Below are 130,655 nucleotides of genomic sequence, written 5' to 3'. Positions count from 1 at the left end.
GGGGAATGAATGTAAGTTAGGTACAGAGATATGCTCTGCAATAAGATACAAGTTGGGGTCTTGGACCAGAGGTAGTTATTGCTTAAAATCAGGCACATTCTGTTTTCTAAAAACTCTTGTGCTCCCCAGGTAACTGAATGTTATTTTGGTGTCCTTGGTGGGTCTACCTACCAGAAAAGGTGTGGCCTATGCAGGTGACTGGGCATAGTTGTTGGTCCTGGGGTGAATTTGATGGAAAGTTGTGAACTGGTGGTAATCAGGGTTCCAGGCTGTGAATTTGAATATCATCTTCAAATAAATTCCAAACTCCTTTCCAGACCTATCAACCTGGGCTGGTCTGCCTCCGCCTACCTCTGTAACTCACCTCTAGGCCTCCCTACCTGTCTTCTATGCTGCAGCCGCTGGGGCTTCTTTCCTATCAGATATATGAGGCTTTCTGCCTTGGGGTCTTTATGCATGTCATTACAATGCTGTTTCCTCTGCCTGGCATTCTGCCTCCTACTTTCTCCTAGTTGGCTCACTCTTATTATTGGGATATGTACTTAATGGCACTTCCTCAGAGTGACAGTATTTTATAAAATTTAGCATGTAATTGGGCCCCGAAGCTTGTAAGTACCTTCTGTAACTGCTAATTAGAGTCTTATCTTTCTCACAAAGCTAATTTAAATGACCTTCCTCTGAGTAAAGATGGAAATGAGTTATGTTGTTGAGTATTTGCATCCTGAAGGAACCTGTTTTAAAGTAATTTTCAATATATCTGAAAATACTAAAATGATTTTCTTTTTTTTTCTTTTTTTTTTTAATCTTTATTTATTTTGAGAGAGAGAGACAGAGTGTGAACAGAGGAGGGACAGAGAGAGAGGGAGACCCAGAATCTGAGGCAGGCTCCAGGCCCTGAGCTGTCAGCACAGAGCCCGACACGGGACTCGAACTCACAAACCATGAGATCATGACCTGAGCCGAGGTTGGATGCTTAACCAACTGAGCCACCCAGGTGCCCTTAAAATGATTTTCTTATTTCAGAATCTTGTTTCAGAAAGACTATTGAATATTTACCTGCTTAAAAGCCAATCTTTTGGGAGAGTTCTGGTTAAGTCTCTTTTCTCCATTTTCCATTTTTTTCAGATTTTCAGATGGAATCAAACAAGTATGGGTACCATATTTAAGGTTTATATTCCTATAATCCCTGAAAAAGTGATTTCATAATTTTTGGTATAAAATAGCTCCTTCCATTTCATGTGTGCATCCAAGAACCAGATGTCTTGTATGTATGAAACTACGTATCAAGGAATTGATAATATGAAAACTTATATAATATGACAATATGTTATAATTACCTTATCACCTTTGGACATAGATGTCATTTATTTTCTAAAGTCTGCAGATATTTACCAATGACTTACTCAGTATTGAATGTTGTATCATGTTGGGGATGGCACGTAATAGGACAGAAAATACATAGTAAACAGGAAAGTTAAAGAAAACTTGCTAAGTGCTATAGTAGAGGTGTAGAAAGAGTAGACTTCAAAGGCTTCAAAGCAGACAGATGTGGGGAGAAAGGCATATGCTAGCATTCTGTGTAATCTTAGGTCTGGAGAATGTTCTAGGTACACTTGAGAAGAATGTGTATTCTGCTGTTGTTGGATGGAATGTTCTGTACACTAACATGTCTGTTAGTGACATTGGTCTAAAGCATGGTTCAAATCCAATGTTTTCTTATTGATTTTCTGTCTCGATGATCTATCCATTGTTGAAAGTGGGGTATTGAAGTCCCCTGCTATTACTGTATTGTCTATTTCTCCCTTCAAATCTGTTGGTATTTGCTTAATATATTTGAGTGCTCTGATGTTGGGTCCATATATATTTAGGATTATTACACCTTCTAAATGAATTGATCCCTTTATCATTAGGTATTAATATTACATTAGCACTGTTTTAGGGTTTTTTCCCCTGAAGTTTGTTACTCAGTTATGAAAATTTGATATACATAGTAAAAAATGATATGGCAGACTTTTGGTGCATTTGTTTAAATAGTTTAAATATGTATTATTTTAACATATATCAATATAAAAATCCATTGATAAAAATAAGTACATTTTAACAATGTTCATGTTCATGAAGCAGAAAATACAGCTACTAAAGAGATACATGGGAAAATGTTTAACCTTACAAAGAGCCAAGCGATGTAAAATAATTTTCAGTGTCCTGTTTTTCCTCCAAAAAATTATGAAGAGAGAGTAGATCATAGATGGAAGAGATGTTATAAAAGGCAGGTAAATACGCAGTATCCAGCATCCTTTTATAAATGATGCCATGATATGAATCCTTATATATAAAAAAATTCCTTAATAAAGATTACTTAAAAATTATATGCATAAAAATAAATATTTAAAAATAAGTTTTTCCTACATATCAAAACAAGTAAATACTGTATCTAAATGTAAATAGAACACTTAGCTTTTACAATAATTTAGGGGCACCTAGGTGGCTCAGTCAGTTAAACGTCTGACTTCGGCTCAGGTAATGATCTCATGGTTAGTGAGTTCAAGCCCCACTTAGGGCTCTGTGCTGACAGCTCGGAGCCTGAAGCCTGCTTCGGATTCTGTGTCTCCTTCTCTCTCTCATGCTCTCTCTCTCTTTCTCAAAGAATAAATAAACATTAAAAATTTTTAAAATAATTTTAAAAAGGATACTGCCACAAACAACTGCTTAGCTTATAATAAATATGTATTCTGACAATAATTATGTTTTAAAAAATGCAAAAAGCTTAAATACAACAACTGGAGGTAAATACACCCAAACCTCAGATGTATTTTTGTTTATGTAGAACTATGAATAATTCTATTTTCTTTTTATTACTTTGAGTTTTTCAATTTTCTTCATTCATTACTGTATAATAATGTTTTAAAAATAACTTAGAAACAGGAGGTCACAAATGCCTAAGAAAATTGGTACTGGACCCATCTTATACCAGATAAACCTGAAATTTATTGAAAATTACATCTATTAACATTTATTTACCTAATTTAAAAATTGTGTTTATAAAACATCCTCTATGTTTATCTCAAACTGCCTGTCCTAACAAAGACATTTGAGTGTAGATTCTTGACTCAGCTGACTCAGCTGTATCATAGGCTGCTCATATGACCTTGGGAAAGTTCCCCATCATTCTTGACTCTTAGTTTCTTCACCTGTAGAATAATGATTTGGATCCAGGATCTCTAAGATTCCTTCTAGTTCCAAGAGCTGCCAGTTATATGAGAATGCAAATAAATACAAGCTAAACATATTACAAAAGGCACTTTAAATAAGGCTCTAAAAATGTACTCTTATGAGAAAATGCAAAAGCTCCCATGAGAAAGTAATTTGTGTGTGAAAAAAAAGCAAGGAATGCTTAAAATATATTATTAGCTCATTAAGTGATCATGATCAAATCACAGAAATGTGTATTTGGCAAGAAATTCTATTCATGGGGAAAAAAAAAACCATAGAGCATAATTAAACTCTTCTAGATTCATTGGCCTAAAGTTATTTTTCCTTTGGTAAAATAAATCATTCAGTTTTTGCAATATTCATGACTAACTCATTACAAATTTATAAATGTATATATATATATATATATATGTATGTATATACACACATATTGATATGTATACATATTCCGTTTATTGAATATGATGGCCTATTTCTATTAAATGAAAATCCATTGATTTTAGAAATTATTTGATATCATCTACTTCATAATAGCTTCATATCACTAGTTTTTTTAAAATTATTATTGGGGCGCCTGGGTGGCGCAGTCGGTTAAGCGTCCGACTTCAGCCAGGTCACGATCTCGCGGTCTGTGAGTTCGAGCCCCGCGTCAGGCTCTGGGCTGATGGCTCGGAGCCTGGAGCCTGTTTCCGATTCTGTGTCTCCCTCTCTCTCTGCCCCTCCCCTGTTCATGCTCTGTCTCTCTCTGTCCCCCCAAAAAATAAATAAACGTTGAAAAAAATAAAATTATTATTTGGGGTGCCTGGGTGACTCAGTCGGTTAAATGCCTAAACCTTAATTTCAGCTTAGGTCATGATCTTACAGTTCATGGAAATCAAGCCTCACATCAGGCTCTGCACTGACAGTGGGGAGTCTGCTTGCGATCTCTCTGCCTCTCTCTCTGCCCTTCCCCTGCTTATGCCACCCATGTGTGCACACATGTGCACGTGCTATCTCTCTCTTTCAAAATAAATAAACTTAAAAAATATCTTTTATGCTTTTCTAGTTTTGTTGTTATAATATTTTATCCTTTTCAGCCTTTCCAAGTCCATGTGTCTTGTTCTTTTCAAGGCCTGAAATAGGTTGCTAGAAGCTGAGCCATTTCTCCAATTAAATTTTGTTGTGAGGGCTCTTGGCATTCTGAAAGAAGACCCATTTCCTACACATTATTTGCTGAGTACAACACCTCCTGATTTTGTAGGCTAAGCTTTCATTTTAGTCAGGTTATAGATTGTCATAACTGCTAGAATTTGTGGCAAAGTGAAGAAACTTGTAGCAAAGTAAAGAAACTCAACACTAAAGCTATCTGAAGGCCAAACTCCCTGCCATACTACAGAATTAATTACTGCTTGGGGTTTAGTACTTTTCCGTCCAGGTCACTCAGTGATAAAATGAAGACAGCAATGTCCCTTATTTCACCTTGTTCAGTCACTAGGACTACTGTTGTACTACTGTCTACATTCTGGAAATTGTAGAATTTTCATTGATAGAAGCTCTTTCATCTGTGTGGATTTTTCACTTAATTCATACAACTATGAAAGTGGTGGAATGAACATTATTTTTTATGCAACCTTATAGATGTGAAAACTAAGGCTCAAATAAGGTAAGTGATTTGCTTAACATCACAGAGTAAGCAGCATCAGGACTTAAGTCCAATGTTCTAGTAATGAATCCTATTTTCTAAAAACATCATCATCCCCTATATCACTTCTTGAAGTGATGTTGAGGAAGAAGGGAGGAAATTATTAATCTGAATGATAAAGTAATTGTTTCATTTTTATTTTTCCAATCAATAAGCATATGCTTTCTTTTTTTTTTTTTTTCTGTAAGTGTTCTCTCCTTAGGATAGAGTGAGTAATTCCTCTATTCTTTGAGCAATCAAAAATAATGTTTCAAAGTATTTAAAACTTTCTTAGGTTTTCAACCCTTCAAACCAGAAACACAGTTATGATGTTTAGTAGATGGATATTTAGACATTGTGCATTGTGTGCAAGAAAGGGATGAGGATAGGGAAATATTCTGGTTATCTCAAGAATTATATCTACCCCAACTAAAATTAAAGTCAGACTCTTTATTGGAAGTATCTATCTTAGAAATGCTAAGGTTGCAGATTGTAACAACCTTAGGAAATAATGATAATTTTGTTCTAATGTTTATTTATTTTTGAGAGAGAGAGAGAGAGAGAGAGAGACAGAGCCCAAGCAGGGAAGGAGCAGAGAGAGAGGGAGACGCAGAATCCAAAGCAGGTTCCAGGCTCTGAGCTGTCAGCACAGAGCCCGACACGGGGCTCGAACCCACGAACTGTGAGATCATGACCTGAGCCAAAGTCGGATGCTTAACGGACTGAGCCACCCAGGCACCCCAGTAAATAATGATATAATGTATTCTATTTTTTTAGAGCTCAGTTTCTCTGTATAAAATATGAAACATAATTTTCTAGTGTGGTTGGTTATTATATTATTGTCATTCTCAGGTATGATTTTTGTTTGGTTTCATATATTTATTCTTTCACTTATTTATTTAAGCAGTATTTACTAACTTTGTATTACTATGCTAGATTCTGGAATATAAAGGCAAAAATAAAAAGAACTTACAGTGTGGTTTGGGAGGTATGGTCTAGTGATTAAAAAAACATCATTCCTCCCTTGATATTAAAATTCATAATACATAAACTTAGTTCTCCCATGTCTTTGTCTCAGTTTTTAGATAAAGGATTTTGGGGTCTTTGTTGATGCCTTATCAGCCACTACATTCAAACAATATTTACTCATTAAATCAAAAGTATGCCAAATATGGATACAGATTATACATACATTCATTTACAAGCTGGTGACTAAAGGGATTTTGTAAACACTTAAAATATCCCACTGCTATTAACCAGTTTTCATTAGCACAATGCTTTTTAAAAATGTTTTAAGGATTGGAAATACTTAACTTTGGAAAAATACTAAATTTATCTTGTTCTCTATGTTCAAAAGTCCTACTTACATATAGTGTGTGACTGTAAAGCAGTAATATTGATTTCACAAGCCACCTTCATGTATTCAGCAATAACAAATAAAAACCTCATAAACTTCAAGGTGTAATGTATTAAAAACACTAACCTGCAATTTGGTCAAGTCCAACAAAAATATACTGAATGGATACCATATTGCATGTATTATGCTAGAGGGCAGTGGAGGGGGATGGCAGGTAGGGATGGTACGATTACAAAGATGTGACTTTCCTGCCTTTTAGAGAGGGCCTCTCAAAATAATACACTATGAGCAGCAACACACAAAAATAATACTGTACACGCACCACTGCACAGCGTGATTTGAGTCAAGTACTGCAGGAACACAGAGGTGGGAGCACTTCATCAGAGGTTAGGTGGAAGAAGGCTCACAGGAGCAGTAATATTTGCTTTGAACCTTAAGAAGCAAAAAGGATTTGGAGCACTTGGCTGGCTCATTCGGTAGAGCATGCCCCTCTTGATCTCAGGGTGGTGAGTTCAAGCCCCACATCGGATGTAGAGCTTACTTTAAAAAATAAATAAATAAAAATAAAAGAATTATCTGACTTTGCATATGCCTTATAGTGAATATGTTTGGGGTGTATGAACAGAACATCATTCCAAAGAAAACCTGCATGAGTATTACCGTGAACACTTGGTATATTATGAACTCCCAGAACCTTTTAAACACTCTTGATAAATGCTGGTAATTTCCCACATTGTGAGTTCTACATCTGCAAGCCGGAGGCTATGTATGTCACTATCCTAGTCCCTCTCGTATCTCAGACACCCAGGATGTGCCATAGATTCTGCCATTAGCAGCCCTCGTGGAATGCCTTGGACTCAAAAGAGCATCGTGAGGAAGGAAGTGTGGTGTAGAGTCTGGCCGTGAGGCGCGGAGCTCGCAGCGGCATCAGGGGTGAAGGTTGCTGGTATATCCGTACTTGTTCCCAGAACACTGGAGACAGCCTGGTGGACGTTCTGGGTATTGCTGCAAGCAGCTTTAGCCTCTGAGAATGATTGGCCTTTTTTTGTTAAAACTAGCTGGGGTGAGCTGGTTCTGTTGTTTGTAACTGAAAGTCCTAATATAATCGTTTATAGAGTCAATTCACAATTATGGTGATTTTTAATATTTTGTAAACCCACCTCATTAATATATATGAATTCCTGTAGCCAGCGAAGGCAGAGGCTAGCCAGTGGTGGCACATCCATTGGATACACCGGAATTATAACTCAGATTTATTCTCCCCCTCTTCACCCCTTACCCTGTTCTGCCTATCCACAGGTCCATACCACTGCATTTCCAGATTTAATGAATGCACAAAATAAAAATATATACTGAACCCAATATGTATTATTTGCCCATGTTTTCCAGGGAGACAAAATAAATACAATATTGAGGCATCTTTAAGAACTTGCAGAATTGCAGAATGGAGTGGTAAAAGGCAGCTAGGGGTATGAGAAAGAGCATTTACATCTGGTCCTAGTTCAGTTGTAGACCGACCATGTGATCTTTGGCCTTTTTGGCCTAGTTTTCTCCTCTGTAAATGGTAGGATTGTGCCAGTAATAATAGCTATTATTTATTGAGCACATGCTTTGATAGTCACTGATTCAAGAGAGATAAATTACTACATCAGGCTAAGAGAGAAGATTGAGAGGTTAAATAACGTACCAAAAGTCACACAGTTAGGCAATGACAGAGCTGGACTGACGCAGACATACTGTTACTGAAGCTTTACGTCTTAACCTTCATTAGGTGATTTCTTGTGTTTCTTTCAGCTATAACTCTCTAAATCAACTTGTATTCTCTTGTAAATCTACATAAACCTGCAAGGAAGGTGGGAGCTGACTTTCACAAACAACACTACACATTTTAATTATTAAGCAGCCTAAGGCAGTGCTAGGTTTCTTGGTAGACTTAATATCGTGCTAACTCCCATTCAAGCTGATGCAGAAAGAGAAAGAGCCATGAGGTTTGGCTGCTGTGGGAGGAAATCCATGATTATTGATAAATGTGTGTTTGGAATGGCACAATGACAAGGCAGAGCCCCTGGGGTGGGGCCTACCCCAGCAGCGAGGGACCAGTAAGCACAGTGGTTGCAAACTGCAGCAGCTTGGGAACAGAATGGAAATCCTTGATGGTTATAGAAGAGCAAAAACAGAACTGGCAACTGTAGCATTGTCACTGACATCATGGCCATCATCATCATCATCACTGGGAACACCTATTGAGTGTTTCTATGTAGCAGGCAGTGTTCTAAGTATTTAAAATATATTATTTCATTTAATCTTTTTTCGGTTAATATATTTCCACTTTTACCAAGGGTAAATGTATATATTTATTATAGCAGTCTCATATAATATAAAGTTTTATCACCGCTTTTATAAGTTCATATAGGGTAAATACCTTCTCTTCTCTTTGAAAACAGCTTCTCAAACTGTCTGTGAAAGACCAGGAGTTTTTTCAATCCTTCCCAATGACCATTTTTGCTAAATTATTCTGAGCATGCACTTGATGTCACAGCACTGTTCAATTGCTGTTAAACTTTCTATATGTTTATAAACTGGTTCTAATCTACAGATCACACAGATCACACTTTGAGTAGCACTGTTTTAAAACACCTCAAATGATTGCACCGCATGAAGAAAAACCAATTGGATAGCCAATCCTGTTGGGGATATAAGATAGCACTGTTCAACGCCAGTCACTCCATTCAGGGGCTCTACCAGTTTTACTGCCTTGAGAAATAAGGCAAGCTCTACTGTAAATGTACTAAACCTTGTAGAAAATCAACTCCCTGTAGCATGTTACCTGTTATAAAAATTTGCACTTCGAACTTTATATTATCTTCCTACATCTAATCAGTCACCAGCAAGCCTTCAAGTTTTGTTTACCTTGCCTGTCACATCAGTCTTCTTTTTTATTGCCAGCATCCTTCATCATGACTGTAAAATCATGATTCCTAGATTATTAGAAAGGAATCATAGTCCCCTTGCCACCGTTATCTGATTTCTTTTCTTTTTCTCATTTAGAAAAATGAAGTGAGCAGAGACTGATTTTCAGGTGTCTGTTAGCTCTAATATTCCATGATTTATCCCCTACTGTTCTTATTGATTTTGACTCTTCTTTGCCCAAAATACCTTATCCTAGATTTCACATTAGAGTCTTTCCACAGAAAGTAAATATGAAAAGGAAGCATAGCCTGGAGATCAGTAACTAAGATTTGAAGGGTAGAGCTGGGCTCAGTGTGCTGACAATCCAGAATCTGTAACCTAGGCAAGCTTGCATGGATGGTTTTGGTTGTTTTATTTGGTACTATACCCCTCAAGGTAATTAATATTTCTGTAACCTTAGGAAAGCAACCCCTAAGAGGAATGAGGAATGATAATAAGAATAGTATAGAAATAATGAAAAGCATAAATTTAAATTCAGAGTATTAATGCTTTTCTAACTACTTAAAGTATAAAAGTAGTAAGAAGTTTTGTAATCAATATAATTTGTATTTAGTTTGATAAATGTGTATGTAATATTTAAGAAAATCTGATGTATTAGACTTGTGATTTTTAATTATGACATTTCTATTATATGTTTCAGTGTTTCATTAAGTAAATAATCAATGTTTAATTTAATTTGCTTTGTTTTAGTATCTCATGACCCAGGTTTTACAAAGTTGGTTTTACTAAAGAATCCCTTCCTTTTGATAATCTTGTGATAATCAAACACAATTGATTTTTCTTTAGGGACCTAAGATAGTAAGATAGTAAATATATTCATTACAATTCTAACAGATAATGAAATAGACTAATAGACTAAAAACTCAAGCTTTTTTTTTTATTTTTGTTTTTGAGATTTGCACTATTGTAAAATTTATGGATAGCTGATTTATTTAATTTCTCATTTAAAAATTTCAGATAAATATATGAATTGTGTTTCCTACCTTAAGGTACTCTAAGAGATTTCAGGAAATGGGTCTTTTAATTTATGTTTCTTATTTTCATAGCATGGAAACATATTTGTTCTATCTGGTATGGGGGAGAGTTGGTAAAAGACCTTGAGTGTTCATGGGAAAGTGCTTGGATGTATGCTATTGATAACTAATAGAGAGTCAAGGGTTTGATAAGGAGAATGGCATACTTAGGGCTATTTTGTTTCCCCAACTTTTAAATTATAAAAGTAAACCATGTTCACAATTTTAAAAATCAAGCAATATAGAAGTGCTGTCTAGAGATATCTGCTGTATGTGAACATAACGACTTTTAATTTCATATTGGTGTTCCCAAGAGCAGTGATTTAATGCATATACATTCCTTGGTCAGTCACATTAATGCGAAAAGAAAAGAAAACAAATGAACAATATTTTAATTAGGAAAATAAACCAAGGTAATTTTAAAATATTGATAAACATCTCAACTCGTTATTATACTCTACATACCAGCTCCATTTAATTTTCAAAAAGAGAAGCAGGCAAAATGTTAATGAAAAATTAAAGCAAATTATGCTTAATGAAGGAGAAAATAGCCTAATATTTTAATAGCCTCTATAAAATAAATTCAACTGTGTGTGAAAGAGAAGGTAAAAATAATGAGAGATAAAGCACTGGGCTTTTTTATCACATCTGTGACAATATCAAGCATCACAACTTTCATGTTAGTGTACATTAGGGAAACATTTTTCTACTTTATACACATTACCATGAAATTACCTATCTACCATGGATGGTTAGGATGTCGTATGGCCTTGTGAACTCCAGTTGTATGAAGAGGAAAGTAGTGGGCTGGAATGGGGATTGTTGAGATAGACCTCACTGAACTCTGAGCTCTATGAGGGCAAAGACTGCATCAGCTTGTTCATAGTTTTATCCCCAGGGTCCAGCACAGTGCCTGGTGTATAATAAGTACTCATAAATATTTGTCAGATAAATAATAATAGTAATAGCTAGCATTTAGTGAATGCTTTCAATGCACTGTTCTCCACACTAATACTATTTTATGCAATCCTCACAAATGCTCGCAAATGACATCTATTAAGTGCAGGAATTGACAACTTATGGGACGTGAGCTCAAAGGCACTAGAATCTAAGAGAAGTTTCTAGTTCACTCACTATAGGGCAAAGGCTAAGAACTTTAGGAATCATACAATTCCCTGAATTTTAAGTTTCCTCTGATTTACCTTTGTTGTCCAAAATAGAGAATTTCTTTGCCTGTCTGTGCTCTCTGGTCCTTAGCATCTCACACAGTTTACTTGGTCTCATATGCTTGCTGCAATTTCAGTAGCCTAGTCATCACGGATTTAAAACTTATCTTTGGTTTTCAGCAGTTTGACTATGATATGTAAGACTTACTTTGTATTCATCCTAAGTGGGGTTTGCAGATCTTCTGGAAGTAGAAACTTTCCTTGTGGCAAAAGCTATCCATGTCTTTTGACAAATTTGAGAAATTTGGGGCCGTTGTTTCTTAATAATGGGACTCCAATTACATGTGATATTTTCCCACAGGTTCTTGAAGCTCTCATTTTTTTTTTTTTTTAGCCAAACTTTTTCTCTCTTGGTGTTACTATTGCATAATTTCTATTAATCTATTTTCAAGTTAATGGACTCTTTCCTCTATCACCTATGTTCTACTGTTAAGTCCATCCAGTTAATTTTGGATTTTAACTATTGTATTTCCCATTCTGGAAAAATTTTGAAAACAGATTCCATTTTGTTCTTTTTAAAAGTATGTTTATCGAGGTATTGTATGCAGTCAAATTCATGAGTTTTGACAAAGGTATACATTTGTGTAGCTATTACCACACTCAAGACATGAATACTTTACCATCCCCAAAAGGTTTTTTGTGGCTCTGTAGTAAACCTGTCTCCTTACCCTCAGCCTAATCTGTTTTTGGCCTTATCTTTTTCAGAATCCATATAAATGGAATCATAACAACATTTAGCTTTTTGTTTCTGGTTTATTTCACTTAACGTAATTCTTCTAGGAATCATCCTTTTGGTTGCATGGAAATTGCTGAGTACATCCCAAACGTGGGATGTGATGTATCGCTCTCTGTTGATGCATTCACTAATGATATACATTTGAGTTTTTTCCACTTTTTAGCAATTGTGAATAAAATTTCCTCAAGCATTCTTATATATGGGAATGGGATTGCTGGATCTTAAGCAATTGTGTATTTAACTGCAAGAAACACCCACACTAGCAATGTATGAGAGGTCCTATTTTCTACATCCTCACCAGACTTGATACTATTTCTGTTTAAACACTTTTTAAAAATTTTGTTTATTTTTATTTTTTGAGAGGGAAAGAGAGAGAGAGAGAGAGCGTGCACACATGCAAGTGAGAGAAGGGTAGAGGGGCGGGCAGCGGTGGGGGAGAGAATCTCAAGCAGGCTCCACACTTAGCACAGAGACCTATGTGGGGCTCAATCTCACCACCATGAGATCTTGACCTGAGCCAAAATCAAGAGGCAGATGCTTAACTGACTGAGCCACCCAGGCGCCCCAAGAGTTTTCATATTCTAATAGCCATAAAATTGTGAAACTTATCCCATGTCAGCCCAAGCTTTTACTCCTCTGCAGAATCTTTTGATCACTGCTTTTTTCCACTGTTCAGAACATTTTTTTGCACTTTCCTCAATATGTATAGTTGTTATTTGCAAAAGAATTGGTTATTTAACAGTTTATTCAGATATAGGAGAAGCAGAAATCCTATTCTCATGTTTTTTTTAAAGTTGGAATCATGATCCAAATTAAATCCGTATATTGTGCTTGGTTATATGTCTCTTAAGTCAGATCTATTGATTACCCCTTTGTTGTTCATTTTCTTCTTGCTGTTTATTTGTTGGAGAAACCAGGTTTTGTTGCAGAGTGTCTGCAAGTCCAGATCTTGCTGATTGTATCCTTATGGTGTAATTGATCATTTCTCTGGTTCCTGTATTTACTTAAAAAATCAGATTTGGAGGGGCCCCTGGGTGGCGCAGTCGGTTAAGCGTCCGACTTCAGCCAGGTCACAATCTCACGGTCCGTGGGTTCGACCCCGAGTCAGGCTCTGGGCTGATGGCTGGGAGCCTGGAGCCTGTTTCCGATTCTGTGTCTCCCTCTCTCTCTGCCCCTCCCCTGTTCATGCTCTGTCTCTCTCTGTCCCAAAAATAAATAAAAACGTTGAAAAAAAAAATTAAAAAAAAAAAAAAAAGAGTCTGATCCTTCAAATTCAGTAGTCAGTGGTTTTCAGATTTTGTGTTCTAGAAAAAACTTAAATTTCTGCAGAGTCTTTATGAAGTCAAGTCAGGATCTCTCTTCCCCTATTTCAATTCAGCTTGGCTCTTATCTGTTTTATATATGGGAGTTCATTGTGATGTTTCATTTGAAGAAATATTCAAAAAGTTTGAAAACCTGGGGGGCTCAATTGGTTAAGCTTTCTGACTCTTGATTTTGGCTCAGGTCATAATCTCATGGTCGTGGGATTAAGCCCTACATTGGGCTCCACACTGATCATGGAGCTTGTTTGGGATTCTCTTTCTGCCTCTCTCTCTCTCTCTCTCTCTCTCTCTGCTCCTCCCCCACTCACATTCATTCTCAAATAAATAAAGATTTTTTTAAAAACTTGAAAACTTAACTATAGAGAACAAACTGATGATTACCAGAGAGGAGGTGGGGGGGGGGGAGGGTGGGAAAATGGGTGATGGGGATTAAGGAGGGAACTTGTTTTGATGAGCATGGGGGTTATATGGAAGTGTTGAACCACTCATTGTACAACTGAAACTAATATTACACTGTATGTTAACTAACTGGAATTTAAATAAAAACTTTTTTAAAAGAAACTTTAAAACAATTGATAAATGACTAAATTTTCATTATAACATGTAGTATTTAAAATTTCTTAGATCTTTCCCTTCTTCCTCCTTTTCATTTTTCATTCCCCATTTCTTCTTTTGCTTATTCTTTCTTTGAAAAAAATGTGAGTACCTATAATGTGGCAGGTAGTGACCTGGTCACTGGAAATATGTCAGGGAACAAAACAGACAAAATGCTCTGCCTTCATGGAGCTCACATTCTAGTATGGAGAGACAGAGGATAAACAATGACTGAACTGCAGGTAATAATGGTATTGATGTGGAAATGTTTGGGTTTAGAGCCAACAGCCAAGAAAGAATTCTTGAGATGACTTCAGTGCAAAAAGGTGGTTCTATTAAAGCACAGGGACGGGACCCCTAGGCAGAAAGAGGTACACTGGGGTTCTGACAGGTGACTGATTATATACTTTCAAGTTAGGAGGAAGTTAGGGACAGAGCAAGTCTCCAAAATATTTTGGAGGCAAGGTTCCCAGGATCCGAGGGGGCTAGCTATGATTAGGAAAAGTCATTTATTACTGTTTAGTAAAAACTCAGTCATGAGATCTTTCAGATGTATATCAGTGGGCCAAATGCTTGGAGGATGATTGCTAATGTATATCTTGAGGGGTAGAGATAAAGGAAGTTTCCAAAGGAATTCTCATGTGTTAAGGTAGACTTACAGGATCCCGGAGGTCAGGGTAATGTTAAGCTAAGATTGCTTTTTGCCCTTAGCAAAGTGTCATCGTTGAGGCAGTTGAGTTCCTAGAGGAGTGTCATCCTGCCTGTCTCAAGGACTTGCCAATGGGCTGTAAGTTGTAAGGAAATTCAATTTTTTCTTTTGCCTTTGTTTCCCAGATCAGGTATGAAATGAAAAAAAAAAAAAAGTGAGGCAAAGGGGGACCTGGGGTGACTGTGAAGGGGAGAGGAGTAGGTGATGAATGGGAAGCTATTAAAGTTTTTTGAGCACAGTGACAAGAGCTGACTTCTGTTTTCACAGGAATGCTCTAGTTGCTTTACTGAGAATAGACAGCGAATGTTTAAGGGTGAAAATGGGGAGATGAGTTGGGGGGGCTACTGCAGTAGTTCAGGTAAGGGAAGATGTTAGCCTAGAAAAGGGTAATGGGGGAGGGGAGAACAGGTCTGTTCTCGATATATTTTGAAGGTAGAGCTGACAAGATTTGGATTTGTAAAAGTAACACATCTTGTCATTCTTGGTCACAAGCAATAGAAACTAACTATCTTAAAGGATAAAAAGATTTATTTTTTTGCACAATTAATGTGAGGATCAACCTTGGGAAATGGGCAGGAGCTAGTGAGGAGTAGTAGGTGGTAGAAATACTAGCAAAGATTATTGCATCCACAGACTCTGGTTTGCACATTGCTGTTGGCTACTGGAATGCGTATGATCTTCACTTCTTTCCATATCTTTAGCACATGCTAAAAAACAAAGTCCTATAAAGATAGCATCTGATTGGCAGAGCTTTACTCAAGGGAAGACTGCAGCCCCATTCTTATCTGTGGTAACAGAGAAGCATTACCTGTCATTAAACCATATTCCATGAGGGATTCCTCAAAAGGGATGTTGGAGTATTATTAGGAATGAAGGGTTAAATGTTTAACAGCCAGGAAAACAACAATTGTCCACTAAAACACACTCAGGATAAAATATTTGAGAAGTACCAAAAAAAAAAAAAAATGGAGGGGTGCTTGGGTGGCTCAGTAAGTTAAGCGTCCGACTTCGACTCAGATCATGATCTCGTGGTTTATGATTTCGAGCCCCGCGTCAGGCTCTGTGCTGACAGCTCAGAGCCTGGAGCCTGCTTCAGATTCTGTGTTTCCCTTTCTCTCTGCACCTCCACCATTTGCACTGTCTCTCTCTCAAGAAGTAAATAAAACATAAAAAAAAAAAAAATGGAAAGGAGAGGGAGAAATAATCTCAAATGCTACTGGCCAGATACAGACACTAAAAACATTTATTGCATTTCTTCATAATTAATTCTTTTCTACATATAGGATTTATATATAGTTGCATTATGCACTTAAATATCACTTGCAACCCTATTTCAGGTTTTAAAAAATGTTCCCAATGCACTATTATTATTTCTTACACGTAATTTTTCTCTCATTATTAAACCCACAGTTAATCTGCTTATTGCAAATGGGCATATAATTGAGGTCAAGTCTTCACTATTTTTTTGATGACCTGTGTTCTATTTTCATTTCACCTTAACAATCCCATTTTTTTCCATTCATTTGAACAGCAGCAACAAAAATATTGCTAAGTACGATCAAGGTATTCATATTGTTGTCATAGGAAATGTTAGTCTACAAGATAAAGCTGCTGTCAAAACTTAACTGGCAGACAGTATTACTTTAGGATACCTCAGATATTTACAAGTTAGTTGATAGTGTGGAAGAGGTAATTTATGAGTGTCAGTGCATAATGAATGAAAGTGCAGGTTGTAGGAAAACTGAATTTTTGATATGGATAATTGCCTATGTTCATCAACTGTCAAATCTTAACTGAATCAATTCAGTACCATTAACTCTCTCCCACTCATAGCTGGGACCAGCTGTGGTGCAAAAAATCATTCAATTCTTGGGTAATTTACTCGAATGTCAAAGATGTAAATTATTTTATCCTTGATGTAAATGTATTAATTTTGGAAACATGCCACTTAGTTTTTCCTGACAAACTGTTATTAACAATAGGTTAGATGAAAGTAAAAATAATACAAACTTTCTTTAGTGTCTTTGGAAAAAACATAACTGATATTATAATACAAATGAGCTCATCCATTAATTCATTTACTTGTTATTTCAACAAATATTTAATTGAATGCCTTCTAGGTGTTAGGCACTGTGGTTAATATGGTTCTGATAGTGTGGCTAGTTAGGAAAGACCTTCCAAGGAGTGGTAAAGTGAGCAAATGCTAAAGGATCAGTCAAAGTTGCCTTCTCTAGGTGAAAGGAATACAGATCAGAGGGATTGGTAGAGAGAAGAGCAGGTGCAAAAACTCTTGAGAAGGAAGGCAGGTATAGAACTCAAAGAAAGTGCACATGGTGTAAGATGAAGCTGGAAATGTAAGTAGAGGTCAGTGCTTGCAGGCCCAGTAGGATGGAAGTGTTTTAACGAGGTGCTCTGATTGAGTCTGGATTCAGATAATGTCACCCTGAATGCAGGCAGGAGAATGGATTAAAAGAAGGCAATATGTATTCTTAGAGATCAATTACACCTTTTTCCTGCAACAACTTTAGAGAAGGTACTATATGCCAGGAACTGTTGCTAGGTGCTGAAGATACATAGGTGAAGAAGACCAACAAGGCTCTTATGGAACTGAAAGTATCTTAGGGATAGTGGTACTTTTATAAGTATGATATAAAATATAGATATTAATATTTTAATAAAAAGAGTAGATTAGTGAAAATAAAACTTTTGATCTTGATTTTGCCACTAACTAGTTATCTGACCTTGGTAAAGGAATAAAACCTCCAAGATGCTGGCATTGGTAAAAGTCATCTGTAAAATGAAGAATGAGACTAACAAGCTGAAATTTTTTTCCACATCTAGAATTTCACTAATCAAATTACATAATTTGAAATAATGGCCTCATCATATTTGGAAACCTCTTGCTCCATCAAGCAAAGCTAAGTCTCTTTGTCCAAGTGAAACTTTATGTGCTAAATTTGTATAGTCTTGCAAATCTATGTTAAGTGATTTATAACCTAATGATTCATATGAATAAAGCTACAATTCAAATCCTAATTGCTGGCTATTGAGGTATGTAAAATAGCTTCTTCTGGCTCCCAGTGATTATAATTTCTAAAGCTTCTTTTATTGGCAGAGATGATGGGTTAAGAGATGCTGCATTATAACAAACTTGGAAATATGACATTTCCATTGGAAAATGTTATTAATTCCAAGGAAGGACAGAACTCCAAGGCTATTCATTAAAATTTTTGAAATCAAATCTTAAGAGATAAAGTACTTAGAGAGACTGAATCTTTGTATCTCCTGTGGCATTAAATATAGCTATGTACTTCAAAAACGCTTTGAGGAGGGGCACCTGGGTGGGTCAGTTGGTTAAGTGTCCAACTCTTGATTTTGGCCCAGGTCATGATCTCATGATTTGTGAGATGGAGCCCCATGTAGGGCTTTGTATGACAGCACAGAGCCTGCTTGGGATTCTCTCTCACACGCGCTCTCTCTCTCTCTCTTTCTCTCTCTCCCTCTGCCTCTCTCCTGCTTGTGTGTACACACTTGCACTTGTGTTCTCTCTCTTAAAAATGCTTTGGGGAGGTAAGGATGGTGATAGAAGGAGAAAAACAATTTCATGAAATCTATGTGACATCCTAATGTTAATATTTAGTTACAGTAAAATATTTAATCCTATGATGAAATGTTTAAATTTACTATAAAATAGTATTACTGATTGATGATGTAACATCTCACATTTTATTTTTTGTTTGAGAGAGAGAGCAGGGGAGAGGGGCAGTGGGAGAGAAACTTAAGCAGGCTCTATGCTCAGCACAGAGCCCAATGCAGGGCTCGATCCCATGACCTTGGGTTTATGACCTGAGCTGAAATCAAGAGTTGGAGCTCAACTAACTGAGCCACCCAGGCGCCCCAACATTTCACACTTTAAAATAAAATCTAGAAGTTGTAATATATTTCATTACAACTTTAGGTAATAAAATCAAAGTCCAGTACAACAAACATTGCCCATTTGTTGCAACAGATTTAGTAATTTTCCAGATGTACTAGCTCTTATTAGGGAGGGTATGGGGTGGAGAAAGATATCCCATAGCTCAAAAGTAACTTTCCTAACTCCCCATTCTCTGCTGCTCTGAAGAAGCTGAAAGATGGAGACGGAGGGGAAGGGGATGGAGGAAAGAGGAAATATGAAGAAGAGGGAATTAACTAGAAGGAGGAACAAGTGTGAGATGGGAGTCAAGAGAGTCCAGAGTGTCACCCAGCTTGGAGATGGAGGTGGGAAAGCTGATCCTCCAAAGGAGGAATCTCAGTAGTTCTATCTTTCACATTTCATTTTCTCCATCTCCATAATTTTTACCCCCCCCCCCAACTCTAGAAACTATTTTATTGCTTGAGGGAAAATGTCAACACACTTCAATATATTAAGTACTTAAATTCAGTTAAATTCCTTCAGTATTTTGTATCTTAAAACCTGTTCATTCAGTATCTTGGGAGTTGTGGATGACACATAAGAATTAATGGTTTATTCTTTCAAGCTACTCCTCATTTTCATTTATCGATCTACCCCATACAAACAGAGGTTGATATATAATTATAATAACTGTATTCCCAGTGAAGGGGCCTAGAGAGAGAGGCTAACATTTAACACAAAGAATCTTACCTAGGACCTGTCTTGGAAGGGGACAAAGGCCTGGCCAAGGGTAATAGCAAGAGAGCCATGTCTTTCAGACAAGAGGAGACAGCTCGAGCACAGCAGGACAGCAGGGTTTCTTTAAAGGAGAAAAGGAAGACTAGATTTGGTGTAGAAGAAAGATTGTCCTTCTGCTAGAAAAGAAAGCACTGGAGGTCTTGGCTGCTTCAAGCTTGGAGCTTCGTTGGGGAGGGGTTAGTTTGTGGCTAGGGTAGCGTGGGGCAAAGGGAAGCATAGGTGCCATTGCTGCGGTGGTCAGGGGTGAGAAGGCAGTGTAATGAACATCAGTCCCATCAGGCAATTACAGGGCTTAGCTGACACAAGAGCAGTGGTAAAAGTCATAGTAATATTAACAGCTAACATGTATTAGATGTTTACCATATACCAGCATGTTTTTAAAAATTTTTTTATTGAATTTTTTTTTTTACTGTTTATTTATTTATTTATTTATTTATTTATTTTTTAATTTTCTTTTTTTGAACGTTTATTTATTTTTGGGACAGAGAGAGACAGAGCATGAACGGGGGAGGGGCAGAGAGAGAGGGAGACACAGAATCGGAAACAGGCTCCAGGCTCTGAGCCATCAGCCCAGAGCCTGACGCGGGGCTCGAACTCCCGGACCGTGAGACCGTGACCTGGCTGAAGTCGGACGCTCAACCGACTGTGCCACCCAGGCGCCCTGTTTATTTATTTTTGAGAGACAGAGACAGCATGAGCAGGAGAAGGGTAGAGAAAGGGAGACATAGAATCTGAAGCAGGCTCCAGGCTCTGAGCTGTCAGCACAGAGCCTGACGCGGGGCTCAAACTCACAGACTGTGAGATTATGACCTGAGCCGAAGTTGGACGCCCAACCGACTAAGCCACCCAGGCACCCCCAGAATATGTTTTAATTACATATATTAATATATATTAAACATACAGGATATGTTTCAATATATATTAACTCTTTCACAATAGTACTATGAAGTACTATTAAACCCTTTTATAGAAGGTAAAACTGAGGCACAGAGAAGTTAAATAACTTGCTTGAGGCTATACGGATAGGAAATGTAAAAGGAGGTCACATGGTTATGAAATGGAAGAAGACTATTGCTTGTTCGTTAGTCAAACTGCCATATATCCTAAAAGCAATCAAGTATAGCTTTTGCTAGGCTAGCATACATTTCGTGTGCTGATACCACATAGTTAGTCATTAGATTTGGGTGCAAAACTAGTTTAACATAGACCAGTGCACAGAGGAAATAGGCTGCTTCCTTCGCTGGCTTAATATATTTCAGTGATGAGAATTTTTGGAATGCTGGGCACACCCCGGTTTCAGTATGCAAAAGCACATTCCAAAGTTAAATTTCAATTACTATTTTTTTTTTTTTCCGTTTGCCTTGACAGTTATCACAGCATTGTAATGAAGGGCAGACTGCAAATATTCTTCATTTATAAAGAAGGAAATCAATGATTACCAGATTGTGTCACTTTTTAGATTACATTATGAAATTTTCAGGTGTTCTAAGTTGGCCTGACAAAATCAGGAAAACTTGTAAATTCTCACCTGTGTGTGAGGTTCGGAAGTATTCCATTCCAAAATACAAGTTTTCCTTCTCTTACAGGAATTTAAGATTTGGGCAAAGGATTCCCCTCCTTTCCTTAAATCAGAGATTAGGTGGGAACCCTGGGTGGGGGATAATTTTTTTTAAAGAGATAATATTATAGGGTATTATATTTAGAAGTTGAAGAAAATAAAAGATTGTTTTTACAATAGCAGGACAAATGATAAAATCTTGGCTAGACTTCACAGGAAAGAAAAGATCTCACGGTGAGGGGAGGAGGCAGCAGGAAGCTGCTCACGCTGGCTCCAGGAGATTCTAGAATCTCCCTAAGTATTTTTACATTTGTTCAAACACAAGCTTATGTTTAAAAAAAAAAAAAAAAGTCCGAGAAACACTAAGAATTTATTCCAGTCACCCGTTAAATTTGCCAGACCAGAGAACTGCCTACATACATCAGAATTTATTTATTTATTTACGTTTAAAAAAACCCTTTAATGTTTATTTATTATTTTGAGAGACACAGACTGTGAGCAGGGTAGGGGCAGAGAGAGGGAGGGAGACACGAAATCCAAAACGGGCTCAAGCCAGTTGTGGGGCTTGAACTCATGGAGCACCAGACCACGTCCAGAGCCAAACTCTGATGCTTAACTGACTGAGCCACCCAGGCGCCCATACATCAGAATTTAAATAACTGGCTGCTGATTTGAAGTCTACCTGGAGAGTCCCCGAATTCCTAAGTCCTGGCTCTGTCACTCCAACAGAACTACCAAAGTGAAAACACTTTTAGCCAACTTTAAATAACATTCATAAAGCAGAAAGCATATAGGCAAGAAAATCAGCTCCAGGGGCTGTGCCCGTAAGGGCACAGATTTAAAGGATTTAGTGACAGTTAGTAATAAAGTTGGCAGGGGAGAAGAATCCACTCAAACTTGACTCAGGAAATGGGATGATTACTGAGTAAACAAGCGGTAGCCACAGACACACCTGCCACTCCCAGAGAAGCCCAAGAGCTACCACTTCCACCTTCCGGCCACATCCGGGCACTTCTCTTACAACCCGTCCTCCCCCCCCCCCCCCCCCCCCCGACGTTCGGACGTCTGAGCCGTTGGGTTTATTTGAAACACACGCAGAACCAATCAATCGGCGTCTGAGGCGAGGTGGGCGGGGAGCAGCGGCCAATCACCGCCCCTCTGGAGACCCCAGCCTATGGGATGGAGGTTGACATCACGCGCCAATCGGCATGGCTTTTAGAGAAAGCGGCTCACTTTTTGAATTGTTTGTTGCTGACACCGGCGAGGAATGGCGGTAACAGTGAGGGGAATCGGTGCTTGAAAAGGTGGACTTTCAAGGCGATTTTTGAGAGTGGTGAGGACTTTGTGGGTGTGGGTAGGGGAAGTGGGAGTGGGCCAACCTTCCCGGAGCAGTGGACCCCTTCTCTAGTCCGACTGCCCCGCCCCGATGACCGCGAATTCCGGAGCATCCCTGCCAGGCTTCCTGGCTCTGGAAACCCCCCCACCGCACTCCCGACAGCTGGGCCGTGATGCGCAGTGGGATCCCGAAGTCCCCCAGGTTGCTGGGCATCTTCACCCGCTCACCTGGTTAGATATTTCTTCCGGAAGAATGTCTGGGTGAAGGGAGGGAGTTGGGAAGAGTGCTCTCGACTAGCCGCATTGTCCTCTGCGGCTCTGGCGGCCGGCAGCTGCAGTCTTTGTGGGCTTATCTCAGAGTGTTTAGTGGTTTCACTCTAAGATTCTTCTTGGTGTCTTCTCTGCAGGAAGCTTAGTTTTTAGTTTTTAAAACGCCAGCTTATTCCGGCCTCTCCCCAACCCCTCCGCGTGCGCCTTCCTCCCCGGTACAGATTTGTTTGGCTTGGTGGTTAAAAGTGCAGCCTCTGGAATCAGCCGGGGTTTGAATCCCTGTTTTAATGACTTGGGTGGTTACTTAACCTCTCTTTTCTAGGCTTCTTTATGAGATGGAGACAATAATAGTACCTGCCTCTTAGGATTGTTTCAAAGATTAGATAAATACAAGTAAAAGACTTAGAACAATATCTGCCACATATTAAACATTAAATCGATATTAACCAAAATTTTTATGTTAACACTAATGTTATTATTGTCAGTAATAACAACCATCATACCCACTATTGTATTTAGCTCCTCTGAAAGATGATTGCTTTAAAAAAAAAAAAAAAGTAAAAGGAAACCTAAAGTGAGTATTTAAGTGACAGGTTTTCTGTTTGGGATGAAAAGAGGCATGTTTTGCTGTTATTTAGTCAAAAACTGCTTGAGTATGTTCTTGGAATGAGAAATAAGCTTAGTATAGTTTATGAACACTGATCCTCTTGTCTTTATTTAAAAAGTTTACAGGGTGCCCTGGGTGGCTCAATCCATTAAGTGTCTGACCTCAGTTCAGGTTATGATCTTGTAGTTTCTGAGTTCGAGTCCCCAGCCCTGTGTTGGGCTCTGTGCTGACAGTTAAGAGCCTGGAGCCTGCTTAGGATTCCGTGTCTCCCTCTTTCTCTTCCTCTCCCGTTCGTACTCTAATCTCTCTCTCTCAAAAATAAATAAACATTAAAAAAAATTTTTTTTAAAAAGCTTGCAGAATACATGAATATGAAAGTGTAATTAGTGCATTTCCATTTGTAATCAGAGTGTTGGATATTGTCATCAACTTTCCATGCAGCTCTTTTTTTCCCTAAAATTTGAAGCTATTTCAGCAATAAATTGATCACATATAGTATTATCAGAGACAATTTTAATTTTTAATTACCTATATTGATGATATTTAAACAGGCAAAGGAGAGGAGTGCCTGGGTGGCTTAGTTGGTTGAGCCTCCCACTCTTTTTTTTTAAGTTTATTTACTTATGGGTGAGAGAGAGGGAGAGAGAGCACAAGCTGGGGAGGGGCAGAGATTGAGAGGGAGACACAGAATCTAAAGCAGGCTCCGAGTTGTCAGTGCAGAGCCTCACCGAGGGGCTTGAGCTCACCAACCCTGAGATCATGACCTGAACCAAAGTCAGACACTTAGGTGTCCCAAGCCTCCCATTCTTGATGTTGGCTCAGATCATGATCCCAGGGTCATGGGATCGAGCCCTGTGTCCAGCTCCATGGTGAGTGTGGAGCCTGCTTGACTATTAAGAATCTCCCTCCTCCATTCGTTAAAGTATATTAGTTCATCTCTCGACTTTTAAGTTTCTTTTAAGAGAACTTTGAATGAAAGCCTTTTCTTTTTCACTGGTAACAATTACACGTAAGAGACTTAACCAACAAAAACAATAAGGGCTGGATAGAATATGTTGTTGATTCTAAATAAAGACTCTTATTAGCAACTATTGGAACATTCCTTTGGAGATCCTTAGAATAATGATTGATATAGATGTATGGGAAGACAATAAAAAATGTCTACATTGTGAATATTAGGAAGGTTAGCAATTGTTGCTCATTTTAAGATGTCATCTATTAAGTTTTCATGACAACTAAATTTGATTTTCTTTCACCGATTTGAAAACTGAGTGCAGAGTTAGATGGGAACCTGAGTCGCCTGGCTTTGAAGTGCTCACCTAACAATGATGCTGAGGTCTGTGGTTATCGTTAGTGTGCATATCTTCACTTCTGGATGTATCACCATCCAGAAATGATGCTAATGATACTGTACTGTTTGTCTACAGCATACAGTTTACTTAAACTATTACTTTGATAAAAACCAGGTGGATGATATTTGTATATTTTATTAATCTAAAAAAAGTAGGGAAGTATAAAATAGATCAGACATGTACCTCCAGATAAAGATAGGACCTTCTCTTTATATTTGTCCAATATTCTGGAAATTAACTTAAAGATAATAATAAACTTACATAACAACCTTTGATTTGAATTGATGAAAATTCACTTAACTTTTCTTTATTCCCTGCTTGCCTAACTTTTCAACTCTGAAGTCCTGGAAGTCTAAAAAAAAAAGATTTTCTTTCATTGTCCACATAGTGACACTAATCCCTGCATAATTATCTTGTTAAATCTTTTAAAGGAGAGATAACTGTAAAGTAATAAGAAAATACAGATAAGCGGGCAATCCACTTATACATGAGATATACAGAGAAATCCACAGAGAATGAGTCAAGAGCAGTGGGTTGGGGGTTGAAAGATGTGCTAGGTAGAGAATCGAGCACTATTAAATGTAAGTGGTTGTGGAGTAAATTGTGACCTGTGTTTAAAAAATGTTGAGAAATACACTGTGGCTGGAGCATACAGTATATGTGGGATGTGGGAATTGAACAGGAGATGAGGTTGAATAGGTAGGCTAGGACCAATTTTAAACCTGATGGTGAATTTGGACTTGGCCTTATCAGGAGGAGTGCCCATGGAAGTTCTTAAGCAGGGAGGTGATATGGTCACTTTTGTTTTTAGGACTATACCCCAGGAAACCATGTGGAGAGTGACCTGAAGAAACAGATGATAAAGTTGTTTGGGGCTGTTGTATTTGACCATTGTGGCATTGAGCACAGAGAAGACGGACTGGGTCTCAGCTCTTTTTTTCCTACAATTTGATGCTGCTCTGGCAATAAAATGATAATCAGAGATACTTCCTATGAGGTTCCAGAGTACTTGAGATGGGATTGATAGGGATTTGGGGAGGACAAAGAACGTAGAGGAAAGAGTAAGGATAGATCTAGTTTTTGACCGGGATTATTTGAGAGATGGTAATAATATAATGAACATAGGAAGAGGAATCGGTTGGTTGAGGGCAAAGGTGTGGGGGAGGGAGACAGAATATTTATGACTATCTTCTGAATTTTCATTATATGTCAGATAATGTTTTGAGTACTTTTCATATGTTGTTATTTTTACTATATTCCTATGAGTCATGCATTAGTATCTTTATTTTACAGAAGAGGAAACTGAGGCTCAGAGAACTTGAATGACTTTTCTTTGGTTCAGTATTAAGAAAAATGAGTAATGCTACTTTTTATAGATTCTAGATATAAAAGTAGAGCCTCTAATGCTTGTTTTTGCCCAATGATCATGTATTTTTATTCAAACTCTATTTTTTCAGTCATCGTAGAAGAGTACAAACAATGGCTGACAGTAGTGTATTAACATCCACTATTGAAAGGACAAGCTTGGCAGACTCCTCTATTTTTGATTCTAAAGTTACTGAAATTTCCAAGGAAAATGTACTTACTGGATCTGCTTCATATGTTGAAGGTAAACCTGTTAATCATCTTTAAAACACCAAATCACTATTTTAATCCTAAGCTTACTAACTAGGGACTTAGGATTTAAATGTAATACTAACTGTTAAGGTAAAGTACAGGTATTCAGTAAATATTTGTTGACAGAATCTCTTTATACTGTGTAGATTTTTTTGTTTTTATTTTAATTCCATGTTAGTTAACATACAGTGTTAATATTATTTTAAGGTATACAATATAGTAATTCAGCACTTCCATACATTACCCTCTGCTCATAACCTATTTAACCCATCCCTCCCACCCCCTCCCCTTGGGTAACCATCAGTTTATTCTCTATAATTAAGAGTGTCTTGCTTTGTCTATTGTCTCTCTCTTATTTTTTCCCTCTGCTTGTTTGTTTTGTTTCTTAAATTCCACATGTGAGTGAAATCATATGGTATTTGTCTTTCTCTGACTTATTTCTCTAAGCATAATACTCTAGCTCCATCCATATTATTGCAAATGGGAAGATTTCATTCTTTTTTTATGGCTGAATAATATTCTATTGTATTTATATATACCATATCTTTATTCATTCATCAATTGGTGGATACTTGGCTTCCATAATTTGGCTATTGTAGATAATCCTGCTATACATATAGGGGTGCATGTATCACTTTGAATTAGTGTTCCTGTATTCTTTGGGTAAATACCTAGTAGTGTGATTGCTGTATCACGAGGTAGGTCTATTTTTAACTTTTGAGGAACCTCCATACTGTTTTTCAGAGTGGCTGCGCCAGTTTGCATTCCCACCAGCAGTGCACAGGGTTTCTTTTTCTCCACATCCTCACCAACACTGTTGTTTCTTGTTTTGTCGACTTTAGCCATTTATATATACTGTGTAGATTTTTGGTTATTGTTTGGATTAATGCTTCCCAACTTTGAAGGAGAAAGCATCTTATTGTTCAATATTGCTTTTTTCTGTATGGGAGGGCAATGTAGCTGCAACACTGTTGGTTAGAATTTATTCAGTTATGACCGGTCAGGTGAAGAGCCACTTCTTCACTTAACCGCTTTATAAATGGGTCTGTCCTGAAGCAGCATCCACTGTTGAAGAGGATGGCTGTGCAAGATAGTGAATGCTTTTTTTTGATTAGGAGGGGTGCTGATGTTTGTATCTACTACAGTGTGTTTTCTCTTTCTCTAAAGTGATAGATGGCCAAATTTGTAAAAATAAACTAGGAATTAAGTCATTTTGATCTGAGAGACTATTATGATCTCCTCAAAGATGGAAAACATGCCAGATATAGCCAAAAAGGGATTAAGGAACTGCTAATTTTGATGTTGTTACCTGATAAACATATTTAAACATTTTTGATTTTAATAGAAGAAATGCCTCAAATTGAAACGAGAATGATATTGGTTCAAGAAGCTGGAAAACAAGAAGAACTTATACAAGCTTTAAAGGTATGGAGTTTTAGCTTTTTTTAAAAAAAGGTAATTTTTCTTCCATCAGCGTTTAAATAATTTTATAGTTTTCTTAATCTTATACTTAAGTCTCTTTTCCACAGACTGTTAAAATAATGGAAGTCCCTGTTATAAAGATAAGAGAAAGTTGTCCTGGAAAATCGGATGAAAAATTAATAAAAAGTGTTGTTAATATGGTAGGTCAAGCATTTCATTGCATGTGGCATGCTGCACTACTCTTGATTGTGTTCTTATATTCCACTTAATGGTGATTGGACCTAAATTAGGCACAAGGTATATTTTGTGCACTTCGAAGCTAGAGGAATAGAAACTTTTATATTTATTTTTAAAATTTGGATATTTCTGAAACCCCAAACTATAGTATGTTTCATAAGTAGCAAAATCCTTACTACTTTGTTCTTGTTAAATTTAAAAGTCACATCATATGTATCTACAAAGATCTGATGTTTTTCTTTCTTTAAACCCTTTGGCTTCTTTTTTTTTTTTTTTCCATTAATTTTATGTTTACTCAAAATTCTTGCTTTCTTTCCAAATTATAAATCATAATAAATGACAGTCATCAGGGAATTTGTCCCAGCATATGAAATATATCTAATTCTGTATTAGCAGTTATATTAGTTTGTGAGGGCTGTGGTAACAAAATACTGAGACTGGGTGGTTTAAGCCATAGAAATGAAATGTATTTTCTCAAAGTTCTGGAGGCTAGAAGTCTAAGATCAAGATGTTGGCATCTTGATCTCTCTTGAGTTCTCTTTCCTTGGCTTGCAGATGGCTGCTGCTTTTTTTTACTGTGTCTTTCTTTACATGGCCTTTCTGTGCATGCACATCCCTGATACCTCCTGTGTGTCCAAGTTTCCTCTTCTTAAAGTACACCAATTAGACTGGATTAGAGCCCACCTACCTGATCTCATTTAATCTTAATTACCTCTTAAAAGGCCCTATCCAAATATAGTCTCATTTTGAGGTATGGGGTTTAGGGCGTCAGTGGTTTAGGGCGTCTTGAGGATACACAATTCAGTTCATCACATCAGCCTAGCAATAAAACCCAAACAATTTACTGACCTTTCAGAATTTTCTTTTAAATGGTTCTGTTCTTTTGGGGCGCCTGGGTGGCTCAGTCAGTTAAGCGTCATGATCTCACAGTTCGTGAGTTCGAGCCCTGTGTCGGGCTCTGTGCTAACAGCTTGGAGCCTGGAGCCTGCTTCGGATTCTGTGTCGCCCTCTCTCTCTGCTCCTCCCCCACTCGTGCTCTGTCTGTCTGTCTCTCTCCTTCAAAAATAAATAAAAACATTAAAAAAGAATTTATAAAAAAATAAATGGTTCTGTTCTTTTTGCACAGGAGCCATGCAGGTACTTAAATACCTTCATTCTTTTTTGTAAATGCACATTATAAAATTTTATGCTAAATGGTAACTTGCCTTTTTATATCCTACATTTGCTGTGTGGCAACTGCCAACATATTTCATATCTTTCTATTTCTCTCATATATACTGAAATGATTAAGTTAATCTGCACCCTTTTTGTAGATTAAAAAAAATTTTTTTTAATGTTTAGTTTTGAGAGACAGTGTGAGCAGGGGAGGGGCAGAGAGAGAGAGAGAGAAAGACACAGAATCAGAAGAGGCTCCAGGCTCTGAGCTCTCAGCACAGAGCCTGATGTGGGGCTCGAACTCACAAGCCATGAGATCATGACCTGAGCCGCAGTTGGATGCTTAACTGACTGAGCCACCCAGGTGCCCCCCCTTTTGGTAGATATTAAGTGCCATAGTATCCTATTTTTGTGAAGATAATTTATGTAGGAAGAACTATAAGTGTGGCATCATTTTCTTGGTGAGAATAAAAAGTAATAGTGGATGTATTTCTAATGCATCTTGTGTCAAAATGTATATACTTAAAAATCGTTTTAATTTTATGTGCATTGTAGGTGATTTATAATGACTACTAAGTCACATTAAAAGTTATGCCTTTATGATGTTAATATTCAAAATTTAATGTCAATATGGATGGAGATATGTATATGTAAAAATACAAATAAGTAATGAAATAAGGCTGTTTACTATTAAGTATAATGCTCACTGTGTGATTTTACAGTTTACTACAAATATAAAAATAAAAATGTTGAACTGGTTTTTAGATTAGAGTTATTTGAATTAATTTTATAATCTATAAATAATTTTTTTTTCTAATAACCACCTGGAAAAAAAATCAAGGAAATTAAAGTACCCTTTGTAAAGATGGAATCAGTGGAAGAACTTGAAAGTTTGGATTCTCCAGAATTTGAAAATGTATTCATAGTCTTGGATTTCCAGGATTCTGTTTTTAATGAGTTATACAAGACTGATCATAGAATTATTGGGCCACCAGTTATCTTAAACTGTGCCCAAAAAGGAGAGGTAAGAAAATACACATTTATCATGACTTTTCAAGGTTAAATTTTTATTAATGAATTTTCTGAAAATTCATGAGCAGAAAAATCCTGTTAATTGTTGGGAGTATGTAATATTTAGAATAGGGATAGTAGTGGCTACTTTATTATAGTCCTTTAAATCTTTCTATTATAACTTGCAGGAGTGAAAATCTAAGACTTTTGAAAGTTAATAATAACAGCTAGATATTTGTGTGTATATATACCAGCAATGTCTTGGGAAGAAATAATTTCTTAAACTTGGCTTCCAGAAATGTATACATGTACATAAACTTATTTTCTTTCATAGAACAGATACACATTTCCATTTTTATTAGTTACCGCATGGTTTAAAATTATTTTAGCTTTTTGTTTGTTTGTTTTATATTGGGTTGTAACTTTATTTATTTCAAGTAATCTCTTTACCCAGCATGGGGCTTGAACTTCCTGCCCCAAGATCGAGTATCACATGCTCTTCCAACTGAGCCAGTCAGGCACCCAGCTTTTTGTTTTTGTTTTTGTTTTAAAGTTTACTTTTGGTGGGGGAGGGACAGAGAGAGGGAGAGAGAATCCCAAGCAGGGTCTGCGCTGTCAGAGCAGAGCCCTACATGGGGCTCGATTGTGCCACAACCATCAGATCATGACCTGCAAAATCAAGAGTCAGGTGGCTTAGTGGACTGAGCCACGCAGGTGCCCCACCCTCCTCCAGCCTTCACCACCGACTTTTTGTTTATAAATAACATTCAGGCTAGAGTTGTAATAAAGTTAGTCCCTATTCTAACGGCACCAGGGGGCTCAGTTGGTTACTGACTCTTGATTTAGGCTCAGGTCTTGATCTCATGGTTCGTGAGATTGAGTCCCATGTTGGGCTCTGTGCTGACAGTGGGAAGTACTTGGGATTCTCTCTCTCCCTCTTTCTTTGCCCCTCGCCTGCTCACTCTAGCTCTCTTGTGCGCTCTCTGTCTCTCTCTCTTTCAAAATAAATAAGCTTAAAAAAAAAAAGTGGTGCTTTCAAAAATCAAATAAACTTTTTAAAGACCAAAATTATGAAATAATCTTGTATAATGGTGGGAATTATATATTTATACATTTTTTTAAAATAATTTTTTTAACGTTTATTTAATTTTGAGAGAGAGAGACAGAGCACGAGTTGGGGGGGGGAGAGAGAGAGAGAGAGAGACACACACACACACACACACTGAATCTGAAGCAGGCTCCCAGGCTCCGAACTGTCAGCACACAGCCCGACGTGGGGCTTGAACCCACGAACCATGAGATCATGACCTGAGCCGAGGTCAGACGCTCAAATTATTGAGCCACCCAGGTGCCCGATAACATATTTTTTTAAACCATTCTCTTTCTATTACACACACACACACACACACACACACACACACACACACACATATATCTCCATTGGTTAAATTATTTACTATTTTCATTTTTTTAGCTCAAAAATTGGAACATTTGATTCAAATATATGTCATTTGCCTAGTGTTCATTATAAAATATCTTTGAACTATTTTAACTCTAATTGGAAATTTTTACAATAGTGGATGGAGTCTGAAATTTTTGCTAGTAGATAAGACTTTGAATATGTCAAGGTATATTTTAAAACTGGAGGTTTGCATGTAAATATATGTTAATTTGCAATTAGTAAAGTATTTAGATTGTGTCAAATATGATTTTGGAATCCTGGGAAATGTTTTTATTGTAAAACTTGTAATTTTTTTTTGTTTTGTATCAAAAAAATGCAAGAAATCTTTGGATTGACAAAGTTGATTTGGATTGACAAAGTGGAGGGGGAAATATATTTAGCTGGGGAAACATATGTTTTGTTCTCTACTATAAAGAAAGCTGACAGATTTAAAACTTGTATCCTTCAGCCTTTGCCATTCTCATGTCGTCCACTCTACTGTACAAGCATGATGAACCTAGTCCTGTGCTTTACTGGATTTAGGAAGAAAGAAGAACTAGTAAGTATTTTAAAACATTCTATTCAAGGAATATTTCTTCTAGCCTAATAAGTTTAAACTGACATTTTTTGTGGGTGGTTATATCATGGTTTTATTTAAAACATATTGAAGGACAAGTTTTAAATTTTGTGAAGAAACATTCTGAAGACCCTTGTAAAGAAACCTTTTGAATTTTTTTTTTTTTAACGTTGATTTATTTTTGAGAGAGACAGACAGAGCTTGAGTGGGGGAGGAACAGAGGGAGAGGGAGACACAGAATCTGAAGGAGGCTGCATGCTCTAGGCTCTGAGCTGTCAGCACAGAGCCCGACGCGGGGCTTGAACCCACGGACCGTGAGATCATGACCTGGGCCGAAGTCGGGTGCCCAACCGACTGAGCCACCCAGGCGCCCCAAGAAACATTTTGTTTAGGATGGCAGGCATATGAATGAACAGAAATACTTCATAACTATCATCTGTTCAAATTGTCATTTTGTTAAGTATTATATCAGCTACATTATTTGAAGTTTTTGTTTACAAATTGTAATTTATTTTTTTAATAACATTTACATTTTTTTAAAAAATGTTTATTTTTGAGAGAGAGAGAGAGACAGAGCATGAGCAGGGGAGGGGAAGAGAGAGGGAGACACAGAATTCGAAGCAGGCTCCAGGCTCTGAGCTGTCAGCAAAGAGCCGACACAGGGCTCAAACACAGGAGCTGTGAAATCATGACCTGAGCTGAAGTCGGATGCTTAATTGACTGAGCCACTCAGGCGCCCTTACACATTGCAATTTCATGTTAAACATAATTTAAAATTTTTTCAAGTTAATCATAAAGTTAATGTTGCTTAATTTTTCTTTTGAGGTCAGATTGGTGACATTGGTTCATCACATGGGTGGAGTTATTCGAAAAGACTTTAATTCAAAAGTTACACATTTGGTGGCAAATTGTACACAAGGAGAAAAATTCAGGGTATGTAAACTTGGGTGTATTTCAATATAGCATTTTGGGGGGATGGATTTAAGCCTATCTGTTTCTCCCATTATTTATTGAGGATCAGAAATTCAATTTTTGCTACATATGCATTTAGTAAAAATTTTAAATTGTAGGAGTGTGGTCCTTTCGATTTTAAGGAAGCAATGGAACCTGAGATAGGTCTTGAAATAAGTAGGATTGGTGAATGAGTAGGATTGTGGAGGTTGGTAGATGGGTAACGTTTCAGGCAAAGGTTGGTTGGTGAATGAGCATTGGTGAATGAGAGTTGGGAAGTGTTGAGCAGATATTTCACTCTTGTCTAAATGGTCTTAATAAGAACAGAGCTATATTCTTATAAAATAGTTCTAAGATTTAACTAGTGAAAACTATAAAAGAATGGGAGAAGTTACTTCTATTAGAATTAAAATCTTTAAGTTTACACTTGAATATCTTAGGGAGAGTTTATCACGTTCCCACCCTCCATCAGTGTATTTATGTAACAGATGGTAATTTTGGGGTAATAACGAATTCTTGGGAGGTATACTTTTCAATTCATATCTTAGTTTTTAGTGACTTAATTAGATATTTTCCTCTGTTGTGTTGTCTTGGGGGTCAGTACTTCCAAAAGGAGGAAACCCAGAGAAAGGAAACACAGAGAAAGGAGAAATAGAAATGTAGTAAAATAAACTTAACTTCAGAGTTGTATTTATTTAAAATAAGGAAATGGTTTAGACATCATGGAACTTGTTCTAGATTATTTTAACCTAAGTTGTACAATTGAAAGACAATTTTTTGTTGATTTTTATTTATATTTTGTCATAAAGTAGATGAATAAAACTCTAAAAAAAAGTATGTATAAAATTGCTTAGAACTTCCATCAATGCAGTTATTTGGGGTGAAAATTTATCATAATTAATGCTCTATATTTTTAGATTGCTGTGAGTCTGGGCACTCCAATTATGAAGCCAGAATGGATTTATAAAGCTTGGGAAAGGCGGAATGAACAGTAAGTATTTAGAAATTCAGTAGTTTATTGTTAGAATTAAATATATTATTAAGGTAAACCTATGTGCCCCAAACCCTAAATTCATAGCTAATATAGACAAAATGAATTCAGTCTTTGGGTGGCCTAAGGAATAAAGTCTAGGAGGAACATAGTTAAAAAAAAATTATAAAAAATTGAAAGACATCTGTGGTACCTTTTGACTTTACCTTGTGAAATAATTGTGATTATCATTAGCATTCTTTTTTTTTTTCAATTTTTTTTTAATGTTTTTTTATTTATTTTTGAGACAGAGAGATAGAGCATGAGCAGGGGGGGCAGAGAGAGAGGGAGACACAGAATCTGAAGCAGGCTCCAGGCTCTGAGCTGTCAGCACAGAGCCTGACGCGGGACTCGAACTCACGGACTGTGAGATCATGACCTGAAGTGGAGTCGAATGATTAACTGACTGAGCCACCCAGGCACCCTGATTATCATTAGCATTCTTTTTTCCCCCCAAGATGTTATTTAAATTCAAGTTAGTTAACATATAGTGTATTATTGGTTTTAGGAGTAGAATTCAGTTATTCATCACTTAGGAGTATATAAAACCCAGTGCTCATCACGACAAGTGCCCTACTTAATGCCCAATATCGATTTAGTCCATCCCTGTACCCATCGCCCCTCCAGTAACCCTTTCTGTAGTTAAGAGTCTCTTATGGTTTGCCTCTGTTTTTATCTTATTTTATTTTTCCTTCCCTTCCCCTATGTTCATCTGTTATGTTTCTTAAATTCCACATATGAGTGAAATCATATGGTATTTGTCTTTCTGTGACTGACTTATTTCACTTAGCATAATACACTCTAGTTCCATCCACGTTGTTGCAAATGGCAAGATTTCATTCTTTTTGATGGGTAATATTCCATTTGACACTACATCTTTATCCATTCATCAGTTGATGGACATATGGGCTCTTTCCATAATTTGTCTATTCTTGATAGTGTTGCTATATGTTTACATTGGGGTGAATGTGCCCCTTCAAATCAGTTTTTTTGTATCCTTTGGATAAATACCTAGTAGTGCAATTCCTGGGTTGTAGTGTAGTTCTATCTTTAACTTTCTGAGGAAACTCCACACCCATTTTCCACAGTGGCTACACCAGTTTGGATTCCCATCAACAGCTTACTAAGAAAGTTCGTCTTTCTCTGCATTTTTGCCAACATCTGTTGTTTCCTGAGTTGTTAATTTTAGCCATTCTGACAGGTGTGAGGTGGTATCATTGTGGTTTTGATTTGTATTTCCTTGGTGATGAGTGTGTCTGTTAGCCATGTCTTTGGAGAAGTGCCTATTCATGTCTTTTGCCCATTTCTTAACTGGAGTATTTATTTTTTGTGTGTTGAGTTTGATCAATTTTTAAAAATTTTTTAGTGTTTATTTTGAAGAGAGAGAGTGCAAGTGGGGGAAGGGGAGAGAGAGAGGGAGGGAGGGAGGGAGGGAGGGAGGGAGAGAGAGAGAGAGAGAGAGAGAGAGAGAGAGAGAGAGAGAGAGAATATGAAGCAGGCTCCCGGCTCTGAAACTGTCAGCATAGAGCTGGACATGGGGCTTGAACCCATGAACTGTGAGATCATGACTTGAGCTGAAGTTGGACGCTTAACCGACTAAGCCACCCAGGCGCCCTGATAAATTCTTTTTAGAGTTTGGATTCTAGCCCTTTATCAGATCTGTCATTTGTAAATATCTTCTCCCATTCTATAGATGGCCTTTTAGTTTTGTTGATTGTTCCCTTTGCTGTGCAGCTTTCTATGTTGATAAAGTCCTAATAATTCATTTTTGCTTTTGTTTCTCTTGATAATAGTTTCATGCATCTGGGTATTTAGATCATGTTATGTTTTTTATGTTTATCTGGTAACATTCTAAGTGGTGATTGCACTTCATAACCATGTTAAGCTCTCTGACCTCGTAATTCCTTGCTATTCTACTTCATCATTATTTAACATTTCATGAAACCATAGTAAACCCCTGGAACACAGAAAATTTCATGTCCAAAGCAGTGAGTTGAATCTTGTAAAGACTACTCGTGATCAAATTTTGTCAGAAGTTACTCTGAGATGACTGAGAACACATCAATTTGTTTTTTTTTTTTTTAACTGATGTTTTTATGAACATTTCAGGACCACATGTAAAATATTTTTGACATACGGATTACACTAAAACTTTAAGAATTAGTATAGATTTATAAATTCACATTTAAGTTAAGCTGGTTTTAGAACAGTATATTTTGTTTTTAGGGATTTCTGTGCATCAGTTGATGACTTCAGAAATGAATTTAAAGTTCCTCCATTTCAAGATTGCATTTTAAGTTTCCTGGGATTTTCAGATGAAGAAAAAACCAATATGGAAGAAATGACTGAGATGCAAGGTAGAATTTAGTATAATTTAAAAGTTATATTTTTGTATTTTCTTCCCCACTCTTGCTTAATTCCCTCCTGGTGAATATGCCTCTCTACAAATTCAGGTTTGGAGATAAATAGTTAAGCTTATTTATGCTTGTATGCATTTCTTTTTAGGAGGTAACTGTTTACCTGTTGGAGATGAAAGATGCACTCACCTTATAGTTGAAGAGAATATAGTAAAAGAACTTCCATTTGAACCTTCGAAGAAACTTTATGTTGTCAAGCAGGAGGCAAGTAATTGTAGAATAATTATAATAAATATAATAATAATAAAACTCTATAGTTTTATTTTTTAATAGACTTTTATTTTAATTTTGTTATTTTAAGTAGGCTTCACATCAGTGTGGGGTTTGAACTCAGGACCCTGAGATTAAGAGTTGCATGCTAAACAACTGAGCCAGCTAGGTGCCCTAAGATGGGTTTTTGAAAGATACTACTAATAGTTTCTCTTTTCTTTTCCTTTTTTGTTTTTTAACGTTTATTTAGTTTTGAGAGATAGGCAGAGTGCAAGAGGGGGAGAGGTTGACAGAGGGAAGCACACAATCTGAAGGAGCCTCCATGCTTGGAGCTGCCAGCATAGAGCCTGATGCAGGTCTGAAACCCACGACCTGTGAGATCATGACCTGAGCAGAAGTCAGTCGCTTAATCCACTGAGCCACCCAGGAGCCCCTTCTTCTTCTTCGTCGTCTTCTCCGTCTCTGTCTCTGTCTCCTCCTCCTCCGTCTCCTCCTCCGTCGTCTTCGTTGTCGTCTTTGCCTTCTTCACCTTCTTCGTCTCCTCCTCCTCCTCCTCGTCCCCCTCCTCCTCATCCCCCTCCTCGTCCCCCTCCCCCCTTCTCCTCCCCCTCCCCCCTTCTCCTCCATTTTATTTATTTTTGAGAGAGAGACAGACAGACTGAGTACTAGCAGGGGAGGGGCAGAGAGAGGGAGATACAGAATCCAAAGCAGGCTCCAGGCTCCAAGCTTGTCAGCACAGAGCACGATGCGGGGCTCAAATTCATGCACTGCAAGATTGTGACCTGAGTTGAAGTCAGATGCTTAACTGACTGAGCCATCCAGGCTCCCCTCTTTTTTTTTTTTTTTTTAATGTTTATATATTCATTTGTTTTTGAGAGAGTGAGAGAGCTCAAGCACGGGGAGAGAGAGAGAGAGAGAGAGAGAGAGAGAGAGAGAGAGAGAGAGAGAGAGAGAGAGAGAGAGAGAATTGCAAGCAGTCTCTGCACTGTTGGTGTGGAATCTGGCGTGGGGCTCAATTTCACAAACTGTGAGATTATGACCTGAGCCGAAATCAAGAGCTGGATGCTTAACCCACTCAGCCACTCAGGTGCCTCACCTAATAGCTTTTCTGAGAAGGTAAAATCTTAATTAAAAAAAATTTTTTTTTTGTCTCTCACCTAGTGGTTCTGGGGAAGCATTCAAATGGATGCCCGAGCCGGAGAAACTATGTATTTATATGAAAAGGTATGCTTTTTTTGTCCCTTAGTCATTTGCTCTGTGAATTTGGTGATATAAAGATAACACTTCTGTCTGAAAAGAGCATATAATTGGCATACCAGTCATCTTTTACGTCATGTTTAAGAGTTTCAGAATAATTGGATAATTGGATATTGAGTAATAGGCTGTGTAGCTTTAAGTAAAACTTCAATGCAGTAGATATTTTAATCTAATCTATGGCATTCTGTGCTACTTCTTAGTGATACCATTATGAACAATAACAATCCTATCTTTAGAAACTTAGAATCTTAAGGAAAAGATGGATATACAAACAGTTACAGTGTAGAATATCTGCTATAGTTGAGTAATTATTTTAACTAACCTCACTCTGAGAGACTCAGGAGGGACTGAAAAGAGCAAGTAAGTGTTTAGTCAACTTACTAAGTTAACCTTGTACAGACATTCAGGTTAGATAGCAGGTGGGAGATGGTGTTAAGCTTGAAAAAGCAAGTAGTTTAGTTTACTATGGCTTTAGAAAACTGTGGGAAAGGCCAACAAATATAGCTTATGATGTAGGCAGAATCAAGGAGTTTATAATATGTTAAAGAATTTGGGAAGTATTGGGAGCCATTGAATAATATTAAGGATTGGGAACTGGTGAAGAATATACTAGGTAAGGAGTATTGGGAGCCATTGAAGAATATTAAGGGGAGAGATGTCATTAAAAAAATGACTCTAATAGCAGATTGTAAGCCAGGAAAATGCAGCCTTTGTCCTAGATTGGTGAAAAGTGGTATCATTCACCAAAACATGAAGGGAAGATTTTCTTTATTTGGAGATTTAATTTGAATGGAATATTGAAGACAAGGTACAGATTTATTATGTTTCTATAAAATCTAAATAGGTACTATATTGTCTTCTGACTCTTTTGTTTTCAAGGTTTTTAACGTAAAGTTTAAAATCTGTGCTTAAAATATCAAGAGAGAGCTTTTAAAGTCAAGTGTTATTTGGCAAATATTGGAGAGCAATATGTCCAGGCGCTGTGCTAAATGCTAAGGATACAGTGAACAAAATATGAATGGTCCCTGCCCTCCAGAGTTTATGGCCTAACAGGGGACTAGACAGTAAACAAGCTTACAGATGAATACGTAATGGTGATAGAGCTATGAAGAAACAGAATGAGGTGCTTGGGGTTAGGCAATTACAGTGGTCCCTTGACTATTATGTTTTATGAATCTTCTGAATTACCTTGGCCAGAGTGTATAGTTGTAAAATCATTGTGCAAAATCCAGGTTTTGTCAAACTTGTAAATACATTTTTCTTCTGTTCCTGTCTCAGTATAGAACCAAGGAAGTAAAATAGAGCTTTTGTGCTTTTGATTGCAGGCTAATACTCCTGAGCTCAAGAAATCAGTGTCACTGCTTTCTCTAAATACCCCAAACAGCAATCGCAAAAGACGTCGTTTAAAAGAGACACTTGCTCAGCTTTCGAGAGAGACAGACATGTCACCTTTTCCTCCCCGTAAGCGCCCGTCAGCTGAACATTCGCTTTCTATAGGGTCACTCCTAGATATCTCCAACACACCAGAGTCTAGCATTAACTATGGAGGTAATTCACATTTTAAAAAATTGATGATTACAGTTTAGCAGAATGGAATAATTATTAGAGTATAGGTAAATCACTACTACAGTGAACATGAAAGGTTCTACCTTTTATTACTGTTGTTCTTGCTGAGGAGAAAAGGCACATAAAAATGCTTCCATGTAATGATTGCTTACTATATGCTAAGTGCTTTCTATATTTTATTTGTATATTACTGTAGAAAATGATAGAGCTGTTCAAAGAGCAAATTCTTAACTAGCAAAAAAAAGATCACAGAAGGTGTCACATGAATTATGGAGAAAATAGGTACAATTAAATCACTGTAGGGTAAGTTCAGTTTGTCTCAAATGATAGAAGAAAGCCAGCCCTGTAATTAACTCTTCTCTCTTGGTCATCAGTTTTTCTATTTTTGGTTTTCAATCTGCACATAAATATGTTGTGTTTTTGACACTTAAGAAGCAATCAAAGCCTTCCCTTAACCCCATGACTCTATTTACTATCTCATTTCTCTCTTTCCTTTTACAGGAGTACTCTTCAAAGAATTACCTTGATCTATTGTGTCACTTCCTTGCCTTTCATTGTCTTTTTAACCCAGTGCAATTGAACTTAAGTCCCTACTGCATGAAATTGCTCTTACTGAGGAGACTGACCTTTTTTATGCAGTCAGCAACATTGAACACGTGAACAGCTATTTCTTCCCGGAGATAGTTTTCTCTTAGATTTTGTACGTCATTTCTTGTTCTCTTTTGCCTAACTTCTCCACCTCTAACTATTGAATGTTATTTCTGAGTCATTTCTTCTCTATTGTATTCTTCCTAAATGGTCTCATTTTTAATTCCATGGCTTTAGAAACATTCATATGCTTTTGACTCCCTAATTTGTCATCTTCTCTGTCCAACTGCCTTCTTTTTTTTTTTTTTAAATTTTTTTTTTTTTAACGTTTATTTATTTTTGAGACAGAGAGAGACAGAGCATGAACAGGGGAGGGGCAGAGAGAGAGGGAGACACAGAATCGGAAACAGGCTCCAGGCTCTGAGCCATCAGCCCAGAGCCCGATGCGGGGCTTGAACTCACGGACCGCGAGATTGTGACCTGAGCTGAAGTCGGGCGCCCAACCGACTGAGCCACCCAGGCGCCCCCCAACTGCCTTCTTAATACCTATTCCTATTTGTCCATGCCTAATACACTTCTTAAACTTAATCAAATTAGAACTCTTGGTTTTGATTTTCTCTACCACTCTCAACTCTATTCCTTTGCCACCCTTCCTTTATCGGCCTTTTCTATAAAATGGATCTCTCTTAGACAATTATTTTTGTCTCCTAAATGGTCTCTCTATTCATTTTTGCCTTTTTATTTATTATTCATTATTATTATTATTTTGTTAATGTTTATTTTTGAGGGGGGGAGGAAGGGAGGGACAAAGCATGAGTGGGGGAGGGGCAGAGAGAGAGAGGGCAATACAGAATCTGAAGCAGGCTCCAGTCTCTGAGCTGTCAGCACAGAGCCTGACACGGGGCTCGAACTCATGAACCACGAGATTGTGACCTGAGCCAAAGTCGGACATTTAACCAACTGGGCCGCCCAGGTGCCCCTTTTCCTTTTCTTCCTTCCTTTTCTTCCTTCTTTCCTTCCTTCCTTCCTTCCTTCCTTCCTTCCTTCCTTCCTTCCTTCCTTCCTTCCTTCCTAATTTTAAGTTTATTTATTTATTTATTTTGAGAGAGAGTCAGCACAGGTAGGGGAGGGACAGAGAGGGAGACAGAGAATCCCAAGCAGGCTCCACACCATCAGTATGGAGCCCGACTTGGGGCTCGAATCCACAAAACTATGAGATCATGACCTGAGCCACAATCAAAAGTTGGACATTTGACCAACTGAGCCACCTGGGTGCCCCTTCTTTTTTTTAAAGTTAGTTTATTTATCTAAGTAATCTCTACACCTATCCTGGCCTCTAAACACACAACCCTGAGGTCAAGAGTTGTATGCTTTTCCGACTGAACCAGCCAGGCACCCCCAATTTTGCCTTTCTGCATGCAGCACTTAGGTTTCTAAAATACATATGCCACTTCTCTGCTAGAAGTCATATAGTGGCTTTTTATTACCGTAGCTTCCAAGTTCCTATGTGATCCTTCCTCACCTCCAACCTCATAGGATACCATGCTCTCCTGTAATATTTTAAGTTTCTGTCACACTATCTTTGTTATTCTTCAGATATTCCCACTACATTCATACCTCAGGAACTTTATACTTGCCCTCTTTGCTTTAAAGAAATCTTGTTGGGTTTTCTACAAAGTTACATCCCTGTTTGAGTACTTCTCACCAACCCATTATGTGGTTGTTGTCTTTAGTAGTAGTTTTTACTGTTAGAAACAATATTTTTTGTTTATTTTATTTGCCTCACCAGAATGTAAGCTTTAAGAAAGCAAGAACAGTGCCTCACTAAATATTCATGGAAGGAATTGAGTGTCAATTTAGGGTAGGCCCAGAAAACCAAGGTGGAGTTGAGAAGTAAGATGAGTAAGAATACAGATAACAGTATACAAATTCGTTTTTTAGGAATAGTGAAGAGATTAGTTGACTTGTAGTATGGAGGAGTAATAGTTAAATTAGAAAGGTTAGTTGGGGCCTAATATTAGAGGACTTTAAAATCAGACTGGCATGTCTGAACTGCATATTGTCATTAACGAGGAACTTAAGCTATTGAGCAGTAGAGTAATTGGTTGAGTAGGTAATTTGTAGTGAATTATTCTGAAAAATGATTCAAAGGAAGACAGTTTAGAGATCGTCAGACCATGAAGTAATCTATAGTGGCTTGGGCCATAAGGTGATAAGGTCCTGAGTCAGGGTTACTGATGGTTGGAAAGAAAAGTGGAAATATTGATGGAATGGAGTGACAGGAAGGGAATAAGGATGATGGCAAAGTATTAAAATAGGAGAAATGTTACCGTAGCAAAAACAGGAAGTCTATATTTTGGAGGAAGATAGTGCAGTTTTAGAGAATATCCAGGTAAAATTGAGGTACAAATGTCCAGTGGGTATTTGGAAAAATTGAACTTGATGCTTGGGTAGAGGATTATGATTAGATACATATGTCTGAGAATTTACTGGTTCCATAATCATGATGGACATACTGGGCATGCGATGGTAAGAGCTGATCATAAAGGACTGAAGCTTGAATATGCAGTTGAAGGAACAGGAGAAGAAAATGAACCACTAAAAAAACCCAGACATGACAGTTGTACTAATATATTAGGTACTCTGTATAGGAGAATGCCCAGTTTGTAGATCACTGCCTACACAGAATAATTAAATTAGATCGATGTATGTCAGTTTCTTCCTCCTGAAATATGTAACGGCAGAAGCTCTTGGATCTGTCGAGAGCAGCCTGAAATAACATATGGCAAGTGGGAGAATCTTTGAAGTCTACTAGCTTTAAAAAACATTCAAAGTTCCATAGTACACACCATTGTATTAATAATATTTAAAATTATCATTGAGTAAAGTTAGTATACTGGGACTATATTGTTTTTTTCCATGTCATTCTATTGTATGTTATACATTAGTTTTCTTATTGAAAAACTTGCTATTAGGAGATTCTGTACATAATGTTAAAGTATTTTAATCATAACTGATAGTAAGAAAGTGTATATAAAGCTTTTATGAAATATCATGTTTTTTGAAATATGTATAAAAAATACTAATGTGTCCTCCCGTTTTGTGTTGGACTAGGTGTTTTCATATTATGTTAAGAACTAATGAAGAATTTGCAGTGATGTTGGTTTTTTTGAGGAAGGCTTCCTGCATATATATGTGATAAGTTTTCTGTTACTGTGTAATCATAACAACCTCTTTATCTTTTAACTTAAATATTTTTATGGAGTTTTAAATTTTATTTTTTTTGAGCTTTTTATTTTGAAATATTTTAGATTGCAAAAAGCTATAAAAATAGTACAAAGATTCTAGTACTCTACTCAGATTTCTTTCCCAAATGGAAATATTCTGCCATGATTGTGTTAGCATTCATTCATTCATTCTCTGTCTCTTTCTATATACACACATATTTTTTATGTCTGCACCGTTTAAGTTGCAGATACGATGGCCCTTTATTTCTAAATACTTAAATGTGTATTTCCTAAAATAGAGAGACATTTCTGTACCACTATAATACACGTATTGTAATTAGGAAATTGACGTTAATACTATGTATGACCTACTCTTAATTTTTATTAGTTCCACTCATATCCTTTTTAGGAAAAGAAAAAAGTTCCTTTTTTTTTTTTCCTGGTCTAAGACTCAATCCAGTATCATAGAGAAAGTTGTTATCTCTCTCTAGTCTCTTCTAATCTGGAATAGTTCCTAACTTTCTCTGTTTTTAATGACTTCAACGTTTTTGAAGAGTACAGGCCATTATTTAGTATAATGACAGGCCAAATCTGTCAATTTGGAGTCATTGATACTTTGGACCATTATTTTTTCCTGGCTTTATCCTGTAAAGAAATTTTACTTCAATGAAAAACTAAATGGGTATATTTCTAAGAGTGGATATCTTTCCCCCTTTTTTTGTTGTTAAATCTGCACAGTATCTGGTACTTGTATCTGGTTTTCATTAAATCTTTCCTCCTTTTTACCTTTTAGAAACACCAAAATCTTGTACTAAGTCTTCTAAAAATTCCACTCCGGTTCCTTCAAAGCAGTCAGCCAGGTGGCAAGTTGCAAAAGAGCTTTATCAGACTGAAAGTAATTATGTAAATATATTGGCCACAATTATTCAGGTAAGAGTTTGGTGCAAAATGATCCCTGTTCCAGTGTTCATAACTAAAAAATCTGAGAAGTGTTATTTCTTACAAGCAAATTATATAAGCATAGAATTTGAACATAGATACTAAAAATGAAAATGTATGATGAAAATCTGCTATTAGGGAAATACCATAACTGTAATAGTAGCTTTTATTCATATAGAAATAGCACCATTTTTTATAGTGACTTTAAAAAGAGAAGGATCCTCAGTAGATAATCTTGGAGAGAACTAACTTTTATTCAATGCAGAACTTTGCATGTTCGCTGTCAGGATACTGCATTTATATTCATACGCGGATGTGGTAGATAACTTTTTCTGAAAGTGTGCATTCTAGGAGTCATACTGTATATATGTGAAAAGCAATAGCAATGAAGCATAACAATATGAATGTAATTTTTGTTTTCAGTAATCCTTTCATGTGTCAAGTTTATTTTTTTTCTTTTTTTCTTTTTTTTTTTAAATTTTTTTAATGTTTAGTTATTTTTGAGAGACAGAGCACAAGCAGGGGGTCGGGAGGCAGAGAGTGAGGGAGACACAGAAACCGAAGCAGGCTCCAGGCTCTGAGCTGTCAGCACAGAGCCTGACGCAGGGCTCAAACTACTGAGCCGTGAGATCATGCCCTGAGCTGAAGTCAAACACTTAATGGGCTGAGCCACCCAGGCCCCCCTCATGTGTCAAGTTTCTTAAAGTATGTAGTGGTTAGTCATAAATATTAATTCCTTGCTTATCATTAAAATGTACTATGACGTTATTGCTGAAGAACAATTCTAATGGATCCTTCTAGGATGAGATTGAAGATGATATTAAAGAACAAACTGAAATTCAAGGTTCTGAAATACAATAATAGGATATTATTTTGGCATCTGCAGAAAGAGGTAATAGATTTGTTTTAGGTAATGAAGGAGATTGTCAGAAAAATAAAGTTGATACCATCATGCTTGTCTCTGAATAGAAAAATAATAGGGAGCTTCTGATTGGGGTTAATTTTTAATTGACCTCTATTTGAATTCTTAATATAACTCATTAGGGTTCAATATAATAGCCTTTAGTTGCTTGTACTACTGATAAAATGCATGGATAAGAAATGGAAAGACTTCTTTCTTGCTATTCATGGAGAGGTTATTCTTCACAGTTAATTTGTTTAGCAGCAGTCAAGGGTTTATGAGGCCCTTTGCTGTATTAAACTTTACTTGTTTTAAGTCAGCTTTGCTCTTCTTCCTCAAGGGAAATCATTCTGGATGAGTTTCTTGTTGAAGTTTTTATAGTCAGCCAAAATGTAGTCGAGTAGCAGAAAATCCCGTTGGCATATACTGTTCATGTACTTTGGTAGCATTTATTACCCAGAAATGTAAATCCTTTCAGACCATGGTAAATGCACTGGAATTTCAGAATTCTAATTTGCATATCAATTAACTTTGTTAAAATGCCTTAAAAAGGCCCTTAGAATTATTAGACTTACATCATTTCATACCACTATGCTTACTATAAACTCACCTAAGATTTTATTTAAAAGATTGTGATCTAAATTCATAAGAATGTTCTCTTCAGTCTTTATTTTAGGACTGATGTTTTCCTTCCTTTTTTTTTGAAATTGGATTTGGAATAATTTAATTTAGCCCCAGAAGCTTCTTTATGTATTTCATATAATACTTGGGTGCCTATTAATATAAATTAGTTTCCCAAGTGTCAAAGAAGATTGCTGTTTTAAAGGAGCTTAGATTGGAAGAGGAGATAAAACATACATACCTAATTATAATACTGAGTAAAAGGGTATGAACATCATGAGGGAGGTTTAGTTAAGGTATTTGGAGATTTGTGAGGTGGGAGTTTTACTTTTATGAGCTTAGGGAAGGTGTTGGGTTGGAAGTTTGGTGGGTTGAACATTGGGAAAAGTATCATAAAGAAGATAAAAGTTGAAGTGAATTTTGAAGTAGGAGTATGATTAGTACATGTAAAAAATATGGGTAGGGAGTGTATTTGAGATTGTGCAAATAATATAGACAATTGAAGATGTATACAACATTCAAGGTATAATGACTAGTCTAGGGGATTAGCGTTTAGGGTGATTTAAGGGAACTAAGGTGCAAGGGGTAGGGTGTGGATACAGTGAGAGTTGAGGTCAGGCTGTCTATGCCAGACTAGAGAAGGCCTTTGTATAGTGTTATATGTAATATAGAGAAGAATTTTTTTAATTTTTTTTTTTTAACGTTTATTTATTTTTGAGACTGGGAGAGACAGAGCATGAACGGGGGAGGGTCAGAGAGAGGGAGACACAGAATATGAAGCAGGCTCTAGGCTCTGAGCTGTCAGCACAGAGTCTGACGCGGGGCTAGAACTCACGGACCGAGAGATCATGACCTGAGCCAAAGTCGGCCGCCTAACCGACTGAGCCACCCAAGCGCCCCTAGAGAAGAATTTTTGATGGGAAGGGGAAGATGGTATCTGACTTGCATTTTTGGAAGATAACTTGTTTCACTTAGAAGGAGGTACTGAAGAGGGGAAATTATGGAGACAGGACTAATTTGGAGGTTATTTCAGCAGTCTTGGTTAGAGATTTTGAGGACTTGAACTTCTTTCAGTGAAAATGAAAATAGGACAAATTTGAGAAATGTTGGAAAAGTAGAATCAGAAGTGTTTGGCTATCTAATTTTTTATGGAGGCTTAAAGCAAGTACAGAGAACCGTTTTGTATAGTTTAACATGTCTTAAGACTACTGGGAGGTTTTAAAGTAAAAAGTAAAATTTTAAAAAGTCAAATAACTAAAGTAAAAGTAGTAATGTATTGTTGGGTTCTTAACATATGTGGAAATAAAATGAATGACAATAACACAAAGGCCAGGAGGAGCAGAAGTAAAATAATAATAATAATAATAATAATAATAATAATAATAATAATAAATAAAAGATAGTAGTAAAGAACTACATGAAAATTATGGGGGCATCTGGCTGACTCAGTCGGTACAGCATGTGACTTCTGGTCTTAGGGTTGTGAGTTCGACCCCCATGTTGGATGTAGAGGTTACTAAAAAATAAAATCTTTAAAAAAAAAAACCAAAACACTTCAAACGAAGATTATGAATTGTTGCTGGTTTTAAGAATTACGTTTCTATAAGTTTAGTCACCCAAAATACTTATATACATAAAAACATATTAAATAAATATATTTTTCCAGGCCTTCCATTTCTGCAATTATGAACCCTACCCACTAGAAACAATAAAAATACTGAAATCAGAAAAAAAAAAAATCAAAAAAGAAAAGCCTTTATTATTCTAAATACATCAGTAAGCTGATAATAAAGTGAGGTATATTCATGGGGCGCCTGGGTGGCTCAGTTGGTTGGGCAGTGAACTTCAGCTCAGGTCTTGATCTCGTGGTTGTGATTTTGAGCCCTGTGTAGGGCTCTGTGCTGACGGCTCAGAGCCTGGGGCCTGCTTTGGATTCTGTGTCTCCTCTCTCCCTCTGCCCTTCCCCCACTTGTGCTCTGTTTCTCTCTGTCTCTCAAAAATAAATATTAAAAAAAAATTTTTTTAAATGAAGTGAGGAATATTCAGAGGCCAAAATCTAAGTAGGGAGTTGTGTACTAAAACCAGCTTTTACCCCAAAGACCGCAAGGCCTCAGTGTACACAGAAAACCAACACAAAAACTAGTTTCCAACCTACTGTCAAACTTCCAGTAAAGTTAAAAATGTGTATAGCCGGTGACCCAGAAATTCTAAATGTCAAAACATTTAGTATTTCTATTAAGCGTATGTCTGGAAATCACTGATTGCTTATTGCTTTCTTCCTTAGTAATTTGAAAGAAAAGTGCAAATTACTCTTGTATTATACTAGTAATTTCATGTTATTAGATTCTAACATAACATTTTATGATAATATATATACACACAGATATATAAATAAATAGGATAAAATAGAAAATGTTATGAGAAAAAAGGTCTCAAATTTAGGGAGAGATTTCTTTTTTTAATTTTTTCTTTTCCATCAACCTCTCTCTTATCACTGTCAATATGTTTTTTTCTAAGTGTTTTTTTTTTTTTTAATTTTTTTTTCAACGTTTTATTTTATTTTTGGGACAGAGAGAGACAGAGCATGAACGGGGGAGGGGCAGAGAGAGAGGGAGACACAGAATCGGAAACAGGCTCCAGGCTCCGAGCCATCAGCCCAGAGCCTGACGCGGGGCTCGAACTCACGGACCGCGAGATCGTGACCTGGCTGAAGTCGGACGCTTAACCGACTGCACCACCCAGGCACCCCTCTAAGTGTTTTTTTAATGTTTATATTAGAGAGAGAGAGGAAGGGAGTGTATGCGAGAGAGGGCGAGGGGCAGAGAGAGAGGGAGACACAGAATCTGAAGCAGGCTCCAGGCTCTAAGGTGTGGGGCTCTAATTCATCGACCTCAAGATAATGACCTGAGCCGAAGTCAGACACTTAACCAATTGAGCCATCTAGGCGCCCCTCACTGTCAATATGTTTGCTTTTTTCCCTATAACCTATCTAAACTAGTGTTTTGTTTTTTTTTTTTTTAACCTTTTAGTTATTTCAAGTACCATTGGAAGAGGAAGGACAACGTGGTGGGCCTATCCTTGCACCAGAAGAGATTAAGACTATTTTTGGTAGTATCCCTGATATCTTTGATGTGCACACTAAGATAAAGGTAAATTTGTGTATGTTAGGTTGGTAGTAATTCTTTTTGGATTGTGTTTATATAATGTTTTTTTTAAGGTACTATTGATTGTCTAAATGAGTTTTATACCTAAAACTTCTTATTCTCTCATTTATTCCTTTGAATCATTTATGTCCCTTTGCTCCAGTGCCTTATTAATATTTGTTGTTGGTCTGTTTTTTAATTTTGATTAATCCTGAAATAAGGAATTAAACCTTTTGAAGTTTTTTCTATAGGAATATGTGGTTGCTGGTGGTATTTTTCTTATTTTCCTACTGTTCCTCTCAGGTTGTATGTTTTGCTTTGAGTTGTTTGAAAAACTGAAGCTGCAAGAGACTTAGAGACCATTTTGTTCATTTCTCTGTTTATAGTCAGGTAAATAAAAAACCAACACATAAGACAATGCTGTCCTCTTAATGATTTTTACTTTGATGAAGGGTCCATGATTTATAGGTACCAGTCTGTCATAGTAAAGTAATTTGGGGGCAGATTTAGCTGAACTTTTAAAAGTAGTTAAACTTTATTTTCTACTTGGTACTTGAGCAAAATTGATCAGTTTTCTCTTCAGAACAACCTATATGAATGGTTATTTCATATTCCAATAAAAAGATCAATCTATATTATAGAATGTTTTCAAACAAGTACATTATATTACTTTTGATTTTACTGTACATTATAAACAAAAGTATAAACAATCTATAAGTTAATAAAAATGCAATTTTAAATGCTTGCATTTGTACTTTATCAGAATTCATGATCATATTTCACTTATTTCTAGATCTAAAGGAACTCTGAAGGAGTCTTTACTTTCATAAAAAGCTATTGAGTTTCAGCCTAGGTTAATCTTATTCTAGTTTGGTTTCTGGATATTCAAAAAGTGTTTTTGTTGTATTTTTTCTTTTATAAGAAACACTGACAGGCATAAAGGTAGAATGGGAAGGCAAGTAGGTTTTCATCTTGGTGTCCTAACACTAATTTGTGGATCAATTTGAATTTGTGTCACTCATTTAGTTCGTCAGGGTGTTAAAGTGCTCTTCTAATATAAAATGTTACACTTGTTATGTGTATAGGATCATAATCTCAATAGAGAAAGTCATGTTCTCTGATTCACTGGAGCTTTGAAAATGATTGTTACTCTTTAGTTTTCTCATGTGTAACATTCTTCAAGCTTCTATAAAGTTGGATTGCTAATATTTAAACTATTAGTTGTTTTTTAGCTGATTTCAAGTTTGTCACACATTTAAAACTTTCAAAGCCTGTGTTCTTTTCTACCACAAAACCAATAATACATGTTGTCAAACATTTGTAAGATCAGGAGTAAAGGAAAGAGGAGTATAAAATACCCACAATCCTATCACCCCAAATTTTAAATTCTATTGTATTTTCTTGTCTTTTTTTATACATAGCAGTTTTTTCCTTCTTTTAAATGTAGCTGGCCATCAAGTACTGGCACATGTAGTGAGCAGTATCAAGAAGTTGGTATTATTGTCTACATTTTACAGATGTGAAACTGCTACACACAGAAATTAAATAATTTTTCCCAAGTCAGTCATCTAATAAATGTTGGATCTAGGATTTAAATACTTGTTTGTCTGACTTCAGAGTCTGTTCTCTTAAATCCTAATGCTATCTTGCTTTTTTGTTTTTGTTTTTGTTTTTGGAAATTGAGATCTAATTGACATATCATTGTATTAGTTTTATTATACAAATAATAGTTTGATATGCATATATATTATGAAGAGATCACCATGATAAATTTAGTTAACATCTATCACCACACAATTACAAATTCTTTTTTCTTTTAAAGTTTATTTATTTTTTGAGAGAGACAGAGACAGTGTGAGCAGGGAAGGGACAGAGAGAGAGGGAGAGAGAGAATCCCAAGCAGGCTCTGCACCATCAGCATAGAGTCCCATGCGGGGCTTGAACCCATGAAGTTGTGAGATCATGACCTGAGCCAAAACCAATAGCCAGATGCTTAACTGACTGAGCTTACCCAGACACCCCACAAATTCTTTTTCCTTTGTGATGAGAACTTTTAAGATGTGCTCTGTTAGCAGCTTTCAAATATGCAATACAGTATTGTTAACTATAGTCACCATGCTTAATATTACATTTCCCAGGACTGTGAGGGATGTCTCACAAACTGTGAGATCATAGCTGAGCTGAAATCAAGAGTTGGACACTTAATCGATTGAGCCACCCAAACACCCCGATTACATTGCTTTCTGATAGCAATGTTCTTATATAAATATACAGCCATCTTACAGTTTTTTTACACTTTTTTTTTTAAGTAGGCATTATACCCAGTGTGGGGTTTAAACTCATAACCCTGAGATCAAGAGTCTCATACTCTATAGACTGATCCAGCCAGGCACCCCCAGTTTTTTATACTTAAAAGAGGACTACTAGATTATATTGGCAGAGCTTTAAGTTTTTTCGCTTTTGTATCACAGTTTTCCAAATATCCTGTGTACTTTATATTAAATACATAGGTAAATAAAGTTAATAGTTGCTTACTCAGTATTACAGTCTGTTAAGGATTCTTTTTTCTTTTTTTTTTTTGAGATCTTATTTATTTTTAATTTCTTTTAGAGAGAGTGCATGTTTGGGAGAGGGATAGAGGGACATGGGGGGGGGGTGGTGATAGAGAATCCCAAGCAGGTTCCATGCTTAGCGTGGAGCCCAACATGGGGCTTGATCCCACAACCCGGGGATCGTGACCTGAGTTGAAATCAAGAGGTGGGACATTCCACCAACTGAGCCACCCAGGCGCCCCTAAAGATTTTATTTTTAAGTAATTTCTATACCCAACATGGGACTCAAACTTACAACCTGGGATCAAGAGTCACATGCTCCCCTGACTCTGAGCCAGCCAGGCTCTCATAAGGATTCTTCTAAGTGCTATACAAGTATTAGCTAATTTAATCCTTTGAAGTAAGAATTATTACTATCCTCATTTTGCAGAATAGGAAATTAAGGCACTTCGAGGTTAAGTAACATGTCCAAGGGCACAGAACAAACCCCAGAGCCAGTATTTTTTTTTTTTTTATTTAAATTCTAGTTAGTTAATATGTAATGCAATATTGGTTTCAGGAATAGAATTCAGTGATTCATCACTTACATACCACACTCAGTGCTCATCACAAGTGCCCTCCTTAGTACCCATCTTCCATCTAGCCCATCCCACCACTTCCCTACGCCAACCCTCAGTTTCTTCCATGTCTCAAAGTTAGGGCCAGTATTTAAAACTAGCAAGTCAGTGTCAGAATCTACTATATTATATTGCCCAAAGGTTAGTTTTATTTATGAATTTTTTTCTTTTCTTTTGTTGTAAATAATAACCTTTATGGAAAATAGCTTATTTTCAAAGCTGAAATAGTAAGAGGAGTGATGCTGTTTTACATTTTTTCTGTCTTGCTTAAGAGAAGACTGTTTTCTTATATCTGCTTCTGAATTCAGTCTGTTGTCGTATCACACATCATGTAACCTCTAGAAAAGTCTCTAGTATGCTTGTGACAGAATTAGAGTGGAAAAGTCATATGGAGCTTTAGTGTTGTAATGAAAATAGTTTTAATCTCATGAATTCCACTACAGAGATTTCCTGGGGAGCCTGTGGATGACACTTGGAGAACTTTTGGTTAGAAGGGCTTATTGATTAATTTCTACTTTAAAGTCACTTTTAGAATTTTGATTAGGGAATGTCATTTCTTGGCATCTCATTTTACCATCTGATTTGTATTTTATTATCTTAGAATACTTTTAAATGTCTTCAAAATTTTTACAAATATTTAATATTTTAGGATTTTATAGGTCAGGAATTAGCAAACTATGGTTGATGGACCAAATCTAGTCAGATTAGGATTTTGGTAAAGTTTGGCTTGTTTTGCTAAAGAAAGTTTTATTGTGGGGCGCCTGGGTGGCGCAGTCGGTTAAGCGTCCGACTTCAGCCAGGTCACGATCTCGCGGTCCGTGAGTTCGAGCCCCGCGTCGGGCTCTGGGCTGATGGCTCAGAGCCTGGAGCCTGTTTCCGATTCTGTGTCTCCCTCTCTCTCTGCCCCTCCCCCGTTCATGCTCTGGCTCTCTCTGTCCCAAAAATAAATAAACGTTGAAACAAAAAAAAATTTAAAAAAAAGAAAGTTTTATTGAAACACAGCCACATTCAATTGTTTATGAATTGTCTGTGGCTGCTTCCACACTACATGGACAGAGTTGAGTACTTGTAACAGAAACCATATGGCCTGCAAGGCTTGAAATATTTACCTTCTGGCCCTTTAAGTAAAATTTGCTGACCTGTTAGAGATTACAGTTTCAGATGGGTGCTTTAGCAGCAAGATCAAAAGTAGTTTTCTACAATTAATAATGGCAATCAATTTTATAGTTAATAAGAAAAGATGTTGAACTGGCCTATCATTTTGGATAGGCTGTCTTATTGACTTGACACTGTTTGTGTTTTCTTTATTATTTTTCAAAGGGTATTTTCCTCATAGTCAAAAAGTTAATTCCTTATTGAGGAGAAAGAGTGTGTTATTGTTTTGCACATCAAATTAATATACTTTGTAAGGTACTTCTTTCAAATGAGTATTTCAAAAATATTGGAAAATGTTTAAGGGACTGTCAAATTCAAGCTTAAATGTTGCATTTTGTGCTCTTTCAGGATGATCTGGAAGACCTTATTGTTAATTGGGATGAGAGCAAAAGCATTGGTGACATCTTTCTTAAATATGTGAGTATTTAATTTCTTTTTTAGGTTTTCAGGTTAAAGCATCATCTCATTAAGTACTCTCAGGGAATGACAGTTACTTGTTTAAATGTGTGAGCTTTCAAAACCGACATAGTTGTGTTTAGGAAATATATCGGAAGTGTTCTTGTCTTCTTAAACATATTTGCTATATATAATTTAACACTTCTTGATACCCCAAGGTCATTGTTAGGAACACTAATTGTCCTACTGTGCCATAAAATTTTACTATATATCAAGTTATTTGTCCTTCATAAATAGTCACAGATTAATGATTTTGTGAAATTTTCTGTAATTGAGTTTTTAATTTTTTCTTTTTAGTTGATATCATTTTTTACTGTCTTTGTGTCTGCTCTGCATAAAAGCTTATAAGGAACTGCTTTTCTTTGCTAGGGCAAAACCACATGGCTTAAGTTTATCAAATAAAGTAAACTCATTTTGAATGAGGTGCTGTGAATGGGATTTCTAAGTGTCTTTCAGTCTGTTTGAATACATTTTATAGGTTTCAGTGCCTTGGGTTCTGGCACATATACTTTTCTTTTCTGAGGCCTCCTCCTAACTTCCATTCTTACCATATAGTCTTACCTGTTTTTTTCTGGTTGGTTGAGAATTCCAAATATGCAAATTATTGTCACATATCTTTTTTTTCGGTCACATATCTTTTTGATACCTGTTAGTCTCCTCAATTAGCTGAGACATTTTTCCTTTTTTGTTGCAATTTTGGGTACTATAAGTGATATTTTTAATGTTTATTTTGAGAGAGGGAGCATGTGTGCCAGTGGGAGAGGGGCAGAGAGAGAGAGAGGGAGAGAGAGAGAATTCCAAGCAGGCTCCATGCTCAGCACTCAGCACAGAGCCTGTTGAGGGGTTCCATCTCCCAACCATCAGAGCATGACCTGAGCTGAAATCAAGAGTTGGACGTTTAATCAACCGAGCCACCCAGGTGGCCCTATAATTAATCTTTTAAGTAGTGGTTTGGGGGCACCCAGGTGGCCCAGTTGGTTAAGCATCTGACTCTTGGTTTTGGCTTAGCTCATGATCTCACAGTTCATGAGTTTGAGCCCCACATTGGGCTCCATGCTGGTGGAACCTGCTTGGGATTCTCTCTCTCCCTCTCTCCCTGCCCCTCCCTAACTCATGTACTCTTACTCACTCTTTCTCTCTCAAAAATAAATAAATAAACTTTATTTATTCTTTTAATTTAAAAAAAAGCATTGATTTATTTTTGAGAGAGAGACAGAGTGCAAGCAGGGGAGAGTCAGAGAGAGAGGGAAACACAGAATCTGAGTCAGGTTCCAGGCTCTGAGCTGTCACCACAGAGCCTGATGACCTGGGGCTCAAACTCCCAGACTGTGAGATCATGACCTGAGCCAAAGTTGGATGCTTAACCAACTGAGCCAGGCACTCAGGCATCCCTAAATAAATAAACTTTAAATGATGGTTTGGGTTTGTCAATAAATAATAGCATGTCATGTCCTGGGGTGCTTAGTACTATATTCTGAACTTATAGAAGTTTTAAAACTTTGTCATGTTTATGTCAATACAATATGTATGAGTATACTTTGTTTCTTTCTGAGTCTTTGTTTGCAGTTGTAGGCTTTGTGTACCAGTTGATGCATTTTGTTTAGCAATTAACTCGCTAATGAGAAATGTGTAAAATTTCTGTATTTAACTTGACAAGCTTATTATAAATTTTTCTTTTGTATGCAGTATGTCAGATTGTGACTATTGATTATTTGGTTTTAAATTTCATTATCTAAGGATAATATCCATAACAAATTAATATTTTTTTCTTCTTCTTCCCCCTAGTCAAAAGATTTGGTAAAAACCTATCCTCCCTTTGTAAACTTCTTTGAAATGAGCAAGGAAACAATTATTAAATGTGAAAAACAGAAACCAAGATTTCATGCTTTTCTCAAGGTAATGTGCATTTCTTTCCAATAAAAATCTGAGAATAATTTCTAAAGGAGTTCATTTAAATTATACATTTAGTAAAAATATATCCATGTAAGAACCTCTTAGTGTGTAACCTATTAACTTTAGCCATATCTGAGAGTGGCAGTGATAGTAAAGCTTCAGAAAAATTTTATCTGTTTATTTATTTAATGTTTATTTATTTTTGAGAGTGAGAGAGCATGCATGCAAGCAGGGGAGGGGCAGAGAGAGAGAGAGACACAGAATCTGAATCAGGCGCCAGGCTTTGAGCTGTCAGCACAGAGCCGGATGTGGGGCTCGAACTCACAGACCATGAGATCATGACCTGAGCCGAAGTGGGGAAGTGGGATACTTAACCGACTGAGCCACCCAGGATCCACAAAGCCACCCAGGATCCACAAAGCTTCAGAAGATTTAGATAGCAGGGGCCACGAGGGAACTGAGTGAATGAGAATGTTGTCTGTAGTTATTCATGTTTTTTAAAGTTATGCATGTTTTAGTTCTAAAACACCTAAAAATTTTTCAGTGTGATTTGATTTTGCCTTTAAGAATTTTTTTTTTTTCTTCACCAGGGCTTTATTTTGTTTATTCAATGATATCAGCATAATTAATACTTCACAACTATTTTTTTCTTGTGAATAGTGTAGACTCAAGAGAAACTTAAGATACAATAGATAGGAGTGTGCAGAGAAACTCATTTTGTGTTTAAGATGTCAATCCTTGAGTGGCCAGGAGGTCATTAAGGTCCTTGGAAGATTATTCAGTCATAGTAATCTTTAATAGCTGCCATCCCATCTCTTCTATTAATTCTTTTCAGGGCATTAGTGATAAGGTGTAATCTAGTTAATGTAGGGCATTTAATCTTTGCTAAAAACCTTTTTTTTAAAAAATTGTTTAATTGATTCCTTTCAGATAAACCAAGCTAAACCAGAATGTGGACGGCAAAGCCTTGTTGAACTTCTCATTCGACCAGTACAGAGGTTACCCAGTGTTGCATTACTTTTAAATGGTACTTGTCTGATCTATTTTCAGACTATTTTGGATGTTTTTTATGGAATTGTTTTATTCTAAAAATTTTGAAAGTCTTCTCATTTTCATAGTTTTCTTAGATTTCAGCACTAAAGTTTATATCTTATATAGAAAATACCTTTATGGATGGTTTTAATAATCACTGGTGTTACAATAATTCAGTCTCCTAAAATGCTTTATTTGTTATAGTATTAATTGACTATGATTTTGTTTTTTGTTTCTCTACTGAAAGTATTACATTTCACGGTGTGTCACTAATTCAGTTAATTTACATCCAGTTGAACAAAAATCAGCCACAGAATCACAAAACGAGAGATGATTCATATGTCTCCAGTTACATAATCCTTTTCTGAATCTTCATAAAGTTCTGTATACTTGCTCTAATGCTTACTTTTTTTCTTAGATTGTGCAGAACACTCTTGAAGCATGCATCCATTTATTCTAGAGCTTAAACTATACATATCAATGGAAGGGAGTTTTACAAGAGTTAATTTTCATGAATAAATTTTGCCTGTAGCAAAAGAAAAGCATATGTATATGACTTTACATTTAGTTAAGGTAGTGAATATTTTTAGGAAATATTTTTTAAATTACGTATGAAAACTAAATTACGAACAGGAGTAAGTCTGTAATAAAGTATTTTGAGCCCTAAATCTTAAGTATAGTAGTACGGGTAACAGATAAGGAGGCTAATTTTGTGACTGTTTAATCTAGTTTTCTCTTTAAAATATTTTGGGGGGCGCCTGGGTGGCGCAGTCGGTTAAGCGTCCGACTTCAGCCAGGTCACGATCTCGCGGTCCGTGAGTTCGAGCCCCGCGTCAGGCTCTGGGCTGATGGCTCAGAGCCTGGAGCCTGCTTCCGATTCTGTGTCTCCCTCTCTCTCTCTGCCCCTCCCCCGTTCATGCTCTGTCTCTCTCTGTCCCAAAAATAAATAAACGTTGAAAAAAAAAATTTAAAAAAAAAAATAAAAAATAAAATATTTTGGGAACTGTATGAATTATAGTTGTAATTTAAAAAGTAAATCATTTTTGTTTTTTTCCTAAGGCTATCTAATGTAGTTTAGAATTGTTAGTTTATAAGATGATTTCCCTAGTCTTTAAAAGCAATCCTGTTTTTTAGATTATAAGGAGAATACATGAACAAATAGTGTGACTTAACTTTACAAAGTAGGGTGATTTTTTTTTTTTTTATTTACTTACCTTCATTATTTTTTCATTAGGTACTTGTAGAAATCCATCAAATAGTTTCTAAGCCTTACTTGTATCATTCCAACTTCAAAGATTGGATAGGAAAAAAAAAAAGAAAAAGATCGGGTGGGTATGGTATTATGGAACCATCAGATGGAATATGGCATAGGGAACTTAACCTGGGTAAGAAGAGTCCAAGTATAAGCATCTATGAACCTCTAAGATAAAACCTGTGCTCTCAAGGTTACTGAATATTCTCTGTGATAGAGCCATGGGCCTCAACATGAAATATACCATATATGATAACTTCTCAGCTAATTGAGGATCATGCGTTTTCATTCAAGCACTATGGAGAGAGCTTGAGGAACCTAGGTGTGAGCAGTGTAAGAAAATCTGTAATATTCTAAACATTTAGTCAATACAATACCATTCTAAACATTTAGTTAGTGGAAACCTTAACAAACGTATAACAGAGCTCTTAAGGGAACATTGTGTAAGACTTTTTTAAAAGTAAAGTTTAGATATTAGCTTTAAAAATGAACCTGCCTATATCAAAATGGACAGTATTCTAAAGTCTTTGATAAAAAACCACTGTATTTTTCTAATCACAGAAAAAAAACCATTTTATCGTAACAGATCTTAAGAAGCATACAGCCGAAGAAAATCCTGACAAAAGCACTCTAGAAAAAGCTATTGGATCACTAAAGGAAGTAATGACGTAAGTGCATTATTTCAATTTCTTATTGTTGCCTAGATTAAAATGGAATTTTTAAAAAAAAAAAATTTTTTTTTTCAACGTTTATTTATTTTTGGGACAGAGAGAGCCAGAGCATGAACGGGGGAGGGGCAGAGAGAGAGGGAGACACAGAATCGGAAACAGGCTCCAGGCTCTGAGCCATCAGCCCTGAGCCTGACGCGGGGCTCGAACTCACGGACCGCGAGATCGTGACCTGGCTGAAGTCAGACGCTCAACTGACTGCGCCACCCAGGCGCCCCTAGATTAAAATGGAATTATAGAGCAATTAGAGTCATAAATGGAGAGAAGAATATCAAAGCAAATTTTTATGTAGTGATATCTAAATTATTTTTCTAATGGTGTAGTTACACATTAAAACGATGAGAGAGAAGTATTTTAAGAATACAGTCATTAATCAAAAACATTTAACAATGTTTTAGAAAGTAACAACATTTTAGAAATTTGGTAATGTTATAAATGCACTTCTAGACATTTTCTTCATATACCTCCAGTCATAGCTTGTTCTTGTCTTCATTTAAACTATCCAAATGTAACTCAGGAAGATGACTGGTGAAATAAAAAGTAAACATTTATAATACTTTCACTTTTACTTTTGACTTTTTATTTCTTATTTTGAATTTAATAGAAAATAAATTGATGGTGTTTCTTGGAGATGTATTAAAAGTGTAAAACTCCATGGAATTAATTGATTTGGGTACTTGATTGTTAAACTTAGGGTAATTATTCTAGGTCTAACTTGGAGACCTAGCTCTAATCAGAAATGATCTTTCTTGATTATTATCAGAAATGAATACTGTTGCTATTAATTGTTCTGTGTCATGGAGGGCAAGGGCACTTCAACTCTTTGGACTTTACGTTATCAACATGTTTAATAGATTTAGTTAAATGACTTCTGAGAGTCCCTGAGGTGCTTCTATATGTAACAGAGTTTCTTAAAATTCTTGCTAAGGAGCTCTTACAGACTTTGCTAGTTCTAGAGAGAGGGCCCAGCAGTAGAATAATGCTCAAATTGGCGAATACCAGGTCTGTTGCTGCCAAAAGGGTTGTGCAATTTTTAAAATTATGTTTATATTTTACATGTTGATCAGCCAGTCTTCATGCTTCATGCTTTTGTTATTTTGATGTCAGGATAATAGTTTTTTCCCCACACTTCATGGTTTAACATACTCTGCACTTAATTTACCTTGATCCTTTCAACAAATTCTATGAAATGGCCAGTCAACACCTTCTGTTTTCACAAAAGAGAAAGCTGAAGGGGTTGGTATCTTATAGTATTTGTTATTTATGTATAACATGTTTTGTAAACAAAGATTGTAAAGTAACCTAAATAGGGAATAGTCTTTTGACCTGTTGTGTCCCTTAGAATATTATCAGTTGGCTGCTATAGGGATAATGAGCATACTGATAAGACAGGTGATTAAAGATTTACTTCTTTTTCAATATTACTTAAGTTTCTGAAACTTTAAGAATCATGTCTAATATATCCTTATCCTAATTTTTTTTTTAATGTTTGTTTATTTTTGAGAGAGACAGAGACAGAAAGCGAGTGGGTTAGGAGCAGAGAGAGAGGGAGACACAGAATCCGAAGCAGGCTCCAGACTCTGAGCTGTCAGCACAGACCCTGGGGCTCCAACTCACCAGCTGTGAGATCATGACCTGAGCTGAAGTCGGACGCTCAACCGACTGAGCCACCCAGGCACCCCTAATATATCCTTATCCTAAATGCCATGCTCTTAATAGGTTTTCAATAAATGTTGAGTTATAGGAGCTGTTATTTTAAGGATGAATTGTGATGCTGACTTACAAACCGAATAGAGTTTGACCACATCTCCATCTCATTTCTTGAGATTTTTGAATATTTAGCCTAGGGAGTAAATGCATATTGTGGTTGACTGAAACAACCATAATTTTTCAGGTAAAGGAAATAAAAAGATAGTGCCATTTAACTAGCCTTTGCCATTTAGGCAAACCAAAAAAAAACCCTAAAATTAGATTCTTACAATATTAGTTACATATACTTAGCTTATATAGATTAATTTGTTACAGATATATGCTCTAGTAGCTTCTGTATGTGTATGTTTTGTTTTTAGAAACTATGTTTCAGATGTAGTTTGGTTAATTTTGGTATATATACACTCCCACAGAACCATCACTACCATCAGGATAAGGAACACTATCACCTCCAAAAGTGTACTCATGCCTTTTGGTAATAATCCCTTTTCCTGCCTCTCCCAGTACTTCCTATCCCAGGGCAACAACTATTCTTTTTTTTGTATAATTTTCATTTCCTAGGATTTTATCTAAATAGAATCAGACAGTATGTTGTGTTTTGTGAGTCTTTTTTCACTCAGCTGATTATTTTGAGATTCATCTTTACTGTTGCTTTTATCAGTAGTGCATCCCCTATTCTTGTTTGCTATTGTATGGTTGTACCACAACTGATTGATCCATTCATGTGTCGGACATTTTGATTGTTTTCCCAGCTCTGGCTCTTACCATTAAAGCTGCTATGAACATTTGTGAACTAGTCTTTGTATGAATATATGTTTTCCTTTCTCTTGGATAAATAGTAGTAGGAATGGCTAGGTTGTATAGTAGGTAATATGTGTAACTTTTAAAAAAATTGTCAAACTGTTTCCAAAGTAGTTGTAATGTTTCACATTCCTACCAACAGTAAATGGTGAGTTTCAGTGTTTCCATGTCCTTACCAACTCTCGGATGATTAGTTATTTTAATTTGTGAAATTTTAATAGTTGTGTAGTGAAATCTAATTGTAGTTTTGACTTGTGTTTTCCCTAATGATAAATGATGAGCATTTTCTTATGTGCTTATTTGCCATCCATATCATCTTCTTTGGTGATATGCATGTCCAAATCCTTTGTCTGTTTTGTTTTGTTTTTGTTTTTGTTTTTTTTTAATTTGGATTGTTGTCTTATTGAGCTGTGAGAGTTCTTTGTTCTGGTTAAAAGTTTTTTGTCAGATATGTGATACGCAAATATTTTCTTGGAGTCTGTGGCTTGTTTTTTCTCTTAACAATTTCTTTCAAAAAACAGGAGTTCTAGATTTTTATGAAGTCCAACTTATCAATTATTTTTTATGGGTGGTACTTTTATCTAAAAAAATTTGATCTAACCCAAGGTCACAAAGATTTTTTTCTGTTTTCCTCAAGAAATTTTTTGTTTTTGGTTATTAGGTAAAAATTATCTAGGTCTATGATCCATTTTGGGTTAATTTTTGTATGAGGGTTAAATTTTGTATAAGGATCAATGTTTATTTCTGTATATGGAACTCTCTTCTAGTACTATTTGTTGAAAAGACCATCCTTTCTCCACTGAATTTCTTTTGCATCTTTACTGAAAATCAGCTGACCATAAATGTGAGGGCTTATTTCTGTCCTACTCTTAATTCTATTTCATTGATCCTAAATGACTATGATTATTCTAGTACTACACAGTCCTGATTACTGTGCTTTGTGTATTAAGTTTTAAAATGGGGAAATGTGGGGCGCCTGGGTGGCGCAGTCGGTTAAGCGTCCGACTTCAGCCAGGTCACGATCTCGCGGTCCGTGAGTTCGAGCCCCGCGTCGGGCTCTGGGCTGATGGCTCAGAGCCTGGAGCCTGTTTCCGATTCTGTATCTCCTTCTCTCTCTGCCCCTCCCCCGTTCATGCTCTGTCTCTCTCTGTCCCAAAAATAAATAAACGTTGAAAAAAAATTAAAAAAAAAAAAAAAGAAAAAAAAATAAAATGGGGAAATGTGAGTCTGTCAACTTTATTCTTCCTTTTCAAGATTGTTTTGACCATTCTGGGTCCCTTGAATTTGCACTTAAACTTGTATTCCTGGGGTAAAAATCTTACTTTATTATGGTGCATAATCTTTTTTAAATGTTGCTGGAGTTGGTTTGTTAGTATTTTGTTAAGGATTTTGGTGTCTGTATTCGTAAGGGATATTGGTCTACAATTTTCTAGTGATGTCTCCTGCTTTGGTATCAGGCTAATATTGGTTTTAAAAAATACATTGGAAAATGTATTCTTTTGTTTTTTTTGGAAGAACTTGGGAAGAACTTGTATTAAGTCTTTAGGTGTTTGGTAGAATTCATCAATGAAGTTACTTGGGCTTTAGAATCACTGCTTGAATTTATTGTTATAGACCTAATCAGACTTTTTATTTCTTCTTGAGTCAGTTTCTATAGTTTGTTTCTTTGTAGGAATTTGTCCATTACATCTAAGCTATCTACTTTGTTGACATGCAATTTGTCCATTGTATTCTCATAATCCTTTTTATTTCTATAAGGTTTGTAATGATGTTCCATCTTATAGTCGTAATTTTAGTAATTTGAGTCTTTGTTTTCTTGGCCAGCCTAGCTAAAGGATTGTCAATATTGTCAGCCTTTTCAAAGAACCAGCTCATTCTGTTGATTTTGTTATTTTTTTTATTCTCTATTTCAGTAATTTCTACTGTATGATTTCTTTCTTTCTCTTGCTTTAGATTTACTTATTTTCCCTAGAGTCTTAAATCAGTAACCTAAACATGTTATTGATTTGAGATCTTTTTTTATTACATGCACTTATAGCTATAAATTTGTAGGTACTGCATTAGTTGTATCTCATCAGTTTTTTGGTTTTTTTTTTTCCCCAAAGAATTTATAATTTCCCTATGATTTCCTCTTGACCCATTGGTTATTTAGGGGTATGCTGTTTATTAATTCCCACATATTTGTGAATTTCCAAAGTTTTCTTTTGTTATTTCTAGTTTTACTCCTTGTTGTGGGAGAAGATTCTTTGTATTGTTTCAATCCTCTCAGAATTTTTGAGGCCTATTTTATGGCCTACCCTGGAAAATGGTTCATACACACTTGAGAAGAATGTGTATTTTGCTGTTGTTGGGTAGAGTATTTATTTCTGCCATTTTACTTTCGGCCTATTTATGTCTTTGAATCTAAAGAATGTCTTTTATAGACAGCATATAGTTAGTTGGGCTTGCCTTATTTGTCTCTTGTCTCATAGGAATTGACTTCCTAGTATCTTAACAACACTTGATTCTTTATATTTTGATGGTTTTTAGTTGTTTCAGGAAGAAGGTGTATCCTTTCCTTCTTAGTTTCATCTTACATGGAAGTAGTAGTCTTAGTTTTTGTTTTACTGAAATGATTAACATATGACTTGGGAATGAGCTACATAAAACCTTAACAAATAGAACTTCTGTTAACTTGAAGTTGTACAGGTTTAATGTATTTTAGGAAATACATAGTATAGTAAAAAAGGAATATAGAAAGAAGTTAGTAAAACATAATTTTCTGAAGGATTCTTTAGAATTTTTTTAATATGGTAGGATACTTTTAGGAGGTGTTTTAACTGATTCAGTTGTCAAAATTAAGATAGACTTGCATGGAAGATCTTTTTTTGTGACAAGAGATATCTTTGAATGCAGTTTTCATATTTTAATTTTTTTTAAAGTTGAAGTTCTAAACTAAATTTATTAATTTTTCAGCCATATTAATGAGGATAAGAGAAAAACAGAAGCTCAAAAGCAAATATTTGATGTTGTTTATGAAGTAGATGGATGCCCAGTAAGTATTCATTTTTGATGATTGTTAGTTTATTTTCTTTTTTGTTACTGAGAGTTTATAGTTTTAATATAAACAGAATATCGGTATCATTTTCTTTTAAATTATAACTTTAAAAAGATTACTACCAAGTGATCTCTTTTACTAATATTTTCAATCTATACAGGCGAATCTTTTGTCTTCTCACCGAAGCTTAGTCCAACGAGTTGAAACAATTTCTCTAGGTGAACACCCCTGTGACAGAGGAGAGCAAGTAACTCTCTTTCTCTTCAATGACTGCCTGGAGGTAAATTTGTACTTAATATAGTATAACACTGCTGATCTGTGTGACTTGCCTGAATGTTTAAAGCCAAGCTTTGATTGAAGTATAATGTAGAAGTTAAAGTTAACAAAACACATTTTTTTTTTTTTAATTGAGCCCAATTGTTGGTTCAGTAGTATTAATAGAATACTTTTAGGAGAAGGCCTAATACTAAGAAGTATGATGAATTTTCATGACTTAAAATCCAAGTCAAAATGAAAATTTAATTTATTTCCATGCTAATAAATGTTTAGATCAAGGATTTAGGAACTTACTGGCTCTATTAAGTATGTTTATTCAAGATCTACAAAATAATTTGAAATTGAAGTAGATTTTTCAATCAAAGAAGGAGCCAATATTTTGTTGAAGAGTAGAATAACTTGATTATTGAATATTAAGAATCATGATCCCCTGATGATCCCTTAAGACAACAGATTTTAGGGTAAATGAGTGGTTAGCATATCAGATGGGCTACACTGATTATAATTCTAAAATTCTCATCTATTAAAGCTTTTATTTAAAGTCTGTACCTCTTCCTTTTATCCTTTTCTACTATACTTCTCTTGAAGTGCTGCCCTCTTATATACATTATTATTTAGTATAAAATACAGGGAATCTTAGAGAGCCAACCATGTACAGTTATAGGCCTAACAAAATCTCATCAAAAATTGACTTGTGTTACATGCAGTGTTTTGTTGTAGTGAGGTTAATGAAAAGCTATTTTTATTTGATCAGTAATGTCACAAAATACAAAAGACAGTGAAAATACTATACATAATTGACCATACCCTAACTGAAAAAGTCATGAGGCAGATAATTCTGAACTACTTGTTTCCTCCATAAGGAGAACTTCAGCCTGCTTTGTTTTGGAGAACAGGGGTAGGGGAAGTCAGTTTCTAATGGGGTTTTACTTTACATAGTTGCTCAGTACTTCTATTTGTTTGCTTTTGCTTCTCTTCCTATTAAAGTGCCCAGGTCAGCTGGCACCTTTCATCTAATAGGTTAGGTTGCTAATCCATTCTGGGTTTTATCCCCTGAATCCTGAGAGAGTTGTGGCTTTAAATTTTTGATCATACATCTTCTTCAGATTCCATGAAGTTTTTTATAACTGGCTCATTGACTTACCTGCCACTTTAATTCCTGTCATTGCTTACTCCCCATAGCTTTTGAGTACATTATGTGATACCCTGGTTCCTCATTTCCTTTACCTTCTTAAATCCACTGACTTTTGTTCTAGTTTATCTTAAGCCTCCCTAACTCAGAATCATATTAACTGAAACAGCTTTATGTCTATTATTAAATTTGGACTTCAAGACTTATAATCCTAAACTTTTATTCTTTAGCTTATTAAAAAAAAATCTTAGCAAATCTGGAGTGAAGAAAATGATAAAACTTAGAAACATTTAAAATGGATAAAATCTATACTGACTTCTCTTAAATAGGACAGAGGATATTTTACTGAATCTAAATTGAGGATTTATATATTTTCCTTTTTATATTTTATCTCTGAGTTTTTACCTTGATGTGCTAACGTTTGTGTCATCGATATTGGCACTTGTCATTGTTTCTCCTTTTTAAAAATGAACTTTAAAATTATTTGCTTAGTTGGGAATGCAAGCTGGTGCAGCCACACTGGAAAACAGTATGGAGGTTCCTCAAAAAAGTAAAAATAGAACCACCCTATGACCCAGCAATTGCACTACTAGGCATTTATCCACGGGATACAGGTGTGCTGTTTCGAAGGGACACATGCACCCCTATGTTTATAGCAGCACTATCAACAATAGCCAAAGTATGGAAAGAGCCCAAATGTCCATCGATGGATGAATGGATAAAGAAGATGTGGTATATATATACAATGGAGTATTATTCGGCAATCAAAAAGAATGAAATCTTGCCATTTGCAACTACGTGGATAGAACTGGAGGGTATTATGCTAAGTGAAGTTAGAGAAAGACAAAAATCATATGACTTCACTCATGAGGACTTTAAGAGACAAAAGTCTCTTAAGGGAAGGGAAGTCTCATAAGGGAAGGGAAACAAAAATAATATAAAAACAGGGAGGGGACAAAACAGAAGAGACTCATAAATATGGAGAACAAACTGAGGGTTACTGGAGGGGTTGTGGGAGGGGCGATGGGCTAAATGGGTAAGGGGCATTATTAAGGAATCTACTCCTGAAATCATTGTTTCATTATATGCTAACTAATTTAGTTGTAAATTTTAAAAAATAAAAAATAAAACTAAAAATTATTTGCTTAGCTTAGCCAAATTGATTTAAAACTATATTCAAATTTATAGTAGAAATTATTTCATCTTTATTGCCTATTTTTACTATATTAATGTAAATTAAAATTTAGTATTTGATATGTAACATATATTTGAGTTGTATTTCTGCTTCAATGTGAATATGATATTGACTGCCTTTTGATCTTTTCCAATAGCCAACCCAGGGTAGTGCATTTTTAGCCATATTGAATTCATGATGGTGACCAATCTCAATTCATCAAGTAACTTAACCTAAATCATTTTGTGTTAATGTCTTTCAGTTGATGATTATAACCTCAAAAGAGACTTTCTTTTAAAAAGGCAAAATAATACATTAGCCTTTCATGGAAATGAAAATAATAAATTTAAAGACCTTATAAAATTCACAGAATTCAGTACATCATGAATTACAAGGCCCTTTCTGATTTTGCTCCTGTCTTCTCTAGTTACTTTACCTATCTCCTCCTTTTGTAGGAGTTCCCAGCTTAGGTAAAGTTATATCTTAACACTGTACCTTGAGTTTATAATTTGTATCATTTGTTTAGTGTATTATTTAGTTAGTTACTTCTTTACCCTGCCTCTTTCTCAATGATACCTAACTATCATGAGCGCCAGAGCCATCTCTATATTATTTACTCTTTTGTCCTCAGTGCCTTGTACAGGATTTGAGATAATTGTGAATTCTCCTCTTCAACTAAAATCAATTACCTTTTGAACCCACGACTGAGATCCCAGAGCAGCTATTCCCTTTCCTGAACTCAGGGCCTTCTATTGAAGATTCCTGTATCCTATAATGTTATTCCTTCTCAAAATGCTTCTAAGTTCTTTCACACCTCGTGGACCTTTTGCTTAGATCCTGTCCCTTGGTCTGTTTTCCTGACTTTTTAAGCTCTTCTTATATATGCATGAACATTTCTGCTATACAATTACATGTATGAATTTGTTACATGGTAACTCTGCTTCTTATTGCATAGTAATTCTGGGATGATTAATAGTCAAGTGAATTGCATGTAGATTTATGTCATTAGTGTCATTTTTAAGTATTTAGTCTTTAATAGTTTTCATTCATATTATTATTATTTTTTTTTCTGTAATCAGATAGCAAGAAAACGGCATAAGGTTATTGGCACTTTTAGGAGTCCTCATGGCCATACCCGACCCCCAGCTTCTCTTAAGCATATTCATCTCATGCCTCTTTCTCAAATTAAGAAAGTGCTGGACATCAGAGAAACAGAAGGTATGCTCATTGGATAAATGTTGGTTAGCTGAAAATAGTTCATAATCATTGTAGGTTTGATTCACTCCCTTAGGTTTTTTTTTTTTTTTTTTTCTTTCTTAAAACTGGTAAATTATCTTTAAATACAGTTGGTTAGTATTGGTAAAGTAATTTTTCTTATACTTCTATCCAAAGTCTTCTCTAGAACCTACTTGATGTTTTATTTTTCTCAAATGAAAATGCTATCTCATCCTGTGGGGTGTCTTCATCCCTTAAGGGACAAAGAGCTTTTAAATGGTTTCATGTCAAGATAGTGTCCTAACCTAGCTTTTTCCCACATCAAAACTTATTTCGTTCCTTTAGAATCCAAAGGAAATCACCAGTCTATTATTACCTGTGCTCTGCATCCTATTGCTTTCTTGTTGGCAATGGCTGCATTGCTAGAAATATGTTTAGAATATGACCAGGAGAGATGTGCGTGAATAAATGTACCCAAAGTAACTATGGTAGACTCAACATGGGTCAAACGTGTGTTAAGGAGAGCTTTTACTCAACTGTGTTAGGGAGGGTTCTCTGAAGGCCTGAAATTATCAAAAACAGTATCAACTGTTTGTTTAATTGGCATTTAGTAATGTGTGTGCATGGCCATATTTTAGATGTTAGGACCTATTTTTTTTTTTACAAGTAAGCTGTTTCCATTACTGATCTCATCCTCTAATGATGGAAGGATTTGAGTTTATGAGAAACAATCACAGAAAACATGAATAACAACTTATTTTGTGTCTTTATTTGGTTGTCAGATTCTGGATGTATTAAGTGTTACAATAGTGCATTTATTTAAATCCTCTCCATGTTTTTGGATTTGAATTATGGATTATTATTTAAAATAGGTTCTGTTTTAGTATTTTGGTCCAAAACCATTTTGTAAAAGTTTTAATATTTGGACATTTGATTTCTTTGAACTTGATTTAAGTTACCAAATTAGTCTTATAATGCCATTTTAATTTAAAACTTAAATTCTGGAATTCTAAGAAATGATCTAATTCAAAAAAACTTACTCAGAAAATATTAAATTTCATAGAAAATACTGCTTAATGTCAATAAATCATCATTGTTGGTCTCTCACATGGTACTTACTGTTGTAATTCTTGCCAGTTTCAGTGTAATATCATGTTTCCTTGTGTACTTAAAAATATAGAGGATGGAAAGGGTGGGGAAGAGATCATTTCATTGGAGTTTTGTTGCTCTGAGGGAACTAAACTTGCATAAATCTTTCATTTTGCAAGGAGTAACACTTAATGTCTATAATTATTCTGGAACCCTAGATTGCCATAATGCTTTTGCCTTGCTTGTGAGGCCACCAACAGAGCGGGCAAATGTGCTGCTCAGTTTCCAGATGACATCAGAGGAACTTCCAAAAGAGAACTGGCTAAAGATGCTATGTCGACATGTAGCCAATACCATTTGTAAAGCAGATGCGGTAAGTTCTTAAACCACTATTATAATGAAAGTTTTAACTTCATTACAATGCATTCAGACTAACCCTACATTTCTAATGACTTGGTAATTATGAAATTATGAATGTAGGAAAGTTCTAACTTTATGTGTGTTGAGGAAAACCGGCTTAATAAGTTGTTTTGGAAGGATTTTTAAAAGTATAGGCACATGAGGGGCACCTGGGTGACTCATTTGGTTAAGCATTTGATTTTGGCTCAGTTCACGATCTTGTGGTTCGTGAGCTCGAGCCCTGCATCAGGCTCTGTGCTGACAGCTCAGAGCCTGGAGCCTGCTTCAGATTCTGTGTCCCACTCTGTCTCTGCCCACCCCCCCCCCCCCACTCGTGCTCTCTCTCTCTCCCTCTCTCTCTGTCTCTCTCAAAAATAAATAAATATTAAAAAAAAATTTTTTAAGTATAGACATATGAGACCATTTTGAATGCCTAGTTTACTGAAAGGCTAATAGCTCCTGTGCCTCTGATTTAGTGGGGCTTTGGGGACTTGTTCTGATGTACCCTGTGATTTTCATTAGTGTTCTTTGACCTGGCTATTTGTAAAATAGAGGGTATTTTGTTCCATTGTTCTTTTACCTTTGTTGAAAGCAGTAGGTAAGTTGTAACAAGTTGTTTTTCTGTTAGGCAAGTTGCCAATCCAGTTTTCTCAGTCCATCCTCTGAAAATCAAATACTCTTATGAATATATAATTATCTTATACAGATTAAATGCAGCTACATGAGAAAATCAAATTATTGAAGTTAAATGACTCACAGAAATCAGATAGTCTATAGTATATCTTGGATGAAATCTAGGTCCCTTTACAAATAACTTGATTTCTTCATTATATATGGGAGAGACATGTGATAGACAGGTACAGACCTTTTCATCTTTGGACAAATGACATAGATAGAGAAGAATGTAATGATAAGCAATCCTTTACATTACCCTAGTACTATAAGAGATTGCCTTGGACATTTCCTGTTGGAAATAAATGTTTATTTTATCATAGCTAAGTCTGACGTTGAAGGCTGTTGAGGTATAATTATAGTGATTTATAGAATAGGTAGTGTTTGATTAAAACCTCTTGCCTAGGTGTTGAACAATTAACAGACATTTTGAATTATTATTTTTTTAAGCAGAAGATTTCAATTTTTCTTTTTCAACAAGTGACATGACAGGGAAAACCAAGGAATAAAACCCTGAAATTGACAAATTTATCCTAATTATTATAGAATGCTTCAATCCAGCATGATTTTTTTTTTTTAATTTCTATGTGCTAACAATATGTTGTTATAAAGGATTGTTCCACAAAAAGTTTCACGGAAGGAAATACAGCTAGTGCCTACAACAATGCTGACTAGAAAAATAATGGAGACGGCTTTTGTTATAAAGCTTACAAAAGTGCTCATTGTTAAGAGGGATTTTTTTTTTCATAGTTCTGGGTATCCATATAAAAAATGGATCCTTGCAGTATAGTGACTGCTTATTGTAGAAATTAATCCTACATTTATCACAATGTCAGACTAGATTGCTTATGAAGTCCTTTCCAAATGTATAACCATAATACTTAAATGTAAATAGTTAATGGAAAAATTTCCTTAAAATACAATCTATTGAATTACTAGCCAAAAGATGGCTAATAATTCTAGAACTGATGTATAAAACAGCTAATGAAAAAAATTTCATATAAGCTAGCCACAAGATGGCAGCAAACGTTTAGCAATGTCCTGATTAAACAGTAATGGTGAGAGTGGGCATACCTGTCTTGTTCCTGAACAAGGAACAAGAGGAAAAGATCTCTAATTTTCTCTGTTGAGGATGGTATTAGTTGTGGGTCTTTCATATATGGCCTTTATAATATGGAGGTATGTTGCATCTATCCCTGCTTTGTTAAGGGTTTTTATCAAGAATGGATGCTGTATTTTGTCACATGCTTTTTCTGCATCTATTGAAAGGATGATATGGTTCTTATCCTTTCTTTTATTGATGTGGTGTATCACGTTGATTGATTTGAGAATACTGAACCAGTCCTGAAGCTCAAGAGTAAATCCCACTTAATTGTGGTGAATAACTCTTTTAACATACTGTTGAATTTGATTTGCTAGTATCTTGTTGAGAATTTTTGTATCCATGTTCACAGGGATATTGGCCTGTAATTCTCCTTTTTGGTTTTGGAATCAAGGTAATGCTGGCCTTGTATAAAGAGTTCAGAAGTTTTCCTTCCATTTCTATTTTTTGGAATAGTTTGAGAAGCCTAGGTATTAACTCTTCTTTAAATGTCTGGGTAGAATTCCCCTGGGAAGCCATCTGGCCCTGGACTTTGGTTTGTTGGGAGATTTTTGATTACTGACTCAATTTCTTTGATGGTTATGGGTCTGTTCAAATTTTCTATCTCTTCCTCTTTCAGTTTTAGTAGTTTGTGGGTTTCTAGGAATTTGTCCATTTCTTCCAGATTGCCCAGTTTGTTGGCATATAATTTTCCACAGTATTCTCTTATAATTGTATTCCTGTGGTGTTAGTTGTGATCACTCCTCTTTCATTCATGATTTTATTTAGTTTGGTCCTTTCTCTTTTCTTTTAAGTCTGGCTAGGAGTTTATCAGTTTTATTAATTCTTTCAAAGAATCAGCCCTTAGTTTCATTGATCTCTACTAGGTTGTTTCTATATCATTTATTTCTGCTCTAATCTTTATTATTTCCTTTCTCTGCTGGCTTTAGGCCTTCTTTGCTGTTGCTTTTCTAGCTCCGTTAGGTGTAAGGTTAGGTTGTGTATTTGAGACTTTTCTTGTTTCTTGAGGTAGGCCTGTATTGTATATACTTCCCTCATAGGACTGCCTTTGCTGCATCCCAAAGGTTTTGGACTGTCGTGTTTTCATTTTTATTTGCTTCCATGTACTTTTTTATTTCTTCTTTAATTTCCTGGTTAACCCATTCATTCTTTAGTAGGATGTTCTTTAACCCCTGTATTTGAGGGCTTTCCAAATTTTTCTTGTGGTTGACTTCAAGTTTCATAGCACTGTGATCTGAAAATATGCATAGTATGATCTCAGTCTTTTTGTACTTGTCGAGGGCTGATTTGTGACCCTGTATGTGATCTATTCTAGAGAATGTCCCATGTGTACTCAAAAAGAATATGTATTCCATTGCTTTAGGACGAAATAGCCTAAATGTATCTGTTAAGTCCATTTTGTCCAGTGTGTCATTCCAAGCCAGTGTTTCCTTGTTGATTTTCTGCTTAGATGTTCTGTCCATTGTTGTAACTGGGGTTTTAAAGTCCCATACTATTATTGTATTATTTCCAAAGAATTTCTTTGTTATTAATTGATTTATATATTTAGGTGCTTCCAAGTGGGGGCATAAATATTTACAATCGTTAGGTCTTCTTGATGGATAGACCCCTTAATTATGATGTAATGCCTTTCCTCATCTTTTGTTACAGTCTTTGGTTTAAATTTTAGTTTGATATAAGTATGGCTACTCTGGCTTTCTTTTGACCTCCATTACTATGATACATGGTTCTCCATCCCTTCACTTTGAATCTGCATGTGTCTTTGGGTCTAAAATGAGTCTCTTGTAGGCAGCATATAGATTTTTTTTTTTTAAATCAATTCTGATACCATATGTCTTTTAATTGGAGCATTTAGTCCATTAACATTAGGAGTGATTATTGACAGATATGAATATAGTGCCTTTGTGTTATCATAAAATTGGTGTTTTTTGTGATGTTCTCTGTTCCTTTCTAGTCTTTGTTGCTTTTAGTTCTTTTTTCCCCAAAGAATCCCCTTTGGTATTTCCTGCAGGGCTGGTTTAGTGGTCACAAACTCCTTTATTTTTTTGGGGGGGGGGGGCTCTTTATCTCTTTATTCTGAATAATAGCCTTGCTGTCTGAAGTATTCTGGGCTGCATATTTTTCCCATTTAGGACATTGAATATATCTTGCCACTCCCTCTGGCCTGCCCAGTTTCTGTGACAGATATGCTGCAAACCTGATCTGTCTTCCCTTTTAGGTTAAGGATGTTTTTTCCATGTATAAACTAAAAAAAAAATAAATTAAAAAAAAAATTGCCTTTTCCATATCCCAAGGCCCAGGGTGGGGGGGAAGGCACAGAAAATAAACAAGAAAAAAAACAAAGGAGGCTATATCCTTTTTCCCCTAGAGCTGAAGCTTTGTAGCACTCTATGATCTGCGGACTTGGTGTGTGGGAGGTGTTTGTGCCAGTCTTCTGGGGGTGGGGCCTGCTGTGCTGACTCTCAGGTGGCTTGCCCTAGTGGTGTAAGCGGCTCTGGCCTCCACTTGGTGGCACTGATTTGCTCACTGAAGTCTGTCAGTCCTGATAGGTGGGGTGAAAATGGAGTTGCCCTGCTCTCTCATCCCCAGAGCAGGGACCTCAAGCCTGCCACTCTTCATGAAGCCCTCACAGAACAATCTCCTGTCTCGTGTCCCGGTTTCCACCAGATCCCCGCCTTCACCCTGCCTGCCTTTGAGCTGTCCACCTGCCAGGCAGCACAGCATGTCTGTATTTTATCTCAGGTACATAGGTAGGTTTCAGAGCTCCAAATTTTGGAGACCCATGCTGATCCTTTGGGGGAGAGTTTCACTGCGCTGTGGCTAGGTCCAGCTTGTTCCAGAAATCAGTTGCACCACTGCGCAGCAGTTTGGAGTTTATGATAAAGCACAGCTGAAAGCTGGTACCAAGGCTTGCTGCCCTCAGTTAGCATTCTTGTTCCAGTGTTAGTGAACAGGTCAGCTCAGTGGCACCTCCTGGGTCTTTTGTTCCCAGAGAGGCCATGCCACCTTTCCCAAATGCACTCCAGGCAGGGGAACTGCTTCTCCCTGTGCTACTCGGAATCCTCAGAGCACGCTGCCCACTCCCAGGTCTCTGACCTCATTTCCTACTGGAACATGGCTAAATTTGCCAGGTGCAACACTGGCGATGGTGCAGACATCCAAAACTTCAGGCTCTATGTTCTACTGTTTATGAAAACCAGGGGTATTCAACCCCTCTCCTTTTCCCAGTCATTGGTTTTGGGGAAGAGTGTTTCTTGTGAAATTCCCTATGTGCACTTTCACTCTTCTTTCTCTTTTTCTCTTGCTCTTCTGTCTGTGATCAGGCCTCCTCCCCATTGCAGTTCCCGCAACTCTTCTCTCTCCACCCAGTTCAACTCTCTACAGCTCTTACCTTTCTTAATGTGGCATTTTTTTTCTCCTCCAGTTGTACATTTTTGCTCTTTGCCCTCAGATTGATTTCTTGGGTGTTCGCAATGATCTGATGTTTATTTAGCTGTTTTTGAGGGACGAGACAAGACTAGTGTCTCCCTAATTCTTGCCATCTTAATCGAAAGCCTCCATTACTACTTTCTAATCTTGAACTTCGCAGATTTGTTTTCAGAACTAGTTTTAGGTACTTGTGGATTTGGGGCTCATTATTATGTTGAGTAAATCATGAAATGTTTTTAGAATTATGTTAGTATGTTATTAAAAATTAGTTTTTGTTATGGTATAATTTTATTTTGGAGATTTAGAAGAATAAGGTTTTTTTGGGGAGGGGTTTCTTACTTTTACTGATAATTATTTTTTTTAAAAATCTGGTATATGGTGATGCAATATTTCATTTATTCTGTTAATAACTAATACTTGAGAACATTTATAATATTAATGGAAATTAATCTAAGAGAAGTTCAACTTGTTTCTTACATTTCAACATTGGGTATTAATAGAATCAAAATAATTATGGTCAAAATTAATACATCAAAAACATAATACCTGCTTGGTGTTGGTCTACGTACAATTAACTTTTTTGGCATAAAGTTCTTTGGCTGCAAGAAAGAACATTTGGTTTACTTTACTAATAGGAATATCTTTCTTTTTTTTTTTTTTAATGTTTATTTTGAGAGTGAGAGAGAGAGTAAGCAGGGGATGAGCAGAGAGAGAGGGAGACAGAGAATCGTAAGTAGGCTCCATACTCTGTCAGCATAGAGCCAATTACAGGGCTTGAACTCACAAACCATGAGATGATGACCTGAGCCAAAACCAAGAGTTGGAAGCTTAACCGACTGAGCCACCTAGGTGCCCCATGGAATATATCTTAATGCTGGGATAGCCTTTTCTTGCTATTTCTTCTGCCCTTGGTTTTTAGCATAGTTATCTGTGATTGTATGAATGGAGTTGAGCGGAAAGGTACTTCTCATGTTTATTCCAAGTAAGTGCACATAACCAATTACTATAGGAATAAAGAGGTAGATGGGCAGTGCAACTGCACAATATTTTTGAGGCCAGTAGGTTAGTAAGTCTAAGGAGTTTAGCCAAGATTTGGGAATAAAATCCCATATAATATATAGTATGAAACCAAATTGGGAGCTTAAAAAAGAACAAAGCCACAGATCGCTTTTTCTGGCAATAGCGATGGTGAATTTTCCACCATTTTCCCTGTGGCTTTAACCACTCTCAGTGCCCAGTCCCCTGTGCAAGCGCTGGTATGCAAGGCTCAGGGGGGCAAGAAAGGAAAAACTGAGGGAAAGGCCAGGTTGCAACAGCACCCCTAGAGTAAAAATTTTTAATATTTGGAAGAGAGAATGGGAGCTATTAATAAGAAAAGGAGAGTAATAGGAAAAAAAACTTGGGAATATTGAAAACAAGTTTCCCCTATTTAGAGGTTTTGTCTGTGATTTGCCCTATTTACCTTCCTCTATGGAGAGAGAACTAAAAGAAGTACTTCATCTTTACATCTTAGTAAACAGCTATATTGTCTTCTCAGCCACCAGAACTACATAGATGTTTACCCTTTCAGCCATTCTGAACCCAGAGCCTTCTAGAAATGTGAAAGACCTCATATCTACCCTCATCAAATCAGAAGTAATTGAATATGAAATATGAAGCCATCTGCTCTCTTCAGTTCATATGGGGTTATTATATACTTAATAACAGTTCAGATAGCAACAGGAAAGACCGAGAGTCTCTTTTCTTTGTTAGCAACTGCTTAGGGATTTAAATTTCAGGGGCTTTTATTATTTTTTTTTTCAACGTTTTTTTATTTTTTATTTTTGGGACAGAGAGAGACAGAGCATGAACAGGGGAGGGGCAGAGAGAGAGGGAGACACAGAATCGGAAACAGGCTCCAGGCTCTGAGCCATCAGCCCAGAGCCTGACGCGGGGCTCGAACTCACGGACCGCGAGATCATGACCTGGCTGAAATCGGACGCTTAACCGACTGCGCCACCCAGGCGCCCCATCAGGGGCTTTTATTATTAAAAAAGCATTTCATCAAAATTAAACACACTTGGAGTTGAGTTTCTTTATATATACATTATACATTATGCATCTAAAAATTTTATTCAATGAGTAAATTAAAGTTTACCAGTATTTAGTTTTATATTCATATTATGAGTTTTACTAACTTAAATTGAACAGTAATATTTGCACATAACGAAACATTAAATAGAGGAAAGTGTGCTGCAGTAAAACATATGCACCTGTCCCACTATTTTCAGCAGTGCCACTTTTGATACTTTCATCCCTCTTTCCAGAAAGACAAGTGTAGACACATGCATTTCTTGTTAAATGTATTCCTAGGTAATTTTCTCTTTGTAATTCTATTCATAAATGAGATATTTTAGCTAAGTTGTTTTCTAGTTTTATATGCAGGTTAATCTTTGATATGTATGTTTTGTAACCACTTTTATTAAATTAATTCTCTTACTGTTTCTAATTGTGTCCCACCTAATTCCATTGTATTTTTCAGCATTTAATTTTTAAAAAAATGTCATAGGCTGACCAATTTAGCATGAGCATTGATGAATTACTTTGTGTTTTGAAATCAAAACATCATGAAGGAAAATACATTTGTGTCAAAACATCCTTTTTCTGAATTTGTCTCTGTATCTAGGACATAAAAGGCTTCTATCAAATAGCTTTTAATATACATTTGTTGATTGAATGAAAACCAATTTGAAATGAAACTAAAATTGAAAATGAAATGAGAACAAAATCAAGTTTATAAAACTAAAGTGACAGCTGTGCTTAGTTTATGGTGTAATATGTACAGCAGTATAGGAAATGTGATCCCTCTACTATAAGATGTAGGAAATCTTAATAATGCAGAGCCTTGCAGGTGTATGTGAATGAGGATGGGGGAGACTCGGGGATAGGCAGAGCTTGAATCACAGTCCCAACTGCTTTGTTTCCCATGGGTTGTCAAGATATTTTACTATTCAGAGTTATTTTGCAAATGATTATCTAGATAATTAACAGGAACCAATTGAAAAGTATTAGAACTTGTAACAGTTTAGTTTAAGTAACCAAATAAATAAATACACACATATCAATAGTTTTCTCTATGCTGGCAGTAACCTACTAGAAAGTGTGGGAAATGGAGACCCCGCTTCCCAGTAAAGCTTGGTGTGTAGATTTAGGAAATTTTAGTATAAATCTAGGAATAGCCTTAAAAGAAATGAATGAAACCTATCTTAAGAAAACGATATACTTTACAGAGAAATCCATTATGTTCTTGAAAGAGAATGCTGGCTGGCATAAAGATGTCAATTCATTATAGTTTTTATAAAATCCTACAGGAAATTTCTGGATTTTGACAGAATGATTCCAAAGATAATTTTTAAAGAAAAAGCAACAACAAGAAAAGTAGAGAACAGGGGTGCCTGGGTGGCTCAGTTGGTTAAGCACCTAACTTCTGCTCAGGTCAAGATCTCACTGTTTGTGAGTTTGAGTCCTGAATTGGTGAGCTCAAACCCTGCTTTGGGTGAGACCGGCCCCTCCCTCCCTCCCTCCTTCCCTCCCTCCTTCCCTCCCTCCCTCTCCCTCCCCCTCTCCCTCTCCCTCTCCCTCCCCCTCTCCCTCTCCCTCCCCCTCCCCCTCCCCCTCCCCCTCCCCCTCTCCCTCTCCCTCTCCCTCTCCCTCTCCCTCTCTTCTCTCTCTCTCTCTCTCTCTCCCCCCCTCCCCCTACCCAGGCCCTTGCTCACTTGTGCCCCGCGCGCTCTCTCTCTCTCTCTCTCTCTCTCTCTCTCTCTCTCTCAAAAAACAAAACAAAAAAAAAAACAGTGCTTCTCTGATGAGATATTACATTATATTTTTTAAGTTACAATGATGTGAACACAACTGCACTATTAAAGGTGGATCAATGGAAAGGATACATGTCCCTGAAATAAGAGTTTATTGTATGATAAATGTAGTACTTTAACATTTTAATAAGATTGTTAACCTATGATGATAAGATAGTTGGTTACTTAGGGAAAATTAGATGTATATCTTAACCTTATATCTACATAAGTTTATAGGTAGATTCAAGAGTTGAAAGTGAAACCATCTCAAAAACCTGTAAGAAAATGGAGATGTAGGTGGTGAATGTAGAATCTGGTTATTTGTTTTTTTGATGTTGAGTTTTGGGCATTTGCTATATATTTTGGATACTAATCCCTTGTCAGATTCAGATATATGATTTACATTTTCTCCCATTTTGTGGGTTGCTGTCTCCTATATTGAATGGTGTCTTCTGCATATTTACCAGTTTTTATGAAATCCAATTTTCTGGCTTTTGTTGTTGTTGTTACCTCTGCCTGTGGTGTTGTGTTCAAGATATTGCTGCTAAATCCAGTGCCTTGAAAATTTTGACCTCTGTGTTCCTTGTCTTCAAAGGTTTTGTAGTTTTAGTTCTTATATTTAGATCTTTGATCCATTACAAGTTAATTTTTGTATATGGAGTAAGATAAGGATCCAGCTTCATTCTTTGGCTTGTGGATATTTAGTTTTCCCAGCACCATTTATTGAAAAGACTGTCCTTCTCCTGTTGAATAGTCTTGATGCCCTTGTCAAATCATTTGACCATATTATAATAGGGTTCATTTCTGGGCTCTCTAGTCTGTTTCATTCCATTCTATTCTGTTTCTTAGGACAGTACCATATTATTTTGATTACAGTAGTAGGTTTTTAAACCAAGAAATTTAAGACTTCAAACTTTGTACTTTTTCCCCCCAATATTGTTTTGGCTATTTGGGGTCCCTTGTGATTCTGTATGAATTTTGGAATGAACTTTTTTTTTTGCAAAAATATTGGGATTTTTGTAGGAATTTCATTGAAGCTGTAGATTGCTTTAGGTAGTATTGACATCTTAATATTAAATCTTCCAGTTCATGAACACAGGGTGTTTTTCCACTTATTCATGTCTTTAATTTTTTTCAGCAGCATTTTACAGTTTACAGTATATGTCTTTCACCTCTTTGACTAAGTTTATTCCTAAGTATTGTATTTTTTTGATGTTGTTATAATATTTATTTCTTAACAAGAAGAAAGTAAAGGCACTTTTTGTTCAAAAATAATGAAATAAAATTAATTCTCATCTAATCAGAAGAGACTTTTATCATTTATTTGTTCATTAATAGTAATTTCTTTGAGTATCCAATGATATGGAAAAAACCAATAACATACAGCCAATTGGAAAATACAAGATATAAAACTGAATAGAATGACTCCAGTTTTGTTAAGATAAAACATTTCGTGCATATAGAAAAACATATGTAAGGAGTATGTTTAAATGTTAATAGCAAACAGTCACTACATTTGTGGAAATTTTTATTTTTAAAATTTTCTTCCAAAATTTTTATAATAGATGTGATTTTTTTTTTTTTTTTAACTTAGAAAAAAAATTGTGCATTTAAAAAAAGGCACGGTTACCTGAATGGGGTTAGATAAGCTGTGGACTCATTAGCAAATGGATGAAGTGGAATGAGAGGGTCTAGAGCTGGCAGGGTGGATTTGCTTGTTTTAAGAAAGTTTGGCAAAACCAAGCCTGTCTATGTGGGTGTCAGTGGTGAAGAGCCAAAAAGCAAGCATTTATAATTGTAGAATATAATATTTAAGGCTGTTTGTAAAGGAGCTTAACATTTTATTTCAAAGGACTACTATGCATTATCTTGTTTTATGATTCCTGTGGGTTAATTATACTAGGTATTTTCTACATTTTGTAGATGAGAACATTTCCTGAAAAACCAATATTCACAGGGTTGTATTAAAGTCTCTCTAGCCACAGAATGACAGTGCTGGAGGATAGTCTTAATAGTGCTAGATTAGCGGGGGAACTTGCCGATGGCCTAGATTTATAAATTTAAAGGGCAAATTGGTATAGAAATATGCAAAACCTTTTTGTCTAACCTGCTTTTTTTGAAAAGCCCAAATGTAATTTGAGCAAGTGATATTTTGGGTTACTTGCAGATTAGTTGTCTCATTTAAGGTTAATTTTGACCAATGGTTCTTACATGAAATCTTTGACTCCTTTTAGAATGTAACATGAGCTATGAGCCCACTCCTCAGAAAAATGTCCTTTGCATTTATGCATACACAGAGATTTGCACATGATTTCAGGGAGGTTGCATACCTCCTGATTTCTATCCATTGCCACTTCTAGGAGCTCTTGATCACAGGTTTAGAACCTCCAATTTAGAATCTACCTAGATGTTAATTGAGGAAGAAAGGAAAACGTAGGAGAAAGTCTATGTTTTAATTTTAGATAGATTATCTCAAGAAAATTGTTTTTGATATTGGTTTTACAGCAGGCTTTATGCTTAGACATTTGTCTACTAAGTTTCTAGCTTGTTGGTTTTAGTGTTGTTAAAAAGATTTTATACTGAGTTCTTTTTCCAGTTGCTTTGGTGTCCATGGTCCTTGCAATGAATTTTTCATTTAGTGAATGCTAATTTTTTACTCTCCTTAAATTAGTACATTTCAGAGTAGAAATTATGTGAAGCATATAAAAAATCTTGAGTAACTTCATTTATATATACTTCCATGTGTATATATATGGAAGGTTTGATTTTAGAAACAGTCGTGTATTTTTATTTTCTATTTTACTTACTTATTTTAAAATAATAAAAAGTGTTATATTTTCAACAGGAGAATCTTATTTACAGTGCTGATCCAGAATCCTTTGAAGTAAATACTAAAGATATGGACAGTACGTTGAGTAGGGCATCTAGAGCAATAAAAAAGACTTCAAAAAAGGTGAGTCATAGTGAGCTTATTATTTAATATGTCTCCAAGATGTATTTTTCAGAGTATATTAAAATTATATTGCCACAGACATCAGTGTAAGGATAGTCTGTATAGCAGAGCTGTTTTCTTGGTTCTAGGAAATGGCCCATAGAGGTAATAAGTTTTATTTCAGCACGTTCTATAGCGCTTGTTATCCCTTCCATTGATAGTGATACTTCTGTGACCTGTGCTTCAGTAGAAATGTACTGATGGTGGCTTAGATGCAGATATGTGTGCACTCATCTTAAATATTGTCTCAGATATTTTTCAGCAAAGGGCACATGACAGAGTCAGGAGACCTCGGATCTATTCCTGACCTTACGTATGTTTCAGTCTTCTAATGATGAAGATCACTTCCCTTCTTATCAGAGTTGAGGACTATGTAAGAATGTTGGTAATGGGCTTTTAAAAAGTAGAACTAGCATTTTAATATTTTAAGCAAAATTTGCTGCCATCATCTGCTAAAGTTAAAATTTTCTGTTGTTTGCTTTTGAGGGGAGGCTTTCTCCTTTATTTAACTATCTTTGTATCTCCAAGCATTTAATGTGTATGATATATAGTAGATAAACATGCTGAATAATGATTCAGTGAGCTCCTTCACTTTTTAATAAATAAATCGAGGTTCATGTGGCCTTGGGTTAGAGATTTCATGAGTAAATTTTAGCAAAATCAGATAAAAACCCAGATTTCTCCTCTTTGCAGACCCTGTTTTCCCTCCTGCCTTTTTTCTCCCATCGACTATGGTCCTTTATGAATGCAGAATGGAATAGTCTACAGTGTACTACCACAACTTTTCACTGTTTTGTCCAAAGAGATTCTAATTCTGCCGTATAATCTTTGTAGAAAATCTTCATGTGTATTTGGCTTTGTTTATGTTCTTACCAGTTATATTAGATTTATTAGGCTTAATTTATTAGGCTTAATTAATTGTAACTTGTTTTAACTGTAGGTTACAAGAGCGTTCTCTTTCTCCAAAACTCCAAAAAGAGCTCTGCGAAGAGCCCTCATGACATCCCAAAGCTCAGTGGAGGGAAGAAGTCCTTCCAGCAATGACAAGCATGTAATGAGTCGTCTGTCTAGCACATCATCATTAGCAGTAAGTGACTTTGATCTAATGGGCTAAATGACTTACTCACATTTATGGAGTTGGTATGGAGTTTGTTAACTTTTTGAAGATGGAAATGTTAATACCTCCATTTTTTTTTTAATCTCTAAACTTCTAACTTGTTTATTGGGTAAAGGTAACTGAGAAAAACTTCACTTAATGAACTAGAGATATAGAGTGTAGTTTGATATGAAATTTTATTGGGATTGAGATACATTAAAAAATCTCTCAGAAAAGAAACCTATTTTAATGAGTCCCATCACTTTAACTCATGTAAATAATGATGGTTCTGTTTATGTAGATTGGCTCCAATAAGATAGTGGAGATTGAGGGGTTTTTTTAAACCTAGAGGTTTTTTTTTTTAAAAACCTAGTTCTGTGATGAGTAGAATATAAACTCTGAAGCTGAAGGATGATATGGATTCTAAATTCATGTGTATATTTTTAAATGTTTCCTGAATAATTCAAATTTCTAGTGGTGTTAGATGTATTTGATATTTAATATTGGGGACATTTCTAACATTCTAAGTATGTGAGTGATGTATTTGTTCTTTGTAAAATTATTGTTGATCTAACCTACTAAGGTTAACAAAAACAAGTAACACTTCTTTTTTTTTTTAAGTTTTTTTTTTTTTTTTATGTTTATTTTATTTTTGAGAGAGAGAGAGAGAGAGTGAGTACCCGAGCGTAAGCAGGGGAGGGGAAGAGACAGAGAGCGAGACATAGAATCTGAAGCAGGCTCCAGGCTCTGAGCTGTCAGCACCGAGCCTGACCCGGGGCTCAAACTCACAAACCTGTGAGATCATGACCTGAGCTGAGGTTGGCGCTCAACCAACTGAGCCACCCAGGTGCCCCAAGTGACTGTCACTTCTTAGTTGTGTGTCCTTCAGCAAGTTTCTTGTCCTCTTATCTTCCTTTTTGCAAGCTGAGAAAAAAAGAGGTTAATAGTACTTAACCCTATATGGTTAGCACTATATTGCTATTATAAGGATTAAATACACACACATACACACACATATGTATGATGTGATTTTATATGAGAGGCAATTTGAATAGTGGTTAAGAGCATGAACTCTGGAATTCACATGTTCAAATCCTGGCTCAGCTATTTGCTAGCTGTAGGACTTTTGGCAAGTTATTTAAGGTCTCTCTGTTTCAATTTCACTATTAGTAAGATGAATTTAAAGTAGTAGCTGCAAGGATTATATGTTAATATATGAGAAGTGCTTTGAACAGTACCTGGCACATCATGAATGGTCTAGAGTTTTATGAGTGGTCACCTCTTATATAAAATTTATAGATAAGGTGCATAATATTCAATAATTCTTATTTTTTTTAAAGCCAATTAAGTCTTGGTTAATACATCAAAGACTTACAGTTGAATCTATGAGTATGTTTATAAAAATTTTGGATGAAGGTTAGCCTTCCAATGGGAGCGAAGTTGTGCCTGATAATATAAATTTGTGCAAAGAAATTTGATAAATGAAAATGAATTAAAATGGACAAAATATAGTTAGGCCAAAGTACTATCCCTTGTTTACTTCCTGCATCTATAGTAACTATTATAAACATTTCTCTTCAAATGAATATAATTGGACTTTACGGAAAATTTTTAGAAAATTATTTATAGTTTTGTCACTCCTATGTAGATAATATAAGAAGTACCTAAAATATCTTTAAGACATTCATGTCCTCTTCTCAATTGCTTATTTCTGTTCTAACAGATTGCCCATTTTGTTTCCACAAGCAATACAGTTGGATTTACTAAGTATGCTTATGCACAGTGCTCAAACTCTACTAGTGGGCGCTCTCAAAACTCCTGGTTTTGATCTATACGTCATTCTACCTCACAAGCTAGCTTTTCAGAGATACTAGATGGAACTGTTGATTTTTCAAATTTGCAAAAAAGTCCTATCCAAGTCATCTTTGACATTTGTGAAGAATTAGGAGATATCCCAGCCAGTAATGGAAACAAGCCTCATGAAGTTTAATGTGAGCTTATTAGCTATTTGAAATGTGTATTTGTGAAAAAAGAAAGTATTCTTTCTTCATTGAATCTTTATTAGGTGGGTGGGGACTTTTGAATTCACAACTTTATACCTTCTTTGAATTCACAACAGTTTAGGCTTAATAGAGTTTGTGCTATGTGTTATGTGTATTGACACATAAAGATATTTTTTGCTTGGTAATTTACTCTTAAGTCCAGAAAAAAGTCAATCCCATTAGAAATTTTCCTGTTTATGAAAATGATCGTTTTAAAGAATAGTAATAATTGTGATCTAAAATGGATTTTTATTCCAAATCTGATTCTTAATCTTAGATTTATGGCACTTACATAAAATTTTGCTTTTTAATATGGCAGATCATAAATGTTTCACCTAAAAATAAAGTAAGCTTTTATACTATCTACTTAAATCATCTTTGTTATCACTTGAATGGCAGTACTTTACCAACCCAGCTCTTTAAGCACTACATTTTACTACCTTGTTGATGAGAACTTACAGCCAGCTACCTGCGGACTCTTAGTATGGTTAGCCATTCATGTATGTTAAAATAAAGTAGTAGCTTTCTTTAGAACTCATTTTGATTTATACCCACTCTTAGATTTTGGCTGTTCTTGTGCCTGTTTTTTTGTTATTGTTGAAAATTCTGAAGATATTTAACTTTGACCTCTGAAACCATAAGTTTAGATAGCTTAGTAACTTAATCTCTATTATAAGAAGTGCTGCTATTTTGCTTTTTATATGGAGCAAACTTACACACACACACACACACACACACACACACACACACACACACACACACCTATGTATGGGTTGCGCACATGATACAGACTCTCTAGGAGTGTATGACCTTTAATCATAGAGAATTATTTCTCATGAAGTAATTTCACTCCTCTGAATTTTGCTTTATGATTAAGAAGAAACTACTAGGGTTTGTTTTTTATACCTCAAAAACTTACTAATTTATAAACTTTTAAAATAACCTGAAGTTATTTTAGTACCTTCCCAGCAGTAAGCCAGTATCTATTCCATTTGAGTTAATATGTAGTTAACTAGTCCATTTTTTTTTCAGAATGCTAAAATAGTTTTATGTTTTCTCCCTATCCCCCTCCCCTAATTTAAATTCTTTTATTTATTTGAAGAGTTTAGAATTTTCAGATGTTTTTTAATTAATTGTATTAATTTTAAAATGATATGCATGATCCTAAACTGTGTTATACTTTTTTAAAAGAAAACTTTTAAGTATAAAATATTTGTCTTGTTTTTACAGGGTATCCCATCACCCTCCCTTGTCAGCCTGCCTTCCTTCTTTGAAAGGAGAAGTCATACTTTAAGTCGATCTACAACTCATTTGATATGAAGCTTAAAAAATCTTAATTTAGAGCAACTTATAAACACTTCATACCTAAAAACTGACTTAAATGGTACTTGTCATTAGCACTTGGGGAAAGCTGGAAAGAACGTAGGTAACACTAAACTATGCCATTTGATTTTCTTCTTTAAAGTGTAAGGTTAACCTCTTACATTTTTTTAAGTAATTCATGTAAAAAATTATATTGATTTTGATGTAATTTTTCTCTTCCCTCGAGTCCTTCATTCAAAGACCAATAATTTAAGTTATTCACGATATTAGTAGCTTTGCAACTTGATAACAGTAAATAAATTTTATTGGTGGATGCGAAATACCGCTGTGAATCTCTTTGTATATAGTGTCAATGAATGAATTTTTGGAAATACCTATTTGTGTATCTCAATTTGTGAAGAAATTAAGTGATATCACAGTACTTACTAGATAAAAAACCACAGATTCCTGATTAATAGTGGGGACTTGTTTCACATGTGCTATTTGAAGTAGTTGTTTAACTGCTTCTGTTGCAGTTTATTTTATTCTCAAGTGTTTTCGAGATCTAGAGTGGATTTTTAAAGATTTGCCCTTATTAATAAGAATAATGGTTAAAGGAGATTGTTTCAAAATACTTTTGCAAATTGAGATAAGGACAGAAAGATTAAAGAATAATGTATATTTTGTCAAACATGATATTAGGGTATACTTATAACTTTTTCAGAGACCATATATTTTCGGTGATTTTAGCCACTAGCAAATCTTCACTTAGTTTGATAGTGTGTGAAATTTTATTGTGAAGGATAAGACCATGGGAGAAGTTGTGGGATAGAGTGTTTATACTTTTTATGAAATAATTCTAAAGTTGGCACCAGTTTTACTAATTTGCTGTAAAATACATAGGTATGTGTATGGTCTACCTTTTATTTTGGTCTTATAATTAAATGTAAAATCAAAATACATTTATTTGCTGTTGTAAAATATTTTTCAAACCCTGATGTTAATTTTCACAATAGTTTTTGTTTTTGTTTTATAGTCAGTGATAACAAAATAATCAAGTTCCTATGAATAAATGCACTTTTAGTTCCTATCTGTAGGGAGTACTGCAAACATTTAATTGTCATTTAACAATTTCAATCATCTCCTTTATTAGTATAACTGACTATATAGATTTTTTTCTGTGCCACATATTTGCCATTTTTAAATAGTAAATGACTATTGATATATTTTAAAAGCAGTGTATTAGTAAGAACTTTGTAAATAAATACTTAAAACTCAAGTATATCTTGTTTCATGTTTTAAACAATTCCTTTACACAGATTTTCATAGCTCGGTATGAATGCTTGCATCTACCTCTGCTCTCATATATTTGCTTGCGTATTTATTTGCCTATTGCTTTCTCCATTAATATTTTTGACCATTACATCTACTGAGCTTTATGTAGGATGACAGCTTTTAATCTAGAATCTATTTTGCAGAATGGGTGTAGTGAATCCTATGATAGTTTATATAAAATTTTGTGTTTATGTGCATGTATGCATTTTTCTGGCGGAAATTACACAGCTTTTATCATTTTATTAGAAATGGAGCTGTGATTCCCTCCAAAAGTATGGTGTTTCCAGTGAGAGAAAATAACCTGAGATAAGGCATGAAGTTGGAAACATATTGGATGAACACTGGCAAAATATTAGCAGGTAGTTAATTTTAACTTTAAAAGGAATGCCTCTAGTTTTTCTCATGATACCTGCTCTACAACTAGTATTTTTGTTATATCCCCGTTATCAATTAAAGACTGTTTGTATGGGGGTGCATGGGTGGCGCAGTCAGTTAGGTATCCACTTTCAACTCAGGTCATTATCTTATGATTCGTGAGTTCAAGCCCCACATCGGGCTGTCAGCACAGAACCCACTTCACATCTGCTTCTCTTTCTGCTCGAAATTCTTCTCTCTCTCAAAAATAAATAAACATGAAAAAAAAAAAAGACTGTATACTTAATCTGTTAAGATGCTTTATCATGTATGGATATTAAATATAATTAAGCTTTCCTTTTCTATTGAGAACATGTTTTATTTATTGATCTTTAATCAGTTGCATTACAGTAATACATTTTGTAATGTTAATCTATTCTTGTATTTGCAGGCTACACCATATAATTTTCCACATGAGGTATTAAACGTAGAACCATAACAATAAAGAATCACATTTATGAAAGAGATGTAAGAAAATGTTAACTCTATAACAAATTTGAAAATCTGGAGGACCTAGACAAAGTATAGCCAAAGTTGACTCAAGAGGAAGTAGAGAATTCTAATGGCCCAATAAATAGCACAAGTTAAATATGCACTGCTAAAAAAAAGATGCAAATTCCAAATGATTTTAAAGCTGAGTGCCAGCATTTAAAGACTACTTAATGTATACTAATAGTCATACTTTGCAGAATTAAAAAAGATTGTCAGCTATCCAGTTCATTTTGTGAAGTTAACATAAACTTTATATTAACGTTTTAAAAGGATAATGTAAGAAAGAGAGTACTGATTAATTTCAATTATGAATATAGAAGCATAAATTAAATAAATTATTAACAATTAAGTCTAGAAGTATAATTAAAATAACAGTCCAGCCAAATATATGACCATTGGACTGATTAATAAACATGGTAAGTCTAGATCGACATAATGATCATGGTAAATGGAACATACTTCTCTTGACTGAAGGAAGAAGGATCAGTCATGTGACATACAACATGATTACAGGATAATGGTGCATTACATTGATTTGAAATCTGAATATATCCTCATCTATTGCTTTAGCCTTCTTAGACTGAAACAGTTTGGTTCAAGTTTATATCTCAACTCAGTACCATTAGGGAGCCAAAATGGGAATCAGTTTCCTAGATGGCTGCAATATTAATGCTAAAGAGCCTTTTGAATTGTTTTAGGGATTTTACTGCATCAAATAGTGTTCTTTCAAGAATACAAATGTGGTTCAACATTTGGAAGTTTACCAGTATGACTTATTGACAGTTTATAGGAGAAAAAAAAAATGACATCAATATTTTCTATAAGGTCATTTAGTAAAATTCAGCCACTGTTCTTCATAAAATTCCAACCAAGGACTTTTGGGCAATATGACTAAATACATTCAGAGTGGGTGTCCTTCTAATAGAAAAATTAAACGTTTATGAAATATTTATTTACTTAGAAAGCACGTGCAAGCAGGGGAGGGGCAGAGAAAGGGAGAGGGAGGGAGACAGGATCCTGAAGCAGTCCCTGCGCTATTAGCACTGAGCCTTAGCAGGGCTTGAACGCACAAGATCGTGATCTGAGCCGAAGTCGGTTGCTTAAACAACTGAGCCAGCCAGGCTGAAATATAATTTAAAAATAATTTTAGTATATAACTGAGGTTAAAAGAAAAATATGGAAATCTCCAGGTGTGGGAAATTGATAGAAATCTAAGGCAATCAATCAAAATACAGGTTTGTTTGTGGTGTGTAAATGACAAGTTGTGTCTAGAATGTATGTGCATATACAAAGGGTTAAGAATGACCAATCAGTTGAAGGAGTGAGAGAACTTACTCTATCAGAAACAAGGTTTATTATAAAACTAATAATCAGGGGCTCCTGGATAGTTGAGTCAGTTAAGCGTCCAACTCTTGGTTTTGGCTCAGGTCATGATTTCACAGTTTGTGAGATCAAGCCCTTGCATTGGGCTCTGTGCTGATAGATGGAAACTGCTTGGGATTTTGTGTCTCTGTCTCTCTCTCTCTGCAACCCCCCCTTCAAAATAATAAACATTTCACAAAAATAACTAGTAGTCAAGACAGCGAGATATTGGAAGGCTCAGTGCACTGAGCACAAATAAATTAATGGATCATAATTGAAAACCAATAAACTAACAAAAGTGGCACTTTAAAACTGAACACAGTGAACACATTATTCAATAAATGGTGCTGAGGAAAATAGGTATCTTTTGTCTTTAAAGAGAAAAATCTAATATCTTCACACTCTATACAAAATGAATTCCAAGGGAATTAGAGATGTAAATATGAAAAGTGAAACTATAAAAATTTTACTAGATAATATAGGAGAGTATTTTAATCTGTCTGGGGCTGGAAAATGTTGCTCAAATGTGTCACTATGTTTAAGATAATTATAGTAAGAAAGACTGATAAATCTGCATTAAAATTAGGAACTTCTTGTCCTGAAAAGACATCATTAAGAGCAAAAGTCACAGAGGAGATGTTCACAATACACATAGCTGATAAAGGACTCATCTAGAAGTGGATTATAAAGAACTAAAAAGCCAAAAATATTAGACATCCCTGTAGAAAAACAAGCATTTCATAATTGAAAAAATGAAGTGGTTAATATTGCTGGATCGTATGGTAGTTCTATTCTTAATTTTTGAGGTACTTCCATACTGCTTTCCATCGTGGCTGCACCAATTTACATTTCCATCAATAATTCACAAGAGTTGGCTTTTCCCCACATTTTTACCATCTCTTGTTATCTTTTACCTTTCTGATAATAGCCAATTCTAACTGGTATGAGAGGATATCTCATTGCATTTAAATTTGCATTTTCTTGATAATTAGTGATGTTGAGCACATTTTTATACCTGTTAGCCACCTGTATGTATTTGGAAAATGTCTCTTCAGGTCCTCTACTCAGTTTTAATTGGATTGTTTTCCTTCTTTGCTATTGAGTTGTATGATTATATATTTTGGATATTACCTCCTTATCAGCTACATGATTTGCAGACATTTTCTTGTATTCATTAGATTGCCTTTTCTTTTTGTTGATAGTTTCCTCTGCTGTGCAGAAGCGTTTCCATTTGATGTAGTCAAAGCTTGTGTATTTTTGCTTTTACTGGTTGTCTTTGCTTTCAGTATCAAATCCAAGCCTTACCAAGACCAGTGTCAGAGAGCTCACCAGCTATGTTTTCTTCTAGGAGTTTTATGGTTTCAGGTCTTCCATTCAAATCTTTAATCCATTTTGAGTTAATTTTTTGTGTATGTTGAAGATAGAGGTCTAGTTTGATTCTTTTACATGTGGCTCTCCAGTTTTCCCAACACTGTTTATTGAAGAACCTGTCCTTTCCTCACTGTATAGTCTTAGCTCCTTTGTTGTAAGTTAATTGACCACATATGCATGAGTTTATTTGTGGGCTCTTCATTTCTTCCATTGAGCAATGTATGTTTTTATGCCAGTGCCATACTGTTTGTGTTACTGTAGCTTTGTAATATAGTTTGAAATTGGAGGCCGGGGGTGATGGCTCCAGCTCCATTCTTTTTCAAGATTCCTTTGGCTATTTGGGTCTTCTGTGGTTCCATATAAATTTTAGGATTGTTTCTTCTTTTCTTGTAAAAAAATGTCATTGTAATTTTGATACAGACTGCATTATGTCATGATTGCTTTGGATAGAGTGGACATTTTAACAGTATTAATTCTTTCAGTCCATGAGCATGGAATATCTTTCCATTTATTTGAATCTTCTTTAGCTGCTTTTATTAATGTCTTGTAGTTTCAGTGTACAGATCTTTTACCTCCTTGGTTAAATTTATTCCTAGATACTTTATTCTTTTTAATGCATCATTCCCTCCTTTTATAAAAAGCCTTTCCTCCTTTGGCTTTTGTGTCACTACTTTTTTCCCTGCTACCTGTTGAGCTACATCTCAACAGATCTCTTTAAGTGCATAAAATAATCTTTTCCCATCCTTTATATGTAGATGCTCCCCAAATAATCCATCTTTGGTTCTTATTTCTTTGTTTCTTACATACACTATACTATTTTGTGTATGTATGTATGTATGTACGTATGTATCTCTATCCCTATATCTATGTCCATGTATCTATAAAACTGTATCTATTTATAATACATCCCCTGATTTAAAACCATCTCACACTTTGTAGTTTTAAATCTGAGGTCTCTTCTCCTTCCTTCACCCCTGTAATACTGTTTTTTTTCTCTACAGCTTTCTGTGAATGGCATTACCATCCACACTATCACCTGAGCCAGACACCTGAGAATCATCCTATGTTTTGGCTTGTCTCTCTTATTCTTCATAGTCAGCCAGCTGATCCCACATCCTTAGGGTCTTATAAATGAATCCATGCCCTCGTCTCTATTCCAACTGTTATGCTTTATTTCAGGCATACATGACTTTCTCCTGGATTTATGTGGTAATCTAATCCACTCTTAGCTTCAGATCCGCAAAAGCACAATGTTGAACAAGACTTGTATTCAAGGTGGTGGTGGTGGGGGCGGGGGGGGGGAGGTTTGTTGTTTTTGAGGTGGTTTGTCTTGGGGAGTAGCAATGAAGAAACAAAGCGAAAGCCAACACAGTTTGCTTTATCAAGTTGGCCACTTGATAAAGTGAAAAAATTGTATTTGTTGTGTGAAAGGGGGAAGCATTGATTTCTCTGCTTCCATCCCCAGTTTTTTTAGGTTAGGATTCCAGCAGTTCCAGGCAGCATGTGCATGAATGTCAAGCAATTCTGACACCACAAAGCCTCAGAAATGGCCTGGGGCAGAAGTGAGGTAGGTAGCACATACTCCAGGAATGGCTTTAGTAAGACAGAGGGGTTTTGAGGTAGATTAGGAAGTGTCTGATTTCCCTTCTCACTGATATTTTTCTTCTCCTTCTGTGGTCCATCCTTTAGAGCCAGAGTAACCTTCCCAGGCCTGTTTAAAACGTTGTGATGTCTCTGCTAGAGACTTCCAGAAAAATGTAGGCTTCTTAGCATATTACAATGGTCCTCCCTTTATGATCTGCCCCCATTCTACCTCCTTAGGGCCCTCACTCACCACTTCCTCTAGGAAACCTTCCCAGAACATTCCTCACTCTGATTCTGGCTCCTTATCTACACTGTACCCTCTTCCTCGAATGCCCATCCTCTCCTTTTTTGCTGAAATATCCTCTCCTTTAAGAAGCCTTCCTTGTCACTAGGTTAGTTCCCCTTCTGCATGTTCTAGCAGCATTCTGTGTTTGTTTGCCTTCATCACAGTACTTATATTTTGTTACTTTTCGGGGGTCGAATTTATCTGTTAAACTAGATTGTCAATTCCTAGCACAGAACCTGACAGGTAACAGATGCTCACTAACTTGAAATTGTTCCAGTATATCGGGGAAAGTGCACCAGCTATATCACTGATGTGAAGAATAACCACATTCAGTGTATGTCTAAATACCTTTGGGGTTTTAGTTCCTCTCAGCAGGTATAAATTGAACATGTTCCTGTTAGATGTGCCATAGGAAGATGCAGATTGTAAACATCGTATGGAAGAGTGTTAGGTAAAGCGAAGAGAAAGGGAGCAGCTCTGACATGCTGCAGTGGTCCAGAGAGCAGTCTTGTTGTTCCTGATGGAAACTGCTTGGCTGATCGCCTGCCTGGAAGAAGTGCGAAAGCTGATAACCTCTGTAGCAATCCATCGGAGGGAGTGTTTCAGCCATCCACATACACTGCCTCCACATGCTGAAGCTAGAAGAGCAGCCACAGGAGCCTGGATGAAATCGGGCTGCAGGCCAGGATCATTTTTGTAGAGTTTGAAAATGTGACATAAGGCACTAATATCGTACCTCCCCAGGATTTGAGCCTCGCTGCCAAGAGGAGTGGCGTTGCTGGAAATAACCCTGGGAAAGTGTGGCAGAGACCTGGGAAAATATTGTAGGCTGCGAGATTATTTTTCACTTCCAAATAAATCTGCCAGGCTGAATTCATTTGCAAAAGAATAGATTAAGCTTGATTTGTTTGGCTTTTGTGGTTTCAACTTCCCTAGAATTAATTCATGCCAAATTCATTATAACTTTATTTTTTTTTAAGCAAAGAACTGTATAATTTTCTACTTGATTAAAAAATAATAAATGCTTATACTATTTCTGGTTTTAGTGTTTCTAATGGTTACTTCCCTAACTTTAAATAATACAAAACACTGCTGTTTCTTCAACTGTCAGCTTTAGGCGTTATTTATCAGCTGAACTTCTGACAGGCTGAAAAATACTTCATCTACGTAAGCCCCCAGCCTCCACCTCCACTTTAAAACAGTTGTTATTTTTGTTTTATTTCTTTATTCTACCAGGTGGAACGGCATCTCCTAATTCCCAATGATTGTAGATAATATTAAACTTATGGGGTGCTTACTGTATGCTGGGACCCATTCTAAATACTTCATTAACTCATTTATCCTCACACTGGACCTAAGAAATCAAGATGATTTCCCCCATTTTCACACATGGAAACTGAGGCACAGAGCAGTTATGTAACTTGCACAAGGTTACAAGTTAATAAGTGATAGTGCTGGGATGGCCTTAATATCTGTGCTATTAATTATTAAGCTCTTCCCACAGAGGAAGCTCTTAGAATGTCTGCCTGCCTTCCACCCGGTCATATCTACTGCCCCCCCCCCCGCCCCAGGCCTTACCGCTCTTTTTCCTTTTCATTCCCCACACATCCTGTTCACCTATAGCGAAACATTAAATTCTTTTTACTCGGTGGCTCTTCTCCCCTCAGAGGAAGCCCTCGTACCCTCGTGCCCCTGAGTTCTGGACGTGAAAATGCAGCTCCCCCAAGTCCTGGGCATTGAAGGTGAGAAGGTAGTGCAGATGGTGGGCGCGCTTCTGCGTCTGGGGCTCCGTCGTGGCAGGTGCCCTGGGACAGAGGCCTTCATGGAGGACGCTGGGGGCTGGTAATGCAGGTGGAGAGCATTAAACAGGCCTCGCCGAAATTAACTAGATGGTGTCAAGATGGTAGCAGTTACATTCTGTCACATCCTGTTAACATTTTTAAGTTTTGCAGATGTGCTTTATAGGTGAATTCAAAGTTTGAACGTTAATGCACAGCGTTTACGTTGTTAGGATGGAGTGAATACTCTCCATCGTAGAGGCAAATAATGTTAGGATTATAAATCTGTGTTTTAACCAAAGAATGATCCTCGTATGCAGTTCAAATGGGTTTCCATTTCTTCAGCAAGGCCTCTTCCAACTGCTGAAAATCATGCCATATTTTAGTTTACATGCTTTGGGGGACATGCCTTTCTTGTAAGGCTCTTTCCCCATGTGTTCCTCTCACCTGTCCCCACACCCACAACCTCCTCACCCCCATCTCCCAGAGTGTTGTTCAGTAAAAGAATTTTAACTAATCAGTCTTCAGCACCCGATCTTCCCATCTTCCTTACCATAATATATAATAATTTAAGGCAATACAAGACCCCAAAACACCTTTATAACTATGAGAACAAAGTCAAATTATGTTCAAGATTAAGTTTAATACAAATTATTTTAAGCTAGGACTATAGACCTTTGTGATAAATATATTTATTGCCCTACCACATTACATACACAGCACACAAAAAGATAAAAGATAACAATGGCAAAAAGTAGAAATGGTAAGATGAATCTAGGATTGAGGCAGTGACTCAAAGTGCCTGCAAAGCGTCTGGAACATTTGTTAGAAGGGCACCACACATTTTGTTCTGAACATCTTAATAGCTGAGCAATAGCCAATTCCCCACTGAAGGACCATTTCCTTCAGTGAATGCAATATGAAAACGAACAATCCGCTGTGGAAAAGACCTATTTCTGGAACAAATACTGGGGCAAGTTACAACTTCCTGTGGGCTCTGGTAAGGAAGGCATCTTTCATGTTGGAGTATGATGTACTCCCTAACTTATTTAAGTAATGATAGCAATGTGATGCATATGGGAGTTGTAGAAACAGGAACAAACAGAACTTGATAGGGTTCAATTAGAAGCAACTTCATTCTCCTGCGCCCCGTACCGCAATCACTATCCATTTAATACCTGTTGATTTTCCCCATGCCTTTTTTTGAAGTTTAGGACATGGTTCGTTGGGTTTTCTCATCATCCTCAGAACATGAAATGTTTCCATTCACTTTTGGTCACTAGAATAGTCCCCTTTTTGTCTGGTATGATCTGTCCACTAAATAATTGGGAGGGAACTCACAAACTTGGAATTCTCCCTGAGGAGGAAGGATTTTGAAACCCACGTTAGACACCTTAACTTTTAAGACCCACACCCAAGAGACAACTTCCTTTGAAATTGAACTTCCCCTTCCTCCTTCCAAGTTGGGCTGGACATCGGTAGTGGTAAAGGAGGAACAACGTCTTGTATCTTGCTTGTTTCCAGGTCCTGAAATTTTCTTTCTCTCCTTTACTACACTCTGCCCCCTTACCCCTGTGACTAAGTTTGGGATTGTTCTGATCTGGGGAAGGGAGAAGAAGCTGGGTCAGGAAGCATCTTACTCACCTGGCAGGGCTGTGACCATGCTGTTGGTGCAAGTGTGGGTATTGTCCCCTGCTGTGTGGGCTTTCCATGGGCTCTTCTACCTCCGGTGGCTGATCCTTCAGGGTGTGTCAGGCACCCGTCCTCTGTGCCCTCCACATTCCAGGACACACATGTCAAGCTCTCTAAACGTTATCCTCAAATCTCTTTTTTCTCCAAGCTTGAGGTAAAGGACAAACATCCTTCTTCACGCCAAAGGAGGGGAAGAGAAAATGTCACAGCACTGGTAGGTTTTCTTTATTCACCTCTTTTACAAAATCTTTTTTTTTTTCCTTTTTAAAAAATGTTTACATATTTTTGAGAGAGAGACAGAGTGTGATCGGGGGAGGGACAGAGAAAAAGGGAGACACAGAATCCAAAGCAGGATCTAGGCTTTGAGTGGTCAGCACAGAGCAGGGCTTGAACTCATGAACGGTGAGATCATGATATCATGACCTGAGCCAAAGTCGATGGACTGACTGAGCCACCCAGGCGCCCCTATGAAACTCTTTTATACCTTTGATGTGGTATTCATCTCAAGGTAGAAAAATCAGCTTCTTGGTGGCCTCTGTTGAACCAGATTCAAAAAAGAGTCCCATTTTAATACTTTGTTATATTTTAAATAAAGTTCTGCAGTATAAGTGGATGAGAAATATAGTTAAAGTTCCTTTTTACTTTGAGGACCAAAACAATGTGGTTCATGTGTAAGGTACTCTGCTGGCCGGGGTAGATGGCATTTTATTCTATTGATTTATCTCGTTTTCCCATTTAAACTACAAAAATGGTTACATATTCACTTTTGAGAAATTAGAAGCATTAATGAACAAAAAAAAATTTAAAACGACTGTCCCATCTTTCAGAGATGGTTACTATTAACCTTGGCTTATATGCTTTCATATTCTTCTCACACTATAGTGGATATGTCTTGCCTTCTGAATCTTGCTATCCAAATCTTTGTTTAAATGATATAACCTTTCCCCCCCAAAATCCACTATCTGAAAAGAGAACTTGTTACAGCAAATCCACATTGTCACAGCAGAAAAACTGCTTGATTTGTGCATAAAATCAGAGGAGAAAACAGAGCACATGGCAGTGGTTCTCGGTTCTTGCTTTGATCATCCTGAATCCTGTGCTCGCATGGTTAAACCATGTTGTGTGTTCTCTCATCAGATTCCCCACATTATTACATGAAAATGTCTCTAAGAATGCTAAAAAGCCTGTCTGTGAAGGAAGTAGATGGGCCCATGAATTGCAGAAAGCTATTGACAGAGGTGATTGAACCACAAAGCCAGTTTTTAATGTTGACGAAACCAGGCTGTTCTTGAAGCGAATGCTATCTTGTATGTTCATTTCAGGAAAGGAGCCAAAAATGCCAGAATAAACCACCCAAAATAGGCTAATGTTGCTTTAAAGTGAATATGATGTTAAGCTAAAACCTCGGCTGCTGCATCCCTTCAAAAACCCCACTGCCTTTTAGGGACTATTGAAGAGTGACTTGTCTGTTATGTGATACTCCACTCCTAAAGATTAGGTGACCAAGTCTGTATTCGGTGATTACTTGAGGGGCTAACTGCCTCTATTCATCAGAGGGTACACTGGGATGGAAAACTTGCAAACAAGGCTCTTTTGATAATAGACAATGCTCCCAGGTGTCCTTCAATGTTGACAATTATGGAGATAATATCACAGCGGTCTTTTTCCTCCCAGCATTATGTCATTATGGTAGCCTCCGGGCCTAAGGGTGGCTGCAGCCTTCAAGGCATATTGTTTACAGATGGTGATGCAGTCTGTGGCGCTTAGATGCTGATAAATGGTCTGATGATGCAGGCAACACTGCTTCGATTAAGGATTTATGGAAGGGTTTGACATTCAGAAGGTCTCCAAATTTATCAACTGGGTTTGGCATGTATCATAACAAACAATGAATACAGTATGGGAGAAAGTAGTCCCGCAATTGTTGCTGACTTTCAAGGTTTGGAGCAAGTGATTAACGCAAAACAAAAATCCTAAATCTTGTGAAGAAGGCTAGATTTAGTGAAGTGGCTGGTACAAAGAACTTACGACCAAGCCACTTGTTTAACTTGATGTTCATTCTAGGTCAAAGGAAGAGAAAAAAGCAGAGCCGGAAATACTTGTTGCTGCTCTTTAGAGAACTTGGAATTATGCAGAGAAATGATTGCTCTTGCAAGTTTTGTTCTGTTGCTCCACGGCCATCTACCGTTTTAGATAATGGTTCACAGTCATCCACTTCTGGAGATTCAAGTGCCAGAAAGAGACAACTGGCCGTGAGAATCTTGGGCTTGAGCACAGGTGGACCGCAGGTGTTTGCTCCTTCACTTGCGGTCCCACCTCACTCCTGCTCACTGTCATCATCCAATCTGAGCAGCATCTGTGTCTACCTAACTGCAGCCTCTGCCTTCCTCTCCCTAAACTACTCCTGATTTCATAAGTAATCATTTAAAGACAATTTCCATGCTTGCTTAACTGTTATTTGTATTCACAATGTAACTTTAAAATATATAGTAGCTTTAAACTTACATTATGGTGTGTGCTTGTTGCAGTACAGAAGAAAAACTAATTTCTACTGCATTGTTGCATATTACATGAAGATATATACATTAAAAAGCCCATTAAGAAGTAAATAATTATGTAGTTGACATTTTATATATTTATGCACAAGTCCTTGGCAATATTATTTTATGTAGGTGTTCAAGAATATTTAGTTACATTTTAGAAAATTTGTTGGGGTTTTTGGATGGGCTTAAAACAGATTATCATTTTTCCCATTCCCGATAGTGGAGTACATATAGCTCACTCTCCCACTACTTCCACATTTGATATCCAACATATCAAACCAGAGAAGGATTAGATTCAAAGAATAAGCAATGCCTATATACAAATGTATCTATATTTTACAAAAATTGAGTTACTAATCATATTGATTTGAACCTACTTTTCTTTTTTCTTTTTCCTTTAAGTAATCTCTACACCCAACATGGAGCTTGAATTTATAACCCCAAGATCAAGAGTTGCAAGCTCTACTGACTGAGCTAGCCAGGCGCCCCTTACATCTTTTTTTTTTTTTTTTAATGTTTACTTATTTTCGAGAGAGAGAGAAACAGAGTGTGAGTGTGGGAGGGACAGAAAGAGAGGGAGGCACAGAATCCGAAGCAGGCTCCAGGCTCTTAACTGTCAGCACAGAGCCCGACATGGGGCTTGAATTCATACACTGTGAGATCATGACTTGAGCCAAAGTTGGCGGCTTAACCGACTGAGACACTGAGGCACCTCTGAATCTGCTCTTTTTGCAACGTATTGTGACCATATCTCTATGTAAATCATAGATATCGATTATAAAATGTATGCATTTGCCCTGTTTGTAATGGATATGTGTATGTGTAATGGATAAGCCATGCCTCAGAATGTCTGGCATACCCACAGCTTCCTGCTGATGATCTCTTGTCCATGGCCCTCTGTTGAAGGAGCAGGAACATATTGTTTCTTACAAACGGGGAACTGTTTCTTATCACCTGACTCCACCACTCTGGTCAGAAATGATTGGAACATAGGAGGGCAATTAACCAGGGTTTGCAAACTCAAAAGCCACTAGAGGGCCAGGCAGGTAAGCAGACAGATGCATGAGACAATAGGGAGTTCACTGGAGACTGCAGAGAACTGAGCAGAGCATGTCCTGTTTTAAGGGGGAGGATAATACTCAGTTTTTGCCAACTATTCTTATCCAGGAAATAAAGACTCAGTATGCCCAAATCTTTGGATTTTCAAGAAGAGCCCAAAGTTTCCACTTTTGAAATGAAATTCCCTGATCTCTCCACGGTGTGGCCAACACAGTTCAAGCCAAACAGATCATATCTATAGATGAGATTTAGTCCACATGGGGGTTGTTTGCACCCTCTAGCCCTTCTAAGAGCAATCAATGTGTGCATATTCCAAAGGCCTAGGACCGAAGAAATGGCCTGTCACCAAACTTGCTTAATCAGGGATGATGGCAAATGACACAATCAATCATATCCTTTAGAGAATTTGTACAATATATACAAGGATTGGGTCAGCAACAGAGCAGAAGGTAGATATCCTCATGGGAGAGGTTTGCAGGAGAAAAATAAATGCCAAGAGCAGATGCCAAGAGTAAGAGAAAATTATTATTATTAGAAGTTAATAATACAGAGGGTGAGGTATTTGGTTAGCAGAAGCAGTTAGTAGCTGAGTCATGATACAGTCAGGACTAACACTCACAATGACTAGTGGACAAATACTCTGGATTTCTTAGGTTGCTGCCTGAAGAATGACTCCTTAGTTCTTTTAATTACACTCTCATCTTTGGCAGATCATTTTTTTAAGATTTAATTTTATTTATTGAGAGAGAGAGAGAGAGAGAGAGAGAGAGCGAGCCGGGGAGGGGCAGAGAAAAGGGGAGAGAGAATCCCAAGTAGGCTCAGTGCCATCGGCATGGAGCCCGACATGGTGCTTGAACTCATGAACCATGAGATCATGACCTGAGCTGAAATCAAGTGTCAGATGTTTAACCTACTGAGCTACCCAGGTGCCCCTCATCTTTGGAAGGTCTTAATAGACGGTTGGGCTAATGCTTCCTCTGAGAATATTTTTGACTTCCCCTGAAGCATGAAAATGTGAATAAGATTCTCAACTTCATTTTGTGCCATTTACAGTTTCAATAAATATTCACTTACTTGAGACAAATTGAACATGTGTCTCTTTTATAAGCAAAAAATCCTAGTAGTATTAATGTACCATAATTTATTTAATCAATTCCTCATTGTTGAACATTAAGATTATTTCCAACTTTATACACAATTTTGTCATGAAAACCCTTATACATTCATTATAATGTACTTGATATCCCTTAGGATAAATTCTCAGAAGCAGAATTTCTTAAAGTATATATGGGCATTCTAAGGATTTTTTTTTTTAAGTTTATTTCTTTATTTTGAGAGGGACAGAGACAGCATGAGTCGGGGACAGGCAGAGAGAGAGGGAGACAGAGAATCCCAAGCAGGCTCTGCACTGTCAGCGAGGAGCCTGATATGGAGCTCAAACCCACAATCTGTGAGATCATGATCTGAGCTGAAACCAAGAGTCAGACACTTAACTGACTGTGCCACCCAGGCACCCTCATTCTAAGGGATTTGATATGCATTGTCAAAGTGCCATCTAAAAAGATTTTACACACCAACAAACTATTGACACACTATGGGTAAATCTCAAAAACATGCTGAGTGAGAGAAGACAGACACCAAATAAAACATACTGTATGATTCCATACATATGGATGAAATGCTAAAAACAGGAAGTCAGCTGGGGAATAGAGGGAATTGAGTGCAAGGGAACATGAGGGAACTTTCTAGAGGGATGGAAATGTCCTCTATCTTGACTGTGGTGGTGGTTACACTGATGTATACATTTGTCAAAATTCACTGACCTATACACTTCGAATGGGTGCATTTTATTGTATATATGTGTATCTGTGTAATAAATAATTTTATTTTATTAAAAAAAATTTTAACATTTATTTTTCAGAGACAGAGAGAGACAGAGCACAAGCAGGGGAGGGGCAGAGAAAGAGGGAGACACAGAATCTGAAGCAGGCTCAAGTTACTGAGCTGTCAGCACAGAGCCCGATGTGGGGCTCAAACCCATGAACCGTGAGATCATGACCGAGTTGAAGTCTGAGGCTTAACCAACTGAGCCACCCAGGTGCCCTTGGTAGTAAAACAATTTAACTTCACCTCCCAAAAATAAATAAATAAGAAGATTTTACAGATTTGTACTCCCCATCAGCAAACTATGAGAGTCCTCATCCCTTCCCATATAATATTTGGTATTATTTTTCATTTTAATTTTTACTAATATTTTGGGTGAAAAATGTTGATTTGCTAGACTTTTCTTTAGCTTATTAACAATAATAGCTATTATTAATTTAGAGCTATGTGTCATACATTGTGCTAAGAACTTTAAAATTTTTGGGGCACCTGGATGTCTCAGTCGGTTGGGCGGCCGACATTGGCTCAGGTCACAATCTCGGGGTCTGTGAGTTCGAGCCCTGTGACGGGCTCTGTGCTGACAGCTCGGAGCCTGGAGCCTGCTTCGGATTCTGTGTCTCCCTCTCTCTCTCTGCCCCTCCCCCATTTGTGCTCTGTCTCTCCCTGCCTTTCAAAAATGAATAAATGCTAAAAACTTAAATAAATAAATAAATAAATAAATAAATAAATAAATAAATAAAAGTTTATTTAATCCTACAACAACCTAATGTGGTAGCTATTATTAGAGAATGGAAACTGAGTCAAGAGAAGTTTAATGTGATCAAACATGAATACATAATGATCTGGATTACCTAATCCAGATTGTGAAGTTGGTTAACTGTTTGTTTGTTGGGGTCACAGATGCTGTATTTTCCCCCCAGTTTCCATCTAATTTTATTTATAGTGCTGTTATGATTGATGCTAGAAGTTAAAATATTGTATATTAGTATATTTTTATATATACTATATTTTATATATAACATATAAAATATTTTATATATGCTATATTTTATATATAACATATAAAATATTTTATATATCAATATATTTTTTCTTATGGATTCTGTTTTCATTGTCATGCTTTAGAAAGACTTCCCCATCTCAAAGTTAAAAGAAAAACCTTTCACATTTTCTCCTAAATACAAATTTTATTATATGCAGGAGATGGAAAGGACTGTATATGTTAGGGATTACACTTCTATATCCTGATTTTTATCCTCAATGAGAATTTTCTCATATTTAAAAAAAAATTTTTTTTCAACGTTTTTTAATTTATTTTTGGGACAGAGAGAGACAGAGCATGAACGGGGGAGGGGCAGAGAGAGAGGGAGACACAGAATCGGAAACAGGCTCCAGGCTCTGAGCCATCAGCCCAGAGCCTGACGCGGGGCTCGAACTCACGGAGCGCGAGATCGTGACCTGGCTGAAGTCGGACGCTTAACCGACTGCGCCACCCAGGCGCCCCGAGAATTTTCTCATATTTTTATGTATTCATCAAAAGCTTGATTTTAAATGTCTGCACAGTATTTCATTATGGCTGTCCCATTAATTATCTTCCTGTTATTGCACTGGTAGATATTTAGTTGGTCTCTAACTTTTCACAACTACTCTTTTAAACATCCTTAATGTAACTTTTTGATTGTATCTTGAGTATTTCTTCAAGGTCTATTCTTAGCAGTAAGATTGTTGAACCAAAAGGTCAGGACATTTTTGCCTTTTAAGAATTTTCTTTATAGACTTCATATTTTTTAGAGTAGTTTTAGGTTCACCTCAAAATTGAGCTAAAATTATAGTTCTGCTATATACACCACCTGCCCCTCGACATGCACCACCTCCCCTATTATCAGCATCCTGCACCAGACTGGTACACTCATTACAATGAACCTGCATTGGTATTTCATCACCCAAAGTCTATAGTTTACATTAAGGTTCACTGTTTGTGTTTTACATTCTATGGGATTTGACAACTTTGTAATGTCATGTATCCACCATTTATAGTATCATACAGAATAGTTTCACTGCCCTAAAAATTCTCTGAAAATATGCATGGTATGATCTCGATCTTTTTGTACTTACTTAGGCTGATTTGTGTCCCAGTTATATGGTCTATTCTGGAGAACATTCCATGTGCACTGGAGAAGAATGTATACTCTGCTGCTTCAGGATGAAATGCTCTGAATATATCTGTTAAGTCCATCTGGTCCAGTGTGTCATTCAAAGCCATTGTTCCTTGTTGATTTTTTTGTTAGATGATCTGTCCATTGCTGTGAGTGGGGTGTTGAAGTCTCCTACTATTATGATATTAGTATCGATGAGTTTCTTTATGTTTGTGATTAATTGATTTATATATATGGGTGCTTCTACATTTGGCGCATAAATGTTTACAATTGTTAGGTCTTCTTGGTGCATAGACCCCTTGATTATGATATAATGCCCTCTGCATCTCTTGATACAGTCTTTATTTTCAAGTCTAGATTGTCTGATATAAGTATAGCTACTCTGGCTTTCTTTTGTTGACCATTAGCATGATAGATGGTTCTCCATCCCCTTGTTTTCAATCTGTAGGTGTCTTTAGGTCTAAAGTGGGTCTCTTGTAAGCAGCATATAGATGGATCTTGTTTTCTTATCCATTCTGTTACCCTATGTCTTTTGATTGGAGCATTGAGTCCATTGACGTTTAGAGTGAGTACTGAAAGATATGACTTTATTGCCATTATGATGCTTGTAGAGTTGGAGTTTCTGGTGGTGTTCTCTGGTCCTTTCTAATATTTGTTGCTATTTTCTTCCCTCAGAGAGTCCCCCTTAAAATTTCTTGCAGGGCTTGTTTAGTGGTCACGAACTCCTTTAATTTTTGTTTGTCTGGAAAACTTTTTATCTCTCCTTCTATTTTGAATGACAGTCTTGCAGGATAAAGAATTCTTGGCTGCATATTTTTCTGATTCAGCACATTGAATATATCCTGCCACTCCTTTCTGGTCTGCCAAGTTTTCATGGATCAGTCTGTTGCAAACCTGATCTGTCTTCCCTTGTAGGTTAAGGACTTTTTTTCCCTTGCTGCTTTCATGATTCTCTCCTTGCCTGAGTATTTTGTGAACTTGACTATGATATGTTTGTTGATGGTCAGTTTTTGTTGAATCTAATGGGAGTTCCCTGTGCTTCCTGGATTTTGATGTCTGTGTCTTTCCCCACATTAGGAAAGTTTTCCGCCATGATTTGCTCACATAACCCTTTTACCCCTATTTCTCTCTCTTCCTCTTCTGGAACCCTTATGATTTTGATGTTGTTCTTTTTTAATGAGTCACTGATTTCTCTAATTCTGAAATCGTGCTCTTTTGCCTTCATCTCCCTCTTTTTTCCTGCTTCATTATTCTCTGTAAGTTTGTCCTCTATATCACTGATTCTCTGTTCTGCCTCATCCATTCTTGCTGCCATGGCATCCATCTGTGATTGCAGCTCAGTTATAGCATTTTTAATTTCATTCTGACTAGTTTTTACCTGTCTTATCTCTGCAGAAAGGGATTCTAATCTATTTTTTACTCTAGCTAGCATTCTTATTATCGTGATTCTAAATTCTGGTTCAGACATTTTGCTTGTATCTGTGTTGGTTAAATTCCTAGTTGTCATTTCTTTGTGCTCCTTCTTTTGGGGTGAATTCCTTCCTTTTGTCATTTTGAAGGGAGAAAAGGAATTAATGAGGTAGAAAAATTAAAATTAAAAAAAATTAAAATTTAAAAAATATTAAAATTAAAATATTAAACACACGCACACAAATTGAATAAATGATGCTAGATCCTAGGTGTGTTTTGGTCTGGGTGTTGAAAGTGGTTTGACAGATTAGAGAAAAAAAGGGGGGGGGGGAAGGAAATCTTTTGAGAATTTGAAAAAATGAATACACTGAAGTAGACTAAAATGAGATGATGGGAGTAAAATAGAATTTGAAAAAATTTACACAAAAGTAAAGAATATAGCAGAAAAAATTAAAAATATTTTTAATAGAAATTGAAAGTAAAAATGAAGTTTTTCTCTTTCTGCATTCAAGAAAAAGAAAAGAAACAAAAAAGAAAAGGAAAAGGAAATCATCTGAAAATTTGAAAAAGTGAATACACTGAAGTAGACTAAAATAAAATGATGGAAGTAAAATAGAATTTGAAAAAATTTACACAAAAGTAAAAAATATAGCAATAAAAATTAAAGAAAAATCTTTTTAATAAAATTAAAAATGAAAATGAATTTTTTCTCCTTCTGTATTCAAGAAAAATAAAAGTGAGAAAGAAAGAAAAAAAAGAAAATTGAATAGATGGACCTGCTAACAGATTGAAATAGGACTAGAATTACTTCGTTTTCCCATAGAAGTCAGACTATGGAGCGCTTTACAGCGCTCTAAGCTGGTGGTGAGACTTGTGTTCTTGAAAAGCGAGGTTGGCCCAGTTGGGCGGGGCTCCATGTAATGGCTCTGCTCTCCACTAGATGGCGCTGCTACCCTACGGGGATGGAGTGTTTGGCGTTCATATGTGAGTATGCGCATGCGCGGGAGTGGTGAAAATGTCACCCAGCTACCCAATCTGTTCTCCCAAATCAGCAATCGAGCACCCCTCCTCTGTCTTCAGCTCTCATCCGCTCCCGGCTTTTTCACTGTCTGTGACCAGGCCCTAGGCAGTACCTCTCTCCCGAGTTTTGTCCAGATGCGGCTGTTTTCCCCGGCCCCTTACTTCTGAAGGACTGAGGCTTTGACCCGTTCCGCCCCTCTGTGGGAGGGTCTCACCGAGAAATGGCCGAATAAGCAATGGCTGAATGTCGGCTGCACCCAGGAACGCTCGCTGGACCCTGCTGCTGCTGGTGCCCCGAGACTGTGGCCAGGTGCCACTCCGCCCCAGAAAAAGTTCGCAAGATAGTGTAGCAGCATCATTTTGGGGATAATGGAAAATCACAACACACATCTGGCACCAGCCTTCACCCTTAATGACCTTGTTCCAGCTCCAGCGAACGTGGCCGTTCTCAAAGGTGTGCTCGGACCTGGTGGCCTCAACAGTCTCTACCAAATGTCCTGCCAGCAGTGGAACCGCTTTTCCCCGTGTGGCCTGAGAACCTCCCGGACCCCACTCTGCTCCTGGGGATTCGCTCTTCCCACCAGAGCACCGCCAGGTATGGAGCTGCAGAGTTGCAGCCTCTGCGCTCCCCTTGTTTACAGTCTTAATGGAATTTAAACCCTCCCCTTTCTCCTTTCTCCCTTTTTAGTTTAGTCTCTGCGGCTGTTTCCAATTTTCCACTTTCTCCAGCTGCTTTTGGGGAGGGGTGCTTTTCCCGTATTCTGCCCCCCCCCATCTCCGTCCTCTCTCTGCCCACAAAAGTGCCTCTCTCTGCCAGCTGCGCCTTCTCGCTCCCCAAGTTCACTTCTCCACGCTGCGTACCTGCTGAATTCTGTGGTTCAGGTTGTGCAGATTGTTGTGTTAATCCTCCAGTCAGTTTTCTAGGTGTGTAGGATGGTTTAGTGTTGGTCTGGCTGTATTTCATGGACGCGAGACACACAAAAAACTTCCATGCTGTTCTGCCATCTTGGGTCCTCCGGCTCACTGCCCTAAAAATTCTCTATTTCACCTATTCATGCCTTCCTTCTCCCCAACCCCTAGCAACCACTGACATTTTTCAGTGTCTCCATAGTTCTGCCTTTCCTGAATGTCGTATAGTTAGAATTATACAGTATGTAGCTTTCACTTTTACTTTTTTGAATCATGTTGCCACAGTGCTTTCCAGCAAGTTTGTACCAATACACAAGCCACCAGCAGCAACGTATGAGTTACCCTGTCTTACCTTCATTAGCATTGGTTTAACTTTACAAAATCACAATTCTGAGAAGTGAAAAGTCATTTTATTTTTTTATTTTTATTTTAACAAATTCTTTTTTTAAATGTTTATTTATTTATTTTGAGAGAGAGAGACAGAAAGAGAGAAAGCATGAATGGAGGAGGAGCAGAGAGAGGGAGAGAGAGAATCCCAACCTGGCTCCACACTGACAGTACTGAGCCCCATGCGGAGCTTGAACTCCTGAACTTTGAGATTGTGACCTGAGCCGAAATCAAGGGTCAGATGCTCAACTGACTGAACCACCCAGGTTCAGTCACTCCAGGTGCCTTAGAGAAGTGAAAAATCATTTTAATTTGTATCTTTTAAAAATTTCTAGTTAGGTTAAATGTTTTGTAAGTAAATCAACTGAGTTGTTAATAATTATGGAGTAGCAAAGAGATTGAGGTTTTAATCTTAACAGGACTTGTTTGGAGCCATTCTGTACTTCTAATGCAATGTGGAGACGTGTATTTTCATAGTCCCTGAGCAGGATCGGTGCCTGTGGTTGTGGAGAGTGTGCTCCAGTTGGCCCAGAGAGGAGAGTTGGGACTGAAGTATTGTCTGTGCTTATCAAGTTATGTACCCTGGGATGGGGCTGCATCAGGCCGTTACAATTACAGGAATCTAATTTTTTCAGGTTCTTCTTTCTTTTTTTTTTTTTTTTCAAAATGTTTTTAATGTTTATTTATTTTTGAGACAGAGAGAGACAGAGCATGAATGGGGGAGGGTCAGAGAGAGAGGGAGACACAGAGTCTGAAACAGGCTCCAGGCTCTGAGCTGTCAGCACAGAGCCCGACGCGGGGCTCGAACTCACGGACCGCGAGATCATGACCTGAGCTGAAGTCGGACGCTTAACCGACTGAGCCACCCAGGTGCCCCTTCAGGTTCTTATTTCTAATAATTTGTGTGAGAGCGTGGCTGCTCTAATGAGGACTGGATTTATTTAGTGGTGAGAGTATGGCTCTTCCCACCTCCCCCAACTCCTACAGCTAAATTATCTGAAGACGGGACCTCTTCCAAATTTCTCTAGGGACTTTAGGGACCCCCCCCTCCCCCCCCAGAATTCAGATAGATTTCCCACTTGGCTGTGAATGGGTGTAACAGACAACCACACCACCATCACTGATATCAGCGTCTTGCGTACCACAGGGATGTTGGGACAAAATAAAAGTTGAAAACTAATGTCATATTGTATGGCAGTAATAATTTTAGCCTTGAACATTGTTATTTTGCCGGATATATAAAAAATACCCACAACACCTCCTTTCACAGACATAGCAGGTTATGGAACAATCATGGAACATTCTTCAGAGAAGCTCTATGAGCTGCAAAGTCCCCAGGGATGCCTGTCTCAGAACGTGACACCATTTATCCCTCTTCTACTTGTGAAGGTTGAATTTGCTCCCATCTTACCCAGAACCCCAGTATTTCCCAAGCAACAGACATAGATGCGTGTCCATTTTGCGAAATACACAATTTAAGATATTTGCAATAATTCAAATGGAGATGAAATATGTCACTGCTGAAAAATGTTTCTTGTATTGAAAAGAAGGTGTATTTAAGGATCAAAAGACCTGAATTCAAATCTCAGCTCTACCACATACTGGCTATGATATCCTGGGTTTAAGTTTCTTTTGTAATTTTATCAGTATCTTCATTTTATTTGTAAAATGAGGGTAATAATGTTTCATTGTTTTGGTTGAGTTAGGAATAATTACAATTATGCATGCAAAGATAGTATCCCCCAAATGTTAATTAATTCCATTCTCTCATAAGTGTGATAAACTTTTCAATACCTTCAAATGGTGGCCAACCTATAAAAACCTCATTGGTTGGGATCATCAGAAATCAATATTAGAAGCCACAAAACAGTGGTAGGTACTTTCATGATATATTTTCATTTTTATTAAAATTCTCACTGAGGTCATTGTGGCATAAAGTCCTCTGGGGCCTTCAACCTGCAATAATATGCAGACTACCAATATGTAATTATTTTGTTTTTAAAGGGTAAGGAATGGGGGCGCCTGGGTGGAACAGGTGGTTAAGTGTCTGACTCTTGACTTTGGCTCAGGTCATGATCTCACGGTTCATGGGTTTGAGCCCTCCATTGGGCTCTGCGTTGACAGTGCAGAGCCTCCTTGGGATTCTCTCTCTCCTTCTCTCTCTGCCCCTCACCTCAGGTGTGTGTGCTCTCTCTCTCTCTCTCTCTCTCTCTCTCCCCCTCTCTCAATAAACAAAGAAACAAACGTTAAAAAAAAATCTTTCATTTGTACCAAGTACCTAGAGCAAAAAGGCATGGGCAAGGCCAGAGGACTCATTTTATAGATGAGGAAATTCAGTGATTTATCTGTATCTAAGGCAGATCGTAAGTCTCCATAGCATGCACAGGAGGATATGGCCTTCAGCGGCTTGGCTAGAAGAGAATCTCGTAAGTTTGGGTTTTATGTCGAAATTTTGACCAACATTGGTACTCTAAAGTTCTTTTTACATTAAATTACAAATTAACACGAATGATACTCATTGGACAGAGTTCACATTTTATTCTCAGTATCACTTGTAGGGATTAAAAATGAAATCTACATGATTACTCCACATACTTCTTTTTTTTTTTAATTTTTTGTTTTTCAACGTTTATTTATTTTTGGGACAGAGAGAGACAGAGCATGAACGGGCGAGGGGCAGAGAGAGAGGGAGACACAGAATCGGAAACAGGCTCCAGGCTCTGAGCCATCAGCCCAGAGCCCGACGCGGGGCTCGAACTCACGGACCGCGAGATCGTGACCTGGCTGAAGCCGGACGCTTAACCGACTGCGCCACCCAGGCGCCCCTCCACATACTTCTTAGGACAGCATTTTTTTCTCCCACAGATTTGAATTACTACATTATTTGTTCTTTCTGAGCCTCACGGGAATAAAAGAGCTAGCATAACCCACTTTTACCCATTTTCTTTTCTCTAAGGGAATAGGTAGATGATTAATGAGATAATGAATGTGAGGAGAACTCCCTGGAGGAAACACATTTCACAAACACGAAGAGAAGACTTTAGCTGACTCACTGATTCCAACAGCTCAGAGACATGGATAAATCTTTTGGTATGAACTCTAGCTACTTAGTCTGTCCATCTCATGCACACCTTAAAACTGGATTCTGGAGAGTTTCCTAAATATCAAACTGATCTTACTTATAACAAAATTCATCACCCGGTTTGTAATTAACACCAAGTGTTATTGAAATTCAATGCTTCTGCAGGGTGGGAAGCAGAGCAGTGATCAAGACTAACGTGGAATTGAATTGCCTATGTAATGTAGCTTGGCTTTCCATGGTCTTTCAGAATAAAATGTGTTATCCCACATCCACTCCCTTAAAAAAATGATATTTTCATTATCTGAAGAATAGACATGAACTGGTAAAATTTTAAAAAGCCAAGAGCAAAAGCTAAAAACTCACAGCTGGAAAAATTAAATGAATACTATATCCAGCTGTTTCCCAAGGACCTAAAGTATGTCGAGAATATTAAGATGTTACTGTAGATGTGGCTGGAAGCTCCCCATTATGCCTCTGGCTCTCTGGGTTGAAATGAAAACAATTTCTTGAACAGCAAAGAAATGGTTTTCCAACCCAACTTTTGTGTTAAATGAGACCCATAACATTTTGTTAGATTAGAAAATCAGTCAAGAGACACACTACAATAACACACATTTAAAGTTGTTATGTATTGATGATTTTTTTTTTATCATTAGAAAATGTCCCTCCTCTGTATGTATTGTAGGCATGGCATGTGTAGCTCAGCTTCCTTTGCAGTGCTCTTCTATCTGCTTTTTGTAATAATTTTTTTTTTTTGAAATTTCTTGCCTGTTGAGGGTTCTCATAGTTTCTTCACTGGCATGGATTTAGAAGTTAGTTTGTTAGGTAGCATCTCTGATCATTGGGGGAGAGCTGGACTTTTTAATAAATGGTGCTGGACAAGTGGGTAGCCATTTGGCAGAAGATAAAATGAGAGCCGTATCTCAACTATACACAAGAATAAACTCCAAAAGTTTTAGGGATATGTATGTAAACAATAAAAGCACACAATATGTGATGAAAACATGAGCGAATTCCCCTTTAACCTTATTAAACGTGTAGGGAAGAGCTCTCTAGCCATGGCTCAAAATCAAAGAGGAATAAAAGCAAAAAACTGAAACATCTGACTACATTAAAAGATTACTTACAAGAAAACCCACATACAATAAACAACTCAAAGGAGGACTGACACACTAGGGCAAAATACCTCTATACTTTGTATACCCTAGACAAAGAAATATAGATAGATATATATACACAGAACTTGCAGAAATGGAGAGAAAAAGGACCAAGACCTGTTAGAAAAATGGGAAAAAACCATGAGCAGACACAAAAATATGTAAATAGCCCTCAAATATATGAAAAAATGTTCAAATTCACTTATAAATAGAGAAATGCACATTAAAAAATACTGAAGCATAATTTCTCACTATCAGAGTGGCAAAAATCATAAAGTATGTCAACACATGTTGTTAGTGAGGCTGTGAGGACACAGACACTCCCTCAATAGACTGTTGGTGAGAATGTGTGCCACTACAACTTCTGGAGGGTAACAAATCTACATATGCACTTGCTTTTTGACCCAGAAATCCCACTTCTAGGAATCTACCTTGAAGATGTGCTTCTAATAAATACGAAAACATATATGCCAGTGTTACTTATGATGGCATTGTTTGCAGTTGCAAAACACCAAAACAACCTAAATCCCGGGACCCAGGGGAGTGGCTGAATAAATGATAGCACGCCTACACAGTGGATACTCTGCTAAGAGAAAAAGACATGAGGAAGATCTCTATGAACTGTTATGGAGGGATTTCTGGGACATATTCACAAAAAAGTGGAAAGGAAAATTACAAACAAGTGTATATGGGATGCGATGTTTCATGTGTGAAAGAGGGGAAATAAGAAAATACATATGGCTCTGCATATCTGTGCAAAAGAAACACAGGAAAGACAAATGAGAAACTAAAGAGACTGGTTCCCTGCAAAGGTTGGAAGGAAAGATGCAGAAAGAAGACATGGTGGGAACAGGTTAGTAGGGATGAAGAGGGAGAGACACTCCTCTGAGTGTGTGTGTATATACATATATGCACACACACAAATATACACACAGAAACATTATACTACATATGTTTTAATATTATAGGTGTGACCTCCAGAACCATAGCAGAATGACACGTACATGCCTTCTCCTCAATAAATAAAGTTAGAGAGGAAGTGAAGGAAATCCAAAATCGAATGTAACCAGTAGCAAATGAACCAAACTGTATTAAAAATTAAAGACATAACTGCATTGAAATGAATGGATAAAAAAAGATCTCAACTAGCTTTGAAACAATGTTTTGACTGGATACTGTGAGGCTAAACATGAAATGAATGATATAAAAATGCTGTTATCTAGTTAGTAAGTGTTTGTCCTCAGGATATAGATGAGCAATAGTGTAACTACGTTAGGGGTAAACTAGCAGTGAACAAATAAGTGATGTATTATAGATAATGAGATCTGGGTCTCTCTGGGGACAGAAGTTACAGAAATATAAAGAGAAAGGGCTCGAATGAACCTCATCATGTTGGATTCAAATCATAAGTATCAATATGAACTCATGTTTTTTTTAAAAAAATGTAGATAGATGTAGAAATAAGTATAGATGTGTATATGTGTGCGTTAGTATTCGTATATATATTTCCCATCTTTGTCCACCGAGAGGGCACAGAAGTAATGATACTCCAGAAGCCATAAACACTCCCGGGGGCAAAATCTTGGCTTATAAATACGATTTTTAAATGAAAGAAATCGGAACTCCTTGAAAAGTGATTGATTTCAGGGTTAGGGAAGAGAAAATAGAAGATGAGCGTGAACTGTCTCGTGATGTCAGGAAAAAAGGAAGTGCTCGAATGAAGGTGAATGGCATGTCGTCAGGACACAAGAGCTAACCCGAAGGAACTCTCAATGGCCAAAGATGGAGCAATTTGAACAATAAAATACGTAACGGTAACATTGCATTATAATCAATAAAATAAGCATCCTTGAGTCAATACTTGATATTTGATTAAATAAATAATCAAATAAATACACAAAGAGAAGGAATAGCACTTTCCTGTAGAAAAAAATCCAAGTAAAAAGTATAGAAGGAAATACAAAATCACTCCTGAGTAAATCCAGAAGTAAGATCCACTAAGATAGACGCTAAAATGATGGGGCAAAAGTTTGAGGAAAATCAGGATATTAGCACAATCTCAAACTATCTGTTAATTAATTACAAAGGGAATCACAGTAGCTTTAGAACGGAAAAACTTTGCAGACACTACTTAAGCCAACGATCAAGGCTAACATCACAACTAATAAGGCATGACCTTCTAATACACACTGAGAAGGCCAAATGGCACTTAATGCTGTGTTCTTGCCCCAAAGATTTAGGTCAGTACAATCATAAGAAAACATGAGAAAAAACAAATTAAGCTCCATTCTACAAAATTACTGGCCAGTATTCTGTCAAGAACACACACACACACACACACACACACACACACACACAGAAAAAATGAGGAATTGCCACAGATTATAAAACTAAGGAGGCAATCTGGGAGCAGATAAAGGACTTTAGGGGGGAAAACTGATGGAATTTGAATATGTTTTCTAGTTTGGTTAATAGTATTGTTACAATGTTAATGTCCCAGTTTTGTTCATTAAACTATGTAAATAAATTACATAAGTTACTAACATTAGAAGAGGAGTAAAGGGCATACATGAACTTTGAACTGTTTTTTTTTTTCAGATTTTTTTATGTCTAAAATTATTTTAAAATAAAAATTTAAACAAGTTATTAGCATTTAAATCTAGTCTCAGAAAGGATATTATGATATACCTTTTTGCTATTTTGAAGTGAAAAATGTATACATTTACTGTTTTGTTAAAATTTTTTTTTATTGTGGTAAAGGCAATACGATAAAATTTATCACCTTGACCTTTTTTTCTTTTTTGCCCATTTAAAAAAAAATTTTTTTTTAATGTTTATTTATTTTTGAGACGGAGAGAGAGCATGAACGGGGGAGGGGCAGAGAGAGAGGGAGACACAGAATCGGAAGCAGGCTCCAGGCTCTGAGCCATCAGCCCAGAGCCTGACGTAGGGCTCGAACTCGCTGACCGCGAGATCGTGACCTGAGCTGAAGTCGGACGCTTAACTGACTGAGCCACCCAGGCGCCCCTTTTTTGCCCATTTTTAAGGTTAAATTTTGTAGCGTTAAAACTATTTACACTGTTGTGAAACAGATCTCCAGAACTTTTTCATCTTCCAGAACTGAAAGTCTGCACCTGTTGAACAACTCTTCTCCGCTCCCTTCTCCCTGTGCCGGGTAAACCATCATTCTATTCTTGGTGTCCATGTTTTTGACTACTCCATGTACCTCATCTAAGTGGAATCATATAGTATTTGTGCTTGTGTGACTTATTTCACTTAGCATAATATCCTCAAGGTTCATCCAAGTTGTAGCATGGGACAAGGTTTCAGTTTGTTGTTGTTGTTTTGTTTGTTGGTTTTTGAGAGAGAGAGAGAGAGGGTGCAAATGAGGGAGGGAAAGAGACACAGAATCCCATGAGGGGCAGAGAGAGAGAAAGAGAGAGAAAAGAACGGGGCTCACCCAAAGTGGGGCTCATGTTGTTTTTACCCAATGCAGGGCTCGTGCTCGCCCGATGTGGGGCTCAAGCTTACCCAGTGTGGGGTTCGAACTCACGAACAATGAGCTGATGTCAGATGCGTAATGACTGAGCCCCCCAGATGCTCCAAGATTTCCTTTATAAGGCTGAATAATATTCTGTTGTGTGTACATAACATATTTTGCTTATCCATTCGTCAATGGACACTTGGGTTGCTTCTGCCTCTTAGCTATTGTGAATAGTGCTGCTATGAACATGGGTGTGCAAATATCTCTTTGAGACCCTGCTTTCAATTCCTTTGGATATATACCTAGAAATAGAAGCACTGGGTTGTATTTTTTTAGTGTGAAATGTAGCAAATGCACTAAGAGTACATTATACATATATACACACAATCACACGAACTAAAGATAAAATTTAAGTAATGTAACAGTCATTTCTTACCCTCAAGCTTAAATAGTACTGACACCTTAGAAGTTCCTATGATCCTTTCTTTGATTTTATCGTCCATACTCTCCTATCAAAGGTTACCACTGCTCTCAATACTGTGTTGGTCATGTACCTGTTTTTTTTTTTTAATTGTTTCATTACATATGTGTTTTTTCCCTAAATAATGTATTGTTTAATCCATTAAATAGTGAATTCCTATAGTATATAAACTAGATCAAACTCTGCAAAGCTCTGCAAAGCGACTCTCAAGGTGTTTGGAGCTTGAGCTATCTCAAGGCTCAGCTCAGGGAGAATTTGCCAGTAACCTCACTCACATGGTCCGGTACACCCAGGCTGCTGTCTGGTGACGTCAGTTCTTTGTCATGTGAGGCTTTCTATAGAGCAGTGCACACCATGGTAGCCGGCTTTCCTCAGAGCCAGCGAGAGAGAGGAAGAGAGCAAGCAAGAAGAAAGTCACCGTCTTTTTCAGCAACCAAATCTTAGAGGTACTTGTTGCCACATTCCATTTGTTAGAAGCAGATCACTAGGTCTAACACACAGTCACGGTCAATGGGAGGGCATGAACAGGCATGAACAGGAAGTGGGAGTTTTTGGGGACTTATCGCAGAGGGTTCCTGCCACAAACAGCAAACAGCAGTCAGAGAGGGCCAGAGGGAGAGCCGGGCTGGATGCTGGAAGGATAACCAGTTCTACTTGCAACACGAGAGTGTAAAGCGCTGGGGAATTTTTCAGCGGGGATGTCCATCTGGACGTTCGGCGTGCAGCCTGAGGCGCAGGTAGCTGATGAGAACAAGAGGTGGAGATGTAGGCATCTTTGGCCTGCCAGTGGCACTTAAAACAATACGGTTAGAAACAAACAGAATTCAAAGGAAACGTGCAGCTGAAGCGGGGAGCACCAATATTTAAGACACGTGCAGATGAAGAGAAGTTCACAGAAGAGAGCACAAGCAGAGTGGCCGATACAAACTTATTTTAGCAAAAATAATAAAAATGGATGGTAAGATTTATAATACAAGTGGAAATTTATGCCAGCAATAACATAAAGGACAGCCGAGAAGAAATGGAAATATAACATGATATTGTTACACATCTGAAATGATTAACAGTTCAAGGTAAATGGTGACAATGTAAGGATGCTTATTGTCACTGGAACAACTAAGAAAAAATTATACAGAGGTATAGCTAAAACACCAATAAAGGAGATAAAATGGAAAAAAAAAATGCGGTATCCCAGAAACCAAAGGCGAGAGCCTTGCAAGAAGGGAGGAGTTATCAGTGGTGACAACCGCTGGGAAGTCTGTTATAGGACGAGTACTGGGAAGTATTCACAGAGTTGGAAATTAAGAGGTCCCCGGGGCCTAGGCAGCGCTAGTTTGGATGGACTGGTGGTAAAGTAACGCCGATGCTTTCGTTGCAGACCGAATATGAGCCGAGGAAGTGGAGAAGCTGAGTAAGTTTAGAGTCCCCTCTTGAGAAGCCTGGAAGGAATTTATATGCCACCCCTTGTAAGGGCGTAGTTACACCCACGTGGCTATTTGAGGGTGATGAGAAATTCCCATTCTGCCACCCACCATCCAACAAAAGGCTGAGTTTTAAAACATTTCCTGTTAACTCCTCATATATAAAGGATGAGTCTATATTTCTTAAACATGTACTTGTTCCTATGCTCTTTAAAAATGGCAGACTATTTCCACAACTGCTGACCATGTGAAGTGCTTTTCCCATCATCAATCTCATAAATATTCAGCTATTGTACCTCTCCCCAAACAGCCAGAGATTTATTCACTATATTGAATTGCAATCTCACCCTTCCTTTCTGCTCCTTTGTAAAGAGAAAGATAATATTTCGGCGTTTTTTTGTAACGCCTCGGCCTTGAGGGAATGTAAATATAAGCATAATTGATTTTCTGAACTTGCTCCCCCCCTCCTTATGTTCCGGTGCTTTATGCATTACAGGTGGAATGACTGACAAATCAGCCCTGATTGCTAATTAGAAAACAGAATATATTAGAAGCGTAGCACATATATCCAATTTGCTCTCAGTGCAAACCCTGGAAATGTAACACTCCTCAATGCTCTAGTGCTTGCTGTCTAATTACCTGCTCTTTCGCTTTGACTTAACCATTCAGGAATTACACTATCTGTGTCTGGCAGGTCAGGGGTGATTGCTTATTAAACGGTGGAATTCACCTGCCTCACCCTGACTCATCCCTCCTTCCCCTCACCCCTCTGAAGTGACACTCTTCCACAGAAAGCATTTCTTCCCTTCACGTGTTGGCTGGATAATGAAAGCTGGTGCTCTTATCCCTGTTTGAAGCCCAAATTCTCAAGGTGATTTTACTTCAGGGATTGGTGAAATAGGAATTCGTCCTCCCCTCTCTCTCACTGCTGGAATAAAGAGGTCTTTTTGTGTCAGAGTCCTTAATGGCAAGGCAAGACCCCCGGGGTTCCTATTCTTCCATGCATCACCTCAGCAATCAGCTAGTGGCCCTGAAAAGAGAGGCCACCTTTGCCTTTGTGTTTGAAATGAGAGTTCACTATTCACACCAGGAATCTGTGGGCACCTGAAGGCTGAAAAATAAGAATTGATTTCTTTTCACCCTCCCACTAATCTGAATGTCACCTCGGAAGCGCCCAGGATTTAATTGATCTGTGACAACTTCAAGGCAGCCCCAGCCCCCATTGAATGATTAAGAATATTAAGGAGGTTAAGGGGCGCCTGGGTGGCACAGTCGGTTAAGCGTCCGACTTCAGCCAGGTCACGATCTCGCTGTCCGTGAGTTCGAGCCCCGCGTCGGGCTCTGGGCTGATGGCTCGGGGCCTGGAGCCTGTTTCCGATTCTGTGTCTCCCTCTCTCTCTGCCCCTCCCCCGTTCATGCTCTGTCTCTTTCTGTCCCAAAAATAAATAAAAACGTGTAGAAAAAAAAATTAAAAAAAAAAAAAAGAATATTAAGGAGGTTGGAAGCACTAGCCAGATATAGGGATCTGCTTCTCCTCCCGGGACTTAGGCATTAGGCATTTGAACAGAACTTGATTCTTACAAGTGTTTTAAACTAGTTCCTCTTCATTTATTTGAAGGTGGTGTGGAATCCTCACAGAAGACTGAACCATAGAAAATTGCCAATATTTATGTGTTTTTCACTTTTAAAGATGACATTTTCATATGGTTTAACTTAGTATTAGCTACTATCAGAGCAATATAAGGTTGAAGCCTAGATAGATAAAATGAATTCTGAGACCCTATCCAGAATCTTTGCCCTCAGAACTCATGAATTAGGAAAGTCACCCATTTATTCATTAACAAAACATTTGTTGTATATCCATTTTTATATTGCTCATTGAGGCAAGGATGCTAAGGGTTGGGTATGTATATTGGCCCCACTTAATTACCCACCAGGTAAATTATGCATGTGTGTAAGGTCCCACAAAATACAGCATTATATTCTTTTCAATTTAGTTTAGTTTTTATTTTTATTTTTTGAGAGACAGAGTGAGCGAGCAGGAGAGGGTCAGAGACAGAGGGAGAGAGAATCCCAAGCAGGCTCTGTGCTGACAGAGCTCTCTGCTGATGCAGAGCTCGGCCTCACAAACCCTGAGATCATGACCTGAGCCAAAATGAAGAGTTGGACACTGAACCAACTGAGCCACCCATTTACCCTCAGTGCCCCATTCATGAAATGTGCCTGTCGCAGTGCTTATAAGGACAGGGAAAGGGCAAATTCAGGTACCTTTAATACTGGACATATAACTGCACATGATTGGGTTCGCTTTCAGAGAAAACATTCTGACAGCAATGTAGAGAATGCATGGAGGTATTCAGAGTGAAGAGTTAGACCAGTTAGAAGGGCCATGGTGGTTACATAACAATGAAGGCCTGAACTCAGGTAGTGGTAGCATGAGTGGATGGAGGAGAAAGGGTGGATTTGAAAGGTTTGGAAGAGAAAAATATGTGGATTTCATAATTGGATATGGGGAGAAGGTATGTGGATGAAGAATGTGTCTTAAAGACAACCACCAGGGTATCTGATTTGCATGGTGCCATTTACTGAAGAAGAGAACCAAAGATAAGGAAGAGGTAGGGGCCAGCTGAAAATACCCACTTTTGGGTAAGATAAATGTGAGATGCCTGTAGTCCAATAGGCAGACATATAATATGTATAGACACATGTACACATGTACATACTGATTGTCTGGGGCTCAGGAGGGAGGCCTGGGCTGGAGATAGATATATGCTGCATTCAATAGCTAATTGTTACCAGTAACAATTTTTATGCTCCAGGCCAAGATTGGGGTGATCTTTGCCCTTAATATGATTCTAGTATTTGGCAGACACAGAACAATGGGCACATTACAAGAATGTCTTAAGAATAAGGTCACCTACGGAGAACACAGTTAAAAGTGCAAGAGCAGGATCTTGTGAATGATTACCATTCAATATGCAGGAGGAAAAAGAATAATGAATGATATCAAGTGAATGAAAATGGGAAGGAGGATCAGTCAAATAGGAGGAAAACAAGAAAAGAATGATACCGAGGAACTCAAAGGATAGGAAAGTTTCAAGGAGGGAATAGTGAATGGTCCCAAGTACTGCAGAGGCCAAATAAATAAGGAATGGAACATCCATTCAACATCACTTCTTGGAGGTGCATGAGTGATTCCATTTTCCCATAGTCGGTGAAACTGTGGGTTGAAGGCTGAATATGGAAGAGAGAATGAGAAGCGATAGAATGGACATGAATCTTTATAAAGCTTGTCCATGGGGGGATACTAGAAATTATTGGGCAGGGAGTTTTGGAGAGGTAGAGTTGGCTAGAGGTCTGCTTCCTGCTCTATATGATGTAGGGACAGAACTCATAAAAGTCACTGACACAGAAATGAAGTAGGGGTAAAATCATCCAAACAATGAAATGCTAAAGTAGTAAAGGAGACAAAGTCAGTTATTCATTTCAAACTTTGTTCTTTTTAAATAAAACACATGTCCTGGTAGCTACATGTTTTAGAATGCAGCCAGGGAAGTGGTGGCTAAGAGCAGACATGTCATGTGAGCAGCAAGCAGACAGGTGTCCCGTGAACAACTTTGCTGAAGTGAGCAGGAAGAGGTGCCATGGTCAGAGAGGCCCTTTCATGCCTGCTCCAGCTCGGAAAGGACACTGTGTGTAGCACACAGTTCCAGGAATGACGCTCCATTACAAGTGAGTCAGCATTTCTGGGACCGTCACAGTTTTACTGGAAGTAAGTACCACCTTATCTTCCTGGGCAATTACTTTCAAGAAATATGATGAGAAAAAATTTCAAAGCCCTGACCTCTCCAGATTTACTCTTCATTTTTTCAAATTCTCTGTAGAATTGTTCATAGCTAAGAATTGTTTTCATCAGAAAGTACATATGGAGCCCATCGGCAATTAAGAGCAGCCAAATCTAGCCCCAGGTCCAAAGGTGAGACACTACGTGGGAGTCTGGAGCCAAAAACATGGCTTTGAGGTCAGGTGTGCTTGGGCATAAGTCCCAACTCTGTAATTTATTAGCAGTGAGACCTAGGGCAAGTCACTTAGCCTCTCTGAAACTTAGTTTCCTCAGCTGTGTAATCAAGGATGATAAAAACAACTTTACAGGAATTTGCAAAATAATATACATGAAGTGTCTTGGAAGAAATAGTTTGCTCAATAGGCTCTGTGTGCGTGTATATATATGTATATGTATGTTAATGTATATGTATATTTATATTTGGCATATGAATCTGCTTGACTGGTTCAATTTGAGCAACATTTATTCAACATCTATAAGTGATGTACTCTGTCCACATATGCTGCAGAAAGGTTAGGAATAGCCAGTATAAAAAGATGGTCAATGACTCTGTTTTTACTTACACCAATAGGTCAAGAGAGAATGGAGGGATATTGATGCTGGGGGAATTTAAAGTGCAGCAGAATACAGTTCCAAACTACAGTGAAATGCCATCATGCCATTATAAAGAGAATCAATAAGAAACCTTTGGTGGAGATTTAAAAAAAAGGGGGGGGGAAATGGGTAGTAACTGTTACTTTGAGATGAGTTAAGTGCTAGAAAACAATGATGTCACTTCCATGGTTTAATGCTATCTTTATTATTTTATACTCTCAGGGATGTCTGGGTCACTTCCATATTTTGAGACACCTGGTACCTTCACAAATGGAGAGATGCTAAAATAGGGTTAAAAGCTGTGGAATATTAAAAAAAAGTGTGTGTGTCCATAGGTATATCTATGAACAATCAATTCTTTTAACACAAAAATACAGTGCACTGTAAGTAGGTTTTTCACAAGACAGTCATAAGATTTGTAAAAATGTATGTCAAAGTCCACTATAGGCACTATGAAGAACTTCTTTCAGTCTTGCCAGTGTATATTGTTGGGAAGATATCACAGCCTACACTTAACTGAACTATGTACATTGGCCTTTGCGCATGTGAGGTCTAGATCATGGCCTTTGGCCCTAAACTCTTGGTGATGGATTCTGACCAGTACATCTGACAGCTCATAACATAGATGCCCAAGACAGGTTTGTTCAAATTACGAGTGAGTTCTTATGCACTGCTTACCACCTAGAAAGCTTGCTGGAGATCTGAAAAACTGGTGTGCTGCTAGATGGGGTAATAGGTTGAGAGTCCACTCATTTTCCAAAAGGAAAAAATACATTACCTACAATTGCTGGGCTTCTGCGCGCTTTTTATGGGTGACCGCCTTTTAATCAGAAAGTGCTTGTTGCAAAGCAGAAGAGGGGAAGGGGAAGATGATGAGGGATGTGGACAAAGGAGCTTCTTCAGTTTGCTTGGGTTTTTACAGTTCAGAGCACTTAAAGATTTTGGATTTTTACAGAGCAATAAAGCACAAATGACCCAGCATCAACCTTGTAGTATGCTAATAGGAGAAGTCAATTCTATCAGTAGCAGCATCAAGGCATTCCTAATTTCCCTAGAAATGAAGAGAAACCCATCTGTTTTTAAATGCAAGGCTTCTTTCTAATCTCAAATCTCTGTTCTTTATAATTCAAAGTTGTGCTAACTCCAGAGACAGTTGCTATCTTTAGACTTCAAGTATCTAGAATAGGCTATGCCAGCTGACCTCAGGCGAGATGCTTGCTCTTGTTGCTAGACCTCCTTCTCATCTCAATGTGATTCACTTCTGACACAGAGAAACAGGCGAAAGCATTTAAATCCTCCTTGGATTGATGCAGTTTAGCAGGCTCATCTTGGAAGACCTCTGAGTCCCAAGGGTCTCTTTTTCCCATTCTAGATGGGATAATGCTGCTTCTGCTCATTCCCCTCAGAGTAGGGAATTCTTGCTGGTGCACTGGAGAGAAGGTGAAGACAGGCTCCTTTAGTTTTTTTTGTTTTTGTTTTTTTTTAATGTTTATTTTCGAGATAGAGACAGAGCATGAGAGGGGAGGAGCAGAGAGAGAGGGAGACACAGGATCCCAAGCAGGCTTCAGGCTCTGAGCTGTCACCATAGAGCCCCACGCGGGGCTCGAACTCATGAACCACGAGATCATGACCTGACCCAAAGTTGGCGTCCAACCGACTAAGCCATCTAGGTGCCCCGAGGCTCCTTTCCTTTTGAGTTTTTAAGACTCCAGTCTCCTTTATCCATGGGAATCATTGAGTATTCCTGGGTGTAAGACACAGGAAGAGCAGTCATACTACTATTGGTGCTAGTACTAAACCCATTATAATTTTGGACTTAGAAGTTACTCAGGCACAAAAATCTGTGGATTTTAAAAAATATGGCTAATCTACACATCACCCTCCCTAAAAGTGAAAGAAAACCAATGCCTTTCATTGAGGAAATTCCATCTAGCCAACATTGATTGAATGTTCAGTACATGTGTGATTCTGTATTAGCTTGAAGGAATATGAAGATAGTTCTAGATTATGATCTTTGTTCTTAAACTCAAAATCTAAAAGAAGAAACAAACTCATGCCTACATAATGGAGCCTAGCAGGTCTCAGTGCAAAATACCTGTGCCTTGTCATCTTGCTGTCCCCTACCCTCCCTCCCTTTTCTCCTTCCCTCCCTCTGTTCCTTCAGCCACCATTGCCTGAGTGACTATTTTGTGCTAGGCCCTAGGCCAGGTGCTGGAGTTTGCAATCTCAAGAATTGCACAGGTGAAATCAGAAACTGCCTTCCGAACCCCGCTCACTGTACACAAAGGGCAGGCAGACACCAAAGAAAGAGGCAGACCACCTCATATTGGTAGGTGGCAGGTTTAATAAGCAAGGGTACTTAGTTGCATATGAGGCTTGCCTTGGGCTGCTGTAAGTGGAGCATATCTCTGCACCTGCTCGTTGGAATCTTAAAAAAGGAGGAAGTGTGGGACCTCAGAAACCAGTTCCATGAGGAAGTTTCCATCAAAGGACTGTCAATATAACATGAGTAGTAAGTTCTAATGCTGGAAGTGACTATTTAATGTGCACTGCATTTGAAATACCAGTGGGCTCCCTTTAATCTGTCTAATAAATGGAAGATTTTCAAAGACCTAAGGATAAAGTGGAAGAAGACATACTGTTGTCTCAAATATAGCAATAATGTCTTCTTGATATCTTTGTGTGAAGTAGAAAAAGGTACCCCTTCCTCGAGACACCCTACTGACATTTGTCTGGAAATTTTTATAATGAATGGACGTAGCTATGATAAGATATGAGTATTGCCCCCTAGAGTAGTGCAATGTACAATCTACACAACCACGTGTTGTGGTTCCCCAAGAATTTTCCAAAGTGTCTAAAAGATATGATGACAAAGAAGTGATCAGGGAGGAATGCACATTTAGTCAAATTAAAAAAAGGATTCTTGGGGCACCTGGGTGGCTCAGTCCATTAAGCATCCGACTCTTGATTTCTGCTGAGGTCATGATCTCATAGAGTGAGTTTGAACCCCGTGTTGGGCTCTGCATTGATAGCACAGAGACTGTTTGGGATTTTGTCTCCCTCTCTCTCTGTCCCTCCCCTGCTTGCTCTCTATATCTCTTAAATAAAAATAAACTTAAAAAAAAAGAATTCTTATCCAGAATCTGTAATAATCTCCTTTATGTTCTGAATGGCATGAAAAAGTTAAAATTAAACTTTAATGTACTAATCTGAAGGTTATTATATCAATTTTAAATGAATCAAAATGAAGCAGAGAGGGCAAATGCCTGGCCCAAGGCTATTGAGTGAGTGACACAGGTAAGATTTAAATGGAAAGTTCTTTAGTTTTTTGTTGGAAAGGCTTATTTTTTCTTGTTTTTTTTCCCCCCAGTCATCCAGATGAGACTTCAATATTTGCTTTAAGATACAAGTGGAAAGTGGCAAAGGCTGAACATATAAATAGATTTGAAGAGGGTTTAGATAATTCATAGATGACAGACCCATAGTGGTAACCAAGGGAGATAAGAATGCCTGAGGAGCATCCCTAACTATTGCACATAGTAGCAACACCGATGATGGCTCTCCAGGGGACTGCTGACAGAGTTGGGAAACTAGGTCAGGGGCTGGGGTGTTTGTTTCCTATTACTATGGACCACCCTAAAGTTTTAATGAATGGTCTTCTTCCCTCTCTCCTTCCCTCCTTTCTTTCTTCTTTTCATTATCGATTTTAAAGTCCTACAGACACAGGCTATTGTTGCAAAACAACAGAAACGGGGCTGTATTTCCAACTGCCTCACAACCACAGAATATTCCATGGAAAGCTCTCTTCCTGTCTATTTCTTGGAACTTCTATAATAACCCTTGTTCTTACAGTTGGGGTCTGTTATCGGGGGGTAAAAGTAGAAAAAGTGGGCCTACTGAAATCCCACTTTTAGTTTCAGCTTCCAAATTTTTTCTTACTTCATTGATTGATTGTCCTATTGATTGAGTCATTTATCCACCAGGAGTAGCAAATAGTTCTGTGTGTAAAATATTTCACTAGGGTCTATACAGACAAAGAAGTCATGGTTCTCAGGCTGAAAGAGTTATATACTGATAATGATGGTGATGACAGGCTAATAGAAACAACAACAACATTTGGTGAGGACTTATTATGTGTCAGGCACTGAACTAATTCCATTACAGGCTATGATTCTGTGACATAGTTATTATTGTCTGCTTTTTATAGATCCAGAAACTAGATTCATTGCATTCATTACAAAGCTAGTGAGGAAGGGGATGAGACATAAGAACTAAAAAACAAGGAAGAAAGTAAGGGGAGCCCCAAGAGAGGAGTGAGCACACTCTGAGCCAGAAGTTCATGACATGAGAGATGAGCTCAGGCTTTAAAATGATGTCTGCCTTGGGTCTTGGGGATGAGCAGGGAATGGTAGGTAGAACATGAGCATCCTAGATGAAGATAATGTGGTGCAGATATTTGTTGCTTTTGACCGCCCAGCCTCCATTATTTGTTATTTTGGTACTAACACTCTGACTCACTTTGGGGGGATTCTTTTCTCCATTGGATAAAGCTTGCAAAATTGTCTATCATGGTGGTCTGATGTTCTCTAGCCAAAGCTAGGTCTATTGAATACTCTCTGGAGCTGGAATCTAAGCAAAAGCAGAGTGGCAAACAAAACAATTCAAAAGGTTGGGGTGCATGGATTTACTTTGGCTGGGCCCTGAAGAGATGGTCCAACAGTGCCCATAACTGGGCAGCCCTCTCCCCTGAGTAACTGGTTCCTGTCCTTTCTGTGCCTTGCTCTTCAGATTCTGTGAACTTCCATACATCTTTTCAGCACATCCGTTTTTTCCCAAGATTGGCCACATTGGTTTTTGTGGCTTGCAACAAAGAACTAAAAAATGGCAAGAGCAAAAGCATGTGTGGGGTATGCTGCTGGCACTAAACTATCCAGATTGTCTGCAGTGTGGAATGCATGGACGTGAATAGTGAGAGATACATCTAGAAACGTAACTCAGAGCCAGGTTATCTGAAGTGAAGTGCCAGGTTCAGGAGATTGAATTTCACTGGATGAGAAGTGGAGAATTTTTGAAGCATCTACGCTAGGATGATATGAGTGAATCTGTCCTTTGGACATTCATCTGGCAGCGGTGTGGTTGGTTATACAAATTGGAGAACGTGGATACCAGAGATAGAGTTCCCAGCTAGGAAGCTATTGCAATGGTCCAGGTAGGGGGTCACAAAGGCTTGGACCTCATGGTGTAGAGGTGACAATGAAAGGTGTCCATGGAGGAAAGAGCTTCTTGCTTTTCTGGATGGGAGCCAAGGCTAGAGAATGCTGATTTCTAACAGGGCCAGTGGGGAGCACATCCCATAGGCATAAAGAGCTGATGAATTCTGCTGCCTTGCACCTTAGGCACCCCAGAGGCTAAGGTTGGGCTCATAAAGAGGAATGCAGAAACTCAGTCTGGGGAGCTAGTCAGTTGGATTTCGACCAAATTAATATCATGTTGTTGATGCTGAAGCTTCGACCACTCCCTTGGCGAATAATTTTTGGTTGAGGCAGCAGGCAAGACGAGTTCCCATTTGGAAGATTTGGTATTTCTGTGGTTTCTTTTTCAGAAAAAATTAAGATACTAGCCCCATTTTTTTTAGTGGTTCATAAAAAGTTGCAAAAGGGAAAACATTATTGAGCAATAAAAGGTGTGTTTATGTGTATTCATAAGAAGTGGGCTAGAGGCCAACTCCCATAAATGTGTTTGACTTATACCTCGGTACTGAACAATTACAAGAACCCTGAAGGCTCCTATTTCACTCAGTGGATGTAATAGAGGCAGCCTCTGCAGCCTTCCCAGGCTAATCACCTTGATAAAGACTGAATTGGGGAGCCTGACCCTTTAAGTGTTTGACAGTAAGCAAAATTGTGCTATTAGTGAAGATGGCCTTTGGAACCTAATTATCTCTATTTTCCTCCCTGGCTTGGCAAACTACCTGTGTCTCCATGCATCACCTCGTGTTTCCAGCCAGTATTGTTGGTTCCAAGCCTGTCTCAGTTGGCAGCATCCTCTGCTTATCAAGTTTGGGGACACCACTTTCAAATGACATTTTGTTGCCCAGGCACCATAGCAAGTGGTTTTCCATTGTGAAAACTGGACCCTTGAGAGTCACAGTTATAAGATTTCCTTATAGATCAGGGATGGCACCCTATTTAACTGGATGAGCTATTACTTTTCCAGTTCTCAAGGCCCAGTGGGAAGTGAGAGGGACATTTTTGGGGGAAGTAAATTGGAGGACCTCATCCTTTTCCATGAAATTACACCACCTTCCTTATTAAACTTCCTTAATATTTCCTTATGAAACTTTCTTTCCTTTTCCATAAATCTTGGATAGTTGAGTCTATTAGTTTCTTACTGCTTCTGTAACAAACTTGTCTCAATTTGGTGGCTTAAAACAATACAAACTTATTATCTTATTCTGGAAGTCAGAACTGAGCTAAAAGCAAGGAATCAGAAGGGCTGCCTTCTTTTCTGGAAGCTCTGGGGAATATCCTTTTTCTTGCCTTTTCCAGGTTCCAGAGGCTGCCCACGTTGCATGGCTTGTGTCCCCTTCCATCTTCAAAGTTGGCAATGGCTAGTAGAGTTTTCCTCACATGGGGTTGCTCTGACACTAGCTCTTCTACTTCTTGTTTTCACTCTCAAGGACCTTTGTGATTATATTGGGTCCACCTGGATAATCCAGGAAATCCTTCCTATTTTATGGTCAGCTGATTAGCAACCTTAATTCCATCTGCATCTTTAGTCCCTCCTTGCCATGTCATGTAACATATTCACAGGTTCTGGGGATTAGGACTTAGATAGACATCTTTGGGGACTAGATGGTCATTCCATCTATTGCAGTAAGGAAGGATTAAAAAATCCAATCCCATCTCTTCTGTGTTCAGGTAACTCATCAAACTTTTAAAAATTCTTAAAATGTATTCAAACTAGCACACAAGTTCGAAAGTAGCATGCCAAAAAAAAAATTTCAGATGACTTCAGGGTGCAAGGTCCTATGCTAGGAGCTATTGGAAGTACAGGGGAGAGCATGTGGGATTATACTGCCTTTAAGGAACTTTTACACACTCTTTAAGTAGATGAGCTAGACATGCACAGACAATAGAACAGAGCAGGATTTGATAAATGCCACAGACTGGTTCAGCCAATTGGTGCCACAAGAGTTCAGAAGTGGAAGCAGCGCTCTGAATCCCATTGACTGAACGTTTCCCCTACCGACCTTTGGTCACTCCTTCCAGTGGAGCATTTCAATAAGGTTTCATGGGAGCAAAGTTTTCTCCGTTATTTTTTATTACAGCAGGTATCCTCAGGCACAGGGGAATGGGGGAGGAGGTGGGGGAGGGGAACAAATGCCAGGTATCTGCGCAACTTGACCCCAGGCAGCTATAATTTACACAATACTTCCTTGATATGATGTGATACTGGAGAGATTTTATCCTTTCCTTCTAAAGCAGCCAATTCCTTCAGACTGATAACAAGAGTCGGCAGGCATCTGAAAGCCAGAGCGCAGCTCATTGGTGCAGCTGCTGTATCAACAAGGAGACAGCTACTGTGTAAAGGGATAGGAGGGAAAGAAGCAGGATTTGCTAGAAACCTGGGACCATTTTCAAATGTGGCCCCAGAAGAAGTAAACAGCAGCTATAAATAATTTCTACCACAAATGTTTTGGGGTCTTTTCAGCTGCCTTCATCCTTGAGCATCTCCTGGGACTTGATATATTTGGTGAGCAATTTGAAGGGGGTTGAATGAATGTTAGTGTCTTTGGGGAAAGCTCATGTAAGTTGAAAATACAGTCATTGGGGCTAGCTTCCGTTCCTCAGTTATTTGTAGAGCAATATATCTAGTGATGCCAAAAAACGTGTTGAGGTGATCGCCAAGCATTACGGATGTGGTGGTGAAAGCAAGGACCCTCCTTGCCCCCAGCCTGACATCGTTGGCCAGTTTCCTGCATGAGACTTTCTGTAGCAGGCTATGGGCAATGCCTTCTGTCTTCCTGATGCGTGGCTCCCTCCTTAATCTACCCAAAGGGACAGGCTCTGGAAAAGAAAGTATGGAAGCATGCAGACTTTTCAACCCTGCTAATAAACAACAAACAGTTGCACACACATGGTTTTAGTTCAACATTAACATGTCCCAGAGTGTCATTTTCATATGTGAAGATGGAATGATTTCTGAAAGGGAATTCTTTTTCATCCAGAGTGCTCGAGTTTCAGAATTTGTCATTCCTAGTAAATAAACCTGCCAAAAGATGAAAAAGCAGCCTTGGAGGTCTGACCTCTGGGCACTGTGGAGGGGAGTCGATAAGAATAAACCAAGCAGGAGAGGGAATCTCATAGGTGACTCCTCTTCCACCGTGACCACGTGACCACCCAGCCTCATAAAGAACAGTGAAGGCTGAAGGGCTGCCTGCTGATTAATACCTGTGGTCCAGGGGGAGAGTCTGGTTTTAGGTCTGCTGGGAAATACAGAGTTAGCAGCAGGTCAGGTTACTGTCCCTTTGGCTTCCTTTGAATCTTTCATGACAGCTTCCTGTGATAGGGCCCTGGTGATGCTTGAAGGCAAAAATTTATTTCTTTCATTATTCAGAGCACCAGTAAACTGTATTTAGGGAGTCAGGTGCATTATCTAAACCATGGCTAGGCCATGATTTCCTTTCTACAACTAGCAATGCTGCCCATTATAGTGCTGTCAGTCAAAGACAAATTAGAGAGTATAACTTGTTTTTGTCATAGAAAAGTAGGCTTGTAATCATAGACCCGCCCAAAGGGGAGGAAATTTAAAGGTTACCATTCTCCCATTTTAAAGAACATATTTCTTCCACATCCTGGACAGAGCCAGTCTCTACTGGAATACTTTCTATAATGGGAATCTCACAACCTCATTAGTAGACCAGAGGTCAGCAAATTTTTTCTGTACGGGGCCAGATGGTAAACATTTTAGGCTTTGCAAGCCCTAAGGTTTTTGTT

General features: G+C 37.2%; 1 protein-coding gene and 1 pseudogene across 9 annotated transcripts; one reads left to right on the top strand and one right to left on the bottom strand.

Annotated features, from left to right (window-relative positions):
* The first annotated feature begins 22,225 nt into the window (after positions 1-22,225).
* ECT2 (epithelial cell transforming 2) lies at positions 22,226-93,790 on the top strand. Of its 9 annotated transcripts, XR_006585244.1 has the most exons (27): positions 22,599-22,617; positions 26,073-26,224; positions 27,578-27,657; positions 27,762-27,854; positions 29,888-30,070; positions 31,968-32,057; positions 32,901-33,008; positions 33,944-34,017; positions 36,283-36,413; positions 36,562-36,677; positions 37,845-37,907; positions 39,266-39,488; positions 44,115-44,251; positions 48,812-48,931; positions 53,598-53,666; positions 55,491-55,601; positions 56,529-56,625; positions 58,469-58,550; positions 64,077-64,155; positions 64,319-64,438; positions 67,820-67,958; positions 69,263-69,417; positions 81,325-81,432; positions 82,412-82,558; positions 85,840-86,031; positions 87,493-87,605; positions 92,351-93,790. XR_006585244.1 is itself a non-coding variant. In XM_045037260.1 (25 exons), exons 2-25 carry the CDS (start codon positions 26,095-26,097, stop codon positions 85,927-85,929), a joined length of 2,745 nt encoding a protein of 914 aa, XP_044893195.1. In that variant the 5' UTR covers positions 22,599-22,617; positions 26,073-26,094; the 3' UTR covers positions 85,930-86,252. The 9 variants fall into 9 exon arrangements, 3 of the variants coding, with proteins under 3 accessions (XP_044893195.1, XP_044893197.1, XP_044893196.1); XR_006585247.1 differs by lacking the exons at positions 22,599-22,617; positions 87,493-87,605; positions 92,351-93,790 and adding exons at positions 22,226-22,384; positions 84,291-84,558 and having other exon boundaries at positions 85,840-86,252; XR_006585245.1 differs by lacking the exons at positions 87,493-87,605; positions 92,351-93,790 and adding an exon at positions 84,291-84,558 and having other exon boundaries at positions 22,472-22,617; positions 39,266-39,401; positions 85,840-86,252.
* On the bottom strand, positions 73,741-75,850 carry LOC111562270 (annotated as a pseudogene).
* Positions 93,791-130,655: the final 36,865 nt, after the last annotated feature.

This window comes from Felis catus, chromosome C2, assembly GCF_018350175.1.
Source record: "Felis catus isolate Fca126 chromosome C2, F.catus_Fca126_mat1.0, whole genome shotgun sequence".
Taxonomy (NCBI): Eukaryota; Metazoa; Chordata; class Mammalia; order Carnivora; family Felidae; genus Felis; species Felis catus.
The sequence above is the reverse complement of the archived record's forward strand: the minus strand, read 5'-3'. Positions and strand labels throughout refer to the sequence as shown.

Bases quoted from the DNA above. Each gene is read 5' to 3' on its own strand.
- ECT2 (XM_045037260.1), top strand. From the start codon at position 26,095: ATGGCTGACAGTAGTGTATTAACATCCACTATTGAAAGGACAAGCTTG. The intron at 30,071-31,967 runs GTAAGAAAATAC...TGTATCCTTCAG, and splicing joins ACTGTGCCCAAAAAGGAGAG to CCTTTGCCATTCTCATGTCG. The intron at 67,959-69,262 runs GTATGCTCATTG...CTGGAACCCTAG, and splicing joins GGACATCAGAGAAACAGAAG to ATTGCCATAATGCTTTTGCC.